The 107354-nt window shown below is 39.1% G+C and overlaps 2 protein-coding genes across 2 annotated transcripts; one reads left to right on the forward strand and one right to left on the reverse strand.

The window, feature by feature from the left end:
• Positions 1–1049: 1049 nt before the first annotated feature.
• CDC20B (cell division cycle 20B) lies at positions 1050–63523 on the reverse strand. Its single transcript, XM_030843214.2, has 12 exons — positions 63461–63523; positions 63117–63179; positions 38212–38431; positions 34124–34254; positions 30559–30652; positions 23798–23914; positions 19365–19561; positions 18189–18283; positions 15936–16161; positions 7397–7522; positions 6774–6891; positions 1050–1150 (listed from the first exon to the last, which is right to left on the reverse strand). The coding sequence occupies exons 1-12, from the start codon at positions 63521–63523 to the stop codon at positions 1050–1052; spliced, it is 1551 nt and encodes a 516-aa protein (XP_030699074.1).
• On the forward strand, positions 51892–57222 carry GPX8 (glutathione peroxidase 8 (putative)). The gene is made up of 3 exons (XM_030843225.3): positions 51892–52104; positions 52704–52965; positions 55999–57222. The coding sequence occupies exons 1-3, from the start codon at positions 51901–51903 to the stop codon at positions 56160–56162; spliced, it is 630 nt and encodes a 209-aa protein (XP_030699085.1). The 5' UTR covers positions 51892–51900; the 3' UTR covers positions 56163–57222.
• Positions 63524–107354: the final 43831 nt, after the last annotated feature.

Below are 107354 nucleotides of genomic sequence, written 5' to 3' on the forward strand. Positions count from 1 at the left end.
ACGGGAGAGGCCACAACAGTGAGAGGCCCGCGTACCCCCCAAAAAAAAAGATAGAACAGTGGCCTGATCAAGCTTGAAGAAACCTTAGCAGCTATCAAATCCAAATTCCTATTCTTGCAAATGTTGTGACATACCCAAGGTCACTCAGCAAGTTTATGGCAGAGCCATAACTGGTACAGGTCCCCAACTTCAGGTTCTGGGCTCAGGACTCCGAGGTGGAGGCCTGGGGGGTTAGGTCATGGGAGTCATTGAGAGTCTATGAGCAGGGGACGGGAGGACCAGCACGATGCTTTTAGAAATGTAACCTAGCAGTAATGTGGAGACCCATGAAGAATAAAGACAGGAAGCCAGTTAGAAGGCAATTACTACAAACTGGTCATCAGGTATGCAGGACATTACAAGGGTAAAACAACAAACAGAGAACAAGGGGCAAACTGAACAACCAGGAGGCTCCCTGAGTAATGGGAGGACCAGGATAAAGATGACACCATGATAAGAGAAAAGGGAGTCCCACAGAAGTCCTCTTTTTGAGAGGAAATAATACGCATGCTTAACATAGAGTAGCACTTTAATCAATGTTTTTCAAGTGAATAAGTTGTGTTTTTAATGTATTGAGTTTGAGCTAAAGACAAAAAAGTATCTCAGAAAAGAAATATCCAGAGACAGACAAGTATGAGGCTGGAGCTTGGGAGAAAAGCCGAGTGACAAAGAAGCGTTTAGAAATCTTTGCTGTAGATAGTCTTGTGACTATAGCAGTGAAAATGCACCTCTAACGAGGAAAAGACAGAGAGAGAAGAAGAAGAAAAGGGGAAGAGGAGGGGGAAATCAGAGAGAGAAGCATAGAGTCAGAGACGGTGTCTGGGAAATGCAATGGAACGAAGCAGAGCAAGTGAAGTAACCTGAGAAGGAAGGTCGGGAGAACAGGCATTCACCTCAGGAAAAGCACGTCATCTTGTTTGAGCCTCATGACAACACCATGGAGAAGGCAAGGCCAACATCATTATTCTCACATAGAAATCAGGAAGCTGAAGCTGAGAGGGGCTGAGTGACTAGCAGCAATTCCACACACAGGCCGTGCCATCAGCTGCGGCAGAAAAAACCCGGGTCTGGTCTGGACTCAAAGCCAGGTGCAGCACTCTGCCTCGGTGGCCTGTGGGAAGAAGGACAGGCAGCTCACGTTCCACATGTCAAGGGCTGTTGCTGAGGACAGGGAAGCAACCTAAGCTGGGGCCAGGAATCCCATCCAGGATAAAGGGCTTCTCCAAACCCCTGCCACATTCAGGGCTGGCGCTCCCACTGCGCCTTTGCCATGGAAAACACCAGTCAGGGAGGGCTCTGGGTAACACCCTAAAGTGGCTAAGGTTTTGCTTCACTGTTGCCCTTCAGAGCTCTTCCCCCTTGTTTTGGTTCCCTAAGGCTGCTGTAATAAATTACCACAAACTGCACAGCTAAAGACAACGGAAATTTATTCTCTCACAGACCAGAATTCCAAAATCAAGGATTTGGCAAGCAGGGGAGATTCTATTCCCTGCCTCTTCTACTTTCTGGCAGTCATTGGCCATCCCCAAATTGTAGCCACATCACTCTAATCGCTGCTTCTGTGGGCACATCATCTCTGATTCTGTGTGTCTGTTCTCTGTGTGCCTCTTATAAGGACACTTGGCATTACATTTAGGGCCCATCTTGATAATCCAGAATGATCTCATCTCAAAATCTTCAACTTAATTACATCTGCAAAGACCCTTTCACCAAATAAAGTCACACTCACAGGTTTCTGGGATTTGACGTGGATAGCTTTGACGTGGACCAGTTTTTAGCTTACCACACCCCTCATGCCTTATACCATTATTAGTTCTATCTTCTCTAACCCACCAACACCCAGGGATTACCATGGCTGTGCTCCTACCACACACTCTATCTCTCTTCTTATCCTTCCCTGAAAGTCATCCTTTTGGGATCTTGGTTTCAAGAAACTAATCAAGGGCTTCCCTGGTGGTGCAGTGGTTGAGAGTCCGCCTGCCGATGCAGGGGATGCGGGTTCGTGCCCCGGTCTGGGAGGATTCCACATGCTGCGGAGCAGCTGGGCCCGTGAGCCATGGCCGCTGAGCCTGCGTGTCCGGAGCCTGTGCTCCGCAACAGGAGAGGCCACAATGTTGAGAGGCCCGTGTACCGCAAAAAAAAAAAAAACTAATCAAATAAACTGATGCAGCTTAATGGAAAAGGACCCAAAAATCTGTCTCACAAAACATACATGAGTCTTTCATATGGAATTCTGAAGACAATACCCTCTTTCTATTATCTATCTGATCATTTCTCAAAGAACACTGTGTGGAACAATAGTTCTATACGAGGTTGATAGGTATTAAAAATGAAAAGAGTCTTTAATGTTCACATTAATTTGGAAGCTCCAAGTTAAGAAAATTATACAGGATCCTTATTTCAAAACTGCTAATATGCATTAGAAATATTTGGAAGAAGAGGCTATAATAGGCAGCATTTCTGAAACTTATTTCACCAGAATCCTTTTGACTTGAACATCTCAAACTACTAGGGTTCCTTGGAAAATACTTTCCAAATCTATCCTAATCCAACAGTAACTTTCACGATCAAAAACTTCAGGCCAAAATCCACAAAGCTGACTCCATGAAAGAAAGCTGGGACTGGGAAGATGAGAGGAAAAAAGAGGTTGGATATGTTTTTGACTGGGTAGGTATTTGGGGGCACAACTAAAATCAAATGAGGTGGGTGGCCACCCCCTCATAGGAGGAGTACTGCTTACAACTCAATTGAGCGCTGGAATTTCAGAAATAATCTTGTCCTCTGACACAAGATTCTCAACAGCCAGGAGTGCAGATACACTATCTCACTCCCAAAGGAGACATTTCTTAGATACTTGGGGCTTTTTCCATCTAAACACATAACTCCCAATGCTCTCCTTCATGAACGCACACACGCACATACACATACACACGTGCACAGACACACCACCAAGGAGACATGGGATTGGCCCTAGGCATGTTGGTGCATTAAAAATGTTTAAATTTATAGATATAATGCCGTCTTCTTATTTTACAGATGCAGAAAAAATTTAAGAATATCGAGCAATTTGTTTAAGGTCACACAGCTGATTAATGGCAGAGCCAGAACTAGAATCCAATTCAATGCTTTAACTGTTTACCACGCTCCAAATCCAACGCAAAGAAGAATCTCTTTTTCTAATGAAGGCCAGTATCCATTAGTTTTTAAAAATTAAAATTTTTTTAATTTGAGCCATATAAATGAAAAGCAACTTAATTTAGTTAGGAAAATATAGATCATTATACCAGTGCTTTAAAATTAAACCTAAAAAAGAAAAACTTATTCAATAAATATAATCAGTGATAAATACTCTTTCATTCTTTATTATGATGTGTTAAGATGAAGAGGAAGGAGGAAGAGAGAGTGGAAAAAGGAATAACAGGGAAAAAAATCCCAAATGTTTTGTAGAGCAGGCTTTGAAAAATATCTTGACTTAAAAAATGGAGAGCTGCTTCTAGAACTTGTTAGGAATATGGCATTTGGATGGAAACAAAAACATTCTTGAAATACATTTTTCACATTAGTGACAATCTTAGTTTACTAGATAGTGGGAAATGCCACCTTATCTCAGATGAAGGTCCTCTTTTAGGATTTACATCTCCACGTGCCAAGAGTACTGTCACTGAAAGCATTCAAAGTTTGGTTTTCTTTATGCAGCTGCATCCATAAATGAGACCACATACTGACGTATGTGCAATGGACTGACGAAACCCAGTCAAAGGCCAGATCTCACTTATAGACTAGAAAGTTACCTACCACTGTTTCAAACCTTGGAAATTACAACTCCCGGGGGGGGGGTGAATAAGAGGGGGAATTATAAGGTATCTTTCTTCTGTAGTCAGGTGGGTGAGACCTCTTTAACTAACATTTTCCCCCAGAGAATTATGACTGTGGGTAACAGGGTGAGACTTACTAAGGGCATGACCACAATCTAGAACAGCTTTTTTCCAGCTTTATGACCACAACTCATTGTCAAAACTACATTCTATGCAGTGACCCCATACATGGACATGCAAATGTACTGATAACTATGACAAAAGTTATTCACAAAATAATACCTACTTTTCCATTTTTCCATTCTATACCATTCTATTTCTTTTTTTTTTTTTCAGTGCTGATCTTGACCCACAATGGAAACATTGACAGACAGTAAAAACACATAGAAGCTGAAGACCTCAGCAGCCCCATGCCATGTGGCAGTGCCCCCTGAAGCATGTTCACCAAGCAAGAACCCCAAGATGCTCCTATACAAAGATTTCCCAGATGAATTTGGGAAACAGAGAATGCTGTAACTCCTCTTGGAGATTCCCAATACACATAACGTATCAAAGGCTTTGAGACATTCTTAGGAAAGAAAAACCGTTCTTGTTTAACCCAGAATTTCCAAATTTATCTGACCACATGATGTGTGTTTGTAAAACAATCTTCCTGCTAAACACTTTGGGGAAATCTCGTACACAGCAGAAACTACTGAGTTAGAGATGAAAATTAGTGTCTAAAAGTTCAAAATTAACTGCAACTTCTCCAGCCAAAAGCATTTTAAAGGAAGGAGAAAAGGTTAAATGTACCTTTGGATAGCTCTCTAATATCAATGAAAAAAATTCACAAGTCATTAAAACTAGAAAAGTATAACTTATTAAGGACAGAGAAACAAAAACGCACTAAGTACATTCCTTATTCTAAGCATCAGCAAATGGTTCAAGTATCTATCAGTACTCCCACCTAGCTGATGGACCTATCTAGCTGCTGGAATTATAATTTTGTAAAGAACTGGGTTTTGAGGCTTCATTTTAAGTGTTTGTCTAAACTGAAAAGGTCTGGTGAATTGTGATTAAATATATGCAAAGGACCAACTCATGCTTCTCCTGCACTCTTGCTGGTACTGAAGTGGCTCTGTCAAGAGCTGCCTGTATTTTTTTTTTTTAACGTCTTTATTGGAGTATAATTGCTTTACAATGACGCATTAGTTTCAGCTTTATAACAAAGTGAATCAGCTATACATATACATATATCCCCATATTTCCTCTCTCTTGCATCTCCTTGACACCTTCCCTATCCTACCCCTCTAGGTGGTCACAAAGCACCGAGCTGATCTCCCTGTGCTATGCGGCTGCTTCCCACTAGCTATCTATTTTACATTTGGTAGTGTTTATATGTCCATGCCACTCTCTCACTTTTTCCCAGCTTACCCTTCCCCCTCCCCATGTCCTCAAGTCCATTCTCTAGTAGGTCTGCGTCTTTATTCCCGACCTGTCCCTAGGTTCTTCAGAACCATTTTTTTTAAAGATTCCATATATATGTGTTAGCATATGGTATTTGTTTTTCTCTTTCTGACTTACTTCACTCTGTATGACAGACTCTAGGTCCATCCACCTCACTACAAATAACTCAATTTCATTTCTTCTTATGACTGAGTAATACTCCATTGTGTATATGTGCCACATCTTCTTTATCCATTCAACTGTCAATGGACACTTAGGTTGCTTCCATGTCCTGGCTATTGTAAATAGAGCTGCAATGAACATTGTGGTACATGACTCTTCTTGAATTATGGTTTTCTCAGGGTATATGCCCAGTAGTGGGATTGCTGGGTTGTATGGTAGTTCTATTTTAATTTTTTAAGGAACCTACATACTGTTCTCCATAGTGTGCCTGTATTTTTATTCACCTAGTCACACAGTATAACAGCTGAAGGATATATACTCATTTTGAGGCTAACCTGAGCTCCAGCCAGCCTGACCGCAGAAGCAGGAAGTCTTTCTGTTAAGGGTGTTTTGTTGTGGCCAATAACATTCTCAGACTCTCCAAAGAGAGTCATGGTATTATCACTACCTAATATTGTATATATTTGGTTTTTGTCTGTCTGCTCCCACAAAAGTGTGAGCTCCATGAGGGCAAGGATATTGTCTGTCTGGTTCACCTGTGTATTCCCAGTGCCATAAAAAGTGCCTGGCACATAGTAGATGCTAAATAAATAAATGTTGAATAAATAACTTCCAGGGATGACCAGAAGACAAGTTGAGTGGCAAGAGGAAGAAGATAGAATATGTAATCAGAGGTCTACAAGAGACTGGATGCCAGTGCTCTGTTCCTTCATTAGCCAACACTTCTGTCTCCCTATTTCCCTAAGCCCCCTTTAACATTTCAGATTGCACCAAAGAGCATTTAAGGTTCTTGAGGACAAGGCCCGGGTCTTGTTCTCCATCATGGGGTCTTGCTCTCAAGAAGTAACCAGTAAACATTTACAGAACTACGCTGACAAAGAACAGCAGTCTGCCTTGAAAGGGCAGAGGCTCCCCAGAGTCTCACAGTCTGGAATGGTCTCCCCACATACAACAATGTCTCGCCCTTTTCATACTTCCTTATCTCCCACACATTTCAGCTCTGCTGGTTCTTCTGCAAAATAGGGTAAGATGAGTCATAATGCTAACTCCAGAGTTCGGAAACACATTTTGAAAACTGTCCACAATCATCACTGCATACACGAATGCAAGAAGACATGACAGTTATAAGTGACGAACAATCAAATTCAGAAACACTCACACCAGAGGTGTGGTGGGTGTAGGGCTTTTTCCTCTGATAAAATATATACTTCAAAGAACCAGAAGGAGAAAGTCTTCCATTCATGGATTTTTCCACCAGTAGCAGCTCACTTTGCAATAGGGACATGGAATTTTACTTACCTATTTACTTACCAAAAAACCCACGTGACCTGGCCAGAGCAGGACAGGACCACACAGTCACATCATTCTTAGGAGACCCTTGACCAGTTGCGATCTCCTTTGTCTTAGGTAGCCAGACTAGGGAACAAATCTGTAATAATGACCCCCAAAATATAGAATTACGGCAATTTCTGATTCACTGAATGCATTTTAAACTGATTCTAGGCAGTGTGCTCTGTCCACATCTATCCTCCAGTCCATACGTGGGGTTAGGTTATTAGAGGAATTATGTTAGTTCTAGGAAAGTTTATCCCAAGGCAACAAAAGACTAAATATACAAATAGGCTTAGGCACAATGAACCTATGAACTGAAGTGGGCTATGATCACTGTCCAGGAACAGTCAGACTACTCTCAAGTTTCTCAGTCAAAGCAGTGCTGAGAAAGAAGGGAAATGAAAAAGAAAGGGCATACAAGTTAAATTAACTTTCAACTCACAGATGAAGAAGGTTTTACAAAAAGAAACTCTTAAGAACTGAAATTCCTGTAGACTTAGCAGGTAAAGAGAGGTGTGCTTGGGTCCTATGCTCTATCATAAGTTATTTTCACAAGATTCTAGAAGACCAGAATGAAGGTAAACTCCCTGAGAGACATTTACCTGTGAGTTTGTGCTTGGGGTCTGGATGCTCTGCTCAGTATTGATGTCCAGGATGTGTAAGTGTCCATCCTTCATTCCTCCTCCAACAGCGAGGATTTCAGACTGCCAGGGACACCAATCCATGGCCTTTAAAGTTCCAAATAATTACACAGGCAGGTCAGCTTTGGAGAAGGTGAAATCATGAATGAGCTGCACGCATATAAGCAGAAGCTCCAGAGCTCTGTCCCTGTGGCAGATTTCCAGGACCTCTGATCCAAAGGCAAGAGCTACTTTACTCTCCAGAGATTACTTCTCAGGGACTAGAAATCACATATTGGTGCCTTCTTCAAATTTAGATAACAATTGCAAATATTTTAAACATAGAAAAACCACACAATAATATGTTTGAAAAACTTCATTCAACACATCCTCTGGGGCAAAAATCTGCTGCTGGAAGAGTTGACATGTGCCCCTAGCATCTGGTTATAAAATACAGTCTTCCTCTGGTTTGTCTACCTGTTCTAGGTCAGAGAGGGAATAGAAAAGAATGGAGAGCTATACATGCTTGTTCACAACACAAGAAAATCTCATGTATTTCAAATCTTAATACATTTTAGAAAATAAAATTGCCTTTTCTTTAGTTATAAATTATTATTGTTAATTCTGAAAAACAGAATTTAATATTATACATTTATATTGATAATTGAAATGACTAATAACAGTAACCTTAAAAAACATTTTAACAAATATTTCAGTCATATTTATCTGTATATCCTTATCAATCATCCTGGCAACTATTCTCATTTTTACATATTATCTTCTATATGTAAAAGTATTTTATAAAGTACTAAGCATGATGTATATACTATTTTATTTTTCTGTTGTTTTCACTCATTATATGGCTTTCCATGTTATTTTTCATAATTATCATTTTTAGTAATCCCACAATATTCCATCACGTTATTATACTCTAATTAATGTTTGTTCTAATTCTGGACTCAGGTTGATTTTTTATCTTATTTTGGTTTGGTTTGCATTGGCTTGGGCTGAGTTTTTTGAAAAGAAGTGGATTTGGGGGGATTGTGTTTTTGTTGTTTGTTTTTATAAAGAATACTTTAATAGGGTTCAAGATGGTGGAGTAGAAGGATGTGCGCTCACTCCCTCTTGTGAGAGCACTGGAATCACAACTAACTGATGAACAATCATCGATAGGAAGACATTGGAACTCACCAAAAATATACCCCACATCCAAAGACAAAGGAGAAACTACAATGAGATGGTACGAGGGGCGCAATCACAGTAAAATCAAATCCCATAGCTGCTGGGGGGGGTGACTCACAAACTGCAGAACACTTATACCACAGAAGTCAACCCACTGGAGTGAAGGTTCTGAGCCCCAGGTCAGGCTTCCTAACCTGCGGGTCTGGCAATGGGAGGAGGAATTCCTAGAGAATCAGACATTGAAGCCTAGTGGGATTTGATTGCAGGACTTTGACAGGACTGGGGGACACAGAGACTCCACTCTTGGAGGGCACACACTAAGTAGTGTGCGCATCGGGACCCAGGGGAAGGAGCAGTGACGATTGAACCAGACCTACCTGCTAGTGTTGGAGGGTCTCCTGTAGAGGCAGGGGGTGGCTGTGGCTCACCACGGGGACAAGGACAGTGGCAGCAGAAGTTCTGGGAAGTACTCCTTGGCATGAGCCCTCCCAGAGTTGGCCATTAGCCCCACCAAAGAGCCAGGTAGGCTCCAGTGTTGGGTTGCCTCAGGCCAAACAACCATCAGGGAGGGAACCCAGCCTCACCCATCAGCAGACAAGCAGATTAAAGTTTTACTGAGCTCTGCCCACCAGAGCAACACCCAGCTCTACCCACCACCAGTCCCTCCCATCAGGAAGCTTGCACAAGCCTCTTAGATAGCCTCATCCATCAGAGGGCAGACAGCAGAAGCAAGAAAATCTACAATTCTGCAGCCTGTGGAACAAAACCAAATTCACAGAAAGATAGACAAAATGAAAAGGCAGAGGATTATGTACCAGATGAAGGAACAAGATAAAACCCCAGAAAAACAACAAAATGAAGTAGAGATAGGCAACCAGAAAAAATTTTTCAGAATAATGATAGTGAAGATGATCCAGGACCTCGGAAAAAGAATGGAGGCAAAGATCGAGAAGATTCAAGAAATGTTTAACAAAGACCCAGAATAATTAAGGAACAAACACTTATAAGAATTAAGGAACAAACAAACAGAGATGAACCATACAATAACTGAAATGAAAAATACACTACAAGGAATCAACAGCAGAATAACTGAGACAGAAGAACCTATAAGTGACCTGGAAGACAGAATGGTGGAATTCACTGCTGTGGAACAGGATACAGAGAAAAGAATGAAAAGAAATGAAGACAGCCTAAGAGACCTCTGGGACAAAATTAAACAACATTTGCATTATAGGGGTCCAAGAAGGAGAAGAGAGAGAGAAAGACCCGAGAAAATATTTGAAGAGATTATAGTCGAAAATTCCCTAACATGGGAAAGGAAATAGCTACCCAAGTCCAGGAAGCACAGACAGCCCCAGGCAGCACAAACCCAAGGGGAAACATGCTGAGACACAGAGTAATCAAACTGACAAAAATTAAAGACAAAGAAAAATTATTGAAAGCAACAAGGGAAAAACGACAAATAACATACAAGGGAACTCCCATAAGGTTAACAGCTGATTTCTCAGCAGAAACTCTACAAGCCAGAAGGGAGTGGCACATGGCACAATATATTTAAAGTGATGAAAGGGAATAACCTACAGCCAAGATTACTCTACCCATCAAGGATCTCATTCATATTCAACGGAGAAATCAGAAGCTTTATGAACAAGCAAAAGCTAAGAGAACTCAGCACACCAAACCAGCTCGACAACAAATGCTAAAGGAACTTCTCTAAGTGGGAAACACAAGAGAAGAAAAGGACCTACAAAAACAAACACATAACAATTAAGAAAATGGTAACAGGAACATACATATTGATAATTACCTTAAACATGAATGGATTAAATGCTCCAACCAAAAGACACAGGCTTGCTGAATGGATACAAAAACAACACCCATATATATGCTGTCTACAAGAGACCCACTTCAGACCTAGGGACACATACAGACTGAAAGTGAGGGGATGGAAGAAGATATTCCATGCAAATGGAAATCAAAAGAAAGCTGGAGTAGCAATACTCATAACAGATAAAATAGACGTTAAAATAAAGAATGTTACAAGAGAAAAGGAAGGACACTACATAATGATCAAGGGATCAATCCAAGAAGAAGATATAACAATTGTAAATATATATGCACCCAACATAGGTGCACCTCAATACATAAGGCAACGGCTAACATCTATAAAAGAGGAAATCGACAGTAACACAATAATTGTGGGGGACTTTAACACCTCACTTACACCAATGGACAGATCACCCACACAGAAAATTAATAAGGAAACACAAGCTTTAAATGACATAATAGACCAGATAGATTTAATTGATATTTATAGGACATTCCATCCAAAAAGAGCAGATTACACTTTCTTCTCAAGTGCACACGGAACATTCTCCAGGATAGATCACATCTTGAGTCACAAATCAAGCCTCAGTAAATTTAAGAAAATTGAAATCATATCAAGCATCTTTTCCAACCACAATGCTATGAGATTAGAAATCAATTCAGGGAAAAAAACGTAAAAAACACCAACACATGGAGGCTAAACAATACATTACTAAATAAGCAAGAGATCACTGAAGAACAAAGAGGAAATCAAAATATACCTAGAGAAAAATTACAATGAAAATACAACAATCCAAAACCTATGGGACGCAGCAAAAACTGTTCTAAGAGGGAAGTTTATAGCAATACAAGCACACCTCAAGAAACAAGAAAAATCTCAAATAAACAATCTAACCTTACACCTAAAGGAACTAGAGAAAGAAGAACAAACAAAACCCAAAGTTAGTAGAAGGAAAGAAATCATAAAGATCAGAGCAGAAATAAATGAAATAGAAACAAAGAAAACAATAGCAAAGATCAATAAAACTAAAATATGGTTCTTTGAGAAGATAAACAAAATTGAGAAACCTTTAGCCAGACTCATCACGAAAAAGACGGAGAGGACTCAAATCAAAAAAATTAGAAATGAAAAAGGAGAAGATACAATGGACACCGCAGAAATACAAAGCATCCTAAGAGACTACTACAAGCAACACTATGCCAATAAAAAGGACAACCTGGAAGAAATGGACAAATTCTTAGAAAGGTATATCCCTCCAAGACTGAACCAGGAAGAAACAGAAAATATGAACAGACCAATCACAAGTAATGAAATTGAAACTGTGATTTAAAATCTTCCAACAAACGAAAGTCCAGGACCAGATGGCTTCACAGGTGAATTCCATCAAACATTTAGAGAAGAACTAACACTCATCCTTCTCAAACTCTTCCAAAAAATTGCAGAGAAAGGAACACTCCCAAACTCATTCTATGAGGCCACCATCACCTTGATACCAAAACCAGACAAAAATACTACAAAAAAAGAAAATTACAGACCAATATCACTGATGAATATAGATTCAAAAATCCTCAATAAAATACAAGCAAACAGAATCCAATAAGACATTAAAAGGATCATACACCATGATCAAGTGGGATTTATCCCAGGGATACAAGCATTCTTCAATGTACACAAATAAATCAATGTGGTACACCATATTAACAAATTGAAGAATAAAAACCATATGCTCATCCCAATAGATGCATAAAAAGCTTTTGACAAAATTCAACACCCATTTATGATAAAAACTCTCCAGAAACCGGGCACAGAGGGAACCTACCTCAACATAATAAAGGCCATATATAACAAACCCACAACAAACATCATTCTCAATGGTGAAAAACTGAAAGCATTTCCTCTAAGACCAGGAAGAAGACAAAGTTGTCCACTCTTGCCACTATTATTCAACGTAGTTTTGGAAGTCCTAGCCATGGTAATCAGAGAAGAAAAAGAAATAAAAGGAATACAAATCAGAAAAGAAAAAGTAAATCTGTCACTGTTTGCAGGTGACATGATACTATACATAGAGAATCCTAAAGATGCTACCAGGAAACTACTAGAGCTAATCAATGAATTTGGTAAAGTAGCAGGATACAAACTTAATGCACAGAAATCTCTTGCATTCCTATACACTAATGATGAAATATCTAAAAGAGAAATTAAGGAAACACTCCCATCTCCCATTGCAACAAAAAGAATAAAATAACTAGGAATAAATGTACATAAGGAGAAAAAAGACCTGTAGGCAGAAAACTATAAGACACTGATGAAAGAAATTAAAGATGATACAAACAGATGGAGAGATATACCATGTTCTTGGATTGGAAGAATCAATATTGTGAAAATGACTATATTACCCAAAGCAATCTACAGATTCAGTGCAATCCCTATGAAATTACCAGTGGTATTTTTTACAGAACTAGAAGAAAAAAATCTTAAAATTTGTATGGAAAAAAAAAATTTGAATGGAGGCACAAAAGACCCCGAATTGCCACAGCAGTCTTGAGGGAAAAAAACGGAGCTGGAGGAATCAGACTCCCTCACTTCAGACTATACTACAAAGCTACAGTAATGAAGACAATATGGTACTGGCACAAAAACAGATATATAGGTAAATGGAACAGGATAGAAAGCCCAGAGATAAACCCACGCACCTATGGTCAACTAAGCTATGACAAAGTTGGCAAGGATATACAATGGAGAAAAGACAGCCTCTTCAATAAGTGGTGCTGGGAAAACTGGACAGCCACATGTAAAGGAATGAAATTAGAACACTCCCTAACACCATACACAAAAATAAAATCAAAATGGATTAGAGGCCTAAATGTAAGACCGGACACTATAAAACTCTTAAAGGAAAACATAGGAAAAACACTCTTTGACATAAATTACAGAAAGATCTTTTCTGATCCATGTCCTAGAGTAACGGAAATTAAAACAAAAATAAACAAATGGGACCTAATGAAACTTAAAAGCTTTTGCAAATCAAAGGAAACTACAAACGAGATGAAAAGACAGCCCTCAGAATGGGAGAAAATATTTGCAAACAAATCAATGGACAAAGGATTAACCTCCAAAATATATAAACTGCTCATGCAGCTCAATATTAAAAAAACAAACAATCCAATCCCAAAATGGGCAGAAGACCTAAATAGACATTTCTCCAAAGAAGACATACAGATGGCCAAGAAGCACATGAAAAGCTGCTCAACGTCACTAATTATTAGAGAAATGTAAATCAAAACTATGATGAGGTATCACCTCACACCAGTCAGAATAGCCATCAACAGAAAATCTACAGACAACAAATGCTGGAGAGGGTGTGGAGGAAAGAGAACCCTCTTGGACTGTTGGTGGAAATGTAAATTGATACAGCCACTATGGAGAACAGTATGGACGTTCCTTAAAAAAACTAAAAATAGAAGTACCATATGACCCAGCAATCCCACTCCTGGGCATATACCCAGAGAAAACCATAATTCTAAAAGACACATGCACCCCAACCTTCATTGCAGCACTATTTACAATAACCAGGTCATGGAAGCAACCTAAATGCCCATCAACAGAGGAATGGATAAAGAAGATGTGGTATATATATAGAATGGAATATTACTCAGCCATAAAAAGGAACGAAACTGGGTCATTTGTGGAGACGTGGATGGATCTAGAGACTGTCATACAGAGTGAAGTAAGTCAGAAAGAGAAAAACAAATATCATATATTAACACATTTATGTGGAACCTAGAAAAATGGTACAGATGAACTGGTTTGCAGGGCAGAAATAGAGACACAGATGTAGAGAACAAACGTAAGGACACCAAGGGGGGAAATTGGGGGTGGGGGGGTGTCATGAATTGGGAGATTGGGATTGACATGTATACACTGATGTGTATAAAATTGATGACTAATAAGAAACTGCTGTATAAAAAATAAATAAAATTGAAAAATTTAAAAAAAGAATACTATAATAAATACATTCTGGCATATGTCTTTTGTTTCTCATATATTATTTTTTTAGGTAAATTCCAAGCTTCAGAAGTGCTGATATAGGTTTCAAATAGTTGTAACTTTTTATAACACCAGCATCAAATGAGTACATTAATCTTATCCTGAGTTTAAGCTTAATTGGAGTTAAAAATTAATCTCCCATCCCACATACCCTTTACCAACATCCTCCATCAATATGTGGAATCTCATTCTACTCCCTTTGAATCTGGGAGGGCTGTGACTGGCTTACAAACAACAGAATGCACCAACAGTGTCACCGCGTGACTTGTGGAATTAGTTATAAAAGGTGATGCCGCTTTCACCTTGTTCTCTGAAGCACTGGCCCTGTTGCCCTGAGCCACAAAGTCCAACTCTCTTAAGACTGCCATGTTGTGAGGAAGCTCAAAGTGACCCAATGTGGAGAAGCTCTGAGACCACATGAAGAGGGAAGGATGACTAGCCAGCCAACAGCTGCGCCAGCTCCCAGCACTTTTAGCTTCAGTCACTGTCTGACTACAACCCCATGACAGACCCTGAGCCAGAACTGCTGAGAAGAGCCCTTCCCAAAGTCTGACCCCCAGAAACCATAAGAGATAATAAAATAATCGTTGTGTTAAGCCACTAGGTTTTAGGGTAATTTGTTACATAACAATAGATAACCAGAATAAATACCATAAATAGAAAACGTAAACAATGAAATATGGTTGTAGTTCATATAAGAAAGACAGTGAAGAACTCTAATCAGTCAACCTACCTTCAAAGTAAAGACCTTGACCTTGTATTGTGAATAAATGTACAATTTAATTTTCAGTTGAAATAAAATATTTGCAATATATATGTATCATATCTTATGGTTACCTACCTTAGTAGTCTTTTTTAAATAACCATTCAGCTACACCCCTGACTGGGCTGGATAAGAGGGCTATTTCAGTAAACACAAAATTTTGCATACAATTTGAAAAGGCTGAGAAATTCTCCTGAGCCCAGGGACCCCAGTTTCATCATAGAATATTTTTATGTTTTTTAGAGAGTATCTCTGTGTTTATTAGCAATCATTTTCTTCAATACCCTACTTCCAGTTAGCTTTTACTATAAACAAGCTGTTTTGGCAAAACTAGAATCTCCATCATGAGAGAAATCACACAGACGTCAACCTCTGAGTCTGCTGCTGCTCCTGCTATACTAGTTGGCTAGTCGGTGGTGAGTGTGAAAGTATTTACACTAGTGACTGTTCTTATGATTCCCCAGGTAGTAGCTGCCACAAGGTTTGGCTTGCCCAGGTCTCCAGAAACCCTTAGTTCAATTCAATGTATTTCTGATAAGACATCGAAGAATGTAAGCAGCTCTTTCCAGGAAACAGCTCTCTGCAGATCTTTTGTCTTGTCACTTCAGCAAAACTATATGTTAACTAACTTTACACCAGATGCCCCATGCTTAACTAACCTCCAGCGCAAGCACACCTTTCAAAACTGTTGGATTTATTACCTTGACTGCTGTAGGTTGGGGTATGACGTTTAGCGGGTGACCCTGTGCATTCACACCTGGATCATGGGGCCATATAGTCAGCAGTCCGTCACTACAGCCACTGGAAAGCAGCCTGCCACCCGGCGACCACTTCAGGGCACACACAGCTTGCTTGTGGTGAAGAATTCCAACATGGTGCTGGGCTACCCGAACATCGTGATGATAAACACGGCCCAGTCTCGACCCACTGCCCAGAGGTAAAGGGGCAGGTTTAGGACAGAAAACTTGAGCCCTAATGCTGCATAAGCATAACATGAAAGAAAGTATTGTTCAAACTCCTGAAAGACCCCTTCGGGCAGATTCAAAACATAGACATTTCTTGAGTTAATAAGGATGGAGTATTCTGCCTGGGTGATTCTTCCCACAAGTGAAATAGATTTGCTTGGCAGAGTTTCAAAACTGGATATTTAAAAGATATATTTTGATAGATAACTCTAATGGCTTTAATATGATGCTTTAAAGTTAATGGCTTTAACTTTAATGGCTTTAATGCAGGCATGGAAAAAATAAATTTAGAAGATTATCATATCTTCCCAGATAGTAGTTTATGTACTGAACCCAGGAAATATTACTTTTCTGGAATTCAGAATATTTCATATTATCTTAATGAAATGGCATATGTGTATGATATATGTGTTAGACATAAAAATGTATTATTTCCTTTTTCTATTAATCTACAGATCTACTATTAGTTTGCTCATGCTACTAATATCCAAAAAGAATATAAAACTATCTGAATGTCACAGCAAACTGCAATATGATTCAAAATCACTGGATAATGTCTCCACTCTCAGTGATTTGGATCCAAATGATGATAAGGGTCCTGTCTCACAAAGATAATGAATTCTTTCTGGACTAATTTTCTCCAAGGAGAAAGTAAATAACTGCCTACAATTATTTCTGAAGTTTCTCAAAGTGCAGTATCAGATTTTTAAAAACTACTTAGGCACAGCCCAGATAGCATTTTGATGAACAGTATGGACTCTGTGGCCAGACCACCTGGTTCGAAGCCTGACTCTTCCCCTTACGTTAACCATGTGACCTCAGGCTGGTGTCTCAGTTTACTCCTTGGAAAAAGAGGGTGGGGGGATATAAACCACTTTATAATGTCATTGCAGGGATTAAAATGTGATTACACACCTAAAGAGTTAGCACATTGCCTGGCACAGAGTATTCTAAAATGTTAGCTGCTATGATTATAAGAAAATGTTTGTTCATGTTCCTCATGGATAATGAAACTAAACTTAAGCAATGTAAATAGATTGTAAAAGGAACTCAAGTATAGAATTGACCAGAGTACAACAACTTCACAGGGTAAATATTTAGGTCTCTATAAGAGCAATTTGCTTAAGTAGTTTTAAGTCTGGCCTATAATCACAAGGTATTAAAATATCAAATTTACATCTGTGCTACTTAAAGAAATTGTAAAAGGCTTCAAATTTTATTTAAATTTAAATCTACTTTAAGAAATACAGTATGAAGATGAATGACTGTTATTAAATACGTATTTAGACCAATTATGTAGGCTCACAGGGACAAGTCGCTTAACGTTCCTGGTCAAAAAGAAGCAGTTAGATGACTAAATCAGTAGTTCTCAAAAGTGATAAAGTGTCAGCATCACTTGGGAAATCAGAAATGCATATTATCAGCACACCTCAGACCTACTGAATCAGAAATTCCCAGAGTGAGAGCAGCAATCTGGGTTTTGAGGAGCCCTCCAGGGACTCTGACACACTCTCAAGTCTGAGAATCACTGAACTGGTTAATCTATGAGGTTCCTTCCAGCTCTAACCTCTGTGGGTCTGTGAATTGGAAATGTGCCCCCCAGAAAGCTTAACATATTCCAAATTAGTGATACTGATATCAATAAATACCCATTTCAAAAAAATATCCCTCTAGTAGGTATTACTTGGTACAGAGAAACTTTTTGCTTAAACAGAGTTTTACATTTTATCTGAACAATCTAATGAATCCTGAACGTCACATCTCAGTATGAGTACATGCTTTAGGCACAGAGCCACCATGGTACACGCGGCCACTGGACCGCTTATAGCACCAGGTCTGAATACCTGACAGGTAGAATCATAACTGTTACTAATCATGTCTGCTTTGTTTTACTTTGGTTTTGGTTTTAAATATTGCAGTTCTGTTCACTCAGCACCCATAGTCAATTGGTGATGCAAATATAATTGGTTCCAGTAAGACACTACTCACCTGCTAAGGATGTAGTTATTCCAGCTTAGAGCCCCAACTACTGACAAATGACCAAGCATATTTCTCTGTTGCTTTTTAGTGACCACATCCCATAACTGAAAAAAATGAACAAGCATGGTTATGTAGCATTTTCACAACCCACGGTCTTCTCAAAGGCCTGATAGCCAACTAGTGTTGATATAGCCAGTCCTTAGGCTAAGTGAAAGTTCGGCACTTCTAACCCTAGTTAGCAGTTTCCAATGCTGTCTGCATGTTAGGATCATTGAGGGAGCAGGCTATGGGTGCTAGCCATTCTGATTTAATGGTGGGAGTAAGAGCCTGGGGATATGGCATTTATTTTAAAGTTCTCCAGGTAAAGTCAATGGGCTGCAAAGGGTTGAGAATCACTATGACACTCCTAGTTCCTTCAAACTGTGGGAATTCCAAACCTGGAAATTCACCTATAGTTATCAACAAATAAAATTTGAGTGCCTAGACACTTTGTAAAGTCAGGAATTCTATTTACTGCTAAGAGACTCCTTTTCTGCCAGCTATCAATGATATTCTGACCCATATTAGGAATGAGAACTTTGGCATAAGAAGAAATCATGACATAACCCTCATAGTATCCAGTATCATTACAGAGATGAGAAAACAGTAGAGCCATCTGTGGCCCTCCAAAGTCATTGAACACCTGAGCGATATTGTTTACACTATTGCTAATAAACAACAATAACAATAATGGTACATGAGAAATTAGATAGATTGATGGAAACTTGATAAGCTCCCATTTCAGAGAGCCTATTAGAAAAAAAATTCACTCATTTTAAGTAACTCTACTCCTGATCACGGCTTAAGGTGAGAAAGGAAGACTGGAAGGTTGTTTTCTTCTCTCCAAAGTCCTAAAACTGGGGATCTCCTAAGTCCAACTTTAGTCCGAGAGAAAGAACGGAGGGGGAAAAAGGAAATGTGACAGAAAGAAAGCTTGTGTGAAAAAACTAAGCAGAGTATCCCTACATCCTCATTAAACACCATTCAGAAAAGACCCAAAATGGTATATCCTCTTACTCCTCATAGCTTCAAGTACCACATCTACTATAGTTTCTTTATTTTATAATAAGATGTTATTAAAAGTCAATCTCAGTTATCTAGCAACTATACAGAACACATTATGAGAAAGAAAAAGCTGACCAGTACTTGCACTTCTCCCTCGCTGGTGCCAACTGCCAGGCAGGTTCCCTCTTTTGTCCAGGACACAGAAGATATATAGTTACAAGTGACACTTAAGTCTATATTTTCAATCCTATTGTGATTATCCCCATTCCAGATGTATACAGAAGATCCAAGGGCTATAGCAACAAGATTATGCAAGTTCCAGTCTAGGATATTCAGATCTATAAGAAAAGCATTTCAAATTAGGGTGATTATACAGCCAAATAAAAATATTTTCAAATAACTTTATTTATAGGTAGAGGAGAAAGATTGATAACTTCCCTATGGTCGGCTGGAAAACAGAATCATGGATCCAAGCAGACCATGAGAAGTTCAAAAATGAAAGCTGGAATAGAATCTTGTATCAAGATACACAGTGTAATAAGCAATAACACTTACCATTTATGCTCTTATATACTTACTTAGAGGCATTTAGAAAACTTGGCAGTTTCATCTACCATTTTAAATATAAATGGATTTCATCTAACAGATCACTAAAATTTAAAAGCATGTAATTCTTATGGAGACATCCTCAGACCTAGAATATACATATGGGAGATTACACCGTCATTGCTAATCAAAAGGCAACCCAATTACAGTATATCTAGAAGAGGTGATCTCTGGCTTATTTATGATATCTAGAAGTTCTTAGTAGTATTCTCTATCTTACTCTATAAAAATCATATGACTGCTCAGAGAAACCATATTTGTATGACCACATACTAAACTGTACCCTATCTTATTTCTTATAAGACAGAAACTCCTATCCTGATTGACACATATCAGTACAAAACTATGAAGCACACCAGTTTCACTAGAGCAGCCTAATCCCCTATAACTCATCCTTCCCACTGATGCAAACTACAAACTCTGAACAAAATTCAAAAAACAAATACCTGAGAACTCTGGAAAATCAGCAAAAGCAGGTAAACCAAGTAAGGGAGTGAAAACTTGGAGAAGCAACCTGCCCAGGGGTGAGTTTTCCATTTTTTTCTTCACACGGCTTTACCCTGAGGGTGGGCCCCAATCATGGAGTAACACCAACAGCTCAAACTCTGACAGAAAGCCCACCATGTCGCTAGTCAAAGAAACCAGAGAAAGGAGGCTGAAATGGCCAAAGTGTGAGGAGAAAGCCTGGGAGGGATGGGAGGGGAGCCACAGAAAGGCATCCTCTAATTGTGAGTGTATAAACCCACACACATCTCAGCCTAACCCCAAATCTTGTAAGTGCAGGGAAAGCTCAAATTATCCAATCTAAAGAACATGGAGGAAATGTAAAATAGATAGCTAGTGGGAAGCAGTCGCATAGCACAGGGAGATCAGCTCGGTGCTTTGTGACCAGCTAGAAGGGTGGGATAGGGAGGGTGGGAGGGAGGGAGATGCAAGAGGGAAGAGATATGGGGATATATGTATATGTATAACTGATTCACTTTGTTATAAAGCAGAAACTAACACACCATTGTAAAGCAGTTATACTCCAATAAAAACATTTAAAAAATAAATTAATTAAATAAAATAAAGAATATGGAGGGGAAAAAGTGTTAAAGAAATGGACAGAACCTCAGGGATTTGTGGGATAATATCCACAGATCTAACATATGTGTAATTGGAGTCAGGTCTTGGAAGCAAGAGAGCAAGGTTTCAAAGGAGTTCTCACCAGAAACCATAGAGGCCAGAAGTCAGTGGAACATCTTTAAAGTGCTGAAAAAATACATCTGACAACCCGGAATTCTACATCAAGCAAAAATACCATGATAAGGGTAAGAGAAGTCTTTACCAACAGACCTGATCTGCAAGAAATACTAACAGAAGCTTTTGACTGAAAGGAAATTATATAAGAGGGAAATTATATAAGAGGGAAATTTCTTCAGGAATGAAGGAGAATGTTGTAATTGGTAAATATTTGGGTAAATACAAAGGACAATTTTTTCTCTCTTAAAATATTTAAAACACAAATACGTATGGCTTTTTAAAGTAAAACTTAACGATGGTGGAGTTTTCAATGCATGTAGATTTAAAACATAGACAACTAAAGTAACTCTCCCAAAAAAGTTGGGGGCTGGGGAGACACATATGACTGCAAGATTTTTACATATTGTGTGAAATATGCAACAGTAATTCTAAGTAGACTGAGAAAGTTTAGATTGCATTGCAATCCCTAGAGCTACAACTAAAAACATAATACAAGGAGATATAGCCAGAAAGCCAATAGATCAACTAAAATAGAATAGAAGTCAAAAAGAAAAGATGTCCAAGGAATGAGACTTGGTGCATTCCAAAATTTAGGAGGCAGAGAGACAGAAGAGGAAGAGAAACCAGCAAAAAAAAGACTAAGAAAGAGTGAACAGAAAGCTAGGAGGCAAACCAAGACAGTGCAATATCAAGCAGGAGGGAGTGACCAACTGTCTCCAATGTGGCTGATAGAATTAAGTAAATGAGCTCCAAGAAGTGACTGCTGGATTTAGAAATGAAGAGTTTTGGGTGATGTTTGGAAGGGCAGTTTCAATGGAATGGTGAGATTTAAGAACTGACTAAAGCAGATTCAAAGACAATGGGGAGAGAAATAAGAAATTGTGAATATAGACATCTTTTGACAAGTTTTGCTGTCAAAGGGAGGAGACAAAAGGGGTTATGGCCTGAAGAGGAAATAGGCACAAAAGGTTTTTGTTTGCTTTTTTTTAACATGAGTGTTGTACTTTTTAAACATCTATTGAAATGAATTCTTCAATTTTTATTAGTCATGGCAATAAATTCTCTTAGAGGTATAGGAGGAGAATAGTAGGAGAACTGTTCCCTTTAATGATTTTGCTTTTTCCTGCTCATTCCTCTCTGTGAATGCTCCCGAGAAGCAGACCTCTTCCCTCTGCTCCTTTCTCCCTCACCAGGAGAGCTCACCAGGGCTCTCAACTTCAATCATACTCATCTGACCTACACTCTAGCCTTTCCCCTCTTTCAACTACAAACCTCATTTCTAATAACCTGCCAGAAAATCTTGTATATCTCACTGCCTCTTCAAGTGTAATATTGCAAGAATAATCTTCCCTCCTCACATGACTTCTCCTGCTAACTTGTCTTCTCAGTGACACCATCCTTCCCCTGCTTCAAAATGTGGAATAATCTTAAACTTGTCCCTCTTCCCATATAGTTTTCCTCATGGAGAGAAAACAGTCCCTTACTTTTTGGTAGCTCTCCTGCTAAATGCATTCTGCATACTCTGCCATGAATTTTCCTTTGATATTTCCCCTAGTTGAGAATTCCCACAACAAATCTAAAAATCTACATCAGGATTTGAAATATATCCATAATCTGCATCCACCTCCTATTCACTAGTCCCCAGTGTATCCTCTTCATTGCCATTAATTACCATGAATTACCAACATCCTGCCTTTGTTCATGCTGCTAACACCACTGAAGATGCTCTATCATCTCTCTTCCACTCCTCCAAGTCCTACTCATCTTTTAAGATCCATCTCAAGTCTGAATGTCTCCACAAAACCTTTCTGAACAAATCCAAAGATCAGCAAACTACTTATAGTCCTTATAACTCCTTAAACCCCACAATTTATTATTTATACTCTACATTGGCATGTTGGTAGCAGGTCAAAGTGGGTTAGTCCCATCTTCCCAACTAGATCACAAGCTAGTGACATAAGAAGAAGCTAGAGACAAAGAGCCAATGTGGTTGTTTGTCAAGATTTATCCATGTTTAAAATATAAGCAAAAAGAATGAATATATGTATATGTATAACAGATTCACTTTGCTCTACACCTGAAACTAACACAACATTGTAAATCAACTATATTCCAATAAAAAAAAATTTTAATAAAAAATAAAAGTTGTGAGTGTAAATAAATAAATAAATAAATAATATATAAGAATAAGAACAGGCCACCATTTATACACTTCATTCTTTTTTTTTTAACATCTTTATTGGAGTATAGTTGCTTTACAATGGCTTGTTAGTTTCTGCTTTATAACAAAGTGAATCAGTTATACATATACATATATTCCCATATCTCTTCCCTCTTGCGTCTCCCTCCCTCCCACCCTCCCTATCCCACCCTCCCTATCCCACCCCTCTAGGTGGTCACAAACCACCTAGCTGATCTCCTTGTGCTATGCATCTACTTCCCACTAGCTATCTATTTTACGTTTGGTAGTATACACTTCATTCTAATACAGTAAAACATAATGTGTAGTTCTTGTGCCTCACCAAGACCAACAATACCCATTCCTGAACATGAAAATTCCACAATGAAAAAAACCACTATATTAACCATATTTTGATGGTACACCATTTAAGCATGAGGCACAAGGCCATCTGGTTCTTCCAGAATAAAATTTCAAGTTTATGCCAGAGCACAGAATACATTTTGTCATTTCAACTTTTCAATTCATGATCTAAGCAATAACTTACAATAGTCATTTCGAAGAGCGGTAAGATGAATCTTCACCTCTGGTTGGAGTATGGAATAGTTTATATCACTGAACCTTTGAATGTGGAAGTATTCATCTCTGACTCCATCACTGCAGCCTACAAGAAATGAACAGTTCTACACTATAATCCTGAAAACAAAATCTTTATCCTTGCAGGTATTAAGAGATAAGTGGGTGAAAAACAAAGTGGTCATCATGATAAAATTGAATTATAAGTTGCAGGGGGAGGAAAGGAAGAAAAAGACTTCAGTATTAATTTAAACAATTTTTTAAAAAATATTCATTGACATTTTCTAATAAAAAGCACATGAATACCAGGCCTAAATGTAATGACAGATTTTGCGGGGAGCACACAGAGACACTACATCATGCTTTGAATATTTATTCTGTCACTTGAGATTTTAAAACCAAAGTAATGTTCACATATCCATGTATCTATAACATCAACAATTATCTAATAGACCTAAGCCCTACACTGAGTCATTGTCAATAAGACTGTTGAGTCATTGATTTTGGCTCTTTCTCTCACTGTTTCTGTACCAGAGCACACAGAGTTACTTTTGGCTAGTGTTACCCATGACTATCTGAATTCAAGGTTCTATCCTGTGCTCAGTTTTACTTCTCATCAAATGACCCCACTAAGCCTAAACCATAAGCCACTGTCTTTTCATCTTTCCAACCACTTGGCTTGTAATCAAACTGAGAATGACATGATCAACAGGAAATGAGCCCCACCCAGGTAACTTGTGGTCCTAGGACCACATGGTTTCTAATAAAAGAATGAGAGCTTCACAATGCTATACCAAGAAGCCAGATTGTTACTCATAGTTGCAACATTAGCTATGAAAACCTGCAGTTGTGGGCAGAACTACAAGGTTACTAGAAATACATACTCAAGCACTGCTGATAAAGGTTCAAAAAAAAAATCAAGTACAAACTTCCAGTTACAAAATAAATGTCATGAGAATTTAATGTACAGCATGTACAGCATCTTCGAAAGTTGCTTAAAAAGTAGATCTTAAAAGTTCTCAACACAAGAAAAAAATTCTGTAACTATATCTGATGACAGTTGTAAACTAAACTTACTGTGGTGATCATTTTGCAATATATACAAATATATCATTACATTGCACACCTGAAGCTAACATAACGTTCTATATTAAAAAAAAAAAAGCAATACCCAAAGAATCAACAAAAAACTCCTGGAACTAATGAGTGATTATAGAAAGATATAAGATTAATATACAAAAGTCAACTGCTTTCTTATATACCAGCAATAAGCAACTGGAATTTAAAATTAAAAGCACAATACCATTTATATAAGTACCTCAAAAATGAAAAACTTAGGTATAAATCTAACAAAATATGTACAAGATCTATACGAGGAAAACTACAAAACTCTAATCAAAGAAAAGCTAAATAAATGAAGACATATTCCAGGTACATGTATTCCAGGTACAGTATTATTAACATGTTAGCTCTTTCCACCTTGATTTATAGATTCAGTGCTATACCAGTTAAAATCCCAACAAGGTATTTTGTGGACACTGACAAGCTGATTTTAAAAGCGTATATGGAGAAAAGTCAACACAATATTGAAGGAGAAGAACCAAGCTGAAGGACCTACACTATCTAACTTTAAGACTCACTAAAAAGCTACAGTAATCAAGACAGTGTAGTACTGGCAAAAGAACAGACAAATAGATCAATGGAACAGAATAGAGAGCCCAGAAATAGAGCCCCACGAATACAGTCAACGGATCTTTGACAAAGGAGCAAAGGCAATACAATGGAGAAAAGTTAGTTTTTTCAACAAATGGTGTTGGAACAACTGGACATCCACACGCAATCTGGAAAAAAAAATAATCAAATCACTTTGCTGTACACCTGAAACTAACACAATGTTATAAATCAACTATACTTCAATTTAAAAAAATGTATCTAAACACAGACCTTATACCCTTCTCAAAACTAACTCACAATGGATCATGGACCTAAAAGTAAAACACAAAGCTATAAAACTCCTAGAAAATAACACAGGAGAAAATCTAGATGTCCTTGGTTTTGGCAGTGACTTTTTTTTTTTTTTTTTTTTTTTGGCCACACCACACAGCTTACAGGATCTTAGTTCCCCGACCAGGGATTGAACCCGGGCCCATGGCAGAGAAAGCACTGAGTCCTAATTCACTGGACCGCCAGGGAATTCCCTGGCAGTGACTTTTTAAATACAACACCAAAAGCATGATCCATGAAAGAAATCACTGATATGCTGGACTTCATTAAAATTAGAAACTTCTGCTCTGCAAAAGACATATCTAAAGAATGAGAAGATAAACCACAGACTGAGAAAAAATATTTGCAAAAAACATATGTGATAAAGGACTGTTATCCAAAACATACAAAGAAACTCTTAAACCTCAACAATAAGAAAACAAAAAACTCAATTTAAAAATGGGCAAAAGATCTGGACACCTCACCAAAGAAGATGGCAAATAAGCATAAGAAAATGTGCTCAACATCATATTTCATTAGAGAATTGCAAGTTAAAACAATAATGAGACACCACTGCACATCTGTTAGAATGGCCAAAATCCAAAACACTGACAAACACCAAATTCTGCCAAGGATGTGGAGCAACAGGAGCTTTCATTCATTGCTGGTGGGAATGCAAAATGGAACAGCCACTTCGGAAGACAGTTTGGAGGTTTCATATGAAACTAAATATGCTCTTATCATACAATCCAGAAAACGCACTCCTTGGTATTTACCCAAGTGAGTAGAAAGCTTATGTCCACAGAGAAACCTTCACACAGATGTTTATAGCAGCTTTATTCGTAATTGCCAAAACTTGGAAGCAACCAAGATGTCTTTGAATAGGTGAATGGATAAATAAACTGTGGTACATCCAGACAATAGAATATCATTTAGTGCTAAAAAGAAATGAGCTATGAAGCCATGAGAAGACATGGAGGACACTTAAACGCATATTACTAAATGAAAGAAGCCAATCTGAAAAGGCTACACACTGTATGATTCCAACTAAATGACATTCTAGGAAAGGCAAAACTATGGATACAGTGAAAGTTTGCCAGGGTTAGAGGAAGAGGGAGAGATGAATACGTGAAGTACAAAGGATTTTTAGAACAGAGAAACTACTCTACGTGCTGTTATAACGGTGGCTACGTGTCATTACACATTTGTCAAAATCCATAGAATACTCAACACAAAGAGTGAAAGCTAATGTAAACTATGGACTTTGGGCGATAACAGTGTGTCAATGTACGTTCATTGATGATAACAAATGTACTATTCTAGTGTGGGATGTTGGTAGCGGGGGAAGTTGTGCATGTGTTGGGGCAGGGATATAGGAGCACTCTCTGTATTTTCTGTTCAATTTTGCTGTGAATCAAAACTTCCTAAAAAATAGGATGGATGGATGGATAGATTGTAGACAGATAGATAAATACATAGATACACAGAGATAGATAGATTTCCTAGGATAACAAAATAATACAGGTACATTCTTTCTGCCTTTATAGAATATACAATTTCTATTCTACATCATATCTTCAGCATGTTACAGAAACACAAACTTGTTGCTGATGAGATCAGAAGAAATGGGAGAGCTAAGGTAAGACGTGTCCCCAGATATTTTATTTTGCTTTTAAGAAATTATAACTCTAAAATAAAGAAGTAAAGGATAAGTTTCACTCATTCATCCAACTGTACATTCCCAAACCTCCCAAAAGAATATTCAGCAGGCCTTAAACTTTTTCTGCCTATTTTTATGCATCTAACTCTGTTTTTGTCCCTTTTATACTGCTGGGAAACAGAGGCATGAAAAATACACATGCACAAAGTTATCTTATCCCAGAGGGAAATTTAACAGGCAAGTTTCCTTGGCATTTATGAGTTCAACCACTAGTTCTCTTAAGTTTCTCTCACAGAGCTAGGCTCCTAATCAATTATTTTCCAACTATGATAACAATCTCATGAATGACACAAAGGCTTCCAAGATGGAAAGAGGAAGTAGGAAGGAGAACACATGGGGTGCAGGGTAAATTTGACTTTGGGAGCACTGAATGCAGCATGGAAGGAGGACCTTCTAGAAACTGCCACAGTAGCAATATCTCCCCACTGCATGGCTGCAGAGTCGCCCTGATGCACACATGACATCACCACCCAAAGATTTCTACCAGCTTTGGCCCCGATAGGTATACTTACAAGGCACAGGAGGTGCCTACTGTGAGGTTTCAGAGTCTTAGCAAATATGGGTGAGGCATGAAGAAATACTTCATATGCACAGCACCTGGATAAAATTTGTCCCAGTGATCCACATGCCTAAGAGTAGTTACCTGGCTTATGTGGAATCTGTTTCACACTTTAAATCCCCTTAAAAGAATTAAGAACAGAGCCCTTCATAGAACATTCCTTTCAATTAGACTCTGCTTCCAACAGCCCGCCCCTTCAAATCTTCCTCAGTGCTGCCACCAAAGTCATCTATCTAAAGCAGAGCAACAGACTTGCAAGTCAAGTCCGAAGAATGGCCACGTAAGTGTATTTCCTCTGCCTCCTATTTTCAACCTCACTAGAATGACAGCAAATGACTTTTTTAAGGTGTGAAGATATAAGAACAAAGAGTATGGGAGTGAAATAGCAGTACGAAGACATTACAGTAATTTTCTGCAAAACTGATAAAGATTTGATAACTGACCAGGAGGAACATAAGAAATGACCCTCAAGTGCCTATAGAGGGGCCGTGGTGAAGAGAAGCAAGCTGATTTGTCTTGCAGAAACCCCACAAGGGGTCAGGGCTCAGAGGCACAGGGAAGGTTTAGAATGAGATGAGTTTGGTTTTAAGACTGTCAAGTTCACACACACACACAAACACCCTGTACATACACACATGTGCACATGTCAAAAGAAACCAGATGTTTACTCCCTGAATAAACCAAAAAAATGACAGCCTCTTAACTCAAGAGCACCAGCAAAAACAGATAGAGTGAAAATTGTCATAGTGAATTTGGCAGGTCACAGGTCTTTACCTTAGTGCTATTTCCAGAACACCACACATTTCAGGAAGCTTCACTGAAGCTTTCTTCACTCTGAAAGAGGGAAACCAAAACTACTGTGGGAGGAGCTAAGCAAAGAAAGACAATTCAGGAAGAAGAGCAATCCTTCCAAAACTGTATGTGAAATTTTTTCAGAGAAATAAGAGAAAATAGTATATACATGAAGCATGAACAGGATGCTGGAAAGAGAGAAAGAGAGAAGGAAGGAAGGAAGGAAGGAAGGAAGGAAGGAAGGGAGGGAGGGAGGGAGGAAGGGAGGAAGGGAGGGAGGGAGGGAGGAAGGGGTATAGGGGAGAGAGAGAGAGAAAGAGAGGCCTGACAGTGTCTAAGAAACTTTAAAATAAAAACTAGGATAGCCAAAATAAAAACTTTAATCTCAAGGCTAGTGGACAGAATGAGGTAACCACCTACAAAGTAGAAGAAAAAGTGAGATGAAAAATAGAATAGAAAAAAATAAGAGAACTAATCCAGAAGGACCAACAATTATGGTCAACATTTCAGAAAGAAAGAAAAAAGAAACAAAGGTGAAGAAATTACTAAAGAATATTTCAAGAAACTTTCCAAGAATTAAAAGACATAGGTCTCCAAGACTGAAAAGATCTACCGGTGGGCTTGTCAGTTATAATGAGGTTTTTTTTTTTTTATTCTGCACGAAGCTTTATCATCATGAAATTTTAAAACACTAATAAGAGATTTTTCTATGTGCATTCAGAGAGAAAAAGCAGGTGGCATAAAAAGGACAGGAAGTCACAACATCATATAACTTCTCAGCAGCAACAGTGGATGCCAGAAAGCAATAAAGCAATACCTTTATTCACAAAATTCTGAGTGAAACTAGAATCTGTAGCCAGCCAAACTATGAATCAAGTGTAAAAGTAGAGTAAGCACACTTTCAGACCAGCAAACCCAGAAGGAGCACAACATGGCTGCCTGGAAATAGCGGATCTAACATCAGAGAAGAGAAGTCCCAGAATCACAACTGTGGGACTGGCCAAGAGAGCAGCGTGTTCAGCAGGCTCTGGGTAGGAGGCCACCAAGGAAAACAAGAACTGATGTGGGTGGGTACGTGGAAAATGTTATTGATGGCTGTGGAACAAAACATGGGAGCATTTAGGGAAAACAGTCATAATTTCACAGGTATCTAATAAATGAAAATATAAAGCAACTTTTTAAGTCTAGGAAAAAAAGGTTATACTAGAAAAGAGGCATAGTTATAGTACACTATTTGGCTTGACAGGAAATAATACTTTTATAGTAATATGATGTAAATGTTAAATACTAATTTTACTCTTTAAAAGTGTAATATAAATAGACTGAGGGAGGTGAATGAAACAGGAGGAGAGCTAAGTTCTTACTATGCTAGAAAGTTGTGATAAAGTCTAAAATTGTAAAAAAAAAAAAAAGCAGTTTACAAACATTATTTAGAACATAGATGTAAATAGCAGGGGGTATAGCTGGAAGAGCTAAGGGTGGTTGCCTCTGGGAAATAAGAAGTGTTGGTAGGGATGGTTAAGACAGAGGATCACGAGAATTATCTACATTTTACAATAATGTTGAGTTTGTTCTAATAAATATAAAAATAAAATATTTTAAGATAAGGAAGAAATGAAGGAGGCAGGGAGAGAGGAGGGTAGGAAAGAAGGACAAACAGAAAATCTTTGGCCCATACCTTTCCAAATGCATTGGGATTGCTCGCAGAGCTGCATTTTCCCATTAATCTGCTGAGCCACTTTCTGGGTCGATAATAGCTGGTTTAAGCATTTCTGAAAACAGACACAAAGAGATTACTTATTCAGAAACATACGTGTACATCTCAGATGTGTTGCATGGTATAGACTTAAAGCTGCTAATTCACTACAAAGTTCAAAGTCTACACATTCCCGAAACCAAAACTAGAATAATTGCCATTATTTATTAGCTAACCACTGTGTAATAAACACAGTGCTGAATCTTTTACTGCTATATTATTTCTTATCTCCCCAGCAACTCCAGAGGGAGGGTATCACTCAGCTACAATAAAATCCTCTTTTATTCTTCTGGCCTAAAAATCCTTTTAGCCCACAAACCAACCATATGCCAGTGACATCATCAAAGCCTGCAAGAACTGAAATGTCGTATTTCTAGTACTCTCTGAAATTAAAAGACCTCCTCAAAACAATAAAGTTGAGGGCTTCCCTGGTGGTGCAGTGGTTGAGAGTCCGCCTGCCGATGCAGGGGACACGGGTTCGTGCCCTGGTCCGGGAAGATCCCATGTGCCGCAGAGCAGCTGGGCCCGTGAGCCATGGCCGCTGAGCCTGCGCGTCGGAGCCTGTGCTCCGCAATGGGAGAGGCCACAACGGTGAGAGGCTCGCGCACCGCAAAAAAAAAACAAAACAAACAAACAAAAATATTTCCATATATATTCCTCAAAAAGTCATCATTAGGGCTTCCCTGGTGGCGCAGTTGTTGAGAGTCCGCCTGCCGATGCAGGGTACACGGCTTCGTGCCCCGGTCCGGGAAGATCCCACGTGCCGCGGAGCAGCTGGGCCCATTAGCCATGGCCGCTGAGCCTGCGCGTCCGGAGCCTGTGCTCCACAACGGGAGAGACCACAACAGTGAGAGGCCCGCGTACCGAAAAAAAAAAAAAAAAAAAAAAAAAAAAACAATAAAGTTGAGTATTAGAATACTTTCCCCAAGAAAGATTTATTTCAAGGGGTGCCTCTCAGCATCCAACCCAGAGATGGTCTCTCAGTCTGTTACTGAGATTTTCTCTGGACCTCAATTTTCCTCATCTGTAATATGTTGGGATTAAACTTATTATCTTAAAGGTCCTTTTCCACTAACACCTTTACCCATGAGAACTGGGACTATCAAGTCAGAGACAGCTTAAGTAAATTGCCTAAATTTCCATGAGCACAAAACTCTGATTGCTATCTCTCTGGGCCAGTATAAAAAGAGCACTCTGATGTTCTTACTTCCAGCTCCAATCAAAAACAGATGGGCAAATTAGTAAAAAGGGAAAGAAAAGTACTTATTCTAGAAATACAATAGTAAAGAGTTAAAACAGAGAAGATTCTCTTTTATCTCTTTCACAACAATACATTTAATCACTGGATCACCATAATTCAGACAGAAGTCTCTCTGCTGAGCATCATTTTGATATTTTGGGTTTCTTCCCAGATATTGTATCACATAATAGGCATTGCCAGTCAATGAATCATGGATTTTTAGGTATTCAAAGTAAAACAATTAATTATAAAGCAGGGCTTCACAACTTCAGAACTATTGGCAGGTAATGCATTATTGTGGTCTACTAGATACCTATCCCTGGTTGTGATAATCAAAAATGTCTTCAGGGCTTCCCTGGTGGCACAGTGGTTAAGAGTCCGCCTGCTGATGCAGGGGACACGGGTTCGTGCCCCGGTCCGGGAAGATTCCACGTGCCGCGGAGCGGCTGGGCCCGTGAGCCATGGCCGCTGAGCCTGCGTGTCCGGAGCCTGTGCTCCGCAACAGGAGAGGCCACAACAGTGAGAGGCCCATGTACCACAAAAAAAAAAAGATGTTTTCAGACTTTGTCAAATGTCCCCTGGGGAGCAAAGTAGCCCCCGTTTGAGAAGCAGTGGTATAAAATAACATTCCTACAATGACTTGATGGTCAATAGCTCAATGTAACTCTTCACAGATTCACTTCTTCAGAATCCCATAGTTACCTCAAAGCTGACCAAGGCATTGCCCAGACAGTGTGCTTCTGCTCAGTATACCCGGGGATACTCTTCCCTAGGTGAGATCCACTTATTATTGGGTTGGCCAAGAAGTTCATTCGGGTTTTCCTGTAAGATCTTATGGAAAAACCCAAACGAACTTTTGGGCCAACCCAATACTTTAATGAGCAACTTGGCATACAGCCAACTGGATATGAGAATTCTGAAATCTCTAGAGTTAGGCAGGTCTCATTGCAGAAACACCCCCCAGGTGATCTCTAAGGACCACATGAGACACACGTTTACTGTCGAGGTAAAAGACCTCACTTTATATCTGCACCGTTCTTGCTGATGTTTGACTTCCAATTAGTCATGACAACAAATGCTCTACATAAAGTAGTAAAAAGGCTTCCATTATTCCCTGCCCAGGTTCTTCAGTGATGCTGGGATGATGTTCTGGCTGGATAACAATTGCTATAACAATAGCAACTTGCCAACACCATCGTGACCCCACAGACAGAGCCACCAACTTTGCTGCCACGAGTTACCAGACAGCACAAGGGGAAGGAAAAGGGAAGTCGTGATGGCCAGGGCAGTAAAAACTCCAAACAGCACTAGAGAGTGGAAAGGACAGGTGTGTTAATAGCCGGGCCTGGGCTTGAGCTCAACAGCACCCATAGTTACCTCAATAGAACCCCTTGGCCATCCACCCACCCCAAACCCTTACCCAACAATAAGCACCCAGCAAAAGACCTGCTCTAATAACATTTGTTTCCAACTGCATATGAGTTCAAATAATTAAAATTTACATTCACAATATTTTATTGTTCCTCCAGCAAGATATATATGCCAAACACAGGAAGCACACACTCAATGAGTAGTAGCTTTGCCTAAATTGAGAATCTATGACATTCCTAGTTCAAAGTTTTCTAAATGAAACATTGATTTCTTCAGAGGCTCTTCATGCGATCTGATAAACCTAAAAACATGCTACTGATATTTAATGTGCACAAAGGATTTAGGGCAGACTCCTATGATCTTAAAACCATAATAAATAAGATACTTAAAAGAATTAAATTAACTTAGTAGAGAAACTAAAAAACAACAAAGACATAAGGGAAATATTTAAAAGACCATCTTATAGACGAAGAGTCAAACTGATCCTGAGACACCCCAAAGGGCAGACCAAGTCACCACATACTTTCCAAATAGTTGGGAAATGATCGTACAAAAGACCTTTGGGCTGAGAGGAAACATACCATAGTACGTATAATTTTATTCTATTTTTAGTCTTTACCTTGTTGATGGTTAATCTCATTTTCACTTTTTTGACTGATGCTAATTAAACACTTTTTTGTGTATTTGCCAGGTATTCTATTTCTTTTTGGAAATGCCTCTTTTCATGTCCTTCACAGACTCATTTTTTTCTATTAGGAACCCATCATTTTCTTATTGATTTGTCATAGCAGCTAAGCCAGCTCTTACCTCACATTTGGGACTCAGTTGTCTGAGCTTCTCAAGATGTGGGATCTTCAGTTTTCCCTCTTTACCTACCTGGCCTTTTGAGGCAACAGTTTTCCTCTTGCCTCCGTCCAGTGCATGGGGTGCCTTGCAAAAATGGAGAGCAGAGCTATTTGTTTCAAAACTTCCTTTGTTGGGGGTCTTCAGTGGCTCTTTGTAGGATCCTGCCAGAAAAACATTTAGCTTTGAATTTGGTTTTTAAAACAATATAATCTTTTAAACCTTTGGTTGGAGGTCAGCCCTTGGCATGTACCATAGAACAGAATGTGAAGATACAGGCCCTGGTCTCTGCAAAATCCTGGGTGGGGTGGGGTGGAGAGGGCGGCACAGGGCCTATGCAGAGCACTGGGTTCATAAGTGAACACTGGGTAAGAAAGTGCCTCAATGGCTTCCAAAACCAGGAGGAAATGCTAAGATTAAAGACCTGACCCCAACAGCAGCAGCAGCAGAAATGCTTTATGTCTGCCTGGAAAGGACACATTTGCAGATTTGAAGAATGGATACAAACAGTTCAATAGTTTAAAATGATGGAGCGAAGCGTACCTGGTTTGCCCAGGCTGTGATCATCCTGCCAGGAAATCACTATGGGATGCTTGCTTTCCAATCATTGACGTTCACTACATGATCATAAGCAAATCACTTTGCCTCTCCCTCTTCCTATTGCACAAAGACGTAAAGCTAGTTTGAGATGACTTTAGTAAAATACTTCCTAAGTTACAGTCATGGAAGAGTCAATGTTATTTGCATTGTTACTGTCCATTTCTATTCTCTTCCCACAACTGAGAAAGCCCTTTACCATACTTAACTGCACTGAAAACTTTGACAAGTCATCTTCTAAAGCTAAATATCTGCTATATCACTTGTTCATCAGCGGAACCGAGGGACCACTAGATTAAGTAACTTGGCCTTTTGCGATATGACAATCCCTTCTTCATTTGGACAAATGTGTGCTAGATAAACTGTCACTAATGTTCCTAGAGCCCAACACCTCAATTTCTGGGCTATCCAAAGTCTAAGAGGAAGGAGGAATGCAAAATCTAATTTCAAGGAGGAAAGAGGGATGAAAACATGAAATGTTCTGCAAAGTTTTATTTTCTTTAAAGGCTTTTTTATTTTAATGTATTTTATTTATTTATTTATTTTTGGCTGTGCTGGGTCTTCGTTGCTGCGTGCGGACTTTCTCTAGTTGTGGCAAGGGGGGGTTACTCTTCGTTGCGGTGCACGGACTTCTCATTGCAGTGGCTTCCCTTGCTGTGGAGCATGGGCTCTAGGCACGCGGGCTTCAGTAGTTGCAGCACACAGACTCAGTACTTATGGCTTGTGGGCTCAGTAGTTGTGGAGCACAGGCTTAGTTGCCCCGCAGCATGTGGGATCTTCCCGGACCAGGGATTGAACCCGTGTCCCCTGCATTGGCAGGCGGATTCTCAACCACTGTGCCACCAGGGAAGCCCCTTCTGCAACGTTTTAGATCTTACTCTTTGTCTTGCAAAATTATGCATCCTTGTTTTGTCCTATTTGTAGACAAGAGGAGAAGAAGCCGTCTCTCTGAAACTCAAATGAGAAATAAAACGTTACAGTTGGATGCTAGTATTGACAATCACCCCAGTTATCAACAAAGAGGTCAGGTCCACCAGCCTAAGGAATCCAGGACCTCTCAGGCTTTGTTCACAGAGCATGACTGCAAATGAACCTCTCTGCAAACATTCCTTTTAGGATGGGCGGGTCTTCAGTGTTCACCCTTCTGGAACAAAAAGAAAGAAACCCCACCAGCAAAACATTGAGAAACCAATGTTTCTGATTAATATGCAGTATTAACTTAATAGAAAATGAAATATACTTTCTTGTAAAATTATTTTGACTGATAATCTCTCTTAGAATTCTGAATTTCTCATGCAATGCTTTATTTGAAAATAATTAATTAATTAAGGAACTATGAAGGAAAAGGGAGCCCTTAATTTTAGCCAGAAATTCCTTGATACAATTAGCATTAAAATCACCCCTCAATTAAAACATCTTTCAGAAGATAGCCATAAGAATGACCTTTCTTACAACCCTTTATCTCCTACTGTTTCAATCAGCTATTTTCTGTGTTGATACTTACTATTACAGGAAAATTTCATTGGTTTAAAAATGATTTGAGGCCTTTCTCACCTCTGAGATGGCCCACACTCTGTCTGTGGAGTGTGTTTCTCTCTAAATAAATCCACTTCTTAACTATCAAAAAAAAAAAAAAATGATTTGAGCTCCCTTTCCATCTGCAGGACTATGGTGCCTCACTGTGTCTAATGTCATTGAGAAAAGAGTGGCAGTAAGTTACCATTTGTCTTAAACATGCTGATAAGACAATGAATTACATTGCCTAGGATTTTAAAAAGGAAGAACAGAAATTAAATCACTAAGTGTCAAGTTTTGCTTCTGAAGGATGGGAATAAAAAAGGTTGTGCTCCTATTGGTGGGAATGTAAATTCATGCAGTCACTATGGAAAACAGTATGGAGGTTCCTCAGAAACGTAAAAATAGAACTATCAGCAATGATCCAGCAATTCCACTTCTGGGTACTTATCCAAAGGAAATGAAAATAGGATCTTGAAGAGATATCCACAGTAGCCAAGATATGGAAACAACCTAAGTGTTCATCAACGGATAGACAAAGAAGATGGAGTACATAAACATACAATGAAATATTATTCAGCCATGAGAAAGAAGGAAATCCTGCCATTTTCAACAACATGGATAGACCCTGAAGGCATTATGCTAAGTGAAATAGTCAGACAGAGAAAGACAAATACTGTATGATATCACTTATACCTGGAGTCTAAAAAAGCCGTACTCAGAGAAAGAGAGTAGAATGGTGGTTGCCAGGGGCTAGCGGGTGGGGAAAATGGGGAGGTATCAGTCAAAGGGCACAAATTTCCCATTAGAAAATGAATAAACTCTGGGGATCTAATGTATGACATGATGATTATTGTTAACAATACTGTATTATAAACTTGAAAACTGTTAAGAGAATAGATCTTAAATGTTCTCACCACAAAAAAAATGGTAATTATGTGACGTGATGGCAATGTTAACTAACTCTATTGTGGTAATCATTTTGCAATACATAAGTGCATTGTGTCATCATGTCATACACCTTAAACCCACACAGTATTATATGTCAATTATTTCTCAACTGGGACTTCCCTGGTGGTCCAGTGGGTGAGACTCAGCACTCCCAATGCAGGGGGCCCGGGTTTGATCCCTGGTCCGGGAACTAGATCCTGCATGCATGCCACAACTAAGAGTCCACATGCCACAACCCATGCCACAACAAAGACCCAGCACAGCCAAAATAAATAAATCTCAATAAAGCTGGGAAATTTTTTTTAAAGTTGTGCTAATGAGACATATTTTAGAAGGAGAGCTTGTGTTTCAAAGCTTTGACAGGTTAATCCTGGATCCCTGCCCACCAGATCACAGCTTTGCTGCCCATTCCCCATCTCTGTCCCAGGCAGGCATTAGACTGTCCCACTCTCATCTTTCCTTCTCTTTGCTTCCCTCTTCCCTCTTTCCCTCTCTTCTTGTTTCCCTCCACTCCCCTCATCTCTTCTCTTCTTTCTTCTTATTCCTCCTCTCTCTCTCTGTCTCCTCTCTACTCTCCATCTCTCTCCTCTTCCTTCCTTTTCTTTCTCTTCCACTCATCCTCTCCTGTTTTCATCTTTTTCTTCTATTTCATACCTAATTATTTCATTACTAATACATCTTTTTCCTGACTGTTGTAGACAAGGAATCTTACCAGAGTCATCAAAAACTCTATACTTTACAAAACATAAGAGAAACATATTTGTGTGTATACATATGTATACATACACATATTTATACATACATAAAGTCTTTACAAAAGCAATAATCTACCAATGCAAATCTCAGAGACACACTTAAAATACAACATACTTTCTTCTGGTTTTGTTTCAGGCCTCCCCTTCCCCCTGCCCCTGCAAATTTCTTATTCAAAGGGAGAAAAAGAGAAAAGCAGTTGACTAAATGTGACATCAGATATTTCTGTAAGACAAAGAGTCTCTCAGGAATACATCTTTTTTTTAAGATTTCAAAACTGGCCTGTGGCATTTTTATTACCTCACCTGGAATCAAGGTCTCTTTCTCAGGAGTTATCTTCAGCACAGTTTCTGGGAGGTCAGCTGTTGAATGCTCTCCCCCAAAGGAATGGGCTGCCACATCCCTGGTTTGGCTTTGCCGCCATCTTGTGGTAATTGGGCTACTGGCAACAGGAACTTCAGCCGATAGCCTCTTCGCAAAGTTGCTCTTGAAGTTAGAGTATGTTGGATTAACTGCATCAAATACCTATTTAACAACAAACAGATACATGATTTATAGTAGCCTCAATGATACAAAAGTTAAAATTCCTTAAAAGAGAATTATAAACAACTCACCTAGTACATTTTATATATGTATGTATATATATATATATATATACCACACTTAGAGCCTCTGCTCAAGGGTCTGAAGACGTACCAAAGCAGTTTCAGGAGTAATTATGTTTATGCTTATTACTATTACATACAAATATAAAATATGAAGTTGAATAACACTATATACTGATCATAGAAGATGTTAATATAAAATCATAAATTTTTATAAAAGCATAAAATATCATAAAGTCTGGAAATAAATAGCAATTTTCTAGTCCAATCCCATTTTTCAGACGGGAAAACTGAGGCCTAACTTGCTCAACTTCTGTCCATCCCCTCTGAGAAACACCAAGAGTTTGGTATTTACAGATCCTTTAGTGGTGAGCCATGCCATGTAGTTATATGAAATTAAAATGCAAATGACAAACTGAAAATGAATTATTTTTTAACAAAATGACAGGCATGTTAGGTTAATATCTTTGTATAAAGGGCTCTTATAGAAATTTAGACAAGTTTATCATCCCAAGAGAAAAGTGAGCATGGGACATAAAAAGACAGTACATTAAAGAGATATATAAATGCCCCAAATATATTCAAGCTCATTAATAATCAAAAATGCAAATTTAAAACAATATTGAGATGTTAGCAATGATTTTTTTAAATGACAATTCCCAATGTTGAAGGTTCTAGAAACAAACACTGGCATACAGTGCTGGTGGAATGTCAATTAGTATCTGGAAAGGACAATTTGGCAATGTGTGTCAAAAGCCCTCAAATATGTGCCTAACCTGTACTGACCCAGCAATGTCACCTCTAAGAATTTAAGGAAGAAATCAAAGATTCCAGCATCTATTGATTGCATACCACATACAAACCCATATGTTAATGGTTTTATGCACATTCATATTTAATCCTCTGAAACACTTGGTGAAGCAGGTCTGTTATTTATTCCCATTTTACCAATGAAGAAACTGAGATTTAGAAGTTAAATGAATTGCCTAAGACCACACTAGGAGTAAATGGAGATGCTATACCCTAAACTCATCTGTCTGACTCCACAGTCCATGCTTTCAACTGAGAACGTGAGGGTGTGTACTGAAGTATATATGTAAGGGCAAAAAGATGAGAGGGACTCAGTGTTTACCAGTGGAGAATTGACTAGGTAAACTATGTGGCATCCATAAAAGGGAATACTCTGCAGCCATTAGAAATTAGGGAAATGAAATCAAAACCACAATGAAGCACCACTTCATACCCACTAAGATGGCTATAGTCAATCAGTCGACCTATCTATAACAACTATTGGTGAGGATGTGGAGAAATTAGAACCTCTGTACATTGCTTATGAGAATGCAAAATGGTGCAGCTGCTGTGGAAAAAGTTTGGCAGTTCCTCAAAAATTTAAACCTCGGGCTTCCCTGGTGGCGCAGTGGTTGAGAGTCCGCCTGCCGATGCAGGGGACACGGGTTCGTGCCCCGGTCCGGGGAGATCCCACATGCCGCGGAGCGGCTGGGCCCGTGAGCCATGGCCGCTGAGCCTGCGCGTCTGGAGCCTGTGCTCCGCAACGGGAGAGGCCACAACAGTGAGAGGCCCGCATACCGCAAAAAAAAAAAAAAAAATTTAAACCTCGAATTACCATATGACCAGCAATTCAACTCTTAGGTATATACCCCAAAGAAATGAAAACAGGTACTCAACTACAGGTACACAGATGTTCACAGCAGCATTATTTATAATAGCCAGAGGTGGAAATGGATAAACAAATTGAGGGGGGAATGTATGTGTGCAATGGAGTATATATATGCCTGTATAACAATATGTATATGAATATTACTCAGCTATAAAAAGGAATGAAGTACTAATAAAATGCTATAATGTGGATAAACCTTGAAAATATTATGAAAAGTGAAAGAAGCAGACACAAAAAAAGTCACATATTGTATGATTCCATGTATATGAAATATCCAGAATAGGTAACTCCATAGAGACAGAACACAGATCAGTAGTTTCCATGGATTGGGGGAAGAAGGAAATGGGGAGAAACTGCCTAATGGGTACGGAGTCTTTTTTTTTTTTTTTTTTGAGTCTTCTTTTGGGACGATGAAAATATTTTGGAATGAGATAGAGGTGGTGGTTGTACAACACTGTGAATGTACTAAAGGCCATTGAATTTTTCACTTGAAAATGTTTAATTTTATGTTTAATTTCATGTTTTTTAATTTTTATGATTTCACCTCAATTTAAAAATCTTTAAAGATAGGATTAAATTCAATAAAACACAAAAATGCTTATACTATACTACCAAGTGAAAAATGGACACCATAAAAGAGTATTCCAATGTGGTCTTACTTCCTATCTATAAATGAAAGATAGGAAGGAAATATGCCAGAACATTAAGGCAGCGAATATTGGTTTTGTTTGGGTTTTTTAGTAAGTGTGTGTAAGGTGATCACCTGGTCGTCTGCAGCCACTCCAGCTGGTGGGTGGATATCTCTCCCCTACTGCTGCTCTGTTTTCCTCCAGAAACTGCACCAAAAAGGGCACCTTCTCCAGAAAAAGAGAAGTCAGGAGCCCGAGGCCTTTGCTGTTGTGAACAGTGTTGTCTGGGGTCAATTTTTTTGCCTTTCGATTGTTCTACCCTTGTTCTTGTTTTTGAGTAGGAACAGGAAAAGCTGAAAAGCGGGAAAGATAGAGCCCTGGAAACGTAAATCTGGCATCTCATCCTCAGAAGCCCAGACAAGGGAGCAGCAGGGAAGGAGCTGGCAGAAGTGGGCCTGGAGGGAGAAATGTGGCCCACTCAGACTTTCATCTCCTACTTCTTGGTTTCTCTCAGACAAGGAAACCACAGATCCAGCTCAAAGACTGGAGAGACTCAGCCCCAGTCAGAAGGAGACTGGGTGGTGGGAATCTCTCTCTGATCAGAATGCTCGTGTTTCAGCAAGAAAGATAGTCAGAGGGGTACGTTGTCCCATGTTTTAACAGAAGTTATAAATTGAGACTTTCCCTATCAATTTCCCTACTTTTCAAAGTTTTCAAGTGATTCAAAAATTTTAAAATGCGTGGGATTAAGCAAAGCATGTCTGTGGGCCCCATTCAGGCTGTGGGCTGGGCTAGGTCTGCAACCTCTGCAAACACCAGCGAAGCAGCCCTCACCCTTCTAGGCAGCAAGAAAGGGAGCAGCCACCATATTTGAAGATATATTTAACTTGCAACAAACATGATACTCTTGATCAAGGTTTTCCTGGAGTCCCAAATTTAAATATACATTTAAAAACAAAATAATCCTGAGTTTAAAAGAGGGAAAATAAAGAATTTGATATGTCAGCTAAGAAAAATGATTTAAAAATTTCACACTGAACTGACAATGAGCCATGTTTCTCTGGCTTGTCCACTGTCACTCTCTCCATATGGTTTCCCCACCTGGGATGCTCTTCAGCAGTTCTCTAGCCCACCCTCATGGCTGGGGTCAGCCACCAACTCCTTCAGGAAAGTGTCTCTGACATTCCTTTCCTCCCCATTCTAAACTGGGTTGGGCAGCCTGTGGTGGGCTATATAATTGTGATGGTTAATATTATGCATCAACTTGATTGAGCTAAGAGATGCCCAGATAGCTCATAAAATGTAATTTCTGGATGTGTCTGTGAGGGTGTTTCTGGAAGCATTTGATTCAGTAGACTGAGTAAAGAGATCCACCTTCACAAATATGGGTGGGCACCATCCAAACCACCAGGGCCCCAAATGGAACAAAAAGGCAAAGGAAGGGCAAATTCTCTCCCTTTGTGAACTGAGACATCCATCTTTTCCTGGCCTCAGACATCAGAGCTCCTGGTCCACAGATCTTCAGACTCCTTAACTTACAACAGCAGTCCCCCAGTTCTCGGGCCTTTGGACTTGGACTGAATCATACCACCAGCTTTCCCGGTTCTCCGGCTTGCAAATGGCAGGGTTGTGTGACTTAGCTTCCATAACCTCATGAGCCTCTTATCTATATGTATATCTATATCTATACCTATATCTCTGTCTATATCTATATATCCTATTCATTCTGTTTCTCTAGAGAAATCCTAATACAATAATGGCCCCGTAAGATATCCATATCCTAATCCCTAGAACCTATGAATGTTACTTTCTATGGCAAAGGGCTTTCGCAGATGTGTTTAAGTTAAGAATCTTGAGATAGGGAGAACATCTTGGATTATCTGGGTAACCCCTAAATGAAATAACATGTCCTTCTAGAAGGAGGCAGAGGGAGATTTGACTACACACAGAGGAGGAGAAGGAAATGTGACCACAGAGACAGAGACTGGGGTAATGCACAACCAAGAAATGCTGGTTCACCAGAAACAGGAAAAGGCAAGGAATGGCTTCTCCCCTAAAGCCTCCCCTGCTGATTTCTTGCCTTATGCCAGGGAAACTGATTTTGAACCTCTAACCTCCATAACTGTAAGAGAATAAATGTGTCCTGTTTTAAGCCTCCACATTTGTGGTAATTTGTTACATCAGTCATTGGACGCTAATACACAGCACTCTTGTGCTTCTATAGCTCACTATGTGTGCTTCCAATAGAGCCTGGTCACATTTTATTAATAATAACAGCATTTATCAAGCACTCAATAAGTGCCAAGCACTGAGATAAATGTATTAGAGGGTTTTTATTTAAACTTCATCACAACCCTATGAGATAGGTACAGTTATATCCCCCATTCTCCAGAGTCGGAAAGTGAAGGTTAATAGGTTTGAACAAGGATAACTTGAGAAAAGATATAGCGCTGATAAGTAGCGGATCCAGGATTCAGACCACTGCACACAATTGTACACAACATTGCCTTTATGAATGGTAGCCCCTGGAGCATGCAGTGCACAACCTCAAAACCAACCAGGGTAACCCAAGGTTTAAACTCACAAAGTGATTCAGTCCCCGTGCTTTTAGCACCTCTGCTCATACTGTAGTCTCAATGTTTGTGTCCCTCCTCCCCCCACAAAAAAATCATGTTGAAATCCTAACCCTTAAAGGTAATGGTGTGAGTAGGTGGGGCCTTTGGGAAGTGATTAGGTCGTGAGGGCAGAGCCCTAATGAATGGGATTAGTGCCCTTATAAAAGAGGCCCCACAGAGCTCTCAAGCCCCTTCTATCATGTGAGGGTACAACAAGAAGTCTGCAGCCCAGAAAACAGCCTTCAACCGACCATGCTGGGACCCTGATCTCAGACTTCTAGCCTCCAGAACTGTGAGAAATAAATTTCTGTTGTTTATAAGCTACCCAGTCTATGGTATTTTGTTACAGCAGCCCACAAAGACTAAGATGGCTTATATTCCACTTTTCTGATTATTATTATGTCCTTCTACTATATTATCAATTCATTAAGACCAGAGACTTCATATTTTCTCTTACTATCCTCAGATTATAAGACATTTAGGGCATCTAGGAGCTCATGAATAAATGAATGAATCTCTTCCCTCAGAGGCAGTGAATCCTAAAAAACCACAAGGGATTTAAGAAAGAATCCAGAGGCAAGGAAATAAGCTATTTTCTTTCTTTCTTTTCCATTAAGAAGAATGATTGTCAAATTGGACAGGACATAATAAACATTTCTGCAGAAACTGGAGAGTGAGTTTTAATTAAGCAATAGATATTCATCTGGGCAATTTAAATAAGTTCAAGTCTCTGGGACCAGATAAATGAAACCTCAGAACACTGACGACACTTCCAGAATGGATACTGATTAGTGATCTATGATGACAAGTGAGAAAATGCCCTCCCCCCCAAATTTAGATAGACAAGTGTTCTCCATGGTTTTCCAATAGGAAGAACAAGTAACTAGAAATAAGTAGCTTTTGTCACCAGTGGCCTGGATCACACGAGTCTTACTGGATCTATGTTGGCCTGAATGAATCCGCCTGTGATGTACAGAAGGGGTTCTGTCCCTGGCCTAATGCTGTTGAGTTTGTTATCAGTAGTTTGAATGGAAATTTATTTATCGAAATGGTTTTTCCTAAGGTGAGAAGAGAGTTAAAATATTAAAGGACAGAGTAGGATTCAGAATAAAGTCTGGGACAAAGACCAAAATCAGCAAAATTCAATTCAATAAGAATATGTGAACATTTTTCCCATTTAGATTTTTTTCACAGCACAGGCCTAACATGGGAAAGAACTGATAAGAAGTGAAAATGATGGGCAGTATTAGACAGCCACATCCAGAATATGAGTCAACAGTATAATGCAATTACTTTTTTTTTAAGTAGTACAATTCTAGGCCTTGTTAAGAGAAAAACAGTGTCCAGAAGAAAAGCAAGCAAAATCTGATTATCTCTGCACCGGTCAAAACTCATCTGGAGAACCGTGGCCAGTCTCAGAACTGTTCTTTCGGAAGGAGATGGACAAGCCAGGATTCAAAACTTGATTTTATTTGGAGGAAAGAGACTGCAGTGATAGGAGGGCAGGGAACACACAGTAAAAGAGCCACACATGAATGGAGTGAGGGCACCTGGGGTATCTAGTCCAGAGGAAAGGAGACCCAAAAGGAACTGTCTTCTTTAAAGAGAAGCAATTTATGACAAAAAAGCAAAACTTATTTTGTGTTGCTCCCTATGACAAAACTAGGACCGATGCATGGGAAGAGGCAAGTCTGTATTCAACACAAAGAACGTTCAAAGAGTTAGAACGCAATTGTTCGTAACATTTTGAATATATTGTTCTCAGTCAGCCCCTCCACTAAGGACATATGGTCTGTAATGGCACAGATGAACATTTTTTAATAGTTATGTATTTTAACGTGCATTTTTTTAATGTTTAAATTTTTCATTGTTGATAGAAAATTTTCCCTTATAAAAATTAATTTGAGTAAAATAAGTGACTCGATTTGGACAAAAAAAGTTAAGTAACTAACAAATGGTATGCAGACAGGGCAAATCACTGAGGCAGTATGCAAATAACTACAGCTTAGGAAACACTGCTGTAGGTTGTGGTATTTCATCTTCAATGTTTTTAAACTTCTGTTCCAGGATCTATCTCCTGCTGAGGAAATGCCTGTCGCATAGTTTTAAATGACTCAAGTATTTATTAATAGAGAGGAAGAGGGAGATAAGGAAAATAAGACAAAGAAGGGAAAAGGTATGAATGACTTGATACTCCAAGCACATCAGTGTGCCTTGTTTACCTTTAGAGTTCACATCATATTGACACTAAATCGGGAGGAATTCAGGGCACCGGGGCCAAAAAATAAATAGAAAGGAACCTAGAGAGGTTAAAAATAAGGTCAGGAAGTAACAAAATGAAACAACTGGGAAAACAGAAACAAATATATATCTAGTGATAAATAATCTGACACACAAATATTCAGTGGGTGGGAAAAACCTAGACATTCCAAGGAAAGACATGCTGGTGATGCCACGGTCTTTCTAGAACCTTATGAAAGAGACAAAAGTAACAAAGATGGTCCTTAGCTCTCAGGCATATCCCACCAACCGCTCTTCCTTAGCCTCTGAATGTCTGCCCTTCCCACCTGCCCCACCAGCAGCAGCCCAACACGGCAGCATTCTGTCCACAGGACATTTCGAAATCAGGGTCTAAATATTATTTAAAATTGATCGTGAAGAACAAAATATTTACCGTCTCATTTTTTAACTTCCAATGCCCCCTCATCCTAGGGAGCAATACAACCCAAGCAAAAACAATCAAGGTCAGATATCCTTTATTCTGCATTGCCAACACCTGCCACTGGGGGCTCCAGAGTGTCTTTAGCATCTACCCCTTCCTTTCTATCTCCCTCATCACGGTTGCCTTCGTTAAGTACACTATCATCTCTCAGCTTGACTTGTTGCTCTGCAGGCTCTGACCCCTTCCACATAACTTCAGTACACGTGGCCAAGGTTTTGTTTGTTGTTCTCCATTCCCTTCCCTCTTCAGACCCTTACAGTGATTTCTTATAAAACTAAATGTCGGGACTTCCTTGGCGGTCCAGTGGTTAAGACTTCACCTTCCAGTGCAGGGGGTGCGGGTTCCATCCCTGGTGGGGGAGCTAAGATCCCACATGCCTCTCAAACAAAAAAATCAAAACATAAAACAGAAGCAGTATTGTAACAAATTCAATAAAGACTTTTAAAAAACAATGTACCACATTAAAAAAAATCTTTAAAAAAAATCTAAATATCTAGTGATGAATAAAACCCCTTCACCAGAGTACTACAGCAATCTCACATATCACATTTTCTTCTAAGTAAACATATTTTGTCTATCACAGAGAAATAGTTTAATGTCATTAAAATAATTTTGGTTATAAAGTTGAAAGTCCTAAACTCTAGTCTTGGTTGTCCCACTTACTAGTTCTGTGATCCTGGGTGAGTTATTAACTTCTTCATATTTCAAAGAATTGTTACAAAGAATTGTTACATATTTCAAAGAATTGTTACATTGTAAAGAGCTTTATACTACACTTGATCCCCTGTAATATAAATATATCCATATTTATATACTAAATATTAAAAATAGCTTTCTACAAACATGTTATTTGTTTAGAATCATGGGTAGTACAAAGCTCTTACCAACATGTCATTTCTTTAGCACTTGGTTATTTGCTGCCTTATAATTGTTCCCTTGTTTCATGTGTGTTTTGTCTGCAAGCTTGATTTCATACTTGTGTGAGGCTGCTTCCATCACTTACACTTTATTGTATCTTCTGCAGTGCCTTAGTTGGTTGACTGAGTCCACTGCTTTATCCCATTTTTGACCCAGTAGCTTCCCTTAACCTTGACCTTCTACCTCATCAATGTCTTCCCCTCCTTTAGGAAGCCTTCCTAGAGCTTCTGAAAGAGAACTGGTGGGTTTTCTAACATATGATCCCCTAAGCAGAGTAATTTGCAATGTGGATTTATTTATAATCTGAGGATGGTCTTAGTGTAGACAGAACATGTAAGCAATGATGATGATCCCCAGAAAGCTGAGAGATGATGAAATCAAATATATACAGAGAAAGACTCTAGCAAGGTCCAAAATCTATCTGTGGTCACCACTGTCTAGGGTGGGTGTTCTCCAAACTACTGTCTTAAATGTTTGGTTAATGGGCCTGTATGGATATTTAGATATCATAGATATATATATACACATATGTTTATATTTATATCTCATGCTCCTAAGCCTCAAGAATTATAAAATTAACAAACTGGCTCTGATCTGATTTCGTCCTTAACAAGAGACTTACTTAAGCTTTCCAAGTAGTTTTCATATAGAGTGAATTTTCTGGTCAAACGAACAGGAAACATCAGGTCTGCACAATTGTTTTATTTCTGGTTGTAAAAACTGGCATGCTTATATAGCAATCTCTCATAAGTTCATACAGCATAATATTGGCCTTCTCAAGTCCTTTCAGCTCTGGATCACTCAATGGGAGATTCATAGAAAACAATGGACTAGACGCTAGCATAATGATTTTATCAAAATAATATCACCCTATGGAGTCCTGCCTGGGAGATGGTCAGTCAACATCCCTTCCAGAGTTATCCCTCTGTCTCCTCCCTCAAAGCACAGTTATAATGGAATGAGTTTACATGGTTCAAATTACAACAGGTTCTATGAATCAACTTTTAAAGCTATTTGCTTAAACAGCCTGCGGAGTTAAAGTAGCTAGTGTAGACACAGAGACACGAAACACATCTACTGTGGAAGATAAAGGGAAACCAAAGAAGCTTGTTACTCTGCAAACCAGAAAAAGATTGAAGTCTAATTTCTCAGACTTAAATGTGCATTTGAGTCATGAAGGGATCTTGTAAAAATGCAGATTTTGATTCAAAAAAGGCTGGGATGGGGCCTGAAAGGCTGAGTTTCTAACAAGCACTCAGGCGATGGCAGTGCTGCAGACAAGGACCTGACTTGGAGGAGCAAGGGCAGAGAATTTAAGCTACATAGCAGTGTTCGGAGGTAATATAAACACAGGCACTTTGTCTCTTTCAACAACTCAGCTAGAGAGCACCAAAGTAAAGTTATCACCGTTAAGAAGTGATATAATACATTTTGTATTAGTATTTGTATTTCTAGTTTTTACTAGAAATTAAATTTACAAGAGAATAGTTTTCTTTTGTATCCATTCTTATCAGGTCCCAAGAGTGGGAGTGAAGTGGTTTATGTTCTCTGACAGGTTTATGTGCTTAAGCCGTGGGCTTTGCTCAGCTACCTCCAAATACATACCCCAGGAGCAGGGACCAGAGCAGGGCTGATAGCCTCCTTAGCATGTCCTCTAAAGCTCCAAATACCTAATGATGATGGGAAGGGACTCTCACAGCTTCTCAGATCATTCTGTGTTTTCTAGCACTTTCTGGAAACTTACCACAACACCAACAGTCAGGCCCTAGTGGAACAAAGTACCTTCATTCAAAACCTGCTATGTGTCCTAGAACAAAAAATTTCATAATTTGTATGGAAACACAAAAGACCCTGAATAGCCAAAGCAATCTTGAGAAAGAAAAATGGAGCTGGAGGAATCAGGTGCCTGGACTTCAGACTATACTACAAAGCTACAGTAATCAAGACAGTATGGTACTGGCACAAAAACAGAAATATAGATCAATGGAACAGGATAGAAAGTCCAGAGATAAACTCACACACATATGGTCACCTTATATTTGATAAAGGAGGCAAGAATATACAATGGAGAACAGACAGCCTCTTCAATAAGTGGTGCTGGGAAAACTGGACAGCTACATGTAAAAGAGTGAAATTAGAACACTCCCTAACACCATACACAAAAATAAACTCAAAATGGATTAAAGACCTAAATGTAAGGCCAGACACTATAAAACTCTTAGAGGAAAACATAGGCAGAGCACTCCATGACATAAATCACAGCAAGATCATTTCTGACCCACCTCCTAGAGAAATGGAAACAAAAATAAGCAAATGGGACCTAATGAAACTTTAAAGCTTTTGCACAGCAAAGGAAACCATAAACAAGACGAAAAGACAACCCTCAGAATGGGAGAAAATATTTGCAAATGAAGCAACTGACAAAGGATTAATCTCCAGAATATACAAGCAGCTCCTGCAGCTCAATATCAAAAAAACAACCCAATCCAAAAATGGGCAGAAGACCTAAATAGACATTTCTCCAGAGAAGATATACAGATTGCCAACAAACACATGTAAAGATGCTCAACATCACTAATAATTAGAGAACTGCAAATCAAAACTACAACGAGGGGCTTCCCTGGTGGCACAGTGGTTGAGAGTCCGCCTGCCGATGCAGGGGACACAGGTTCGTGCCCCAGTCCGGGAAGTTCCCACATGCCACAGAGTGGCTAGGCCGTGAGCCATGACCGCTGAGCCTGCGCATCCAGAGTCTGTGCTCCGCAACGGGAGAGGCCACAACAGTGAGAGGCCCGCGTACCGAAAAAAAAAAAAAAAACTACAATGAGGTATCACCTCACACCAGTCAGAATGGCCATCATCGAAAAATCTACAAACAATAAGTGCTGGAGAGGGTGTGGAGAAAAGGGAACCCTCTTGCACTGTTGGTGGGAATGTAAATTGATACAGCCACTGTGGAGAACAGTATGAAGGTTCCTTAAAAAACTAAAAATAGAACTACCATATGACACAGCAACCCCACTACTGAGCATATACCCTGAGAAAACCATAATTCAAAAAGAGTCATGTACCACAATGTTCATTGCAGCTCTATTTACAATAGCCAGGACATGGAAGCAACCTAAGTGTCCATCGACAGATGAATGGATAAAGAAGATGTGGCACATATATACAATGGAATATTACTCAGCCATAAAAAGAAACGAAATTGAGTTATTTGTAGTGAGGTGGATGGACCTAGAGTCTGTCATACAGAGTGAAGTAAGTCAGAAAGAGAAAAACAAATACCGTATGCTAACACATATATATGGAATCTAAAAAAAAAAAATGATTATGAAGAACCTAGGGGCAGGTCAGGAATAAAGATGCAGACTTACTAGAGAATGGACTTGAGGACACGGGGAGGGGGAAGGGTAACCTGGGAAAAAGTGAGAGAGTGGCATGGACATATAAACACTACCAAATGTAAAATCATTAGCTAGTGGGAAGCAGCCTCATAGCACAGGGAGATCAGCTCTGTGCTTTGTGACCACCTAGAGGGGTGCGATGGGGGGGTGGCAGGGAGATGCAGGAGGGAGGAGATATGGTGATATATGTATACGTATAGCTGATTCACTTTGTTATAAAGCAGAAACTAACGCGTCATTGTAAAGCAATTATACTCTAATAAAGATGTTAAAAAAAAAACTTGCTTTGTGCTCTAAACAGGGCATTTTCTAAGGTGGCTAAAGGAACCATGGATTTCAGGATATGCAGCCCTCAATTCCCTTTCCATATCTGCCCCTAAAGTTTTCAACAAAGTTAGGCCTCCTGTAGAAAGTGACAGCCACAGAAAAAAATGAAGATAATAAGCAACTAGGTGATGCACCCAAGTAGGATGGGGGATGGAGTGTTTTTGCCTTTAGTGTAGAAATATCTTATTTAATTATTAAAGTCCTGCTTTATTATACAGTTCAGTATCTTTCTATCTACAGTTTGCAGCCCATTGGTGAACCTTGAAATCATTTTCATGGTTCAGAACCAGGCTGTTTTAAAAATGCAGTAGACCAGGGTGCAACGCAGTTCAAAGGGGAAGTATCATTTAATGAAATGTCTCAGTTACACCTGTCTATGTACTGAGCTATACTGTAAAGTGCATTTCTTACTATGCATCATAATCAAAAATTTGAAAAATCAGTGAACTATAGCTTGCTTTATGGTAGAGGAGGGTTTTTTTAGAGCCATCATTGTTTTTAATCTATTTATTTTTACTATATTCACCTGGCATTGCCTTAGCTAGATGAGGTCATAGCGAGTAGCCTTTTCAGAAATTTCACTGCCCTTTCCACTATAAATTCCTTGAACTCATATAGCATGCTTAAGCCATATGCATTATATATACACATATAATATTAAATTCCTATAGATCATGTGTCATACTAATAGACCAATTTAATTGACACTCTGAACTATTCCTGGGTATTATACACCCAATTCCCTACATCCAGTCAATTGCTGGGAGCACCTCACAGCTTTCAAGTTACAAGGGCACCATCTTCTGGTGAAATATTTTCTTTGTTGGGCCGATATTAAAGAGCTACCAAAAAATGTCCTGATTTTTCAAGCAAAAATTGCAACTGACATCATATATACATTGATATTCTTTAGAGCTTTTTACTTCATTCAGGAGTTTCACTCCATTCCCAATCTGAGAAAGGTCTTTCTATTCCTCAGCAGTGAGAGGAGCTAGTCTGTCCTTCCTGACTTTCCGTTACACTAGGCTGGTTTCAAGTTTCAGCTCCTCCTTGAATTCCAGCCTGCTGAGACTTCCCTCTAGAATCATCCAAAATGGAGCCTCTCACAGCCTACCCTCTGAGATGTTCAGGGCCCAAAGCAAAGGTATTTGCAGTTTTGCTGTCTATGGTTCTATGTACAGTAATGTTATTTCTTCTACAACTAAAATTCCTAAAACCTAAAATCAACAGCTTTTATACATTTGAAGTGAAAGATGCAAATGGAAGAACGGTTTCTCTGGAAAAGTTTAAAGGCAAAGTAAGTTGTATCTTCTGATTTTTATTTCTGTTGTTTGTCCGTGTTCTCTGCTTATTCTCTTAATAGTCCATTTTTCACTGTTAAACGGTCATATTATAATTTAGTCTTCAATGTAATGTTATTAGTATATCACTTTAGCCATCAGAGCTCTGTTTATATACTTCTAATTGATAACTGATTATGTTAACTGTTTGCTTTAAGTGATGGATCAATACTTTAAGTTGCTTAGGAAATTCTTAGAGTTAGTAATGTGAATATGGAGTATTCCATATAATGTGAATATGAAAGTATTAATTCCATAATCTAACAACATTAAAAAGTACTCTATCAATAATCATATTTTATCTTTTATTTTTTTAAAAAAAACTTAATAGTTGAGTACATAGGGCTTTTTCAATGGTCGTGATTTTTCAGAGTTTTAACTCATGCATCCATGTTATGATTTTCAGCAGAATTGGGTATATCTAAAAATATGAGATAACCATCTATCAAAGGTTGTATTCCTCCAAAATGGTTTAGGATTTTAACTACTTGCAAATATTTTTTTTAATCTTTTATTTGCTTCACTTTCTGGTTGGATTTTTTTCTTTTTCCGGGAGGTTGCACTAGTTGTAAACGTGGCTAGTGACTGCCAACTCACAGACAGAAATTACTTAGCACTGCAGGAACTGCACAAAGAGTTTGGACCATTCCACTTCAGCGTCTTGGCTTTTCCATGCAATCAGTTTGGAGAATCGGAGCCCCGCCCAAGCAAGGAAGTAGTATCTTTTGCAAGAAATAACTTCGGAGTAACGTTCCCCATCTTCCACAAGATTAAGATTCTAGGACCTGAAGCAGAACCTGCATTTAGATTTCTTGTTGGTAAATATCTACCTTGCCTCACCAATTTAATGTTTTTAATTGCTTTTCATTTTTAAAACAAATATACCAGGACAATACATTCATTTGAAATGTTTTAGTGGGGAAGTTTTATAAAACTATCAAAGAGCTAGATTCTCATCCTTTGTGACTTTCTAGAAGTTATGCTTCCCTGAAATCAATGTTTTAACTTCTTGGATGGCAAAATAAATCTACTCCAGTGTATTTTATTTTTATGATCATTTTCCTGAAGAATTTACTTTAAGTGTGGTCATGGCTATTTTCACAAAATATTTCAATTCTCATTTAACTAACGTGGGCAAATATCCCTCCCCAATATTAAAGCTATACGTCCCACATCAATATTGCTGAGCATTATTAGTTGAACTTATCTTTGTGGTTATTTTTATGTTGCCTTACTTATCTAAGATGTTATCCTCAAGGGTGAATAATATCTGTTTGCCAGGTGGTTTTTGGCAAAATTCAAAACAATATATCTTGATTTTTTTTGGAGGAGGGTAGTGTTAGGCTATCTCTGTAATTAAGCTAGCTACAGAAACCTATTTAAAGATTTTCCAGCATAAGCGTGGTGCAGTATAGTGACTAAAAGCCAAACTTTGGCCCCAGTCTGTGTTGAAACCCCTGCTCCTTTACTTTTGCTGGGTGGCATTAGGCACATAATTTCTCTGTGCCCGTTTCCTCGTTTGTAAAATGACGTTATCGATAGTATCTACCCTCTAAGATTGCCTGGAGGATTAAGTGTGTTAATAATAAAAGTAAAGTACTTATTCACATACAGCTTACACTGTGGCAGACACTATTCTAAAGGACATTCAGCTCATGTCCTCTCATCTAACTTATATAGATGACAGCCTCAGTCATTTTCACTGTGGGTAATTTGAGTTTTGCTAAAACCATGACCTCATCCAGGCAATCAAGCTTCCAATCAAACAAACCAGCTAATGATGTCCTATAATATTTCATTTAAGTATGAAATCAGAATCATCCAAAAACATTATATTCAGTTTCTAGGGAAAGTCAATATAATGCCTAACACCACAAATAGCAACTAGAGTGAGGTCTTCATTCCTTTTATTTCCAGGGTGCACAGGAAAAAAAAAGCCAGAGCATGTGCCCTGTAATCATCTCTCAATTACAGCAGGCAAATATTTGGGCACAATAGCTCCTAGGTTCTTCCCCTTTGTCACTAAGAAAGCTTCTGAAACTCCACTTACCCTGTGTGATCAAAACATAACAGTGATTTAAGGTTTCACTAAAGTTAGATGAAGCTCCAGAGACAAAGATTATGAGTTGACGGCCAAATGAAAATTAGATCTTTGAAAACTGGCCACAATGGACAGTACCTGATCATGCACTCACAAACAAGATGGCTCTGTACAGGTGTACAGGTTGTCCACTAAACAGGAGTAAGTAGGCAAACGGGGGCTGAAACACAGGCGAGTGCAAGGTATGTGCCGAGGGACTGTCCCCACCTGGAAGGGTATCTTTTTCTAATTCACACGAAGATGTTACACTGACTAGAGAGAGCCCTGCCCTGATGGGCATTATCTTTAAAAACACATTTTCCATCATAAAAATGGCTATTTTTCAAAGCGATTTTAAGAAGGCTTTAGTTAATAATATGATGTTCATACCAAGTCACTGATGTTTGAGCTAATCGGCAACACTATTAAAAATGAAATAACCAGTGTAAATGCTTGGCACAGTACACAAAATAAAACATGTGTAAGTAAATATTAGGCTACTTTTCATTCATTATTTTTAACCTGTGCTCCCGCATTTGTTCTTTCCCCAGCGTAAAGCAAAGTATCCCTCAATTTTAAAAACTCTAGGCAGTGTGTTCCTTCTACCTACCTCATCAGCAACGTTTTTGAAAGGATAGTTAACATTTGTTTTCTCCACTTCCCTGTCTCTGCTTCCTTCTTAGATCACTGTGTTTGGCCTCTCACTCCATAACTCTCCTGAGCCTGGTGGGTCTCGTTGCCTGTGACTTCTACTCTGGCCCCTTCTCTTCCTCCCTTGCAGGTTCCTCTTTTCCTCCACCCTTAACGCTACTGATCCTCAGGATTCTGCCACATCCACATGGGCTCTCCTTACTCTGTCCCCTTTCCCTGGGTGAGCCCTTGCTCTTAAGCTCCGAAGCCTCCTCTGATTGGGTGTCCCACATAACCTGAATCTCCTTGTGTACAAAAATGAATTTGTCATCTTCCTCCTAAAATCTGTTTGCTTTGCCATGTTCCCTATTTTAACAGCACGAGCTCTGCAAATAGGAAGGTCTAGATATCAGTCCAGGCTCTACCACTCACTAGCATGTGACTGTGAGTCCAGGCCTCCATTTGTCTCATCTGCAAAATGGGGATAATAATAATATCCAATGTTTACAGGGTTGCTGTAAAGATTAAAGGAGAGGATCCATTTAAAGCACTGAGCATACATTACTAGGCACATAATAATTATATTTTTTCTCATGTTAGTCAATAATAATGCACACAAATCCTGAATGATATAAATAGAAAAAAACTTCTACATTTCTTACCTAAATTAAGATGTATCAAAGGATATCTACAATTATTTAGAATTCCTTACTATATAACATGCAACAATATTAAAAACATATATATATTTACTACAAAAAGTAATCCATACATTCCTATTACCAAAGACATTTAGAACATCACTTTATCTTTAAAAAAATTTTAAGAAACTGAAAGTTTTCACCTAGTGACAGGGTAAATTTTTTGTGGTGGAGATCAACAAATCTAAAATAAACTAATTTATTTCATTTCTTGATTCTAGGTCAGTAGAATCATCAGTGAAGTCACCAAGTATTTCTATAAATCTGTTTACACAAACTTTGAGTTGTTTTGTTTGGGTGTTTTGCTTTTTGTTTAGTTTGGTTTTTAAAATGATGACAATACTAGAACTTGATTCTAAAGTTGTAATTTATGCAGATAGTAACAAAAATGAAAATCTTGAAAAAGAATTTACTCATGAAAATATATTCTGATATTTTAGATTCGTCAAACAAGGAACCAAGATGGAATTTCTGGAAGTATCTGGTCAACCCTGAAGGTCAAGTTGTGAAATCTTGGAGGCCAGAGGAACCCATTGAAATCATCAGGCCTGAGATAGCAGCTCTGATTAGACAAATGATCATAAAAAAGAAAGAGGATCTATGAAAATGCCATTGAATCATTCTAAGGCAATAGTCAGAATACAGAAATGTCTCCATGAGGGTTTGATACCATTTTAAATACTCTGACAATTAAATGTGGCACTGAAGGATGACTTTCCTTTTATATTATCTTGTCAGTGACTGGTAATGAATGTCCCCACGATAGAGATGTTACCTAAAGCAAAAATGAAGAGTAGCCAAAGACTCTAAATGAAATATATTAAATACTTCATCTGACCACACTAAATAATTCAGAATACAGTCACCAATGTGCTTCAATATCCTATTGTCTGACTTGACATTTTCTAGTATCGTTCTTGATGGAAATGCCAACACACTAGACCACTGCTTGAATTCAAGACACTGTGTGACATTTCCAGAGTAACTAATTATAAATGATTATTTTTATGTAATAAAAAACAAAATAAACATTGAAAATGTGAAATATAGATTCTAATCCTTATGTATTTTTATTTGTTTCAGGTACAGGATTTTGGGTTTTTTGGGGGTTTTTTTTTAAGTACAGGTTCATGGTATGTTTTACTACACCTGGCCAAATAGTCACTTATAAATGACATTATCACAACATTTGAAAAAGCCTTCATCTTTCTCAATATTTATTATTTTCTAGAAGCAACTCAAATTCCATAATTAGAATATTAACACTTGAGTCAGTCTGTATTTTTGAGTGAAAATCCCAAGTGTAAGAAAAAAGCCATGAGTATATGATCATTCAGCTTGATTCCCCTTCAGGTTAATTTTGATAAATTCGTTACAGGTTAATTCCTTACAGGTTTTGGTTAATTCTTTACAGGTTAATTCCTTACAGGTTCCTTACAGGTTAATTTTGGTTGCTAATCTAGTCAGACTAGATTAGCCATTTGGAAAGAATTCAATGCTGCATCATTCTCATGGCTGTAGTAAGAAGAATCAACTGCAAACAGTCAAAACTCTTAACGAAGAAAAGGGAGTGACTGCAACTACGTGAGTCTTAGAAACATCAGCAACCACTGAGCCTTTTGATAGAGTCACAACATACCTTTTCTCCCAAAGTCCTGATCTTTACGTTTTGTCAGCCTTCTAATTATTGGAAAAAAAGCAACCTGCCAAGTTGATGAAGGTTAATTATTGCCCCATGAAATATATATTCATTTCATAAAGGAGTTAAACAGGAATACTGGAGCCAAAAACCAGTGTGAAAAAACAGTCATGTAGAATTTGGCTAAGAAGGAAGACGCAATCTAAATAACCGTGAATTGGCTCTCCAATTCTGACCTGATGAGTGAAAGTGAAGATGTTTTTTTTATGGTGAAATCAGTAGTGCCACCTCAGTAATTCTGCAAAAGTGTTTAAAGTTCTTAAAAAAATCAAATATATTTCCCGGAATACCTTCTACTTCAACATAGATGTCCAACCCCCAGCTCTGAATGTATTTAGTAAGCTCTCTGATGGGGGCGGAGGTGTGGTTCCCCTCAGGTCAAGAGGATGTGCAGAGGCACCTCAAGAATAGCAGTCAATATGGTTAAAATAGTATGTTCTATATTATGTGACTTTTACCACAATAAAAAAGACATAAAAAAAAAAAAAAGAATGGTGGTCACTGTGTGAGCAAAGCCCACTTCTACCTCTCACCAGCGGCAGGTCCTTGGGCCAAGCTCGACTACTTTTCAGTTTCCTCACCTATAAATTGGGGGTGGGGTCAGAGTGAACAAAAAGCCCCTTCCAAGTTCCCAAGGGCTTTCAAGTGATCAGGAATCAATACTAACCTGGATTGTTGTTGAAGAAATGGAAGCCACCTCACCTCTATCTGTCTTTTGCAAGCTTGCCCCAAAAATGCCTGTTAGCAATTTGAATTCTGGGCCTCTAAGCAAAATTTTATGTAGGATAATCCCTCCAAGTGTTGCTTCTGGAACACTCTTGCTGTTTACCCCCGCTTACGACTTCCATGAATTCATATCAGTGCTCCAGGACGGCTGGGGTGTTTATGTGCTCACAATCAGGGTGTGAGCAGAAGTGTATCTGCCAGCACCACAGAGGTTACGTAGACACCCCACTGCCAGACAGAGGGTAATGAGCTGCGGGACGACCAGGACTGTCCCAGAGAACGCAGTTGAGGTGTCCATCCTGCCCCAAATCACTAGTTCTCTCCAAAGCCATAAAAAGTGGGTTTTTCACTTATATATCTCCAAACTTGGTTGCCTTATTCAACCTATAATCTCTGCTAGGTTAGGCTTGATTCTCTCCTCTTGCCCCTCTGAGTATGCAGGGAAGGCAGGTAGGGATTTGAAAGTGTGTCATACAGGTGTCCATTCAGGGTTCTGTAACAACCAGGCTATGTGTGATGAAAGAGAGGAGAGCCATTTGCTGATGTGCCGCCACCCAGACCTCAAATGTCTCATATGAATACCGTCAGGCAAACACACAGAGGAAAAAAATGCATTTTTCTTGAACTGAGCACAATACCTTCTCTATCTCAGCATCAAAAAGTCTGGGACAGGGCTTCCCTGGTGGCTCAGTGGTTGAGAGTCCGCCTGCCGATGCAAGGGACACGGGTTCGTGCCCCGGTCCGGGAGGATCCCACGTGCCACAGAGCAGCTGGTTCCTGGAGCCATGGCCGCTGAGCCTGCGCGTCCGGACACTGAGCCTGCGCGTCCGGACACTGAGCCTGCGCGTCCGGAGCCTGTGCTCCGCAACGGGAGAGGCCACAAGAGTGAGAGGCCCGCGTACCGCTAAAAAAAAAAAAAAAAAAAAAAAGTCTGGGACATAAACTGCTACGAGCTGCCTGAACTGAGAAGTATAACAAAAATAGTAGGCATCCCATAAAAGAGTATTCAGCAGTTGTCCTCCTGACAAAGGAAAGGGACAAAATCAAATGCTTTTATCTGTGGTAAATAATTCATTGACGAAGTTTGTTTTTGTTTATTTGGGAAGTGGAGAGGAGTACTTCCTACTAACTTCTGATCATCATCTTATGGCAGATGTAAAAATACAGAGTGTTGGAGAGTGGAATAAATATGAATTTGCCTGAAATATTCCCAAAAAATTGTACTTCATTTTTGAAATTGTGTACTAATTATAGCATACCTATAGTATGTATATATGTACATATACATGATTCTTAATAACTATAGTATATATAGCATATATACAGTGATGACTGGTAAATGTTTAACAACCAAATCTCTGGAGGAGGAGTCCCAATTTGCAGCATTTGCAATTTCTATGGTGTGAATGCTCCCACATGGTCAATTTTAATCCACTAATGGTTTGATAACTGGCTTGTAAAATTTCTGAAAATTTAACAATCAATTCTCACAGACCAGGACAAGCTGGCTCCAGCACAACAAAATTTTTAAAATCAGACTTACGGTAATAAGGATCTCCACAGAGAAAAACCTAAAGCAAAAACATATCACATATACTCTTTATTTTTATTACAAATATATTATTTTGACAGGTTATATATAAATGTGGATGTATATGCAGTTATACTGAATTATGAAAAGCTGCTAACATTATAACTGTATAATCACACTATAATCGAACGACGTAACTGGATTGCCTGCAGGTAATTTCAAGTAGGAAAACACTCCAGTAAAAAATAAGAAAAAAAAATAGAGAGAGAGAGAGAGAGAGAGAGAGAGAGACAAAGTCTAAGAAGGAAAACAAAAACTAGTTCTCTACATTTATTTTCTTTAAACATATTAACTGTTTCAAGACTGCCCGATGTGAGCGGGAAGGTCTTGGGTGATCCCTGTACAAAATCATGTGTATTCCTGCTAACGTGTTCCTTTGAAAGAAAAATGTCATGTTTGGGTGCAGCTAACATGGGGACGCTCTGTATTTATCCCTCAGCTTGACTTCATGTTCCCCAGGGAATAATAAAATCCTAATAACTGTTACACCAAGAAACTAATACATCACACTTCTTCCCACTCTTCTTGTTCCCTCCTCCCTCTGAACGGTTAAGGCCACACCTTGCCAAGGGAAGCATTCTCTTTTGGGGGCAGAGGCTGGTGGGGGAGAGCCATTAAAGAGCACTGAGAAACTCGGACATTTTCCAGAGGGTGTGATGGGAAGCAATTACATCCCCAGCACCAGTGAACAGCAGTGGCTGCCCCCAGAGAAGATACTTCCAACCAGCTTTGCCTCCCTCCTCCTCTTTTTTCCAACCCACTTCCGTCTTCTCTTCCTCTGACATCCCAAGTGTGGATCCCTCTCTTTCCTTCTCACTCTTACGAAAACGTTTTCTTTTTGAATTTAAACATTCAATCACCTCCTTACCCATTGACTTCCTTGTTTATCTTTACTACACTCGATTCTTTCTTTCCTTTCTCATCATCTCAATAATAGGAACTGAACTATGTATTCTTTTTATTGAGTATAAATGTTGGCATTTTATGTCTTGCTCTTTAAAAAAAATTTTTTTAAGTAAAACACAAAGGACAAGCCTTCTAAATTTAGTAGGTTTTATTTTTATCAACAGATCAGTGATTTTCTATAGAAAATAACATGTTGAAATTTAACCTTAAAAAAAAGATGAAAACAATATTTACATTAAAGGAATACTTAAACACAAAGATGCTGAAAATGGAATGATACTAGGCAACAACAAAAAGAGGATGAGATTTGAAAGTAGCAATATGCATAAGAATCAAATTATAGTTACCTCTTTAACCCATGGTTCTAGAAATGTTTACATTTAAATAAGGTAAGAATTTAACTTTACCCATAACTTATAGTCCAATGCAGTAGAGAATGTGATACATTTCTCATTTAGGGTGTAAATAATTGACCAGACCACCAAAGTCAGTTCCATGAACTTGCTGCAAATGTTTATACAACCACAGTGTGTCTGGGACACAGCACACACCTGACACGGCTCCATGAGTCAAAATGGCCTCCAAGGGAATGAGAAAATATTTTAAATTATATTGTGCGGTCAGTTCTCCCCCTTCACAAGCTAAATATCATGCTCTCTTCCAAACACTGTATGAGTCTGTGATTTTACAGAAAATGAAGACTCAAGGCAAATCTTCCAAACAATTTAGCCCCATCCCCTAACCCCCAAAATCCCCAATTCTCTTGATATTCAAGTGAAAATGTTTTAGTTGACTGACTCATCTGGAAAGTTACTTCAGTTCTCCCTTTAGCTGTACACACCCTTGGTAACTGAAACCTACTCTAATGTCAAATTAAGAAACTAATGATCCAGAAAGAATTCTAAAGACTTAGTTGAAAGTTGAAAATTTGAGGAAACATTTTAGGTTTTCCGTTCCAAATTGTCATTATATTCTAAATTTTATATTTAAAATAAATATATAATTTCACAAATACTTTAATACTGTCTACAAGTATTAGAGACTCCAGAATATTACCTGAAATTTTTAAAATAATTAATTGGAGTAGTTTCTTCAGCATTATAAAGCTGTTTGTTGTATTATAACTGAAAAGTAGTAATAAACATTATGGTAAAGAGTGACCCGGTTCATGGCAAAAAGTACACATACACACAAACATACACACATATTACTTACAGATTTAATTATACTCTGATGTTCATTGTACATGCAATGAGATAGCAGTTGCATGTTAGCTGATGCCATTCACATATTCAACCAGCTAACAATACACTGCCAACCCATCACACACAGGTAACCAGTGTACTTCGTTAACAAGAAGAATTTATCCAGAAGCAAGTGGCAGGGTAGTTGTGGCTGCTGAATTGACCCAAAGCAGCCAGCTAACAATACACTGCCTACCTGATTCAGGTCACCACTGCTTTTCATGGCCCATAAAGTCACTGAGGCTAAATTTGTAACATGAAACAGTGGCAGAACTTTCATCTTAATAGTCACATTAAAGACAACTTACAGGCAAAACCTGTTCCTCCAAAAATACTATAAGAAATAAAACCAATATTTTCTTTAATCTATTCAAAAACTTAAAAAGAAAACTTTCAAAATACTTCCACTTAGGCTTTACAAATTAAAGGCTCAGATACTGCTATACAAGTGAATTAACAAAGTTATACATAACTGTAGCTTTTCCCATTACTTCTATTTACTGACGAAAAGACCAGTTGTGTGTATCAGGTAGTCAAATATCTAGGAGCCATGGTGATACAAAAGGTAGGCAAGACAAATCTTCAGCTTTGTTTGGGAAAAATAAATATTAAAGTATTTAGGGAATTTTAGGAGTCAAATGTCATTTGTTTTCTCTGGCTACAAAGGCTATTAGTCATTGCATTCTGAAAGTTATGTGTTCAATTTATTGTGTCACCAATTAAATACAGAAAAATTTAAAGAAGGTCTAGAAAAAAATCTATAAAACTGGTGATGGTTTTGAAACTAAAATCTATAAGTAAAGACTAAAGGAATGTGAACTATTTAGCCTAGAGAGAAGCAAGGTGAATCCTGATAATGATTTACACTGATTACAAGAGACGCTAAAGGCCTTTGGGTTCGGACTTTCAAGGTGAGAAAGTACTACATGGGATCAACTGTTAAATTACTAACCTAAGGACCGTAGATTATGCCACTTCTCCTCTTGACCACAAGATAGCACCATTTCCGTTTCTTTGGGGGGCAAGCTTATGAACGCAACAGAGGGGAGTGCAACTAGCAACTGTTAAAATGAAATTATAACAGCCAGCTAAAGATGCACTGCCTACCTGATACACCCAAGCTTCATCTTTGCTGTAGAGGCAAAAACTAGAACGTAACATTCAGATTAAAATGATTACCATTATTTGTCAGTCAGAGATCTTCAGTTTCTTACAAAAATGTTTTAATATATACTCTTTAATATATAGACTGTAGTTAGTGATAGTATGAGATTTTTTAAATTTTTCGTATTTTCAGACCAATTCATACTTCCAGCAAATATCTTCAGCAAGAATTAGTTTGTTCGAGGTCATATTCAAGACAGAGAACTGGAATAAGCACTGGACACTCACCTTGGGAGAATCTTGAGCTCTCTTCTGTTTCATGTCTTTGGCGAGCACCCGCATGACCTCCTCCTTTGAAAATACAGACAACATATATGAATATAAACTGTTTAGGAAAATCATAATATTAGGCGTGGAATGTTTCTAAATCCTTACTTAGTCAAACTACATTCACTTTTCTTTGAAAGAAAACAGGCACCGCCAGAATATAACTAAATTACACAACTCAAAATTAAAATCAGGATTTAGAGTTTTGAACTACCTCTTGGTCCTAAACAGGTATTATAAGCGGTGCCTTCGACAAGAAGTCCCTTTAGGGAGTTGGGGCGAGGAAACAAAAGGGCGTTACTCACCCATAGGATCTCTTCTTCGGTCCGGACCCTCCTCCGGGCGGTGCGCTCAAGTTTCCACTCCATCTCTGGAGGAGTTTGCCCTACCTGGCTGGAGAGTAGCCTCTCCTCGACCGCTTTTGGTTTTGCCCCCCAGGTCTAAGCCAGTCTTGACTCTTAATCATCAAACCTCTGGAGTCTTGTCCCCCAGGACGATCATATTTAACCCCTAACCTCCCATTTTTCCCCACTCCTCCCACCGCTCTCAGCGAGCTTTCCCCAGGGTACGGTTTAAAAAGCCGGCGGGGCGGCAGCCAGAGCGGGAATCCCCCTCTCCGGCTTCTCATTGGCCGGCGCTTCGGTGACGTCAGAGCCCGGGAGGGCTTCCCCCTGCGCGCGCCTGGGTCCTCACTCTCTCTCTCTCTCTCTCTCTCTCTCTCTCTCTCTCTCTCTCCCTCCCCCTCCCGGCCGGCGGCCGCGCCCCGCAGCCTCCAGCTCTTTGTCCGCGGAGGCGCGCACAGGAGCGCCAAGCTTTGCCGCGAGCGGTGGCGGGCCTGAGCCGGGCCAGGAGCGGAGGGCTGGACAGCTGCAGGAGGCAAGGCCGTTGGCGGGCGAAGAAGCGGGTTCTGGGAATTCACGTTCTTTTCATTTTAGAAACAAAAATGTTCTGTAATAACGAACTCTGCTCCATTTTCCTCGGCCCCCACTTCTCACTCTCCAACCCCATCATCCTGCCTCTGCCTCTGAGGGATCGGAGGGGTGCATAACTCTCCGGCCTCCTCTCTTTTGACGCTAATCACCCTTTGCTTAAGCTACTGAGTCTAGGCGTGTTCCCTCAACGTGTCATCAGCTCTTCCTCCATCTTCAAACGGACAAGAAAACGTGGCAAGATTTCTATGCTAATGAGAAAGGGGGGGAATCATTGACATATTTATTCAAGAAATTCTTCTTTGCTCTAACCATTTGGCAGTGGTCATGTTCTCTCACGTCAGCTTCTGAGCTTTCCCTCCTAACAATGGTTAGTGAAAGTTGGTGAAACGGCCGGTGACGGGAAGGACCTGATAGGGAGTGAAGACCCAGCAAGAAAGCTGAGCAGACTGGGGGCTAAGTGATAAAGGAGACGATGATATTCGGGGTTGAGGGAGGGGTTTGTAGGAAAATAAGCCAGCTGGGCTGTGCACACCTGAGCTGCCAGGAGAGGAGAGCTGTGCCGTATGGCATGGGGGGAAACTGTCTGGGAAACCTCTGACATTCTAGCAGTCTGCTTTTCCCCCCTCATTACCTCCTCACAGCGTCCTCACACCCCCCCCACAATTGACATTGGATTGCTTTCCCTCCTATGCAACATGTGGGTTTGTGCATTTGGGGAGGGGGAAGGGTTAATAGATATCAGATAGTCAAAATGGTCAGTGAGTTTTAAAATCTAAACTCATTTCTCCTGCTTTCCTTCATACTGAAATAAAAATGGCCTCAAGGCTAAGATCCAATCTTAGGCCAGTTCTCCATTTACATGATAAAGGGTTAGAGGAAATGCTGCACAGGGTAACTTAATCTTCAAATGAGATTTATCAAAATGCTTGCTAGTCAAATAACCTTCAAATTAAAAGACCTCTAAGTTTCACCCACAAGAATTCCACCTTCCTTGCAGTGCATTCAAAGGATACTCATTCCAACTTCCAGTAAATCCTTTCAGCAAACATTGAGGCTAAGTAAAGTGAAATATCGTTGGATGAGAGTCAGAAGTATTGTTGATTTAAAGGATTAGTTTTCAATACCAACTAAAAATAGCAATACATTGAAATAAAATTAAAAACTTCTAATCTTAGTTCTATTTAAAATACCATTTTATATTCACCCATTTATAAGAATGGGTACAAACATGGGAGTAATAAAAACCAATTCAATTAATGAGCTTGTAAATTCATGTAAATTGGGATTTCAGATCCCATGTTCCTTACAAGTACTAAGAATAGTGAATTATTCATTTAGAATTCAGTTATCTATAAGTAATACATTCAACAATTCTATTTTAGCCACTAATTCCATGGCATATCACACAGCCTCCAAATGCCTTTTCCCCCCTAGTGTAAAGTAGAAAAATATTAGTCAAAATCTTCCTTTTAAAAGTTATTGCGCATTTAAATATTCAGATTGAAATTTAACTTCAGAATAATGTCAACAGAAAAATCACCATTTGGCAAACACCACATACTGTCTCAGTCAGGAACCATGAATGCTAAAATTGGTGTGCATGTGATGAGGATGTTTGCCTCCTATGATTAAATACAAAAAGAAAAATTACAGCTTTTCATTGGACAAACCTGGCAGACACCACCTTAACAAAGTAATCGATTAAGGTCACCATTAATGACACACGGACATCATGTGCCTCTTGATATAATGTACTGGGAAGGGTACAATATTACCTCTGTAATATTTTTGCCAAAAAAAATTATAACTTGAATAATGAAAATACTAAACAAACCCAAATTGAAGGACATCCACAAAATAATTGGCCAGTGGTACTCTTCGAAAGGGTCAGTCATGAAGAAAGACTGAGAAACTGTCACAGATCAGAAGAAACTAAGTAGACATGACAACTGAATGCATTATGAGATCCTGGATTGAAATCTAGACCAGAAAAAAAAAAGGACATTTGTTGAATAATTGTAGAAATGTGAATAATATCTGTAGATTAGTTAATAGAGTAATAGTAATGCTAATTTCCTGTATATAATCATTTATTATGGTTAAGTGTTAATATTTAGGGAAGTTGGGTGAAGGATACAATGGGATTCTTTGTACCATTTTTGTAACTTTTTCTAAGTCAAGTTAGTTCAAAATGAAAACTTAAAATAAAAAAATTAACATCATGTGGTCATACAAATAGAAAAACTATGGTACACCTGTTTAGGAGAAAAAAGATATATTCTATAAACATTTTATCTTAATTTGTATCAAATATGTTTTAGGAATAATGGCTAGTTCAAATGTTCAGGTGCCTGTGAGTAATAACCTGTTTTCAAAATGTTTCCTCTTTGAGAGTGGGTTTGGAAGGTAGATTTATAATAATGAGAAAGGCTGTGAGGACTCCTCGGCAAAGGGCAAAGGCCACTTGGAAAGACTTCGAATAAGAAGGTGAGGGGGAAACAGGTAGAGTAGTGAGGCAGAGAGAAAGGCGAGTGGGAAGAAGCTTTTCCTGACTCATCTCTTGCCGGTGCTCTGAGTCTGAGCAGGTCCCTACCTATGGGAAGCAAAAGGATAGCCAAGCTTCCCAAATGCAGATTATTTTTCAGTTACATGATCACATTTTCATGCTAAATAATAATAATGTTAAGTAGCTCAGAAATGTACAAAGTAAGCTCCCTCCCTTCCAGTGCATTTACATACGTACACATAGATAATTTGGCGCTGTGAATCTTTCTACATAAATGGGATCTTACTATACTTATCGGTTTTGCAACTTGCTTTTTCTACTTCACTGATTTCAGTTGCTTTCCAGAAATGCAAACCGGAGAGCCCCTCATCCCCAACTCCAACGGTCGGTTGTCGCGTCCCTCTGGCCGCTGCTCCTCCCGCCGGACTGGAGGCTGGTCCCGCGTCCCGGCCGGACCTCCCCCGGGCGCCCCACCTCCCCTGCGCCAGCCAGCCCGGCTCGCGCCCGCAGCTCCCGCGCGCCAGCCCGACCCTCCCTGCGCGCTCCTTACTGGACAAAAGGGACGGTTGGGGTTCGCTCCAACGGTCCCCGGGGCACGTGCCCCGCCGGGTGGTGGGTGGGAAAAGCGCCCGCTGATGGGGATGTATCCAGCTCCAGCCTGCGTGGGACAGGTGGGGACGCTGGATGAAGGGGGACTTCCCTCACTGCGGAGGAGTGAGGGGAAAGGAAGGGAAGGAGACCATCGTGTCCCGGACTAATAAACTCTCTGAGCAGGACTGCTCCCCAGAATGTATAGCTCAAAATAGCGCTGGGGAAGGAATCAGTGAATCCCTTATAATTCAGACTCAGTAGGACAATAAAAAAGTAACCTGAGAAGGTTTTAGCAACGTAAAAAAGCCTCAGTCAGAAGAGCAGTCAATAAACTACGTCACCTCTGGTTACATGACTTATTATTTATCAATTATAAGTAGTTTGTGTATACGCATATTGTCCCGTTACTGAATGATTTCTAAGTAGTCTATCCTTTAAAATGTCTTTCTTCAATACAAAATAATATATGGTGAGCCAAATAACTTATGATGTATTGCAGTTAAACTCTCACCACAGTCACCAGAAAGTTCCAGAACTGAGCAGAAGTTCAAGATATGAGAATGTCTGGGTAACTTTGTAAGTAACTCAATAATAACTAGAAAATATTTTAGGTTGTTGTCCTGACACTTTCTAATTACCTTCTTACCTTATGAAGTACTTCTAAAGTTTTCAATAACTAGATTTAGAGAGCATTCGAGATTAGGTTAATTGTACTAAATGTATATATTAATTTAGAGATAATTACATATTGTAACATAATTTCTTCCCGTCCAAGAACATGGGATGACTTTTCTTTTGTGCAGCTCTCATTTTGTCTCTCAATAAATGTGCCCTCACTTTGTTCAAAAAAATAAATAAAATAAAATATCTTCTCCATCCATACCCCAGTTAATGAAGATGGGGAATAAAGTCTGCCCAGCTGAAAGTACGAAAATCATATCACTTCACCTCCAACCACTTCAAGCATTTTCCCCTTCTCTTTTTCTCTGTGGTATAGCTCTTGCATAGGGTACTAAGTTACCTCCCCATGATTTTAAGGAATGTAAGGAAACTATCAAACTGAAATGAGTACATATCTGTATAAAACAACTGATGAAGTCGGGCTTATGAACATGGTACCCTCCTCAAAAGAGGGCTCATAAATGCTCTAGACCTGATAATCCTTTTACTGGATATCCTACCAGCACTTCAAATACAACATAATCCAAACAGAATTGGGAATCTTTCCCTATTCCCATTCTCCCCAAACCACCTATTCCTCTGCATGCACCTTGTTCCCAGTATCACTTATCTTCCTTGTACAGCAAAGTCAAAGCCAGCCTTAACTCTCTCTTTCCCATGTGCCCAAATCCAACTATCAAAGACAGTCATTTTCACCTCTGTAGTATGGATTACATCTGTCCTCTTCTTCAATGATTACAAGAACCTAACTGATAATTCAACCTCCAGTCTATTCTCCTCTAGTCCGTTCATTTAACATGTTTATTTGCACCCAGCAAGTGCCATGCACTAGGCAAAGTAGTGGAGATCCAGTGACAAAACTATAGAAGGCAATAAGCACGATCTTGCGCTGATCATATTTCTCCTGTGCCCTAAATCTGTGAAAGGATCTTTCTTACACATAGAATTAAGTTCTAAACTTCCTAGCTCACGTACAAGTCCTCTATTATTTTAACATCTCTCTACCTTTCTTGCATCCTCTCTCACAATCCCACCAGCATCTCCGGTCCCCCACAATGTAGGGAATGCCCAGCACTCTCCTGCCTTCTGGCCTTTGCTAAGGCTGCCTCACCTTTGGGTTCTTTTTCCCTATCTTCTCCTGGCAGTCTTATCCATGAAATTTCAGTTCCCATTTCCAAAAACCCTTCTCAGATCTTCCTAGTTGGAATTCTTTTCTCTTCCCTAAGTTCCCATAGCATATCTTTTGTACTGTTTGTCTACTTAGTTCCAGCTTGTGTGTGTGTGTGTGTGTGTGTGTGTGTGTGTTCTCCACTATGTTGTAACTCCAAGAATACAAGGATCTTGTCTTTTTCATATTTGTGTCCTCTTCAGAGAATGGCTAACTGTCTTGTATATAGTAAGCTTTGTACATCATTGTACAATACAATAAATGTTTGTTGAATTGATTTGTAGATGAGCTTAGTACCTTTCCTAAATCATGGAACTAGGATTATAGAGTCACAAAAGAAAACCTTAATATGGCTATGCTTAGAATGTAATAAACTCAATTTTAAGAAATTTGTGAGTTAAAAGGTGTAGTGGAAAGCAAAGCTGCTTGGGCAAGGTAGACCTGGGTCTTCCTAGGCCTGCCACTTGCTAATTGTGTGACAGGTATTGAAAATGATATTTTGCCCCTTTAAGTCTCAGGTTCCTCATCTGCAAAATGTGATAATTATTTTCTACTGTACATATTTATGATGAAATTAAGATAACTCATAGAAAGCACCTAAAATAATAAATTTTTCCTTTGAGATAAAGTAATGGTACTTAGATGTCTAAATTTAAAAATTATTTGGATAATAAATATGTCTCTATAAAGCACTTGTCCAGAGAACACTATCCTTGGGCCCAGATCCTACACATAGTAGATGCTTGACACATAGTAGGTGGTCAATAAATTTGAGTGAATAAATTCTAAACTTCCAACCTCATTGTCTAAATAGAAATATACTAAATCAAGAGCAATCCATATGGCTTCTCTAGTTTGATGATTATGTCACTAGAATACACATTTATTTATTTGTTTATTACTTTTTTTGGCTGCACTGGGTGTTCGCTGCTGCACGCGGACTTTCTCTAGGTGCAGCGGGAGAGGCCTACTCTTCGTTGTAGTGCACGTGCTTCTCATTGCGGTGGCTTCTCTTGTTATGGAGCATGGGCTCCAGGGCGCACGGGCTTCAGTAGTTGTGGCATGTGGGCTCAGTAGTTGTGGCGCGTGGGCTCTAGAGCACAGACCCAGTAGTTGTGGCACTGGAGGAGTTGCTCCATGGCATGTAGTAGTTGCTCCATGGCATGTAGGATCTTCCTGGACCAGGGATCGAACCCCTGTCCCCTGCATTGGCAGGCAGAGAGAATACACATTTAAATGTGTTCCAATTCTGTGCTCACCAAGCAACCTTCTGATTTAAGACTTAAGTTTAAGTCTGGGAAGACTTACCCCTGACAGGGAAGTGCCCCTACTCTAGACAGTTACACACCTACAACTGGAAATGAATTGAATTGTGGTTTATCCACCGGATTTGAGCTTGGTTAATGTAAATCAATATCCCATAATTGCTATGAATTGGGAATAGTTCTGGAGAAGTAGAATAGAACTGGAGTGGTGAAATGAACAGCGGACTTCTACTCCAAGCCAGATACTCTTGCTCTGCCATTAACTTGCACTGTGGTTTTGGCCAAGTTACTCCTCTCCCAAAAGTCAGATTACTTATAAAATGAGGAGCTCTAACATTCTTTCCACCTCTGTATCATACAGTTCACAAATTACCAATTGAAATTGGTACTATCAACTTAGTAGTTCTCTGCCTTAAGTCACAGCTAGTCATCTTTTCACCATATCTGACCATGCAACACGAATGCCCACTGGAACAGTTCCCACCAACATAGAAGTTAGTTTCCTCAAGTTTAGCATGAGAAGCAGAGTGCCATTAAGGAACAATTAGCCCTAAAGCAAGGGCTTCTTTTTACAAAGCCAGAAGGTAAAGAGTTGGAGAGGCAGCTTAGATAAATCCATGCAAAAAGTTCGCTAATTAAAAAATTCATACTTGTCCCTTCTTTCCTATTTTATGATTGCTTGCTCTTATACCTTCATTTTTCCAAGTTTTCTAGGAACCATTAACACATTAAAGTTTGTATCTAAACTTAGATACAAACTTTGGGGTCTGGGATTTGATCTTATCCTATTTACAACCTAATAAGTTAGCCTATTACTGTTTCATGTAAGCTGACAGAAGACACAAGACTCCTGGGTCAGAGACAAAGGATTTTATTACTCACAACACAGCAAGCAACATGAGCACCATGTTTATATCAGTTCACCTTGCCCCCAAATCCCACAGGGATTGCATGAAGGACCCAAATAGGTGCCTTCCCCCACAGTCGGTTGTATTAGAGAGGACTGCATTAGATTGGGGAATCCACTGCTTTTGCAGTAAGCAGAAGAAAGCTTGCTCTTTGCCCCAGATGGAGAGGTTACCCCATCCCTCAAGATTGCCTGTTGCAAATCAATTCTGAGAAATGGTTTAGATAGAGTCATCCAGACCTTGCAACCCATGCTTAGCATATTCAGCAAGACATTCAGGAACATGAGAGACCCATGTGGGAGTGTCTTCAAGACAAATGTTAGGGTTTCTGCTCCTAATCAATTTTATTTTTATTTATTTATTTTTTCTAAGCATTTTAAATTGATGTATCTTTAATTTACAATGTTGTGTTAGCATCAGGTGTATAGCAAAATGATTCAGTTATACATATATATATTCTTTTCCAGATTCTTTTCCATTATAGGTTATTACAAGACATTGAATATAGTTCCCTGTGCTACAGAGCGGGTCCTTGTTGTTTATCTATTTTATATAAAGTAGTGTGTATATGTTAGTCCCAAACTCCTAATTTATCTCCCCTACCCCACTATTCCTTCTGGTAACCATAAATTTGTTTTCTATGTCTGTGAATCTATTTCTGTTTTGTAAATAAGTTCATTTATATCATTTTTAGACTCCACATATAAGGGATATCATATATTTGTCTTTCTCTGTCTGACTTACTTGACTTAATATGATAATCTCTAGGTCCATCCATGGTGCTGCAAATGGCATTATTTCATTCATTTTTATGGCTGAGTAATATTCCATTGTGTATATGTACCACATCTCCTTTATCCATTCATCTATCAATGCACACTCAGGTTGTTTCCATGTCTTGGCTATTGTAAATAGTGCTCCTATGAACATTGGGGCACATGTATCTTTTTGAATTAGAGTTTTCTCCAGATATATACTCAGGAGTGGAATTGCAGAATCATACGATAACTCTAGTTTTAAGGTTTTTAAGGAACTTCCATACTGTTCCCCATAGTGGCTGCACCAATTTACATTCCCACCAACATTGCAGGAGGGCTCCTTTTTCTCCACATGCTCGCCAGCATTTATTATTTGTAGACTTTTTAATAATGGCCATTCTGACTGATATGAGGTGATACCTCATTGTAGTTTTGATTTGCATTTCTCTAATAATTAGAGATGTTGAGCATCTTTTCATGTGCTTGTTGGCTTCTTTGGAGAAATGTTTATTTACGTCTCCTGCCCATTTTATGATTGGGTTGTTTGTTTTTTCGATATTAAGCTACATGAGCTATTTGTATATTTTGGAAATTAATCCCTTGTTGGTAGCATTGTTTGCAAATATTTTCTCCCATTCCGTAGGTTGTCTTTTCCTTTTGTTTATGGTTTCCTTTGCTGTGCAAAAGCTTTTAAGTTTATTTAGGTCCCATTTGTTTATTTTTGGTTTTCTTTCCATTACTCTAGGAGGTGGATCCAAAAAATATTGCTGCAATTTATGTCAAAGAGTGTTCCGCCTATGTATTCCTCTAGGAGTTTTATGTATCCAGTCTTACATTTAGGTCTTTACAATTTTTTTTATTGCTTTATTGTCACATGTTTTATTTTGGGCATTATTCTTTTTTATTTTCACCTTTTGGCTCCCTTCACTCATTTCTCCTACCCCCAATTTTATTTTTATTGAATTTTATTTTTTTTAACTCGGAGTGAGACAAAATATGTGCCTTTTTGTTTGTTTGTTTGTTTTTGTTTTTGCGGTATGCGGGCCTCTCACTGTTGTGGCCTCTCCCGTTGCGGAGCACAGGCTCCGGATGCGCAGGCTCAGCGGCCATGGCTCACGGTCCCAGCCGCTCCGCGGCATGTGGGATCTTCCCGGACTGGGGCACGAACCCGTGTCCCCTACATCGGCAGGCGGACTCTCAACCACTGCGCCACCAGGGAAGCCGCATAATATGTGCCTTCTTGTCCTTCTGTTCCTTTGTAGCATAGAGTTATGAAAACACGAGACTTTGGAGCCAGACTGCCTGGGTTTAGAATCCTAGCTTTTTCATTTATTGCTGTGTGAACTCGGCCAAGTCACCTAACGCTCCCCTCCAGAGTCTCAGCTTCTTCATCTGAGAAGTAGAACAAATAATGGTAGGATGATATGGCTGACACTATTGCTTAAAGTAGATTTTAGGATTGTTTCTGTATTTCTAAATTCTTAAAACTATTCTCCTCTACTAGCTATATAGGTGGGAACTGACTATATCATGGTATATTGAATTAGACTTGCTATAATTAGGTATTTGGGTGTTGTGGTGGTAAAAGGAGAGGAATACTTGGAGAATATTCTCTGAAACCAAGGAGGGAACATCATCCCACCGATGCACTCACTGGGGGAATGGCTCTGTAACTGCGTAGAGTCCTACAAATAGCCTGTGTGTCTTGAGGCTTTACAGCACAAATCTGGACTATGGGCTGAAGCAAGTAAGTGTAAATGGCAAAGTTCATACAGGTGTACTTATAGCAATTCATTTGCAGTTTTCTTCTATCTTGACTCAAATACCTTCACTCTTTTTTAGTGGACAATCCTATGAGTGCTGACAAATTCATACAGTCCTGTAACCACCCTCACAATCAAGATGTAGAACAGCCCCATCACTTCCAACAATTCCTCAGTGCCCCTTTTATAGTCATTTCCTCACCCCATCTTCAGCTTCTGGCCACCATGGGTCTATTTTCTCTTCCTATAGTTTTGTCTGTTGCAGAATGTCACATAAATGGAATCATATGGTCTGTAGCCTTTTGAGTCTGGCTTCTTTCGCTTAGCATCATGCATTTGCGATACACCCACGATGTTATTTGCATCAGTGGGTCATTCTTCCGTGTTGCTGAGTCCATTGTGTGGATTTAGCGCAGTTTGCCTATTCATTCACCAGATGAAGAACATCTGGGTTGATTTGGGTTGTTTCCAGTTTTTGGAGATTGCCTCTTACCTTTTACAAACCTTTCCTCAATTTCTTTTTCATTTGACCTTTACAGCAACATGTGAAGTAGACATTATTACTATTTCCCTTGGGTCTCTCACATTCCTGCATGTCTTGTTGAATATGCTAAGGATGGGATGCAGGGTCTGGAATACTCTTTATCTAAAGCATTTCTCAGAATTGATTTGCAACAAGCAATCTTGAGGGATGGGGTAACCTCTCCATCTGAGACAAAGAGCAAGCTTCCTTCTGCTTACTGTAAAATCAGTAGATTTCCCAACCTATGCATTCTTCTCTAATGCAACCCACTGTGGGGGAAGGCATCTATTTGGACCCTTTACATCATCCCTGTGGGATCTGAGGGCAAGGTGAATTGACGTAAACATGATGCTGAGGAGACCTTCAAGATGGCGGAGGAGTAAGACGTGGAGATCACCTTCCTCCCCACAAATACATCAGAAATACATCTACATGTGGAACAACTCCTACAGAACACCTACTGAACGCTGGCAAAAGACCTCAGACCTCCCAAAAGGCAAGAAACTCCCCACGTACCTGGGTAGGGCAAAAGAAAAAAGAAAAAACAGAGACAAAAGGATAGGGAGGGGACCGGCACCAGTGGGAGGGAGCTGTGAAGGAGGAAAGGTTTCCACACACTAGAAGCCCCTTCGTGGGCGGAGACTGCGGGTGACGGAGCGGGGAAGCTTCAGAGCCACGGAGGAGAGCACAGCAACAGGGGTGCGGAGGGCAAAGCAGAGAGATTCCGGCACAGAGGATCAGGGCCAACCGGCACTCACCAGCCCAAGAGGCTTGTCTGCTCCCCCGCCGGGGAGGGCGGGGCTGGGAGCTGAGGCTCGGGCTTCGGTCAGAGCCCAGGGAGAGGACGGGGTTGGCGGCGTGAACACAGCCTGCAGGGGCTTAGTGCGCCACGGCTAGCCGGTAGGGAGTCTGGGAGAAAGTCTGGAGCTGCCGAAGAGACAAGAGACTTTTTCTTGCCTCTTTGTTTCCTGGTGCGAGAGGAGAGGGGATTAAGAGCGCCGCTTAAAGGAGGTCCAGAGACCGGTGCGAGCCTCAGCTATCAGCGCGGACCTCAGAGACGAGCATGAGACGCTAAGCTTGCCGCCACCAAGAAGCTTGCCGCCACCAAGAAGCCTGTGTGCAAGCACAGGTCACTGTCCACACCGCCCCTCCCGGGAGCCTGTGCAGCCCGCCACTGCCAGGGTCCCGTGATCGAGGGACAGCTTCCCGGGGAGAACGCATGGCGTGTCTCAGGCTGTTGCAACATCACGCTGGCCTCTGCTGCCGCAGGCTCGCCCCGCATCCGAACCCCTCCCTCCCCCCGGCCTGAGTGAGCCAGAACCCCCGAATCAGCTGCTCCTTTAACCTCATCCTGTCAGAGCGGGAACAGACGCCCTCAGGCGACCTACATGCAGAGGCGGGGCCACATCCAAAGCTGAACCCCGGGAGCTGTGCGAACAAAGAAGAGAAAGGGAAATTTTTCACAGCAGCCTCAGGAGCAGAGGATTAAAACTCCACAATCAACTTGATGTACCCTGCATCTCTGGAATACCTGAATAGACAACGAATCATCCCAAAATTGAGGTGGTGTGGACTTTGAGTCAATACAATCCTACCTCAAGAAACAAGAAACATCTCAAATAAACAAGCTAACCTGACACCTAAAGCAATTAGAGAAAGAACAAAAACCCCAAAGTTAGCAGAAGGAAAGGAATCATAAAGATAAGATCAGAAATAAATGAAAAAGAAATGAAGGAAACAATAGCAAAGACCAATAAAACTAAAAGCTGGTTCTTTGAGAAGATAAACAAAATTGATAAACCATTAACCAGACTTATCAAAAAAAAAAGGGAGAAGACTCAAATCAATAGAATTAGAAATGAAAAAGGAGAAGTAACAACAGACACTGCATAGGTACAAAGGATCATGAGAGATTACTACAAGCAACTCTATGCCAATAAAATGGACAACCTGGAAGAAATGGACAAATTCTTAGAAAAGCACAACAGTCCGAGACTGAACCAGGAAGAAATGGAAAATATCAAAAGACTAATCACAAGCACTGAACCTGAAACTGTGATTTAAAATCTTCCAACAAACAAAAGCCCAGCACCAGATGGCTTCACAGGCGAATTCTAGCAAACATTTAGAGAAGAGATAACACCTATCCTTCTTAAAGTCTTCCAAAATATAGCAGAAGGAGGAACACTCCCCAATTCATTCTATGTGGTCACCATCACCTTGATACCAAAACCAGACAAAGATGTCACAAAGAAAGAAAACTACAGGTCAATATCACTGATGAAAATAGATGCAAAAATCCTCAAAAAATACTAGCAAACAGAATCCAACAGCACATTAAAAGGATCATACACCATGATCACGTGGGGTTTATCCCAGGAATGCAAGCATTCTTTAATATAGGCATATCATTCAGTGTGATAAACCGTATTAACAAATTGAAGGAGAAAAACCGTATGATCATCTCCATAGATGCAGAAAAAGCTTTCGACAAAATTCAACACCAATTTATGCTAAAAACCCTACAGAAAGTAGACATAGAGGGAACTTACCTCAACATAATAAAGGCCATATATGACAAACCCAGACCCAACATCATTCTCAATGGTGAAAAACTGAAAGCATTTCCTCTAAGATCAGGCACAAGACAAAGTTGTCCACTCTCAACACTATAATTCAACATAGTTTTGGAAGTTTCAGCCTCAACAATCAGAGAAGAAAAAGAAATAAAAGGAATCCAAACTGGAAAAGAAGTAAAACTGTCACTGTTTGCAGATGCCATGATACTATACATAGAGAATCCTAAAGATGCTACCAGAAAACTACTAGAATTAATCAATGAATTTGGTAAAGTAGCAGGAAACAAAATTAATGCACAGAAATCTCTTGCATTCCTATACACTAATGATGAAAAATCTGAAAGAGAAATTAAGGAAACACTCCCATTTACCACTGCAACAAAAACAATAGAATACCTAGGAATAAACCTACCTAAGGAGACAAAATACCTGTATGCAGAAAACTATAAGGCACTGATGAAAGAAATTAAAGATGATACAAACAGATGGAGAGATATACCATGTTCTTGGATTGGAAGAATCAACATTGTGAAAATGACTATACTATCCAAAGCAATCTACAGATTCAGTGCAATCCCTATCAAACTATCTATATCATTTTTCACAGAACTAGAACAAAAACTTTCACAATTTGTATGGAAACAGAAAAGACCCCAAATACCCATAGCAATCTTGAGAAAGAAAAACAGAGCTGGAGGAATCAGGCTCCCTGACTTCAGACTATACTACAAAGCTACAGTAATCAAGACAGCATGGTACTGGCACAAAAACAGAAATATAGATCAATGGAACAGGATAGAAAGCCCAGAGATAAACTTATGCACATATGGTAACCTTTTTTTTTTTTTTTTTTTTTTTTGTGGTACGTGGGCCTCTCCCATTGTGGAGCACAGGCTCCGGACGCGCAGGCTCAGCGGCCTTGGCTCATGGGCCAAGCCGCTCAGTGGCATGTGGGATCTTGCCGGACCGGGGCATGAACCCGTGTCCCCTGCATCAGCAGGCGGACTCTCAACCACTGCGCCACCAGGGAAACCCGGTCACCTTATTTTTGATAAAGGAGGCGAGAATATACAATGGAGAACAGACAGCCTCTTCAATAAGTGGTGCTGGGAAAACTGGACAGCTACATGTAAAAGAATGAAGTTAGAACACTCCAAACACCATACACAAAAATAAACTCAAAATGGATTAAAGACCTAAATGTAAGGCCAGACACTATAAAACTCTTAGAGGAAAACATAGGCAGGAACACTCTATGACATAAATCACAGCAAGATCCTTTTTAACACATCTCCCAGAGACACGGAAATAAAAACAAAAATAAACAAATGGGACCTAACTTAAAAACTTAAAAGCTTTTGCCCAGCAACGGAAACCATAAACAAGACTAAAAGACAACCCTTAGAATGGGAGAAAGTGTTTGCAAATGAAGCAAGTGACAAAGGATTAATCTTCAAAATTTACAAGCAGCTCATGCAGCTCAATATCAAAAAAACAAACAACCCAGTCCAAAAATTGGCAGAAGACCTAAATAGACATTTCTCCAAAGAAGATATACAGATTGCCAACAAACACATGAAAGGATGCTCAACATCACTAATCATTAGAGAAATGTAAATCAAAACTATGAGGTATCACCTCACACTAGTCAGAATGGCCATCATCAAAAAATCTACACACAGTGAATGCTGGAGAGAGTGTGGAGAAAAGGGAACCCTCCTGCACTGTTGGTGGGAATGTAAATTGATACAGACACTATGGAGAACAGTATGAAGTTTCCTTAAAAAACTAAAAATATAACTACCATACGACCCTGCAATCCTGCTACTAGGCATATACCCTGAGAAAACCATATTTCAAAAACAGTCATGTACCACAATGTTCATTGCAGCTCTATTTACAGTAGCCAGGACATGGAAGCAACCTAAGTGTCCATCGACAGATGAATGGATAAAGAAGATGTGGCACATATATACAATGGAATATTACTTAGCCATAAAAAGAAACGAAATTGAGTTATTTGTAAGGTGGATGGACCTAGAGTCTGTCATACAGAGTGAAGTAAGTCAGAAAGAGAAAAAAAAATACCATATGCTAACACACATATATGGAATCTAAAAAAAAGAAAAAAAATGGTTCTGAAGAACCTAGGGACAGGTCAGGAATAAAGACGCAGACGTAGAGAATGTACTTGAGGACACGGGGAGTGGGAAGGGTAAGCTGGGATGAAGAGAGAGTGACATGGACATATATACACTACCAAATGTAAAATAGATAGCTAGTAGGAAGCAACCGCAGAGCACAGGGAGATCAGCTCCATGCTTTGTGACCACCTTGATGGGTGGGATAGGAAGGGTGGGAGGGAGACACAATAGGGAGGAGATATGGGAATATATGTATATGTATGGCTGATTCACTTTGTTATAAAGCAGAAACTAACACACTATTGTAGAGGAATTATACTACAATAAAGATGTTTTAAAAAATAAAAATTAAAAAAAAACATGATGCTTATGCCTTTTTTTTTTTTTTTTTTTTTTTTTTTTTGCTGTGTTGGGTCTTCATTGTTGCACTCAGGCTTTCTCTAGCTGCAGCAAGTGGAGGCTACTCTTCGTTGTGGTGCACGGGCTTCTCATTGAGGTGGCTTCTCTTGTTGCGAGCTCGGACTCTAGGCACGCAGGCTTCAGTAGTTATGGCTCATATGTTCAGTAGTTGTGGCTCATGGGCTCTAGAGCACAGGCTTAGTAGTTGTGGTGCACGGCTCAGTTGCTCCGCAACATGTGGGATCTTCCCAGACCAGGGCTCGAACCCATTTCCCCTGCATTGACAGGCGGATTCTTTTTTTGTGTGTGTGTGTGTGGTACACAGGCCTCTCACTGTTGTGGCCTCTCCCGTTGCAGAGCACAGGCTCCGGACACGCAGGCTCAGCGGCCACGGCTTACAGGTCCAGCCGCTCCGCGGCATGTGGGATGTTCCCAGACCGGGGCACGAACCCGTGTTCCCTGCATCAGCAGGCGGACTCTCAACCACTGCACCACCAGGGAAGCCCCATGCTTATGCTTCCTGCTGTGGTGTGAGTAATGAAGTCCTTTGTTCTCATCTGAAAAAAAAAAATTATAACTATGTATGGTCACAGATGTTCACTAGATTTATTGTGGTGATCATTTCCCAACATATACAAATTTCGAATCAATATGTTTTAGACCTGATACTAATATAATATTGCATGTCAATTATACTTCAATAAAATTTTTTTTTAAATTTTGTTTAAAAGTCCTTTGTCTCTGACACAGGAGTCTTGTGTCTTTTGCCAGCACCCATTCAATCGTAATAGGCTAATTTATTAGGCTGTAAACAGGATAAAATCAAATCAAAGACCCATGTCCTTAAGTGAGAAGTTTCATGAGAGACTAAAAGAGCAGAAAACTGAGTCTCATATAGCCATGGAATTTTTTATGCTTTCTCTTTTGGATCATTTTCATAGTTTGATTTCAAGATATCTGCAGTTGGCTAGAAATTTAGATGTCAGAGAAATTTAGTTAACCCCCAGGGTTAGTAAAATATTAACAAGATCAAAATTATTATTTCAATCTCTGCAGAATTTATTTTTTTTTAATTCTGAAATTTTTTGGATACCTTCATTAAAAGTCAGTTAACTCAACTGTGGCAGATAAGAATTTTAAAAGCCCAATAAAATGCATTAAAATTTTACATTCTAAATAGATGAAACTTGTTCCATGGTTGAAGTTTTCAATGTAATTCCATATAAGCCATCATATCCTCTTATTATCCTAATTGAAATAATGTGTTCAAAGGACCAAACTGGCCTTTTTACTCTATATTTTGATTTAAATTTTTAGTTTTATTCATTACATACATTTTAGTAAGAATGAAATAGGTCATATTCAACAAAATCATTTCTACTTTGTTTTTGTTTTAAATTCTGTATTGTTCTACTTAGCAAATTAAGCAAATCTACTTGCAAACCATTTCCAAAGACTAAAGCTTGGTCTTTTAATCATTCTAATAATTTATGGAGTGTGGTTATATGGAGTCTTTAAAAGTGGGAAGCATAGTCTTTGTTCAGTAATGGAAGACATTACTCTCTGAAATCCAGGCTCATGCAACTCCAGTGACATGTGAGAGCTTCACTAATTTATTCTCACCTTGTTTCACTTCTAGTTTCTTTCACTATAACTTGACCTTTAGTCTGAACAATTCTTGATACTGAGAACCAGAAATACCAATAGCCTTATTGATTAAATAAGAGGATTTCCTTCATGAGGATATTAGCCATTTTTCTTAATTTTTTCAGTTGCATTTTTTAATGGAAATTATTTTTTTAATGTAAGTTTACCTTTAAAATATTTATTCTGCACATGAGAAAAATCTCAGGTCTTTTTTCTTTTTTTTGGCATGTGGGAACCTTAGTTGCCAGACCAGGGATGGAGTGCAGAGGCTTAACCACTGGACCACCAGGGAAGTCACCTCAGGTTTTTTTTTTTTACTTAAAGCCATACATGGTACTTGGTTTTTAAAAATGTTCATTCAAATACTTAAGCCTATATGAAGCACAACATAATGTCTTTGTTCCCATGTAGGAATTATTAAAGCACTAAATAACATAAGTACTCTAAAAAGCCCTCTTCTTATCTGAAATCATGTGAGGTACTTGGGATTATTAACATCCCAAATTTTACCTTTGAAAAATTAAAGGCAGGATATTATAAACAGAGGGTCTGCCTATTTAAGACTTCACTAGCCCATGGCTTATCATTTGTATTTTTTGGTTGTATAGTTTGCTTTTAAGGTACTGTTCAATCATCAAAAATACTCATAAGAGTTGAAAGAGTCAGGCTTCCGTGGTGGCACAGTGGTTGAGAGTCCACCTGCCGATGCAGGGGACACGGGTTCGTGCCCCAATCCAGGAAGATCCCACATGCTGCAGAGTGGCTGGGCCTGTGAGCCATGGCCACTGAGCCTGCGCGTCCGCAGCCTGTGCTCCGCAACGGGAGAGGCCACAACAGTGAGAGGCCCACGTACCGCAAAAAAAAAAAAAAAAAAAAAGAGTTGAAAGAGTCAACATGTCTGGAAGAATTAATTCAGTAGTATCAAAATCTAAAATTACCTCCAGGCTGCAACAATGTGCCAAAATAATATTTCATCAAGCTAAATATAAAATCTACACTTATTCTTTAAAAAAAAGCTCACAAACGGAACTTCGAAGAGGGAGGAGTAGGCGAGAGGTGACGAAGGGGGTTGTGGGGAAAAAAAAACCTCACAAACTAAAACAACGAAAACAAAAACCATACTCTTCCAAGCAAAGGATGATTATGATGGAGAAAGAGAAGTAATGTTTAAAAACTACCACCATATAAGAAAGAATTGAGGGTTTTAGTTGACTACAAATTGGTATGAGTCAGCAGGATGATGTCAATGTGGCTACCAAAAAAAATGCAGGTTCTATTTATAGAAATGTAACGTCAGCACAAAAACAGAAATATAGATCAATGGAATAGGATAAAAGTCCAGAAATAAACTCACACACCCATGGTCAACTAATCTACGACAAAGGAGGCAAGATATACAATGGAGAAAAGACAGTCTCTTCAATAAGTGGTACTGGGAAAACTGGACGGCTACACGTAAAAGAATGAAATTAGAACACTCCCTAACACCATACACAGAAAGAAACTCAAAATGGATGAAAGACTAAATGTAAGGCCAGACACCATAAAACTTAGAGGAAAACATAGGCAGAACACTCCTTGACATAAATCACAGCAATATCTTTTTTGATACACCTCCTAGAGTAACGAAAATCAAAACAAAAACAAATGGGACCTAATTAAACTTAAAAGCTTCTGCACAGCAAAGAAAACCATAAACAAAATGAAAAGAAAACCCATAGAATGAGTTGAAATGGAGAAAATATTAGCAAACGAAGCGACTGACAAGGGATTAGTCTCCAAAATATATAAACAGCTCATGCAGCTCTATGTCAAAAAAACCCAAACAGCCCAATCAAATAATGGGCAGAAGATCTAAATAGACATTTCTCCAAAAAAGACATACAGATGGCCAAAAAGTACATGAAAAGATGCTCAACATCACTAATTATCAGAGAAATGCAAATCAAAACCACAATGAGGTAACACCTCAAACCGGTCAGAATGGCCATCATCAAAAAATCTACAAACAATACATACTGGAGAGGGTGTGGAGAAAAGGGAACCATCCTACTCTGTTGGTGGAAATGTAAACAGGTACAACCACTATGGAGAACAGTATGGAGGTTCCTTAAAAAACTAAAAATAGAGCTACTGTATGATCCAGCAATCCCACTCCTGGGCATATATCCAGAGAAAAACATAATTTGAAAAGATACATGCACCCCAATGTTCACTGCAGCACTGTTTACAATAGCCAGGATATGGGAGCAACCTAAATGTCCATCGACAGATGAATGGATAAAGAAGATGTGGTACATATATACAATGGAATATTACTCAGCCATAAATAAGAACGAAATAATGCCATTTGCAGCAACATGGATGGACCTAGAGATTGTTATACTGAGTTAAGTAAGTCAGAGAAAGGCAAATTTCATATGATATCCCTTGCACATGGAATCTTTAAAAAAAAAGGGTGCAAGTGAACTTATTTACAAAACAGAAGTAGAGTCACAGATGTAGAAAACAAACTTATGGTTACCAGGGGTAAAGGGGGGAGGGAAAATTTGGGAGATTGGGACTGACATATACACACTACTATATATAAAAAAGATAACTCATAAGAACCTACTGTATAGCACAGGGAACTCTACTCAATACTCTGTAATGGCCTATATGGGAAAAGAATCTAAAAAAAGATGGATATACGTATATGTATAACTGATTCACTTTGCTGTACACATGAAACTAACACAACATTGTAAGTCAACTATACTCCAATAAAAATTTTTTTAAAAAATAGAAATGCAATGTCCTCAGGAGAGAAATGTTACTCCTTCCTTTGTATGAGGCAGACCATATCTGCAGATATCACTTTTGAGTATCATACTTCGCAAGGGTTATCGATTGTCATAACCAGAGAAATCTCACAAGTATATTAAAGTATCTAAAAATCATGTCAGAAAAAATTCATAAACTAGAAGGTAAATCTGAGAAAAATAAATCCAAGTCTGCCTCCTGGGAAACCCAACCCGTGACACCCTTTTCCTCATTCTCTCCTATGCAGTAGAGAAAATAGCCCTTCTCCTAAGGTTAATTTCTCTAGGAATTTTACCATCATCTCATCTCGGGATCCATACTGTAGTAGTATCTCCCCAGCCCTCCCTGTCCTACCTTGTTTGCAACCTTTCCCTTGGATTCATCCAATAAGCACTGAAATGTGTATAAATCTCCAGCTATTATTCTAGACTACCCTCCCCACAGCTAAGCTTCTCAAAAGATTTGTCTATACCCCACTCTCGGTTCCTAACTCCAGCTCACTCCTCAACGTACTCACTATCACTTCCCCATTGCTACAGCCCATAGGTCTCACTTTTCATCTTACTTGAAATTTTACTTACTCCTACTTGAAATTTTTTCCATTTTCAGCAACACTACACATTCTTGGTTTTCTTCCTTCTCAGTAGTTACTACTGGTTCATTCTTCTTACTAGACTTTTGAAATGTTTAAGTTTTATCAGTGGCATGCTGATAATCAGCTGGGAGGCAGGGAGAGACCTAAAACTTGAAGTTTTTGCCAATTTCTGTGGTGTACATACTTCCACCATTGCCCATTTCAAGTTACCAACATGACATCATGCAGAGCAAATTGGCTCATGGAGCAGTACAGACCAGCTCCAGCCCACCACTAACACTGTACCTACCACCCATGGGTAATCTCAACCTTGTCCACAGTGTCAGTGACCCATACCTAATCCAGATCAATATGTTTCACAGGCACATCAAACTTCTAGCTGGTCTGAACTAATGACCTTCCCCCCAAATCTTGGTCTCCTCCAATATGCACCAACTTAGCAAATGTGCCATAATCCATCCAGTGATATAAACCAGCATTTTAGGGGTCATCCTTGACATCTCATTCCTTCTCCCTGTTCAATCCATCATAAGGTCCAGTCAATTTTACCTCCTAAATTTTGCTCAGATCTTCACAGCCATCATCTTAGTCCAAGATACCATAAATTCTTTTTTTTAATTGGAAAAAAAAGATGGTAAAAGTCACAAGAGTAAAGTAAATGGGAAAAAAAGACTAAAAAAATTACAGTGAATTTAATGGTCTTTCCCTAGTTGGATGTATTTCCATTGAAAACATACAGATAGTTTGGAATCTTAATCTGTAAATGATCCCTTTCAGTTGCCCTCTTAGAAAAAGCACACCTAAGTTTTAAGAGGTCTTGATCTGCTAATATCAAGAAATGAACAGCTTATGGGTCATCTGCAACCGGACAAGTGAAACCTGGGACACAGAAGATGAGAGAAAACGGATAAAGATTTCCAAAGGAGGAGATAATGAAAGGTCTGGGATTTGAAATCCTATGGCCCAAGTCTATGTATGAGACTAGGACAGGAACCCACCACTCTGAGATGTCTTCAGCTAAGCGTGTGAGCACCTTCCTTTAAGCAAGCTCTTATTAGAAAACTGTAGAGATTCTGCTGTGATATCCTCCTGCCCATCCTCCTCGACCTAGTGAACTTCTGCCCTTATTCCAGAGCTCAGTTCAAACATTACTTCCTTTCTTGACTTTTCAGACCATATCCCAACCCCCAATTATTTGATGTCATAGAACCCTCTTCTTCTCCTGCTTAGGATTTATCATAATTCATCCCAACCCAAATGAACTGGTAAACTATATGAGACTCAGCTACAGGAGATCTTGGACAAGTCATTTAACTTCTCTTGTCCAGGAGATCTTCGCCTCATTTTTCCCAGCTATAAAACTGATAGTTTGAATTAAAGCCCTACCTTTTCTACATAGCTCTGATTTCTGTGATTCCAAGTAAAGGTTATTCCATGAGGTACTATAATGTAGATATTAAGAAAGTGGGCTGTGGAGTCACACTTGGTTCCAATACCCCCCTTCTACTTACTAGCTGTGATACCTTGAGCAATTATTTAATCTCTCAATTCCAGGTGAAAACATGAGTGATCATGGAACTTTACTTGAAAGTTTCTTATCAGCACGTAGTACAGGGCCAGGCACATGGTATGTGCTCAGTAAATCTATCATTGTTATGAGTGCTACTGCCACTATAATATGTAGGCTCTAGAGAAGTGCTACCCCCAAAAAATGTAACACAAGCCACCTATATAATTTTAAACTTTCTAGTATTCTCATTAAGAAAAGTAAAAATAAATAGGTGAAATCAATTTAAATAATTTATTTTATTTACCTAATATAAAGAAAACATAAATTCTACATGTAATCCATATAAAAATATTAATAAAATATTGTAAGATTTTTTTTGGTATTAATCCTTCAAAATCCTGTGCGTATTCTACTCTTGTAGCACAGCTCAATTCATACTATCTGCATTTCAAGTGCTCAGTAACCATATGTGGCCAGTGGCTATCATATTGCACAATGCAGCCTTGGAGAGGTCTTGCAGCTCTTCCCCTTTTCCCCCAGGTTGTTTATTATTATTATTTTTTTTTTTTTTGCGGTATGTGGGCCTCTCACTGTTGTGGCCTCTCCCGTTGCGGGGCACAGGTTCCGGACGCGCAGGCTCAACGGCCATGGCTCACGGGCCCAGCTGCTCCGCGGCATGTGGGATCTTCCCAGACCAGTGCAGGAACCCATGTCCCCTGCATCGGCAGGCGGACTCTCAACCACTGCGCCACCAGGGAAGCCCCCCCAGGTTGTTTAATGTGAACTATTCCAGCTTCCTCAACCAATTATTCCTCCATTGGGTACTATTTTAAATACTAAAGGTAATAGCTTAATTTCATGTTTCATTCAATATAATGGAAAATTCCCTTATGAGACTGATTAAAGGAACAAACTATCAAGGGAGACTGTTAAGTCTCCTGTATATAACATTAAAATTCATACTTTATATATTATGATGTAAGTATGATGTCCTGAAAGAAAATAAATTAGAAACCATATGCATTCCCTTTCTAATCAATTTTTTAATGCCCCACATCAAAATTTTAAAACTTACAGATTGATCTTCTGCATTGAACACAGCCAGGCAGAAAAAATCAGAGTAAACATTCTCATGATAATCAATTAAACTAAAACAAACTTTGTCTTTATTATGCCTAATCTTCAGGTTTTTGACGTAGCTCAATCCAATAAGGATGTATTTGCACTAAATTAAAACGAAACTTGTCTTTCCTGAAGGTTGCGCTGTGAACAAGAAAAAGTCATTAATTCACTAAATTCTTCAGGAAATACAGGACTATCTTATTAGGTTAAAAAAAAAAAGGCAACGTAATATGCATCCTCGTGCCTTTGATTTCTTTTTTTTTTTTTTTGTATGTAGGTATTTATTTTTGGCTGTGTTAGGTCTTAGTTACTGTGCGCGGGCTTTCTCTAGTTGCGGCGAGGGGGGCTACTCTTCGTTGTGCTGCGTGGGCTTCATTTTGTTGCAGAGCACGGGTTCTAGGCACGTGAGCTTAAGTAGTTGTGGCGCGCAGACTCTACAGCACAAGCTCAGTAGTTGTGATGCACGGGCTTAGTTGCTCCACAGAATGTGGGATCTTCCCAGACCGGGGCTCGAACCCGTGTCCCCTGAATTGGCAGGCGGATTCTCAACCACTGCGCCCCCAGGGAAGTCTCTACCTTGCATTTCTTAATTGCCATTTTCCTTTCACTTTGATTCCTCAAATTTATTGTCTATTGTAGTGCACCCATTAACTTTTTGAGTAAGTTTTTAGATTAAGACATTGTTTTCTTGAAAAAAACGAATAGCTAGAATTTATTGAATGCTATGTTCAGCCACTGTGCTACAAACTTCAGCAGTGGACTAAAGAAAGGAGCTATTTTAAAAGAATATTTAACTCCCACAACTCCAAATTACTTGGTTTTGCTAGTGAATCAAAGCGTTTATAAACTTGTTTCTCTGGGGTTTTTTTGTTTTTGTTTTTTCTCTGGGACAACATGTAAGGAGTCAAGGTGTGATGTTTGCCTTTATTAACTGTAGACTTGACTAAATACGAGCCTTTATTTTGTTACCTGCTACCAAACAAAAACAAAGATCTCATCAAGGATGTTTTCTATTTCCTGTTAATAAACACCAACGAACTCACACCAGAATCAGACCTACTTTAGCAAGCTTCAAGCCATCTAAATTATTTTGTCATCAAATGTAGGAAGTTGTGATTCAAACAACCTAAACGTTTACAGTTACCTTACTGCTCAAGAAGCTGGTAAAATTTACAACCACCCTCAAAGTTGGAGAGCATAATTTGACGACATGAATTGGCTGTGTGCCATTCTTAATTTTTCTTCAGATTTCACAGCTTTATCTCCTAGGTATTTTGTTTTTAAAATACCCAGAAAACTTGAATTGTATCACTATGATGGAAAACTTGCCCCTCAGCTGCAGCACAAGAGGGTCAGATCATCACACTTAAATGAAACACTTCCAACTATGCTTATCCAATAAGTAAATATACCTGTGTAAATACAGAAGCATTTAGTTAACATTTCGTACAGTTCAAATTAGCAAGTGGGTCATAATTTCAACACAATTGTGTTTACATTTCAGTAATATTATACACAAGGACCTGATTTACTAGAGTAAGGCAGCAAGGAAAAGCTTAAATTATTCTTCATGGGAATAAGAAACACACAGTAGCATACTAGCAATATTTACAGTCACAAGGCTGGCAATTCCTTCAGAAGCTTATGAAGATTAACATAGTGACTGTAAGCAGGACTAGTGCTTACTAATGAGATGTCATCATTATGTTCAAATCATGTTCAATAGACAGCACACACTACAGGTTAAACAGAGAAATGAGATCATTTCTGCCCTCTGAAAGCTCTCAGACTAAAAGTAAAGAGGAGACATGGACAATAATAATTCTAATATTGACAGACTGTGAGAGTGACATAGGAAAGTACAAGGTGTTGTGGGATATTTTTTTATATAAATAAATATATAGTCATCTGTAAGTTTCCTCTTCTTAAGGTTAAATAATTTCAATTCCTATTTCTCAATGCTTTGTTTACTGACTTCTTCTGAATCCTCAGGTTTCAATATTTACCTTATAGAACTCAAAACTGTACCACCATTATAAAGGCCTGAAAGGCTGAATTTTGGAAGAAATGCCTTACTTTCCTTACTTTCCTAGCATTTTGTTCACTTTTGAGATAATTGTAGAAATGTGCATGATCCCATGCAGATTTGTTAAATATCCAGCCACAGGGTGTTGGTTAAATAAATTACTCCACATCTATATAATGAAGTGAAGTCATTAAAATATTTCAGATATAAAAATCATAAAAGAATCATCACTACAACCACAATGTTCATTGCAGCTCTATTTACAATAGCCAGGACATGGAAGCAACCTAAGTGTCCATCGACAGATGAATGGATAAAGAAGATGTGGCACATATATACAATGGAATGTTACTTAGCCATAAAAAGAAACGAAATTGAGTTACTTGTAGTGAGGTGGATGGACCTAGAGACTGTCATACAGAGTGAAATAAGTCAGAAAGAGAAAAACACATACCATATGCTAACACACATATATGGAATCTTAAAAAAAAAAAAAAAGTTTCTGAAGAACTTAGGGGCAGGACAGGAATAAAGATGCAGACATAGAGAATGGACTTGAAGACACGGGGAGGGGGAAGGGTAAGCTGGGACGAAGTGAGAGAGTGGCATGGACATATATACACTACCAAATGTAAAATAGATAGCTAGTGGGAAGCAGCTGCATAGCACAGGGAGATCAGCTCGGTGCTTTGTGACCACCTAGAGGGGTGGGATAGGGAGGGTGGGATAGAGAGGGTGGGAGGGAGATGCAAGAAGGAGGAGATATGGGGATATATGTACATGTATGGCTGATTCACTTTGTTATAAAGCAGAAACTAACACACCATTGTAGAGCAATTATACTCCAATAAAGATGTTTAAAAAATTAAAAAATAAAATTAAAAACAAAAAAGAATCATCACTACTGTTAGGTAGGAGAAAAAACAGGTGTACAATGGGATGGTTCCTGTTCTTTTATGTATATATTTGTATGTATATATGTAACAAAAATGTCTGAAGTCTCCATCAAAGTGGAGAAATATGAGTGCTTTACGTTACTCTTTTCGCTTGCAGTCATTGATTTTGTAACAAGAAAAATAATAAAATACTTCAATTTGTAATAAAATTCTCAGAATTAAAACAGATTTTAAATCTTGGTTTATTAGCATGAGGCCTAACAAATCTAAAGAAAAGAAGTGTAAATTGCTTTTTATGAGAAAATTCTTAGTTTTTTAGGACTTTTAAGCTACCTTTAGAATAGGCACAATATACATGCTAAATCATAATAAAAATCAGAACCCTACTGAGGAGTGGGCAGATCAGGCTGCCTCAGTAATGCTGTGAAATGGCAAAAGAAAAAGATACTATTGTAGAGTTGCCTTTCCTTTGGATTCCACAAGCTTTCTTTGGTTTTTAAGATTTCTCTTTTAACATGGAAATTTTCTTGGCTGGGTCACATTATTCAGTGTTATTTATTGACATCTTAGCAGAAATTAGGTAAAAGTAAGAATCAAATAGGGTTAAACAGGGATGAGACAGAGTGACAGACACCAGGAGAGTTTCGAGTGCCAAAAACAAGCTGCTCAAAATTTTACTGAGGCAGAAAGAATGTAAATGTCCCGAGTACTTGTGTTATCAAGTGAGAAAATGTACGTCGGGTTCTTTTAAAATGTTAGAGCTCTACCAATAATAGCTAACATTTACTGAGCTTTGACATAAGCTCTGTAACTTGTTCCGGTTGTACCATTCGGTTTCGCATAAAACCTGTGTACTCCGCCGGTGAGTGAAGCAGCCCTGCCAGTATCTCCATTTTCCAGCTAGGAAGCTGAGGCATGGAGAGGTTAAATAACATGCTAGATTCCACAGCTAGAAATGGTCAAGCCAGGATTAAAACCCAAGGGCTCTGTATGACAGACTCAAACAACCTAAATGTTTACAGTTACCTTACTGCTCAAGAAGCTGGTAAACTTTACAGCCACCCTCAAAGTTGGAGAGCATAATTTGACGACATGTAAGATTTCTGTGTGGACACGTTTTCATTTCTCTTAGGTAGATACCGAAGAGTGAATTTCTTGGGTTATATGGTTACTCTATGTTTAACTTTTAATGAATTGCCAAACTGTTTTCCAAAGTGGCTGCACCATTTTACATTCCCACCAGTAATACATGAGGACTCCAGTTTCTCCATAGCCTCACCAACACTTTTTATCTGTCTTTTTTTTTTTTTTTTTAAATCATAGCCTTCCAGTGAGTATAACGTGGTATCTCATTGTGGTTTTGATATGTATTTCCCTGATGGCCATGTTTGGATTATTTCTAAAACTTAAAAAATCAAGCCTTCAACCAATAGTAACATGGGAAACATGTAACAAGGAAAGGTCACACTTAGACAATAGGATCCTGGTCTCATTCATCTTGGAGACTTTCTCAGCACAAAGCACCATTCTTTACACAGCAGAGGTGTTCCATGACTGTTTGCTGAGTTGCACGCCCCATGTTCTTTTGTAAGTCAATTGAACTTTCCTACAGAATTAATTTTAAATGGTATTTAACTTCCAAAATTAATCCACAAAACCTTTTAAACCTATAATGTAGCAGAACCACTGTATTAATAATACAAGTCTGACTCCTGGGTCCTGACAGAGCGACGTAGTACAGCAGAGAGTGAGACTTTCTTAAACCTCTCCTCCTGTGGTCAGAGGGCCAGACCTACAGGGAAAAGCTTTTACTTTTTTACTGATACACACATAAAGGGCACTAATCATAAGTGTATAGTTTGATGATTTATTTCTCACGAATACAGCTGTGTAACCATCACTCAGATAAAGACATAATATTTCCACCCCACCAGGAGTTTTCCTCATTCTCTTTCGCCAGTCAATACCCCTCACCAGAGGGAACCACTACTCTGACTTCAAAACCTGCAATCAGTTTTATCTAGAAAAACTTTTTATTTTGAATTTATCTTTGCCACCCTCCCACCTCCATTTCTGGACCACTTTCTCTGGTACTTTGTGGGAGAGAATGGTCATGCTTTTCACATCTCTGTCCTGACCTGTCCTGGGTCCAAAGTACTCCTGGATCCAAGTAACCTGTCTCCCTCCTCTTCAGTCAAACTGCTCATTCTTTCGTTGATACAGCTTTTCCCCAGTAGACTGTGAGCTCCTCAGGGAGAGGGGCTCTACCTTCCTAGCCTTTCAGCACATAGGAGATGTTCAATGTACCAGCCAAATAAATAAATGCATATGAGCTTGGTAGGAAGGAGGGGGAAAACAACCCAGCACAACAAAATTGCACTAACTCATGAATGCCAAACAGCCCCATATTCCTCCCAGAGAAAGTTAAAGAAGCTGTTTACTCATGATGGGGGGTGAAACTAGAGATAATTTCTCATTACTTTCTCTATTTTCTCATTACTTTCTCTATTTCCTACAACTTCATTAATGAACACATACTACTGTGATAATGAAAAAAATCATATTTTTAAGTGAGACTATTTATTAACCCCAATTAATCTTTAATCAGAGGAAAGTTGGACCACGTATCTAAGTGAAATGAGAAGATTCAGAGGAGGGAGATGTACTGGGGAGAGCCGGAGGCCTTCCTTGGCTTGGCGTCAGCTCTCCTGAATGAACCCTACTTCTTGTAGTTCTTTCCCCAACTCTATTTCTGAATCTGAAAATATTTCCTAAAATGCCCACCTGTTTCTACACATAAAAGCATTTTACTAGCAGAAGATTCCCTGGTTTATAATAATAACATGGAGATTTCCTATATTTTTATTTAAAAGCTAAAATTAGAATAAATAAATTAAAATCCATTACAAAATACCTTAGGTGTTTTCTTTGTATAGAGAGTAAGATGGATCAGTGAAGCAATTTTCAAAGTTTTGCAAGTCAAAAATTGCTTTTTCTGAAAACATCCGGAAAACCAGTTGCCTCAATTCTCAATTTCACTTTGGATATACAGGAGTAACTTTAGTCTCTTCCACTTTATGTTTAAATTCTTCTGTATTGATAAATAAAAGTGGATTTTCAAGAACCAGGCATCTGCAGTTTCTTCATTTGTTGACCATATAAACTTCATTCTGCACAATGTACTTGTCTTGACACAAAAGTAGCTTTAAATCCAAAATACAACTCAACTTCTCAGTTTTTTCCTTTGTCTTAAATCTTCATTTGTTTCTGTCAGTAGTTCTAGCACATAAAAATAAAATGTTCAACATTTACATTGGCAATAGTAAACACTCTTAAGATAAAACCAAGATAAACAAGTGTTTTCAAATGTCTTTCTATTTACTTAGTAATCAATAGTTTGATTCAAAGGAAAAAGGAAATGTTTTCTGCTCCCTAACAACCATAGAAGTTTTAAGTCTATCAGGCAGGCACCAGGCTCTTTTTATCTTTTCAGATGAGGAAACAAACCCAAATGAGTTTACCCAAGTACATGATCTCCTAAATAATAAAAAAGAATAGTTTGAGCCTATGTTTGAGGTAATGTTTGAGTCTGGAAGATTTTTTTATTTCTCTGTTAAAGCCAGGGCTATTTATAAAACCTCTTCTCATGCAGCAAGTGATAATATACTAGGAATCATTTCATAGACAGTATGCACAAGTATTAATAAGCCTTTCCAGGTAGAATATATTTAAGTTAAAGGCATCACCCTACTTAAATTAAAGATTTCCTACGTCACATCAGTTTGCCTAATAAGAAATGAGAACATTTATGGGACTTCCCTGGTGGTGCAGTGTTTAAGAATCCACCTGCCAACGCAGGGAACACGGGTTCCAGCCCTGGTCCGGAAAGATCCCACATGCCGCAGAGCAACTAAGCCCGTGCACCACAACTACTGAGCCTGTGCTCTAGAGCCCGCGAGCCACAACTACTGAGCCTCCATGCCACAACTACTGAAGTCTGTGTGCCTGGAGCTTGTGCTCCGCAACAAGAGAAGCCACCGCAATGAGAAGCCCGTGCACCACAACGAAGAGCAGCCCCCGCTTGACGCAACTAGAGAAAGCCCGCGCACAGCAACGAAGACCCACCGCAGTCAAAAATAAATAAATAACTTAATTAATTTTTTTAAAAAACCTTCAAAAAAAAGAAATGAGAACATTTAAGGTCCATCTGGACTCCTTGGGAGCCAGGACAATGGAGCCTTTGGCCAACTTTCACAGAAACCATTTTAAATACAGCTTATACAGTTGACCCTTGAACAACATGGGTTTGAACTGCACAGGTCTACTTATATGTGGATTTTTTTCAATCGTAAATACTACAGCATTAAAAGATCCACGATTGGTTGAATAAGATGCAGAACCACACATACAGAAGAACCACTGATAGGGAGGGCCTACAATAAGTTATAGGTGGATTTTCCACTTTGCAGAGGATTGGCACCCCTCACCCCTATTTTGTTCAAGATCACCATATAGAGGAGATAAACGTTTCCTCCTACATCACAAATGCAACCACAACTTGGTACTTCCCATGGGAAGCAGCCCTTTATCTCCTCCTTGTATGCTCTGCCCATAAGCACTGAGAGATGAACATATTTCTAGACACCTTGTAACTGGGATTCCCTCCACTGTGTTGAGCATTGATCAATCAGAAAGATAAATATTCAGTATTACATGGACCAGATTCTGTTGCCACCGAATGGCCATCCCACCCTCCACCTTCCTTGCTAACATACCTGATTTTATTCACCTCCTTCAGAGCAGCTTCATCCTTCAGGAGAAACCAAAGTTATCCCGAGTATGACTCTTTTTCAGTCAAAGGCAATCCTGGTATCTCCATTGCCATTACCAATAAATGGTTTAGAAATGGATATGAGATGCAATGCCAGCCAGGGGGACGTGAAGGGGCATGTGGAAAATATGTCTTTGCTCATGAAAAGAGACATGTGTAGTGGATGCTGGGTGCACCACCCAGACCCCCCTTCAGGACAGAAGCTCTCACTCCTGCAACTTCCAAGAGGTCTATGGTCAAGGTTAAGCCCACATCCAGTGACTGGTCCACGTAGAGGCACATAGGTCCGGCCTCTTGTCTCAACTTGGGAAACTCAGGATTCAAGCAGCTCTAATGTGCCCTGTGGAGTCAGCTGAGGTCTCTGCTGCAGCTGCATCTTGGCTCAATTTTCTCTTGCTGGCCAGTCCTGTCTGTCATCCCTATCAGGTCCTGTTCCTGACAGCAATCACCCATAACCTCCCTGAATGCAAATTTCCATCTCAGGAACTGCTCTAGGTCAACGTGGGAGAAGAAAGTTCCCTTTTCACTAGAAGATGTTGCTTTCTGCACATGGAACTACAGAGCTCCGAGGGGACCATGAACGGAACCATCTTAAGAAGACAAGTCAACAACCTGAGGATGATGAAGCAAAAAGGTGGACGAACGAGAAGGCAGCTGTCTATAAGCCAGGAAGTGGGGCCTTACTAGACATCAGATCTGCTAGCGTCTTAATCCTGGATTTCCCAGCCTCCAAAACTGTGAGAAATAAATATTTATTATTTTAAAAAAAAAGAAAGAAATGAGAACAGAAACAGCCAGCACGACAGAGTTTAATTAATGGAGTCTCTCTAGTTGAGGTAGAAAGTTCATATTTGAAAGATTGAACTTTAGGTCACTGTGAATAGATTGCAAATTCTGCAGTTAGCATATCACTTCAGATACAAAGAACTAATCAATTTCACATGGACTGGTGTAGACAGGGAATATAGAAATGGGCCAAGGAATGATACAAAAGAGGGAGATTTTAAAAAGAAGAGTCTGGGTCAAGGACAAGTTACATGAAGCAGTCTGGCCCAGGGCTTTGTCATCACCCTGCTGAGAAATGACTAATTCTTTTTCAACCTTTAAAATTTTAATATGTCTGTGTTTTAACTTTTTGTTTGACATCATTTCAAACTTACATAAAATTTACAGGAATAATAAGAACTCTTGGGCTTCCCTGGTGGTGCAGTGGTTGAGAGTCCGCCTGCCGATGCAGGGGACACGGGTTCGTGCCCCGGTCCGGGAGGATCCCACATGCCGCGGAGCAGCTGAGCCCATGAGCCATGGCCGCTGGGCCTGTGCGTCCGGAGCCTGTGCTCCGCAACGGGAGAGGCCACAGCAGTGAGAGGCCCACGTACCAAAAAAAAAAAAGAATAATAAGAACTCTTATTTAACTTTTATCCTAATTCACCAAATTTAACATTTTGCCTTATTTTCTTTATCATTCTGGATAGATACATAGATGATACATAGATAGATAGATAGATAATAGATAAGTGTATAAATATAGATATGTGTATAGTTTACTTTTCTAAACCATTTGAAAGTGGTGCATACCTCATGTCCCTTTTCACCCTTCATATTTAAACATGTATTTCTTAAAAACAAAGAAATTAACCTACATAATCAGGGTATGGTTATCAAATTCAGGAAATTTAACATTGATACAATATTTTTATCTAATATGCACCCCTTACTTCACTTTTATCCATTGACCCAATAATGTAATTTATAGTACGTTTTTCCTCCAGTACAGGATCTGGCCCAGGATCACATATCGAATCAGTTGTCATGAATCTTTAGTTTCGAGAAATGAGTAATTCTTTTTTTTTAATATTTATGTAATTTATTTATTTTCTTTAGTTTTTTGGCTGTGTCGGACCTTAGTGGCAGCATGCGAGATCTTTCATTGCGGCGCGGGCTCTTCATTGTGGTGCGCAGGCTTCTCTCCAGTTGTGGTGTGCAGATTTTCTTTTTCTAGTTGTGGCACTCAGGCTCCAGGACACATGGGCTCTGTAGTTGTGTTGCATGTAGTTGTGGTGTCCAGGCTTAATTGCCCTGCAGCATGTGGGATCTTAGTTCCCCGACCAGGAATCGAACACCTGTCCCCTGTATTCGAAGGCGGATTCTTTACCACTGGACCACCAGGGAAGTCCGGAGTAATTCTTAACTGAAAACACACTCTGCGGCTGTAGGCCCTTCATCATCTGATAGCTGTGCATATACTTGTTTGCAAATGATATCTGATTCATTTCATAGACTGTGGAGTCTCTTCAATCGGTCTTCTTTATAACTTCTCAAGGTAAAACAATCTCTTCAGGTATTTTTAAGGAGAAGCACTCTGAATGAGTAGAGCCAACAAATATTCATAGATACCATCCTGGGCAAGATCTTATGTTCAATCAAAATCTCCTCACTGTAACTGTGCCCCCCAAAATTTATTAACTAAAAACAAGCCTAAGCTAAGAGACAGTAAGACCTTTTAATAAGCCACTATTTACCTGATTAACTGAAAAATCTCCTGTCAATATTACATACTGTATTAGAGTCCATAAGCTGGTCTGATAAAAATGTGTTACCAATAAATATAATACATTTCATAGAATAAGGACACATTCCATTACATTTTGACATTCTTAGTTTTTGTTTTTGTTTTTGTTTTTTTGTTTTTTTGTTTTTTTTGCGGTACACGGGCCTCTCACTGTTGTGGCCCCTCCCATTGCGGAGCACAGGCTCCGGACGCGCAGGCTCAGCGTCCATGGCTCACGGGCCCAGCCGCTCCACGGCATGTGGGATCTTCCCGGACCAAGGCACGAACCCACGTCCCCTGCATCAGGCAGGCGGACTCTCAACCACTGCGCCACCAGGGAAGCCCGACATTCTTAGTTTTAATTTGTCATTCTGAATTGATCTAGTAATTCCATTTAATTGATAGGTTTCCAATCTAGGTATAAAAATTCTCCCTCCTGTATAAATCTATTAAACATTTTTGTGCCACCATGTAGCTAGCTTTAGGGTGCTTTAAGTACTTAGTGCAGAAGATAAAAATAACTTCTTGAGTAAATCATTTTCTACACTAAACCCAGATACAAATGCCATTCTCCTGTTATAGGTGTGGTTTTAGATGCTCGAATTTCTTTATGTTACAACTATACAAAGTTTTTTTCTATAATATAACTGTTTTCGTTATTCATTTAACAACTTTGAATTCATTTAAAAATTTCCGTAAAAGTAAGTTTAACACATAACTCCATTTCCTCAACCTCGTTCTTCATGCCAAGCTCCCCCTCCGCCACTCATCCTCTTCTCTCCATTCCCTCCGAGTAGCAGAGTTCTCCATTCCTGGTATACACGCATCATGGTTGAGCCACTCACTGTGGAGTGTTTACTTTTAAGAATAAGTATCGCCAAAACTTTCTAAATTTAAATGCAAACATGTCTTGCTTTCAATACAGAAACAAGAGAAACTAAAGGTAACGTTTCTCTAAGTAGTAACACCTGTAAGTTCTTTATTTGTTGCTGGATTTGCAGTTTACATTTTGTTTGTGCAAAACTGGTTCATCTTGCTTTCAAAGTGATATTCTGATTTTTCTTTCTAGTTTTTGCTAAGTGGTGGTTTCCAAAGCATTGCAGAAAAATCTAGCTTTAATTTCTTCCCTCCAGACAGAAGTGTGTTTAAAGTTCACTATTCCAAGAAGGGGAAAGTTAAACTAGAGGACCAAAAGCAAGAAACAAATGAAAAAGATTCTTTTTCTTAAGAGCCTTAAAATTTACACAGAGATAAACCTAACAAGGCCCAGTGATGTGAGGGCAAAGCTAGGATTCAACTGTAGAGGCAGCTCATTCATTGGTTTGCTCTGAGAACTTAGTAATGGCATTTAACTATTTTGTTCCTTCATCTCTAAAATAAAGTTAATAGTGGCAGCATGTAGACTAAATCATTGCAAAAATAAATATAAAAAGTTATAGAGAATCTTATTGTCAAGTTTTAGGTAAAAGCCAAATGTTAGTCAAAATGAAAGCAAATATAATGAACATTATTCCACTCAGATAAAGAAAAGACCTGTCAATTTAGCTTTAGAAATAATACTGACTCTTTTAAAGCAAGATAATTTTTATTAATTTTGTTTGTTTAACTTGAAAAGGAAAGAGCTGATAGATGATTGAATGGGTAAATAGGTAGATAGATGATATATAGATAGATAGCATTGATATAAATGATATTGAGGAAAAGAGACAAATTTCTCATGCAGAAAAACTCCAAATAATTTAAGTAGATATTCCACCCCAAAGGAAGGGAAGCATAACTCGCAATTTCTTAAGCACGGGATACACACAGTGGCTTTCATAGTGAGAAGAAGAAAGAGTGATTTTATAGTGGAGAAACCTAACAAACACTCCATCAGCCAGGTGATAAAGTGAACATCAATAGTCATAGATCATATTGATAGAATGTACCCTTGATATGATAGGATGAAAATGGCACTTTGTATTATCTTCCTCCAAAAAACACAACCCTCCCCCCGCCCATCACGAGAAAAACATTAGATAAATTCCAGTAGTAGAGGGGCATGCTAAAGAATACCTGATCAGTACTCCTCAAAACTGCCCAGGATATCAAAAGCAAGAAAAAGTGTTAGAAACTATCACAGCCAAGATAACATGGTAATTACCACAACAACATCAGCACCTTAATTGACATTTAAAGAAGACTACACCCAATAAATTCAGAATACACATTCTTTTTAATGCGTATGGTACATTCACCAATTTAAACCATAAGCCAGGCCATTAAACAAATATCAGTGGATTTCAAAAGATCAAAATCTTACAAAGTGTGTTCTCTAACCAAAGCAGAATATTGACATCATCACAACTAGATAAAGTAGAATCTTTGAAGGTGATGCCCACATATTTGGTACTTTTTTCAACCACCCCAGGTGATTCTAATGAGAGGCAGTGTTGAAAACCAGCGATTTAGATATGGCAGCACCTAGCGCGGGAAACAGCCAAACGAGATAAAAATGGCTGTATCTGGTGAGTAGGGTGGGAATGGGAAGGTGAGAAGAGACAGATCATCATTTTTCATATAAGTTCTTCTCTATTATTTAATTTTTTTAATCATGTGTATGTTTGGCTTTGATAAAATTTCAAATTTAATACTTATAATTTCTTCCTCAGAGATACATTCCCTGAGCTCCCTCATGTAAGTGGATTCTCTGTTATTATTCTCTGTCTCTGGACTCTCTCTTCAAGGTACCTATTCCAATTTTAAATTACTTTTTTTGTGTGTTTACTGTTTATTGAATATCTCATTCTCTAGCTTCTGAGCTCCACAGGGAGGAGATCCACACCTGTTTTATTCATCAATATATACCCAATTACTTAGCACACAGTAGGTATTCAGCATATATTAGTTAAATTAATGAATTATTAAATGGCTGGATTTTTCTTTTTTACAATAGACATGTATTATTGTCATAAGAAGAAAACTAATGCATTTTTAATATAAATAGTTATATAAATCAGAATGAATGTGGTAAGCACATTCATACTTAAATTCCTTTCCTAGTTTAGTCAGTTAAAGATGAAAAGAGATTCTCACAAAAAAAAAGATAAATTTATGAAGTGTTAGATGTGTTAATTAGCTCAGTGGGGAAGAATCCGAACACAATGTGTAGCCACGTATATCAAATCACCACAACGTGCACTTTAAATGTCTTACAACTTTGTCAATTATACCTCAATAAAGCAAAAAAAAGAAAAATTTTTTTAATGAAAGAAGAAATACAATGCATTTGCAAGGCTCATTTTACGTTTTCTAAGGTCCTTATGCTTTTATTTTATGATCTCTTACTCAAACATTTTTATAAAATCTAAAGATTTGCGGGGAAGATGGAGACACTTAGATTAAATGTTCATGTTTAGAAGTAATTCTATATATGTGTTCCTTTTGAATAGTAGATAGTTTGCTATTTTTCTACTTTTAGGGAAAGATTAATTTATGGTTTGTCCAAAAAAAAAACACATTTCTCTCACTCATTTCTCTTTTATGCTCTATGTACCTAATCTCTAGGGACACTAAACTGACCTAGGTTCATGGGAAGGATGACAGCTGTTTCAACCTAGTGACCTTTGGAAGACATTTCTCTCCCTCCTACCCATTCCTCCTGCAAATGTAGTAAATGGTGAAAGCCAGTCAACAGTAAATTTTTTAGATTATTATGTTTCTTCAAATATTATTAATATTCACAAGAAGAGGATGCCTTAATTTTGGTCACAGCTTTGTAAATGTCCTTTTATTGTGAGTAGGAGGCATCAAAGTACAAGATGGATTGGTTTTGGGGTTTTTTTTAAATTTTTTTATCTATTATTTTATTTTATTATTATTTTTTAAATTTTTGGCTGTGTTGGGTGTTCGTTGCTGCGCGTGGGCTTTTCTCTGGTTGCGGCGAGTGGGGTCTACTCTTCGTTGTGGTGCACAGGCTTCTCATTGCGGTGGCTTCTCTTGTTGTGGAGCACGGGCTCTAGGCGTGCGGGCTTCAGTAGTTGTGGCTCACAGGCTGTAGAGCGCAGGCTCAGTAGTTGTGGTGCACGGGCTTAGTTGCTCCACAGCATGTAGGATCTTCCTGGACCAGGGCTCGAACCCATGTCCCCTGCATTGGCAGGCGGATTCTTAATCACTGATGGGTTGGTTTTTGTTTTGCACCAAGTATGCAAGTCCCCTCCAGTGGGATGATGAGCAAGCATGTTTACCATCCACACTGTGTCTCAAACCAAATGCAAATGCATATTCGTCTGTCAACAAAAGCCACATTTTGTATTTTAAAAGTTGAGCAATATATTATACCCTTTGGAATTAATTGAAATCTAAGATTTACAATAGGCTGAGAAGATTCAATTGCATAAAGATAATATTTCACAAAGATCAGTAACAATTAAAGCTGTGGTCGTTTTAAAAGTTTATCATTTTCTTAAAAAACAGACTCTAAGAAAAGCAAAAAATATTTTAAGTTATAGAAACAATATAGTTAATAATATCATAAGGTTTCTGACTATTGTAATTTTTTTAAAAGGACTTTATACTGCAAGTGTTCCTGACTTCAGTGTAAGTAGGAATATCAGTTGGTTTCCCCCCAGAGCCTTGAGATCACCAAGGAAGAATTGTTTTATCCAGGTATCAACAATTCCTTGACACTCAGCCCTAATCCAAAGGTCTCCCTCTTCTTTGTACTCAGAAGAAGGAGGGGGGTTGTCCGCTCCTTAGCTGTCAGTGTCTTTCTGCCCTATACCCTTCCCCACCCCCCGAAGTGGCCGCTTTTTTACATGAAGAGTTTAGCCAGCTTCTCTTAGACAGGGCATCTCCTCCAAGAATCAGAACTCACTTCACTGATGGTCACCACCTGGAATGCTCCACTATGGACCTCTTCCCTGAATGGTGCCTACCCCCAAAGTTTTGATGTTACCAAGTTTTGGATCTCCTCCCCAGCATTTTGCCATTAAAATGACTACTAGTCTCTAAAGCTAAGTTCCAAGGTTGAGTTTTCCCAGGAAAGGGAATTCTGATTGGCTTATTGTACATCAAGAATCTCTTGGGTCCAAATATCAAGGTAATAAAACATTTTAATAGCATAAAGGGCAAAATCCACATAAATTATATTTCAATAAATACCCCAGAAAAGCATTTGACAAAATCCAATACCCGTTTATTAAAAATGTTTAGGGAGCTTCCCTGGCGATGCAGTGGTTAAGAATCTGCCTGCCAATGCAGGGGACACGGGTTCGAGCCCCGGTCTGGGAAGATCCCACATGCTGCGGAGTAACTAGGCCCGTGAGCCACAACTATTGAGCCTGCGCGTCTGGAGCCTGTGCTCTGAAATGGGAGAGGCCGCAACAGTGAGAGGCCCGTGCACCATGATAAAGAGTGGCCCCCGCTTGCCACAGCTGGAGAAAGCCCTCGCACAGAAACGAAGACCCAACACAGCCAAAAATAAATAACTAAATAAATAAATTTATTTTAAAAAAATGTTCAGTAAAGTAAGAATAAAGGGAACCTCCTTAACCTGATAAAGGGCATCTATGAAAAATCCAGATTAAACATCATACTTAATGGGGAAAGACTAAATATTTCCCTCTAAAATCAGGAAAAGCAAAAAGATGTCTGCTTACCCCACGTCTATTCAACTTTGTACTAGAGGTACTAGTGAGGGCAATCAGGCAAGAAAAAGAAATAAAAGATATTCAGATTGGAAAGGAAGAAGTAAAACTATCCTTATTTGCAGGTGACATGACATGATCTTGTATACAGAAAATCCTAAGGAATCTATTTTTTAAAAAACTATTAGAATTAATAAACTAATTTAACAATGTTATAGGATACAAGATCAATACACAAAAATTAGTTATATTTCTATACATTGGCAATGAAACTATTTGAAAATGAAACTAAGAAACCAATTCCACTTACAATAGCAATATGCTGTTACAAAAATAAAATGCTTAGATAAAAATTTTGCAAACGATGTATAAGACGTACACTGAGAACTACAAAACATTTTTTTTTTTTTTTTTTTTTTTTTTGCGGTACGTGGGCCTCTCACTGTTGTGGCCTCTCCCGTTGTGGAGCACAGGCTCCAGACGCGCAGGCTCAGCGGCCATGGCTCACGGGCCCAGCCGCTCCGCGGCATGTGGGATCTTCCCGGACCGGGGCACGAACCCGTGTCCCCTGCATCGGCAGGTGGACTCTCAACCACTGCGCCACCAGGGAAGCCCGACAAAACATTATTGAAAGAAGTTAGCAAAGATCTAAACAAAGGGGAAATATCCATGTATCAGAAAATTTAATATTGTTAAGATGGCAATATTCTCAAATGGATCTATAAGTTCAACACAATCCCATCAAAACCACAGCTAGCTGGGGTTTTTGCAGAAAATAACAAGGTAGTGCTAAAATTCATTTGGAAATGCAAGAGATCCAGAACTGACAGATCCATCTTGAAAAAGAACAAAGTTGGAAGACCTCACACTTCCTGATTTCAAATTTATGTCCAACTGATTTTAAACACCCTGATTTTACTACCCTAACTATGCTGATTTCCTTACATTTAATGGTACTCAACTTTAGCAGCCCTCTTTCATGTAAGTTTTCATTACAAACGGTCTCAGATCAATTTTGGATGTAAGTGGCAATAAAATATAAATAACTAGATGAAAATAATATATAGAACCTCAATAAATTAGTGAATTAAACTTCACTCCAGACAGAGAGAGGTACTGGATGAAGATGGCATTCTTTAATATGAAAATGGAATTTCTCAGAAAAAGATCTGTTAGGTACTTGGGATGGCAAGAAAGATTCTGTTAACCCAACGAATTAGAAAAAAATGTAGAACTTTTAAATAGCATTTTTAACAGGATAGTGGTCACATTATAAGGATGCATTTTTAGGCTTGGGCAGAGTTGCAGGACATTGAGATGTGCATGAAATGCTCTCTTCTCAAATCAGTGCATCTTTTCCCAACGGGAAATTTTTGCACAGCATCAGGACAAAGATGCCTCCAGGACCCTGGCAACTTTCCTTCTATAACTCAGTCTGAGGTACCTTGAGGCAGGGAATTCCACTGGGGAGCAAGAACCGGATTTATTTCCGTTTCTTGATTTCCTCCCCACGATTGCCTAGAAGGGTTAAGCAACTGTTGTGAATGTCTTCAGCACTCATTAATAAAGCTGCTCTCTAGCTTCCTCCATTTGACAAATAGGCTCCAGAATTCAGCCATGGGCAAGGGCACCCATGCCCACACTTTTGACATCTAACATGCCTGTATTTTTACTTCTTGGGCAATTTTCTCCAGTTGGAAGCAAGAGAGAGATACAGCAGAAGGGAAAGTCAGAGAGCTTCCAGTGAGAAGGACTTGACACAGGTTGCTGGCTTTGATACATAGGGGTCCAAATGCAAGGACCAGAGTGACATCTCTAGGAGCAAAGACAAGCCCCTGGCTTGCAGCAAGCCAGGAAATGGGAAGTTCCTTCCTGCAATCATAAGGAACTGGATTCTTCCAACAATCAGACTGAGTTTGGAAATGGAGTCCTCCCAGAGCCTCTAAATAAGAACCCGGCCAACACCTTGATTTCCTAGAAATCCAGAGCAGAGAACCCAGCTTAACCATCTCTGACCTACAGAATTGTGATAATAAATTTGTGTTGTTTTAAGCACTAAGTTTATGGTAATTTGTTATAGCTGCGATAGAAAACTAATACAAACGGATAACTATAGTGTTCATCATGTAACAGGTACTGTGTCAAGCATTTGAGATGCATCACCTCAATCAATCGCACAACTTCTATTGTCCCAGTTTCAAAACTGAGGAATGCAGCCTGCTCGCAGACTCAAGTCACCCAGCTGGCCCATCCCAGCAGGGCCAGGATAGCAACTATCCATCTGTACGTGACTCCAGAACCCTTGACCATTTCTATACAATGGTCAATTGTTGCTATTCAATAATGATATGTAGGGACTTCCCTGGTGATGCAGTGGTTAAGAATCCACCCGCCGGACTCCCCTGGTGGCGCAGTGGTTAAGAATCTACCTGCCAATGCAGGGGACAAGGGTTCGAGCCCTGGTCCGGGAAGATCCCACATGCTGCGGAGCAACTAAGCCCATGCACCACAATTACTGAGCCTGCGCTCTAGAGCCCACAAGCCACAACTACTGAAGCCTGCGCGCCTAGAGCCTGTGCTCCACAACAAAGAGAAGCCACCACAATGAGAAACCTGTGCACTGCAATGAAAAGTAGCCCCGCTCGCTACAACTAGAGAAAGCCCAAGCACAGCAACAAAGACCCAATGCAGCCAAAAATAAATAATAAACAAATAAATAAATTTATTTTAAAAATAATATGTCTAGAGGATCCAAGTTTTAAATACACACAAACATACTTATGCACTCACCTATGTATATACATTAAAAATTTCTGAAAGGAAATACACCAAAATATTCAGAATAGTATCTTTAGTTGTTAGGATTACCACTTGTTACTTCACTGTACTTTCATGACCACTTGTTACTTCATTGTATTTACAATGAGTATATTTTCCTTGCATAAAATTTTTATTTCCATTTTTTTAGTTAAAAGGTGAAATTTATTAAGGAGAATCCAACCAGAGCACCAATCACTTCCTTCGTCTTATTCCCAGAGGCTCGCACACTCAAAGACTCTCATCACATACCCAGGCCTCAGGCTCCAGCTGCAGCACCAGTCTGAGTGCTTCCTTCCCTTTCAGGCTCCCAGGTCCCCAAGGGAGGCCAAGAACTATCCTGGGCCCTCTCTCAGGATGGAAGCCCACCTCACTCCCTGCTGGGGAGGCCAAGCTCTGGTGTCAGAGTCCGAGGGACACATTCCTCCTGTATTTTCTCTTTAGGCTTCCCTATATCACCGAGACCATTAAACCTCTGTGGCAGATACTGTTAGTTAGATAGGGTAAGAGCTTTTCCCAACTCCCTTCTCTCTTGCCTACCTCTCACTATAGTGGCTAGAAGAGTGAGAAACTAGATTCCCAGCCTCCCTTGCAAGTAGGGGTAACTGTGTGGCTCAGGTCTGATTATGAGACTTGAGTGAAAGTCCACTGGGGTTTTCTGGCAGAGTTTTTGTATTTCCTTTCAATCTGTGAAACCTTGTACTCTTTATTTTTATCTTGAATGCAGACATGATGTCTGGAGCTACAGCAGTAACCTTATGGTCATGAAACATTGAGCATGAGGACAAACTGCTAACAAGTTAGGGGGGCATAAAGCAGAAAGATAAAGTCTGGTTCATTGATAGCATCATTGGCAGCTGAAACAAATGTTAGCAACTCCTGTCTCAACTTATTATGTGTTAAAAATAAACCCTTATCTTAAAAATCGAGTAAACTCCATTCCTATCTCAACTGCCTGGCACAGACTTTATAGTACTGGTGCTCTTTTCTGTGAGACGCAAAGATCAGAGAGAGAGAACAAGGGAGAGGGGAGAAGGAAGAACGAATTTGGGGAAATCTGTTTGTGAGTGTTTTCAACATGTAGGTGGCTTCAAGTCCCTAATTTTGTCATGTCCCATAAATCCCTATGCTGAAACCAAGACATCATGCTTATCGCTTATGACACAGATTTCAGCCCACAGCGTCTACTTCAAGGAAGACACAGTAAGATTAACAGATTAGATTCAGTCATGTGACCTACAGGATCACACAGCCGATGATTCTTGCTCCAAATAATTTTTTTCATGAATAACTAATAAAATGGAATGCCACAACTTATCCCTGTGGCATACTAAGGGCCACCTGGAGCAGTCTGTCTACTCCAAGTGCCAGCACTAAGAGGATACATTGTCTGGAGACTTTAACAAAACAGTAAAAAAAAAAACCAGCTACATGTCTTTTATGTAGGATGGGCAACTCTAAATATCTGGAATAAAATGTTCCTATCTGAAGAAATCTTTTGTTGGCTGGTCTAAGTTCTAAATACTGTGGTCCTTGTTGAATTTTAATACTATAGGTG

Source organism: Globicephala melas, chromosome 3 (assembly GCF_963455315.2).
Source record: "Globicephala melas chromosome 3, mGloMel1.2, whole genome shotgun sequence".
Lineage (NCBI taxonomy): Eukaryota > Metazoa > Chordata > Mammalia > Artiodactyla > Delphinidae > Globicephala > Globicephala melas.

What these genes read in the sequence shown, in the direction of transcription:
- GPX8 (XM_030843225.3), top strand. Translation starts at nt 51,901, where the DNA reads ATGGAGCCTCTCACAGCCTACCCTCTGAGATGTTCAGGGCCCAAAGCA. An exon ending in TGGAAAAGTTTAAAGGCAAA is followed by an intron (nt 52,105 to 52,703) that starts GTAAGTTGTATC and finishes TTTTTCCGGGAG; the next exon opens with GTTGCACTAGTTGTAAACGT. An exon ending in TGCATTTAGATTTCTTGTTG is followed by an intron (nt 52,966 to 55,998) that starts GTAAATATCTAC and finishes CTGATATTTTAG; the next exon opens with ATTCGTCAAACAAGGAACCA.
- CDC20B (XM_030843214.2), bottom strand. Translation starts at nt 63,523, where the DNA reads ATGGAGTGGAAACTTGAGCGCACCGCCCGGAGGAGGGTCCGGACCGAA. An exon ending in CGCTCTTCGAAATGACTATT is followed by an intron (nt 19,562 to 23,797) that starts GTAAGTTATTGC and finishes CTTTTCTTATAG; the next exon opens with ATCTGAATATCCTAGACTGG. An exon ending in CCAGCGAGGGAGAAGTGCAA is followed by an intron (nt 18,284 to 19,364) that starts GTACTGGTCAGC and finishes CATTTTTTTCAG; the next exon opens with TTATGGGATGTGGTCACTAA.